This window comes from Tauraco erythrolophus, chromosome 1 (genome assembly GCF_009769465.1).
Source record: "Tauraco erythrolophus isolate bTauEry1 chromosome 1, bTauEry1.pri, whole genome shotgun sequence".
NCBI lineage: Eukaryota > Metazoa > Chordata > Aves > Musophagiformes > Musophagidae > Tauraco > Tauraco erythrolophus.
The window spans coordinates 121581572-121697091 of NC_141465.1; the positions used below are offsets into that span (position 1 = coordinate 121581572).

The 115520-nt window shown below is 40.9% G+C and overlaps 3 protein-coding genes across 3 annotated transcripts; 2 read left to right on the plus strand and 1 right to left on the minus strand.

Annotated features, from left to right (window-relative positions):
- Nucleotides 1-1304: 1304 nt before the first annotated feature.
- CEP126 (centrosomal protein 126) lies at nucleotides 1305-46197 on the minus strand. The gene is made up of 10 exons (XM_086616298.1): nucleotides 45467-46197; nucleotides 32485-32630; nucleotides 31037-31142; nucleotides 25523-25721; nucleotides 11142-13182; nucleotides 6890-6999; nucleotides 6519-6606; nucleotides 5762-5971; nucleotides 3437-3501; nucleotides 1305-1412 (listed from the first exon to the last, which is right to left on the minus strand). Exons 1-10 carry the CDS (start codon nucleotides 46195-46197, stop codon nucleotides 1305-1307), a joined length of 3804 nt encoding a protein of 1267 aa, XP_086472424.1.
- A 3191-nt stretch (nucleotides 46198-49388) lies between these two features.
- ANGPTL5 (angiopoietin like 5) lies at nucleotides 49389-64396 on the plus strand. The gene is made up of 8 exons (XM_009982290.2): nucleotides 49389-49487; nucleotides 51207-51354; nucleotides 52346-52449; nucleotides 52980-53073; nucleotides 53841-53941; nucleotides 60007-60127; nucleotides 61193-61378; nucleotides 64077-64396. The coding sequence occupies exons 1-8, from the start codon at nucleotides 49389-49391 to the stop codon at nucleotides 64394-64396; spliced, it is 1173 nt and encodes a 390-aa protein (XP_009980592.1).
- A 45209-nt stretch (nucleotides 64397-109605) lies between these two features.
- Nucleotides 109606-112838, plus strand: LOC104371538 (endogenous retrovirus group K member 18 Pol protein). Its single transcript, XM_086616311.1, has 3 exons — nucleotides 109606-109746; nucleotides 110049-112509; nucleotides 112717-112838. The coding sequence occupies exons 1-3, from the start codon at nucleotides 109606-109608 to the stop codon at nucleotides 112836-112838; spliced, it is 2724 nt and encodes a 907-aa protein (XP_086472437.1).
- Nucleotides 112839-115520: the final 2682 nt, after the last annotated feature.

Genomic DNA, 115520 nt, shown 5'->3' on the forward strand with positions numbered 1-115520 from the left:
GGAAAAGCGGGGAAGTTACAAAGTTACCACTCCTCAGCAATAACTAACTCCATAGATTTAGGTATCATGCTAATTAACTAAGAAAAGCCCTTTCATCTGGAACTGACATAACAATGCAGACAGGTTTTTCACCAAACATGTCAAATCTGTCATGCTACAGACGAATTTAAAGTTGAGGGACCAATGTATAATCTGCCAATCCAAGACTGCCAAAACCTAGCTGTCTCTCCAAAATAAACACTCGGAAAGACAACTGCAAGTGCATCTATCTCTGCAGAAAGACACTTGGACATGTTCTTAAACTATATATGCCCTTATGCAGAATATATTAATCTTTGGCTCCATCTGGGTACCTTAAACACAGGAATGGAGTCCTCATCTCCAGGCCTGTTGTCCCCACTTTGCTTTCTTTTATGTAGAGATTCTGTAATATGGATTTCAAAGGTAAAGCCAATCAGGAAAACCAAAAACCAGCTTTTGCTGATGAGCTATCTGGGTACTTATGGTTTTGTGTTTCAAGAACAATTGTTTTAGCCTAAAGCTAACACTGATGTAGAGAGGTTTCCCTAGGTGCTTCAGTGAAAGTACATCTACGTACCAACAGCTGTACAGTTTCCTTTCAAAGCACCTTTCTTTCTAGTCTCCTGACAGTTTTGGCCTGGGGTTCTTTACATGAGGAGCTGAGGAAGAATTGCTCTTTAAGTGCAAGTATTGATAAACATTGTTGGGAAAATCTGGAGAACAGGAATCTCCAACAAACTGAACAAGACCTGCAGGAGAAGTACGATGTTGGGAGCACAGTCGGTTTTAGAGCCATCAGATGTAGCTGCTGAATAAGAGCAACATAAAGTCTGCAGTAATTTGTAATACAGCCACCAATATAAAGATAGAAAGTGTAACTCCATGTATTATTTACTGATAATCAAATCACTTTTAAAATACATATTTTACAATTGTAATAGAATCTACTAGTGAATCTTAAAAACCCAAGAAGTGGGGGAAGTGGTTCACACCTAATCTAAGTAGCAAAACGTTTGTTTTCCTTTCACTTTAATTATGGGTACAGGAAATTTACACATCTAACACAAACACATTTTTAATGTGAAATATTTTCACTTTTTAAATTTTACAGTGCAATGCACAAGAAAATAGACTTATTATCCTAAAAATGCTTACCAGTCAATTGACGTTCATTATTTGAGCTATTGCTTTCATCTTTATTTTGTTGCTAATTTTCTAGTGTCAAATAGTATACACATCACATATAAAGTTCATAAAGCTGCAATATCCCGGAGCAGATAACGTCAGCATCTCCCGCACAATTGCAATGGATTGCTATCTGGGGCATTCCGGTACTGCTGTGAGGCTACTGTAGTGTTCTCCAAAGGGGAGGACATACATTGCTGAATACCCTATAACAAAATGAGGAATAATGAGATAAACATGTATGTAAACAGAAACTTGATTATGCATAGTGTAACATTCAAGAAACACCATTTGATGATATTGTGTGATCTGTTTTCCATTATATAAACAACTGTGCATCTTTATCTGGATTTAGAGGTTGGTATTACAGGGTACAATATCATTCACATGAATTAGTGAGTGAATATCTGTACTTTATTTGGATGCTCTGAAACTAGGAGACCTGAAGCAGGTTGTTCTCTTGGTGAAGTAAAAATTTAAAATCCTGTCACTTCTCATGGCAGAAGATTTGATGAAATCTCAGTCATCTCTACTTTTTCTGTAGCTGGGAACTTGTATGAATGTTGTTCCCTCTTCTCATCAAGAAGTATTCCAAGCCAGTGTCTGAGATCTGAATATATCTACAGCTGGATACCTGTTTAAATGCTGAAGTATATACTTAGAATCATAGAATCATGGAATGGTTAGGGTTGGAAGGGACCTTAAAGATCATCTAGTTCCAACCCCCCTGCCATGGGCAGGGACACCCTCCACTACACCAGGTTGCTCGAAGCCTCATCCAACCTGGCCTTGAACACTTCCAGGGATGGGGCATCCACAACTTCTCTGGGCAACCTGTTCCAAGTGATACTTGTAGGGAAAGAGGAATCTTAAATGTCCATCAGAGAACTTACAGTTCCAGAGACTGGACAGCCTGAGTAATGTCTAGTGTTATTCATGAAACAAAAAGTCTCATAGATGAAAAATTAGTAGGAGAAAGCTTTGTCACAGACCAGCCAGCCAAGAAGTCTGACTACTGAAAGCCAGGAAAATACATTGGTGGTGGGAACAAGATTTTAGGTGTGGGTTGTTGTTTTTTTTTTTTTTTAGGCAAGACAGGCTATAAAGAAAGCCCCCAGAAAATATACAAGCTCAAAAATGCTTTAGTAAAACACAGTTAAATCCAATAAAGGTTGCTATGCTACATTAATTGCTGAAAAATACAAAATCTGCAAGCTGTTTAGCCATACAGAATTAAATTTTTAAGACAGGAAGCAGAAGACAGGAAGCTGATGTTCCAAGTCACACCTATTACTAGGATTCACAAGAAAAGTGGTAACGATTAGCTCTGTGTACTTTTCACAGTCCCACTCCAAAACCAGCAATCACTTTGAATTTGGGAGCCTGGATACTTTCTGGGGTTTTTCAGACTCAAACTCAATAAGTGGTAAAAGCCTTCTGAATGAAGAGTATTTTCTCTAACATTTTTGGTAACAGTTTATCCAGTACAGTATATGAAATATATGAAAGTATATAAAATACGTGAAATATACAGTCATCTGTCTGTATTTTTCCCCCATTACAAATATGTAATAAAGGAGGAGACTGATAATATAGAATTATAAATACTAACTCCTGCATTACAAATTGAACATGTAAAATTTGTACTTCACACACACATCTGTGTATTCGGTTCTTTATATTCCAGGTATCATGATTATTTTTATTTCAAAATGACAAGATCTAGAATATATGAAACAAAATGCAAACACTTACTGAAAAATGGTAATACCTGTCACTTACAGAACATGGCATATCTGCAGGTCAACGTAAGAATTCATTCATTTTATTACCAATTATTTTATGCACTACCATGCCTCATCTCCCCTTTCATCTCTATGTTATTAAGAAATAGAAATTAATTATGAGGTATATATATAGTTCAAATGTACCCTGCTAAATTACTGTTCCTTAAAAGTTCTCGGAACTTCCTGGACTTTGCAAGTGTCTTCAGCTTCCAAAAGGAAAATGAAGCCAGAGGATGAGGCAGCCTGGCATAAACTGTTAAAGCCTGTTCAGAGTACTATAAAGTTCATTTGTGTATTTCTTTTTACATAAATTGAAATCTGAAAATCTGGCAAGCCAGTTGAACAGATTGATGTAAATATTTTCATTATATTTTTACTATAAAATAAGCCATAAGGTCAGTTTGTAAGAATTAAAGCTGAACATATTTCAATTAAGTACTTACTAAAGGGGTGATTATCTGCAAAACATTTGAAGCAGATGGGTTTCTGGTAATGGCTTCTTGAACAGCTGAAAACAGCATAAAAGTGTATCATAAATATTATGCAAACCAAATACTACAACAAATATGATTCACAGCTAAATATTCAACACAAAACTTCCCAATATTGTGGAAATCTAGTTTAATAGTACTGCTCTTTTTTCCCCCTACCAAAAGCTGCTGAAGTATATGCCATATCTGTATTTTTAAAATTTGCAGCTAGATACTATTATCTGAACAAAAAATTTAGTGTCAATAATTAAATCTAAAGCTAGAGAAAAGAATGCCAGCTACTCTAAGCTGGCAACAAAAATTCCAGACTTAGATTGGTTAGTGACTAACTGTTATTCATGAAAAAGACTGCTATGGAGGTACACAGTTTTAGTCACTTAATCTGGTGACATGTGAAAGCAAAGCCGAAAAAAGAGGTTCAGAAAGGTTGTGGTTTAAAAAAAAAAAAGTACTTACATGGCATGTAAGTACTTACAAAACTTTACTTACTTACTTACAGGTACATACTTACATGTCCTATAAGTCTACCTGTAAAATTTCACAGCTTCTTATTAACAATTTTAATCCACAAATAATTAGGCATGCTAATTAATTAGGCAAGATACATATATATATTATATTCTTTTTCACAGTTACTTCATTTACAATCAGTTAACTCCTATGACTCTTTCATTGTTTCTGTCGTATTCCTCATGTAGTTTTCATAGTTTTCCTTTTCACACTTCGCAGACTTCAGTTTTCTTGCTCCCAGCTCCTTTGCTGCATTTACCTTTGCTTCTGTTTATTTCTCTGTTATTTATACAGCAATTTATTTTCTATTTTCTTGTATTTCTTTTTCATATATGCTTTCTTAACCTAAGCACATCATACTAAAACTCCTCGCTGACAAAAGACAGAATCCTTCACTTCCATTTGCCTGGAAGCAATAACCGTGAGGTATGATATAATGAAATTCTGAACCACTGTTTGATGGGAGCAGGAATTGTAAGCTACAGCTGCAGAAAGTTTCTAAGCAGTTGCAAAAATTTTTTCTTCTGCTGTTGCAGTTTACAGGAAACTGAAGCCTTTTTCCTCAAAGTCAAGTAATCCACCATTTGATGGAGAAACATATGGATAGTGTGCAGGAGCTTAATAAGCCTTGGTTTAGTCTGATTCCAGTCAGCAGGGAGGTAAATGTGGGTAACCTGACCATGAAATGGTGCAGTCCACAAGGAAAAGAAGTAGAATAGTAAAATAAAATCAATGGACTTCAAGAAAGCAGACTCTTATAATCTCAAATAATTGGCATGTAAAGTTTTATATGAAAAAGTCCAAGGAAAACATAAAATTCAGAAGAGCTGGCAGTTCCATAAACAGCAAAAATGGCAAGCAGAAGTTACTCCAATGATACGGAAAGCCAGGCAGCCAGTGGAGAGACCACGCGGATTAAAGCACAAGGTCCCCGTTGATTTCAAACACAGGATGGAGCACACAAAATGCAGAAACGATGTCAAACTAATGAGAATTTTTATGACAGACCTCTATGATCATGTAGGTCAAAGCAAATATGAACCACTAGATACAGTAGCAAGAGACCCAAAAAGTAAGTTTGTTCTATGAGTATGTTAGAACAGGATGATGAATGAAAGTGTTGGCTTACTAATCATTCGAGAGAAAAAATTGTCAAGAACGAGTACAGACTTTTTCCCAACAGTCTTCAATAAAATGTCAGCTGTGACGGGACAGCTCACATGAAAAGCACCCATACAAAGCAGGTAAGAACTCAGCCTGGCATAGAAGAGGTCAGGTTAGAGAACGCTCGGGTAAGTTTGGGATTGTTAAAATGGTTGCGCGAGTGATATTCACATAAACATTCAGATTCAGCTGCACCTATCTCAGAACCGTGTTTGTGATCTTTAAGAATTCATGGAGAAGAGGAACATCCTAAAAGACCAGAAGAAATGAAATGAAAAGGCATTCATTATAAAAGGTTACATGTGCAAAAATAGCAGCTACTGTTGGACTGAGACAGCTTCTGAAGGTTTCCTGCAGTCATATTTTCAATTATTTTTTGACCAAGGCAAAGTCGTCATTATTTGAAATTAATTTCATTGACTATAAGAAAGGTTTCAGGATTTTGATCTGTTTGCTACATTTAGTAAAGAATAATAAGAAGAAAATAAGAAGAAACATATTTCTATCGCAGGATTCATGTTTTTAATTCAAATTAATCCATGACAACAAAATACAAGGTTACTTAATCACTCGATGTAGGATCCTATTTATTATCAAACTTACTTTGTAGCCTTTGATTAAGGCGTTCAAGAGACTGGAAAATCTTCTGTTCTTCTATTGAAAGTGCACTCATGCCTGGACACGGAGCCCTGTTAAGCAGGAAGGGCTGTCTGGCTGGTTGCACACTTTCCATAGCTGCCAGGATTGCATCTTCTGCAAGGGGTGTACTTGCTAGTTTTTCTGCCATAAGAAACTGAACAGTGCTGTCTGAAACTGAAGAGATTACAGGGGTGACTTCAAATAAGAAGAGCTCATGACATTTAAATATGCTGCTTGCTTTCATTACTGTAAGTCTGTATACAGACACAAAACATACACAAAATTCACATTAAAAGTTAAAAAAAGTGGCAAAGTCACGAAGCATGATATGTTAGAAAACGACATAATTAAGATCACTAATGTGTCTTACAACTGGCACCAGAGCAAGTTCTACTGACTTCGGAAATATATAATGGCAGCAAGCAATACCTGTCCCTGCCACGCAGTTATGCACGACACATACAGCTATCACACAGTCAAATGCAGACAGGGATGGAATGAAACTCGACTGTATGTTGCAATGCCTTTACAAAACCATCAATATCACGACACATGATGCTATACCTTACATTTTCCTGAAAAAAATTAGGTCTACACAACAAACCACGCTTTCTTACTTAGAATTGCTGATGCCAAAAGAGACAAGCTATGTTATATCGTGGATTTATTAGGTCACTTCTTTATGTATAACTAAGAATTGAAGTGAAATGTGTTACTGTACCTTCATCAGATTTACAGGTGGTGTTCATATTTTGTGCTGGATCAAATGCAGATTGAATAGGACTCAGCTGGACAGTACATAACAAATTCTACCAAAAAGATTATAAGAATATTTTAAGTGTAATTTAAAGTAACTATACTACTTCCTGAACATCTTCATAATATTATTTCATATTTCAAGTGCAAAAATATTAATGCATACTAATATGGTAGGTGTAGTCCAGTTGGTTTTATTATTTTCATTAGCAGTGACAAGGTGATTAAGCACATTGATTCAAAATTTGGTCACACTGAACACATTTTTTACATTCTTGAAACTCTTTCCATTTTGAGGATAAATAAGATTTTTTTTAAAAAATATTTAATGTTTACCTGTGCAGGATGAGCAGGCTTCCATCTTTTAGAGGCTACAATTTGCCTTCGGTGTTCTGAAATGTGTTCATTTTCAAAAACCTGCGTTTTTCTTGTAACAGGAACAACACCTTAAATGAGATGCATACAAAAATAAACCAAAAATGTGTGAAAACATTATAAAGCTACTAGAAGCAAAACTAGTAATGGTGAGTAAATTTCTCTGTCCAAATTTAAATGTTTACCTTTTACCTTTACTTTTATCTCTCTAAATGTATTTTCATGTAGTAAAAAGAGCGGAACAGGGATTTCTAAGGCATATTTAATTTCATGTGAGGACAGGACTACAAAATCCAGATGTGGATTGCACGTAGATGTTTATAAGCAGGTTAAGTGAAGCCCCACTTTGAATCCCAGTTAATAAAGGTGGTCCATACAGAGATACAAGGTGTTCTTGCACAGTAAGAGGGAGAATGAATAGACAGTGAACCATGATAAAACAAATACCAAATAATGTGCCAAAAAGTAGCGTTTTAGAAAATCAGTTGCGTTTAGAGAATAATCCCGAACTCTCATTGTCTAACACAGTGTATGTCTATTGCCAAGATCCTGTATCTTATGTCTCAATGGGTTCAACATTTTTTAAGAGTATCATAGAATCACAGAATTGTAGAATAGTTTGAGTTGGAAAGGACTTTTAGAGGTCATCCAGTCTGACCCCCCTGTAATGAGCAGGGACATCTTCAACTAGATTAAGCTGCTCAGAGCCCTGTCCACTCTGACCTTGAAGAGTACATAGTGCCATGCAGAAAACATGGAATAGTTCACACAGTTTATTTGATTCACAGAACGGCTGAGGTTGGAAGGGACCTCTTGAAGTCACCTGGTCCAACCATTCTGCTCAAGCAGGGCCATCTAGAGCTGGTTACCCAGAATGACGTCCAGATGGCTTTTGAATATCTCCAAGGAGAGAGAGACTCTACAACCTCCTTGAGCAACCTGTTCCAGTGCTCTGCCACCCTCACAGTAAAAAAAAAGAAGCGTTTCCTGATGTTCAAAGAAAACCTTCTGTGTTTCAGTTTGTGCCCATTGCCTCTGGTCCTGTTCCTGGGCACCAGTGAAAGGAGCCTGGCTCCATCCTCTTTGCACTCTCTGTTCAGGTATTTATATACATTGATGAGATTCCCCTGAGCCTTGTCTTCTCCAGGCTGAACGGTCCCAGCTCTCTCAGCATTTCCTCACAGGAGATGTGCTCCAGTCACTTCATCATCTTCATGGTCCTTTGTCAGACTCTCTCCAGTATGTCCATGTCTCTCTTGTACTGAGGAACCCAGAATGAGACACAGCACTCCAGGTGTGGCTCACAGGTGTGATTCGAATGTAAAGTTACGAGTTAAACCTTAGTTCTATAGCTTGGGATTTTGTAGTTAATCTTACTAATTTCTGCAACTTTATACTAATTTTAGTGAAGACGTACTGCTGTGTAGTATTTTCCCGTGGCTAGAGGGAAACCTAGACACTGTACCTCAAATTTATCTCAGTTTTATCTGGTGTAATAATACATTTTTGAAATTAAATAAATTAAGTTCTTAATTAAACTTTCATGCATACAAACTGGAGAAGCAAATCGGCATTTTCATGTGCAAGTCAGGAATCTATATGTCCAAGGAGATATTATATTCTTATTTGTAAATGCAGTTATTATAGTTGGGAAGATATATTACCTATTTATTTACATAAGTATTTACACGTGCAGTTTAATGTATAGTTCATGATTAGATCAAGAGGTCTTTTAGTGATTTTAAAGGAATTATATTTCTTTAGTTGTTATTACAGTGATATTTAACAAAGCAGAATTCTTTCCATTTGCAGAAAACCAAAACAATTAATTGAACCTAGATGCAGATTTGAAACTACTTATCTGGCTGCTGCCATCAACAGTAACAAGGGACACACTAGCTTTAAAAGTTTGCCATTTAGCTAGAGGTGAGTTATTGTGAAGTGACACATGGTGCTGAATAGCACCTGAAAAGAAAAGGAAATGTGATCATGTTATACTGAATATGGGGGAAAATGTAAAAAGAAGTGAAGAAGAAACACCTTTTTGTATTAGTAATCACATAATGTTTTTTTCTGAAAAATAAATCCAAAGTTGCTCTATTGATGTGCATCAACATTTAATTTAATTAGTTTGCAAGAGATCCTAGACCTATGCCAAGGAAAAGACTCCTTTGTGAAATTTAAGACAAAAATGTACTAAGCAATAGTCTTTTTAAGGGCATGAAACACTGAGCAGTCTGCCCCTGTTTAACCATAAACCCGTGACAGAGCCCTGTATTTGTCACAGGCTAAATGTTACACAAATGTTTAAAGCAGTTTACTGACTGAACCTCAAAGGATGTAAAATAATTCTAATATCCAGCTAATATCCAGCTACAGAGAATATGTGTCAGCCAGAAGACATACCACTTCAAGCCTGGAAGCCAATTAAATGAAGATCTTCATGGACAACAATTTTATTTATTAATCTTGTTCTCATTCGTTCTTTCTGTAGCATACATTTGGCCAAGCATTGCAACAGACCATGTTTTCTACAGTGTCCTCACAGACCCTACTGAGTTCTGCAACAGTGCCACGGCAGATATCTTACTGAAGAACAATGCAGTATTCAGTCTGTCCCAGCGAGCACTTCAGGACAAAGACCATGATGATCTGTGTGCATTTGCAGGCAATAGAACAAATGATAGCAAGTCCTTAGGAGTTATCTAGAGTATTTAAAATAAGGAAGACTTTCAAAACACAAAATCTAAGCAGATACTGAGAGAGGGCAACCCACCCAGCTTTTAAGCAGAGGTTACTCAGCTCTTCCCCTAAAAGGGCTGGACCAATGTGACACTGGAGAAGTAGCATTTGGAGTGCAGTGAAGACAGTATCAGCAGTGCACACGACTTTGACCCAGTAAATTTCCTGATTCTTGATCTGATGTGCAAATAAGGACATGAAGAGGCAAACACTTCTGCTGGAGGCAAGGCATGGTAATGCAAGACTTCATTCATTTCCAATGTAAAAGCAAATTGTCACACATAGCTTAATGTAAAATGTAAAAGCAAATAAGTCACACATAGCTTAAGCTCATCTGTTTGACTTTGAACTGGAATGGACAAGCAGACAACACATCTCATTTCCCACCCCTGCTTTAGGCCAGGAATATTCACCGACCTCTGCTCTTACATAACAGAGCTGTTCTGAATCACTCCATAGTTAACACTATGTATTACTGTAGACAAAACTAGAAATTTAGGGTTTTTAAGTTTGGCAGCAAGTGTCTCTGAGCTGCATGGCCCTGATCCTCGGGGTGATCCCAGTATGGGAAGTACTTTGGATACTCCTGGTACCAAGCAGGGTCTACAGCTTGAGGAGCTCTGCCTCCAGCTGCAACCCTCCATAGGAAGCAAACCCACACATTGCACACATCAGTGCCCTCAGTGAACAGGGCACAGAACACAGCCAGGCTGCAGAGAGACAAGGCAAACCAAAAAGCATGAAACCTGTTTTGAAATGTAAAAACCAGGAGATTAAAGTTTATTCTCCTAGAATTTCTTATGCACCTTTCCTCTGTCTTATCAGTCAATCGGTGCATCATATTGTTCCCAAGGTTAATTTTCAATAAAATACAGGATTGGTCCTAAATTTTCTTAAAATTCTTTATAAATCAGACATACTTTGCAGCACAGCTAAACTTGTCCAGTAGAAGTTCTTATTTTTTAACTTACTTTTTTTTTTTTGAGTATTAATTGTATTACTGGGACTAAAAATTAATAATTTTAGGCATTTACAGTGACAGCATTTTGAAAACAGGGTAGATCTACATTTCTTTCATTCTCAGGTGGCAGTGACTGTTGGACAACAAGCTATGACTCCCAGTTACCTTGTAAAACTTGCTCGTATAAGCTTAGTCACTTCCTCTTACATCATTATTTAGACCACCTGTCACATCTGCTCATTAGTCAGGAATATAATCTCAGGGAAAATACTTCCTTTTCATTTAATATTGTAGAGAGCTATTAAAAATGGGGATCGACGTCTGAGAGGCCTCTGGGCACCACTAGAATAGAAATGACAATGACAAATGGTGAGAACTTGCTAAAACTGGCGGTATTGTGTGAACGGATGAAAGGCTGGATGTTTCAACTGAAAACAAACTTGTGATGTAATTGAAAAAGATTTTCGCCTGAACATTCCCCCACCCCAAACCCAGAAACATGACTCTTACCAGTAGCAGAGTCTTCTGGAGCTCGGGCAGTACGTGCTCCTTGCCAGGAGGTACATGTTTTCCCAGCTGCTGGCACGCGATGGAGATGTAATCCATTTTCTGTGTGAGCAGGTCTTCTTTCAGTGCAGCTCACTGAACGATCTCGACAGGTGCTCGTCTGAACACTATTCGCAGAACAAGTATTTTTTGCCCAAGGTTTGTACTTGGCCATGCTGTGGCCAGGTGTAGCTGTGGCAGTGGCCACGTCCACCCTGCAAGTGATTCTTTCAATGTTTCCTGCACCGTTCCCGTTTAAAACCCGACCTGCCAGCACAATGTGCCTTTCAATTAAACCGTTCCTGCTCGCACTGGTGGCTCGAAGACTGGAAGGCAGCAGTGGCTGACACCCAGGGCTGGCCGTGCTCTTCACACGTCTGTTTCCCGGCAGAGGCGCAGATGGTGGGTGAGGTGCCAGCAACTTCCCTGGAGCTTTCTGAGTTTTGTTGGCTTCAGTGGCCAACTGCGGTTGGGTTACGTTGCCTGTTCTCTTCTTGGGCATAAAGCTTGACTGGGCTTTTACAGATGTTCTTCTAGTTATTTTTGCATTATTTTTGAGTTGATTACCTTCATTAGTTCCAGAATTATTACTATACACTGGAGATTGACTTTCTTCATCGTTTGATACCATCCAAGCTTTTTTAGCAGAAAAGGACCCAGTAGATATAAATGTATTTAGAGACATGCACTCTTTATTTGATTCTTCAGTATTAACATTTGGGTTTGATACCTGAAAGTTTTCCTGATGACTTTTTATGAACATGGGGTTTGAAGGCTGAGCAACAATACTGAAATTGGTCTTAGGAGCATTATTTGTAGTTTGAACACACTGCAGCTGTGCAGAAGATATTTCACTAGTGTTTTTTTCATCACATTTTTCATTATTTTCTATTATTATCTGGTTAATTTGATCATACCATCTTAGCTTTCTATTGTATTTTTCATTTTCTGCACTTTTCTTTTTTATTTTTGCCAGTTCTAAACTGTCTCTGATAGAAGACATGGGTTGAGTTCCAAAATTGATCCCGTGGGTCATAACCACAGCTTTGAAATGACTGGGTTCATATTTAGAATCCTTCTTTAAGATATTTCTGAATAACTTCGCTCTTTTTCTCTCAAGCACATTGTTTTTCAGGGTTTTGTGCTGTGCATGAGTGCCAGAACCGAACTCTGTATCAGACATCAGTGACACAGTTTCAACCATATTTACCTTTTCCTCCTCTCTGTTATTCTGGTGTTTAACATTGCCCAGAACAGAGGCATTTGGTATGTCCTGAAATAAAGATGATCCTAGGTTAATGTCTTCAATACATTTAATATTTTCTTTTGTTTCAGCCGTTTTTCCTGAGGTAACGATTATAGATGTTGCAATAGGTTGACTGGAGGTTTGCACAGATATAGTTCTTTTTTGTGGGGTCATTTTAAAACTCTGATCTTGCATCAGGTCCTGAACTCTTTCTCTTGGAATAGAATCAGGGCTGGCCCAGACTTTGCTAGGATTGAAAACAGGATGACCAGTGGCTAATGCGCTAGCCGTTTCAGAAAATGGCTTGCTTCTTTCTTCTTTTATAGTTTGCAGAAAACTAAATGCATTACTTACAGAGCTTTCTTGCTTACCAGAGGTGGAGAACTCTGCAGGTTTTTTTCCAGATCTGTGAGAAGCAGATGATTCCTCTTCTGAGTTGTTTACATGTTCAGCAGGAGTTAAAACATTATGTTTAGCTAAAAGATCATGAACAGGTGAGTTGTGGTAGTATTGTGAATCTGCATTTCTCAGACAATTATTCAGATGTATATTTTTAGAAGAAGTACTTTGAGCTGTATAAAGCAAACCGTTATTCGCAGTCTGTGATTTTTCTGGATTGTACAGGGCACAGTCACACTGTGTATTCAAAGATGATTCACTCGGTGTTGTGTAATTTCCATTTTGTTCTCCAGTCTCAAGACTGTCAAGGCTTGACAGGCTTCCTGAATCATCTGTTTTCTTGACTTCTTGATGAAAATTCTGAAATACAGGCATAAAACCAGACTGTTGCATTTATCAGAAATGTTTTTTTGCTGATACTAGTTTTTAATTAATGAGAGGCTAAAATACAATGAATAATGAGCCTGGTGTTTTTACAATTTGGGGTCATAACACCATAAGTGTTTCCATCAAGTCCAAATTTATCTGTGTTCAATAGCAAAAGAAAATGATGTAGTCTGGGTATGGAATTCAAAGGAAAGAGCTACATAGTTCAACAAATTTAATCCTAAGTTTTACATAAATCCTACAATATCAAAAAAGGAACAACATTTGTCTAAACAACACTGCTATTTCTGGATTGCCCTATGACACAGGATGGTTTTCATATTGTAATATGTAAGGGAGTTTAACAAAATGAAAGAGAATCCACGAAAATGCAGATTTGGCAGTGGGTTTGCCCCAAAGTGGAATTTTTCCATAATACCAGACTGAATATGTTTATTTTCATATGAAGTGCCACAAGTGGCGAAGATTTAAGCCTTGTCATGGCAAACACAGAAAACATCTCTCAGCTATTACAATCACAGTGATTAACACCTCCTCCCAGTGAAACCCCTTCTTCTCATCTTTCAGAAAGAAGAAAATAGCATCTGATCTATGAGGACAGATCAGGCCTAAGGGCCTATGGGAGTCCCATCCATTTCACCAACTTCTCTGTCAAAGTGTACTGTAGTGATGGATAAGAGCAACTGGCACCATATGAATCACAGAATCACAGAATGGTTAGGGTTGGAAGGGACCTCAAAGATCATCTAGTTCCAACCTCCCTGCCATGGGCAGGGAAACCCTCAGTGATTGAATCATCAATGAGACAACTTTATGTATGTATTACACAGGCATTTTCTTCGCTATTACTTCTCCATCCAAACACTGAGATGCCTGACATGGTTAAAAATACGTTTTTTAAGTATATGATTTGGAAACACACATAAACATAAAGGAAGACAAGCATATAAACTATTTTCACAATCTTGTACGCTCTCTCATGTGGAAGTAGAAGTTCACTTCCACTCAACTCAGCAGCTAAGTGATTTTAAACCATATGTTGGAAAAAAATTGCCATGAAAAACTGCAGAAGCTGCATTAGGTATGCAATCTTTCGCAATGAAGATTTTTTTTTTCATTAGTGACTTTAAATGGAAAATGTTTCAAGTAGCAAAATCTGTTAACCTAGGTAAGTGATTACATATCCCCTGGCAATTACAATAGAATTAACGTTTTGAACACTTACCAAAGAATCCATAAATATCATTAGTGAATAAGAACATTTTTTTTATTCTAATAAAATTGTTATACCGTAATGTTGCAGAGTTTACAGCTGTACAAATATTTTAAGTTGCAGAATAAAAAGGTTAGTGAGTCCTGAAAGACTTTTTATGATTGAATTAAATCTTATCTTGCACTAAATGTTCAGAGGTTGGTGCAGTCTTCCATTATAGTTATGATTTGAGATAAAGAAACTACATATAAGAACAAACAACCAAGTGTAGTTGTTCAGCTCTGGAGTCCCCAACATAAGAAGGACATGGAGCTGCCTGAACGAGTCCAGAGGAGGGCCACGAAGATGATCCGAGGGTTGGAGCACCTCTGCTATGAAGACAGGCGGAGAGAGTTGGGGTTGTTCAGCCTGGAGAAGAGAAGGCTCCGGGGTGATCTTATTGCAGCTTTCCAGTACCTAAAGGGGGCCTACAGAAAAGCTGGAGAGGGACTTTTGACAAGGGCGTGTAGTGATAGGACAAGGGGCAATGGCTTTAAAGTGAAAGAGGGCAGATTTAGATTAGATATAAGGAAGAAATTTTTCACTCAGAGGGTGGTGAGGCACTGGTTGCCCAGAGAAGTTGTAGATGCCCCATCCCTGGCAGTGTTCAAGGCCAGGTTGGATGAGGCTTTGGGCAACCTGGTGTAGTGGAGGGTTTCCCTGCCCATGGCAGAGGGGTTGGAACTAGATGATCTTTGAGGTCCCTTCCAACCCTAAACATTCTATGAACCTATGATTCTATCATCCTATGAAAAGATCCCTTTAGCGAACATTTTCAAACTAAAGCTATACAGACCAGTGTCTTTTTAATAGAAAAGAATAAATAACACTTTGTTAGTTATTTATTAACCTTTATGTTTGGCTAAATTATATTGTTAACTGCTGCTTGAACTTCACCAAACAAGGAAAAGGCATATGCTCATACAGAGTTTTCTGTACCAGGCCAAATTTAAGAACTAACTTTGAAATTTTCAGGTGGGAAAAATACAGTAAAATGAAATCATAGGTGTTAGGCTTACTTCTTGTCTAATTTGGAAACTACACCTGTAGAGCTAAACGTGTCTCTAAAAAGACTACGTTAAACAGAGGAAAAATTTTGTAAGGATTGATTTCAAAAAACCTGTTCCGATAGCAGGTTAGCTTAAACTGGTAAATCTGGAGGCTGCAAGAAAAGTTGCAACTTTTAAAAATTAAGATTAAAAAAATTCTGCCCAGTTGTGCTCCAGGGGTTGAAAATAGACTTGATCCTGCATTATATATAATTTTACTCTTCTTGTAAAACAAAACCTCATGAGAACCCAAAATCTCAGTTGAGGCAACCTCCAGAATTAAGTTAGGAAGGAAAGAATAAAGGATTCCTCATTTAAACACATATTCACTTTTACTTAGTTCATGAAAATTTAGTTAATTTTCATTTATTTTGTTGCATCATACAATATCATAATTTCACACATTAAAAATGCTTATCATTCTCATTAAAATATTTACATATTTAATTTCACTCTCTAGCCTATATAATGAAAACGAATGTCAAGTTTTCTTGTAAAAAATGCATAACTAGAAGTACTTCTGCAGTCCTAAAAAAGCATTCAACAATCATTCTTTTTTAGTGGTCAATAGCTACAGGGAAATAAACCTGGAAATCCTGATGATTTAATTTGACTTAACCTGTGAGAATATTATAGGATGACAAGGAAACAAAAATGTTCATAGAGTGTACTATCTTTTTATTTTCCAAATTTGCATATTGTCCATGTTATATAAGTACAATTAATTGTAATGCCTGTTGCCTGCATTGTCTTATGTCCTAATTAATGAAATTTAAACCCAGCCTGTCCACATACTCGGTATTCTAGGAAAGGGAACACTTATGAGGATTTAAAGAGGTCACTTGTAGGTCTTAAGACTTAGAACAGCTGTGTCAAGCAATTTCACTTCAGTAAAACACTAAAACAAAGAGAAAACATGCACCTCAGAAATCTTTCATGAGGCCAATGAAACAACAACATTGCAACAAGTAAAATTTTAAGAGAACCTGACAAGTGAATTTTCTGCCAGAGGATTCTGTCAGAACGCCTTTATGCTAAAGAGCTGCTATGTGTGTATTTGACGCCTTCTGCAAAAGAACTGCTGACTGTTCACAATTCCACGAGGTGAATGGGAACACTATTCTGCAGATAAATGCTGGAAAAATGCTGCCTACTCTGAAAACTCAGGCCCCTCACCTCTCACAGTACTTGCTATTTTTTTTATGATTCTAACTGGTTTATTTACAGGAGTTCTTTGTGTGTGATATGTGTGTATACATAATGTTATACTTCACATTCGTTGTGGAGTAGAAAACACTAATGGTCATACAGACATAAAGCTACCTCTCAAAACCAGTGAGGTACCTAAACACCTTTACTGGTTTTGAGTTTACCAACTATGGAATGGGTAAGTCTGTTAGAAAATTAATGATCTCTTTTCTATGCAAGTTTGGAAAACATAATGTACATGGCACTACACAATACTGATTTCACAGAAGATGTGGGCAGACCCCAGAAAGCAAACGCCACTGAGAAAGGATTTTGGTGCTTACGTTACACAAGAGATCCATTATACTGTGCCAAACCCACCGAAGAAGCTATGGAGGTGTAGGATGACCAGAGAAAAGCTTCCTGTCAGCACCCTTTTCTTTCCTGGGCTAACTCCTAGGTGCCTAATTTCACCTCAAGCTATCTAGGATACAGAACCTAGCTATCTATGAACCTGAGTATTTAAAAGGACCTGATATTCTGTGCTTGGAAAATCATCAGATGATGCTAGAAATACAGGTTCAAACTTCTTGAGATGAAAAGAACTCAAGTTTCCAATTTCGTAGGCCCTCAGGCACCTCAGGAAGCCATACAATATCGAAGGATTTTTAAGGAAAAGTGATCTGAACACTGAATCTCAGGGTTTCAAGTTCTGACTTCCAGTTTTAATGAAGTCCTGAGGTAAATGTATAGAACTGTATAGGAAACAGGTTTTCAGCTAAATGTTTCTCTCTGTTGCTTTCACAGAATCACAAAATGTTAGGGATTGGAAGGGACCTCAAAGGATCATCTAGTCCAATCATCTAGTCCTGCAGAACCACCTAGATTAGATCACACAAGAACGCGTCCAGGTGGGTTTGGAACATCTCCAGAGAAGGAGACTCCACAACCTCTCTGGGCAGCCTGTTCCAGTGTTCTGGTACCCTTACTGGGAAGAAATTCTTCCTCATGTTTAAGCGGAACCTCCTATGTTCTAGCTTATATCCATTTCCCCTTGTCCTATCATTGGATGCCAGTGAGAAGAGCCTGGCTCCATCCTCATGACAGTCACCCTTTCCATATTTATAAACATTAATGAGGCCCCCCCTCAGTCTCCTCTTCTCCAAGCTAAAGAGACCCAGCTCCCTCAGCCTTTCCTCATAAGGGAGATGCTCCACTCCCTTAATCATCTTTGATTAATGCTTTCTATTAAATAATTTAGTTTCTCAATACTTAGAGTGCTGCTTCTCAGAATCCCTGTTCCAGGTGCCTAACCCTCACACACTAACCTGGTCATTCAGCTCCAGAGTGCAATTCATAATTCCAGTTCTTAAATACTAATAAAATTATTAAATGAATACATGTTAGGGCACTGAGCATCACAATGCGCTAGTCTCTTTTTTGTTTCTAGCCCATTAATAAATTTATTTTGATCAGGCACAATCTACCCCACAAATTTAAGAGACAGAGTAATGTAAAAGTAGTGTGGGACTGCATAATTGAAAACCATCATGAAACAAACAGAGACGGAGAAAAACTGGGCACGCACATCCAATGGAATTCTAGAACTTCTTAACTGCTTAACTAATAACAATTTCGATGTTACATATAAAATGCAATGGCATAATTTAATGAGAAAATTCATAATTATTTATGATCTGTTATATTCAATATCAGCATTTTGGTTATCTCAAAAAAGGAGAATGGAGATCAGCTAAAACTTATCCATTTTTACTTCTTTGGAATTTGCAAGTTGTAGGAGAAATGATGTTTTAAAAAATATTTCAAGGTATTTCTAGACAATACTTTAGAGACAGAACTGAAAGGGAAACTATTCTCAGATTTTTTTTTTCATTGAAAAGCAAAGAAATAACCCTCTCTCTCGCTGATGGTTAAGGTCTTAATGATGAGATTCAAAGCCCTGAAATTATTATTTTCAGAAAAGCTTTCCAACAAAGTCTGATTTATGGGAAAGAAAAGAAGAATAACTGATGGAGGAAAGCATTTCTTCATCTTTTAAAAAACTCAGAATCAGTCTTCCTAGTGTATTGTTACTCACAAATACACAAATAAGGCAAAGCGTTAGAGTTGACAGACTCGAATGAACTGAAGATGTAGCATCAGAAAAAGATTATTAATAATATTTGATCAGACCACATCTCCTAAAAGACTCACAACCATATAGTGTGTGAACATAATTTAAAAAAAAATTCCTAGTTCAGCTGGGGGACTACCCTATCAGATCTCTCTGACTTGCTAAAAAATGAGTATACGTTTTTGCAGTCTATAAAAAGCATTACTTTTTCTTTTACCAGTGTAAACACATCGCAAAGATGGAACAGTTTTTAACATGTTTCCACTCTATCTTGTGCACTGCACGGCAGAAGGTGGATTTATATTAGGAAATCCTGAAGGTCAGATACAGAAATATTTCTAGAATAATAGAATATCCTGAGTTGGAAGGCACCCACAAGGATCACTGAGTTCAAAGCCTGACTCTGCACAGGGTAATCTAAAAGTTAAACCATGTACCTAAGAGGGTTTTCTAATATTGTATATTTGTACCTCTCTAGAAATAAGTTTATCTAAGGAGATAAAGTTTCATGTAATTACCAACATTCACTGCATGTTTCATTAATATAATCAATTATCTTGGAAAAAAAAAATTAGTGAGTGTTACATGTTATCTGTTTTACAAATTCCGTTTTTTCGATCAGATATTTTTCACCACATACATTCCTCTTAAGAACTTTACAGATATGATTTATAAGAACATGTACAAGATTCCAGGATCTGTCTTCCCCCATACAGCCGTCTGAATTTAAAGGCTGATTTTTATTTTTTTTCTTGCCACTGTTTGAAGCAGTGTAATTCCTTAAGTTGTTTGTTACAAGATCTTTCAGTCTCCTGAGTCCCAGTTATTCTCTGCTTACTCCTGTCCTCTGAATTCTGGGTGTTTGGTTTAGTGCTTTATTTCTCAATTAGTGAGCCATGCTTCCTTACAGAGTTATGCCAGTATCGGGCATAAACTGCACAGCAAAGCTCAAGCTACTAAATACCACAGGAGTGCTGCTGCGGGTTTATAATAATTAACACTAAAAAAAATTTGAAAGAACTAATTAGGTTTCCATGTACCCAGGCCACCATGAGCCTACTAGGACAGGAGCGGAATACTGGAAGAAAAAAGTAGTTAAATTTTGTTTTGCTTTCCAATTCACAAAATGTTTCTCTCTTTAAAAAACCCCAAAACACACCTCTGCCATCTTCAAAGGGGTAGAATTACTCTGGACAGTGATACCTTAATCTTGATGAGAAAGCAATAGATTTCCCAGCATCCTCTTGCGACATTAGTATATACTATCTCTGACAATACCAAGTTATCATAATATAATGTAACAGAGCATCCTGGCAGACCAGTATGCACAAACTTTTTATCTTCCACTCCCTGCAAGCAAACATTTTATTATTACCATAATCGCAGTAAACTAAAGATCAGATATTGCCATTTTTTCCTCTGTTCTCTCCTTTAGCTACATTTAGAAACATTTTACTCTTTTGCAGCAAAACAAAACAAAAATAGCTATGAAGTATGGTAGAAATAATTTAGTGCATAGGTATATATAAATATTTCAGAGAGAGGGAGAGAGAGAAATATGGATATGACTGTAAAACCAAAAACGGAGTCATGCTAATATGCAGGGAAATTCTTATGAAAAAGGTATATGCTTGTAAAGGAGGAGCAGGTATATATTAGATGACAGTTCTCAGTTCCTCTGTTTCTGTGGTTTGTGAGCTATGCTGTATGTATAACATGCTTATCCACAAGCAAAGTCTTATTCATGTATTCATCTACCTATGAAATAAACAATTTTGTACCAAAAATGCTGTTTCAGCTTCAATCCTACATTATCACCTGTTCAAGCAGGGCTTTGAATTGAGGCAAGACCCTCTTCAAATAACCAAACATCCAGATTGTCGCATATGAAGACTGTAATGTCATTTTTATACAGCACAGGCTTGGAATAAACCATTATTTTACTTAAAAAAAAACCCTACTCCAGAGGAATACACAATCAAAACAAGTTTGAGTATTTGCATGTTGCTCACCAGCCTGGGCTGCGGCACCAGGGACGCTGTTGCATCTTCCGCAGCCAGGAGGAAATGGCCTGCCTCTTGTGGGCAGGATAGGTACCTTGAGTTGAGTGGTTAATTAGTAGTTCATTAGCTCAACTCAGTCCAGCTGGATAAGAATGATTAGTGCCATAATTCCCCCTTTTTGTTTTAGTATTTTTTGTTTTCACAAAGGCTTTATGGTGAGCAGAGACCCGGCCCATTCATCCAACTCCAGCACGCTTCCCTTCCGCGAATACCACGTCGGGGCTTGCGGCTTTACCTTCTTCTCCGAAGGACTCTCGCTCGAGCTCCCGGCTCTGGTGCTGGCTCCGGCTCTTTTGGCTCGGGCTCTCGGCTCGGCGAGGGAGTCAGGGCTTCCCAGGGCTTTCCAGGGTCTCATCGATGTATCACGTCGGGGTCACCAGTTGTTGCTCACCAGCTTGGGCTGCGGCACCAGGGACGCTGTTGCATCTTCCACAGCCAGGAGGAAATGGCCTGCCTCTTGTGGGCAGGATAGGTACCTTGAGTTGAGTGGTTAATTAGTAGTTCATTATCTCAACTCAGTCCAGCTGGATAAGAATGATTGGTGCCATATTTGCATAAAACAATTTAGTCTGGAAATACATTTCAATTTGCATTTGTAGCAACTGTGAATTTTGGATTAGTGAAATAATGTGGAAGATAGTGGTACGTTGCAATATTGGTTGAAAGCCAATAAAAACTGAACCCCTCTGTCAGGGGATCATTGTCAAGAGGAAAATGAGTAGGGAAATCACTCGAGTTTGTCACATAATTTAAGTAATAAACATAAAATATGTTAACATTCATGGTTATAAGTAAAAAATGGCCAACGTTTCTAGATTTAAAGTGACCACAGAAACCTATTTCAAGGCTTTGAATAGTCTCTTCAAAATCAGCAGTTTGACTTCAGTCCCAATGCCATTTTATCCTAACCCTCCCCTTAAAAGTCTGTTTTCCCACCAACTAGCCCTCAGCATTCTACAAGTTCTTGACACTTGGGAGAGACTCTGTACACAGGCACTCCTTTTTTTCCATGCTGGTCTTGTCTATGCCTCTGAAGAGTTAGACTGATACAAGATACCTTGCAGAAGACACCCTTGTTTAACTCATTCCAGACATACTACAAACGCACTTGAAAATAATCCAGTTTTTCCATCAGTTACCCGAAATGTCCATTTCATAGACGTAGTCCAGCCTCAAAAGCAGAGTGACACAAACAGCTAACTGTCATGCAGGTCAACTCACTCAAACGAGTAAGGCAATGTAAGGCACCTACGTGCTGGTGGCATCTGTTGCTGTCATTCAGTGGAACGTCACTTGGAAAATATCCTTCACTATTTCTCAGAGACTTATTTAAATCTATACGTAACATACATAAACACACACAGAGTATAATAGGATACAGATTTTATTCTATTAGAGGTGACATAAGAATAATCTTCGGGCCTCGTGGTTTGGGTTGCAATTTCTGAGAAATGATACCTGTGTTCCAGTCCCTATTTCAACAAATATTGAAGTATTTTATGCCAAGGGGAACAGTATCCATACAAAGACTGATACTGAGTACTTCAATGACTGCATAATATGCTTGACAAAAAAGGAGAGCCAAGGTAAAATTCCTGCTTCAAATCAATCAGAAAGCAGTTTAAATTTGGATTTCATGATACCACTTGAATAACATAATTATGGTCATACAAAGGAGGAAAGAGGAAAATACAGTCTCCATGTTGTAATCTATACCTATTTTGTCAGTGAATTAGCTCTTACTTCCAAGTATTTTGTTTAAAAAGTGAAACAATAGAGGTAAAACTTTATATCAATCAAACAGTTTAATTCAAACACAATGTATTTTTCTGGAAGAGCAGTAAAATATTGTACTGACCAAAGCAATTTTGTATGACCATCAAATTAAAGAGGTGATGAGAAAAGAAAAAGACAAAATATATCTGAATAATACTATTCCTTGTCACAGTTGAGCCATTTGAATGGAAATTTTCTAAATTATTCAGTTCCAGGCAAGTGCCAGAAACGGAAAATTTCAACATAAACATTTAACGTTTGGAGAAAAGATAAGCACTTAGGAGTAATGTCTTTTGGTCAAAAGCTGCATTCAGCTTTAGCTAAAGACCGTGCTATCAGCTCCACCTTAAAGATTTTATTTATGCCTGCAACAAAACCAGGAGAGGACTGTGCAACAAAACCTTTGATTGTGAATGAAGTTCACAATATTAATTTCTTCAAAATGGAACATACTTATGGACATATAAAAAATAATAGTCTGATGTACTGGCTCAGCCGTAAGTGTTGCACAAAATAAAATCTACTGCTCTCAATATTTTAAACAAAATCGTTTTGCAGAATGGTAGAAGGGTCAGTGAAAACCTTGGCTTACTGCTGAAACTATACAAATTTTTAGGGATGGAAAGCCGGGAACACATCAAATCTACTGGTAAGGGTCTACATAGGATTTCATTGCCCTGTAGGAAAGAAAAGAATTTTAGGAATCTTTATAATCCTGCCGGGCCTATAAAAACAGAAACGAAGAGCGGTCAAAGGATCTCAGTGAAACACTTTGACATTAGTTTCAGAAAGGCAAGCACTGTTGAAATGACTTTGGACAACAGACAGTAACAAGACTACTGAAGCCTATTCATGTCACTAAGGGTATTATAAATAATTATAAATGATAAATTTTATTAGTAAGACTCTTATAAATACTATTTCACATCACAGGAAGTCACACTGCACACGCACACCAGCTCGAGTGTTAAACTTCCAAAACTCAGGCCTTAGCACAATGACAATAGTGTTCTTGACTATTTTTCTAATCCGAGTCCAAAGCAGGCAATTTCAAGAAAGATAGTCCAAATGTTTGAAGTATAAATATTTACAATTTGAAAGTATTTATCAGAGGGAAGAAGCTGAGCAACCCCTAGTGGTAGCAGAAAAATACATTCTGGAATAAAAAAAAACCAAATTTTTTACAGGACCAAAGCATTTTCAAAAATACATTAATTTGTAAACACAAATTCCTATATTACATGCAGTGTCCAAAGCTGATGATATCGTTTAGAAAAAAATGTTATTAAAAATCATGCATGACTCACAGCAGCTTTTACCTAGAATTCAATTAGAATGTGATAATTGTTTGATAAAATACACTACAATATAGTTGTCTTACAATATATTAAGAATTTTTTTAATGCATTTTTCTCAAAGAGATTGCTTTTTTTTTCACTAATTCTAAGATGTCCTAATGCAGTTACTGCCAAATTCAGCATCATCATTTCGGGAGGGATTTATGAATACTACACCAATGAAACACACAATGTCATATTTAAAAAAAAAAAAAAAGCTTAATCCTTTCTATATTTTGTTTGAAAGTGGTTATCTAGGATTCAGTTTTATCAGCTCTCTTCTATGAATTGCCATCTGCTTTTCCTTCTTTTATGCTTGGAAATAAGAACGAACACTAGTCAACAACCTTGCCAGTACAAACTGTAATTTCTGTCTTCTCAAACATTTTGAAATTTACTCCAGTTGAGTGAGATTTTCTGTGTTAGCTATCAACTGCTCAAGATTCTTATGAATACCCACCCGAACAAAGGTACAAAGACAGAGATGAATGTGCCTGAAGACATCAATATCAAAGAACTTGAAATATATCTGAACTGTATACAATCTTCCAAAAGTTATCCATACACATTTATCAAAAGGAAAAGCCCTTGCTCTGTTGCCACCAATGATCCTATGCCTCTAGCCATCACCAACTCAAAGGGACAGTGCTTCACAGAGTCAAGGTCATTGCAGACACCACAAGTCCAGATACTAGTAGATAATATTATAGAAATAAAAGAATGAGTCCAAAGTTATGTCCTTTTGTTTCCAAAAAATGTAATATGAAGACAGTATTTCCAAAATCAAAGACAACACTAGCAGACCTGAAATCACACTTAAAAGTGCAGTTAGAAGAAATCACTTTGGAACTCAGTTCTTCTTGATTTTTGCTTTGTTTCTGAGGTAACTTTTGAAACTGATTTTGGGTCTAAAAATTAGTTTAGGCAGAAAGTTAATGGGCTTGTTACTGAAACACCTGCAACCATTCCAAAAGTATCAAAAAGGATCTCAAGAGACTTGAAGTCAATCCCTAAGCAACCACCACGCACTGGGAAAAAAATCAAGAAACAAAAAAAAACCCCAACATTTGACTTACCGTAATTATACGGCTACAGCATTTTGTGCTGAGGTGCAGCAATCGGCAAAGCAGAACCTAAGTGCGAATTGCAAGCCACCAGTCGAAGTGTGGAGGCAGCACAAGACTCCTGTGATAGACTCATGGCTAGCTACCTCAGAGCCAAGAAGTCTGACATACAAGTCTTACATTCACAGAAAGAAAGACAATATGACAGATATCTTTGAAGAATTTGTGAAAATATTCCTATAAGCATTTTTAAAGACTTCTGATTTCTTACTGGAAAATATGTGTAATTTTACTAGAAATAGCCTATTGGTAAGGCATAGTGCAGTGTGTCCTCAGGTGTGGTCTACTTGGTAAAGAGTGCTTAACAGAACTTTCATTTTTATGACATTCAAGAAACTTTCTATTACATTGAAGAAGCATCATGTAATGAATCACATAGAAATATCATACCTCCAAGTTGCTGAGATGCTGTTTTTCAAGGAGCTGTTGCATTTCTTTCAGAGTTTTCTGGAAGAGAAGTTGGACACTATCCATGTTTGTTCTACTGCTCTCTTGTACTGTTTTATCCCAGCCAACCATTGCTGAAATCTGCTTCTGATGGAAAGAACTGTTTCTAGATGCTGATGAGGATGGAGTGTCATCTGTGGTTCTTGATGCAAGCAAATAACTTATTACTTTGGCTTATTTCTATGCGTCAACTGTACATTTTTAAACATGTTTTTTTCCAAAAGTATACATTATCAATAAATGCCTTGCAAGGGAAGGACAGCTGTACTATTTGTAACTACAGGTGGTGCTGTTAGTGCTATCTAAAACTGCCCAACAATTTCCATTTTAAATCTTGTCTTCTGTTATTTACAAATAGTCAGACTTTTCTGATTGGGTTATTGGGTGACTGCCTCAGGCTGAATTAATCTGGAAAATGTCAGCCAACAGTTTGGTCATTTACAGAAATGGAACACAGAGGGTTTTTTTTTTTTTTTAATAATAAAAAAAAACAAACAAGCAAAATGGCCTTTATTTTTCCACAAGGTTGGCTTATATAGAGGATAACTCTATACTGATGCTGTCAGATATTCCCTTACTTTAAATAGCAAGAAGGCTTTGCAGTATCTAGAGCCCAACTGTAGCGATGATGTGTAATGTCAGTAATGTGGTGCATGAAAGAATTTGTATTTGCTACCCGAAAAAAAAAAAAATCTTTGGAGTAGCTAGTGTAGCTGGTTACTGTGGTCAGGCTGAGCCCAAATTAAGATATAGAGGAAACCACAGGTTTTTACAGGATGAGAATTAGCAAGAACCACGTAGCTGGTTGGCACCCAGGAATCAAAGAAGCCAAGAAGCATGTGAAGCCAAACAACAAGGAAAATGTGCAGAGCCTAGGAAGGCAGGGAGTGTGTAACAAGATATGTTCAAGAAGAAAAAGCAGACAGAACTGGACAAAGGTGGGTAATACCACTAGGAACAGGAACCAAGCTTTGGAAAACAAGAAGCAAGAACTAGCTAGATATCAAGGATGACGAAAACAAGAAACAAGTAGCTTTAACCAATGAGAAAGGCAGGCCTTAAAAAAACCCAGAAATTTTCCCCACACCAAAACCCACCAGCTCATAAGTAGATCAAGCTTTAGTCTTGGAAGTACATCTATTACCAGCTTGCCAGATATGTGTGAATGCCTAGGTGGAACAGTTTAGCAAAGGACACTGATCCTGTGTTTTGGCTCCAACCTGGTTCAAGGGCACTAAATGCCCTTAGTCTGGTATATCCAAAGTGGCATTTTCAGAAAGCTCTCACCAGATCCATGCTTTGGGTCCTTACATCTGTTCAGCAGAGCCATAACCCTTAAAATTGATTAAAAAGCCAAGCTTGTGTCTTGCTGTTTTAGGATCAAGTATTTGTTGTACCCCTCCACGATTACAAATGGTGGTAGAAGGAGAATGGATCTTGGAAACAGGTTATCAGTATAAAATTTCAGTGAAGTTATTTGTAAAATGGGTATACCTTCACCAAAAAGGGGAGATCCAGCTTTTATTTTACCAGGTGGATCAGGTCCAATATTTGAAATAATGCTTTGTTTCAGCAGTTACGGCATCTTGAGTAATAAACCAAGCCTTATTGTCCACTCAATATGCAACATTCCCAGGATGCATTTCTTATACATAGTTCCTTAGCAGCATCAACACAATCCCTTAAATATTGCTAAATTGGGTGAAGGTGTTTAGCTACATTTGTGGCAAAAGTGAACTTTTAATCCGTATGCAACTAAAGATGAAAATCATACTTCCACATATTTTTAAACTAGAATCTGGCCTGACAAGATGATCCACCACTCGCATTTTACTCTTCCTGATTTTCAGTGAAGGTGGTGGTGAAGATCATGGTTCCTTTCAGATATAGGCAACATGCAGTGTAGGAACTTCAATATTTCATGCCACACAAAGCCATCTTTCTTAACTGTTGGCATCCCTATTGAGTAAATTTGAACAGTGCCGTCCCACAATACGTACACAGATCTCATCCTCCTCTGCTGCTCATTTAGCAGAGATGCATTATTAGGAAACATGTAGTGTTCCTAGCTGGAGATGGCCATCATATGCCTAATATGTGTACAGAAACTCAATAACTCCTTTCCTTCCTGTCTCTCCATTTCTTCAGCTTAAGTTTCCACAGTTCTTCTGAGCCTTCATCAGTTTCATCCTCTTTCTGTATCTAAAATTATATTCCCTGTTAAAATCAATCCCTTTTCTTTTTAGTACTTCTGTGTCGAATGAGTAAATAGGCTGAGACCTTTTCTGAACTTATTATAACATCATTTTAGGACAACGGAAAACAGGAACTTTCATCTCATCAAGATTATTGTTATATTTCAGAAGGTTTTATATAATACTCCAAAAAGGTTAGCTTAATTGCACTGACCTAAGCAGAGATATATATTTGGCAGAGTCTAACAATGAATGTATTATTTCTGATGAGATGGCCAATAGCAAAAAGGGAGAACAACTTCTCACATTTATTTACAGAACTCAGAAAACTGCATTCTGTATTCTTTTGAATGAGAGATACCTTCTCTATCCAAAAGCTTTCTGTACCTATCCACTTTTAAAGACTTTCTTACTGTGAACCAGACTGATATACACCTGCTACCCTCCCCCAAAATCGATTGGTAGGTTGTTTTTTTTGGGGGGAGGGAAGTTTCTTGGTATCTGTTTGGCTGGTTGGACCATTTATATTTATAAAAGTTTCTACATTCCAACTTTTTTCAGAGACCATTTTTGATTTGTCATAGTTAAGTTTCTATCCCAAGATTGAAGCTAATCAAACACAACTGTTTTTAAACACAAACAGGGAAATACATCTTGTACAAAGAGCAGCACACCATTTACACACCTAACGTGCACACATCCCAGTCTCTGTCGGCTAATGAGTTGACAAAAATATTTGCTTCAGCATTTAATAACTAAACCTTACTAGAAGCAGAGTAGCTCTCCTGCAAGCACAGAATACAATCTCTCACTCATTAGGTGTTCGAGAATTTTTTGCCTTTCTCCAAGAGGAGGTAATATGTCTCCATTGCTTAATTTAATTTTTAACAACTTTTTAAACATAGACATTGAGAACTCTGGAGTCTTCTAAAATTCACCTATATCCAGTTGGGTCTTCAGCCATATTTTTCTTGAATACTTAATACAGTATTCATTTCATCCTTTAAAAGGGGACTGTCAATGAATTCTATAAATTCTATTTCTGAGGGAGGGTACATTTTAATGATACAAGATTTTTGGTTTGAGTGTATCTAGAAGCGTAAGAAGAGACAGAAGTACAGAAAATGCTTTTCTGCAACAAAGCTTACTTTGCTGTACTGATTTGCAAGAAATGTATTTGCCCTCTAGGAGAATTTTGCACAGTTTTTGGAACTAAGTCTGAAAACACAGAAATGCCACTTTTATGACCCACACAAACTATGACTCTCAGACCAAAACTAAAAGGAACAACCCTGCACACTAATATCTCCTGCAGCAGACCAGAAGAATCTATGCTACATAGTATGTGTCCAGTTTGAATTTCTGTGCTTAGTAAGAAACTGTCTGAGATGCAGACAAAAAATACAAAAGACTATTTTCTGTCACAAGGAAGGAAGACAAATTGTTAGTATTACAATAAGCAAAGCTTTATTTCATAGTAATTCATATACGGTGCCCCTATATACAAGCCTGTCCTGCAATATCTTAATTATTTTCCGTTATTACCACAGCCCAAATATTCTCTACATCCTCCTTCACCCACCCCATATGACTTCTACCCAGGCCTTCTAGTTACCAGCTGAGGAAGAGGTAGCACATTCTGTGACAGGTTCTAAGATGTTTGTGTGCTGACTTATTGGTACTAACTGGTTGGTGACCTGCCAACAGGTCAATGTGGACTCAACCTTTAAAGCTTTTCCATGCTGGGGTCACTTGTTTGAACAATTTCTTCCTTGCCGAATTGCTGATTTCAAATTTGTAGAAATATAATTATCTTTGAGATTCTTTGCTCTCTCACAAATTTGGTTACTAGAGGAACATAAACTGTAAAATGAACATATAAATTTAACTTCCTTAGGAAATCAGGTTCTAAAAATTAAAACCAGGAAAAGAACATACTGTCATTATTACAGCATAGTTGATTTTTAAAATTATACAAATATAATATGGAATGACAGCAATGTTATACTGTAAGAAATGGTAAGTGGTTTGAAGAGGTCCTGAGAGAAAAATGTGAGCCCCTGAGGCACAAGGAGCAGTTTGAAGAAAGATGAAAAAAAAGAAACAAATTATAATAGCAGAGGGAAGAGGCTCTGAGCTGATGTCCCTAATCAAGCCTATGAGTGAAATAAGACAAACAAGCACGAGCCCTGAGACGAGATTCAGAAACGTCTACATTTTTTGGTCATAATTTCAAGTTATGTTTAGCAGGTAGATTTTTTGTTTGTTTTTATGGCTGCAATCCTCCCTTATTGTGTCAATCCAGCACAGTAGCTGAATGTTGACCAGCAGATGGTATGAGTATTTAGCTCAAAAAGGTATGAATTTTTTTCTCAATTGCCCATAGGTTAGTCAACAGCAGATATGTAATCAAACTGAATATTAACATCACAATGAAGAACACACTGAAGCTCAAAAGAGAACCGTTTTAGACAGAATTTATCTCTATTCTGAACATCTGCACAATTTACAGTATGCAGAAAAAAATATAATAGTAATAAAAGCAGTAACAACAAAAGCAGCAACAACAAAAATAAAACCCTGAACCGAAATGTTAAAGAAATGAGAGATTAGGAAGGGGATAATCAGGAAGGAGTACCAGATACAGCAGATAGATAAACTATGCATGAAGAAACAATCTGTAACAAGTCAAGGTATCTTAGAAAATGTGCTTAAGTAGAGCGAAAAGTATGCAATTCATATTATATATGATACAAAATGAAATTGCAGGTGAAAATTGTTATCAGGATGCTCAAGATATACATAGAGGATAAGAAACTTAAAGGAATGACAGCTGGAAAGAAGATAAGATCATGGGATGAATATATAAACTAAACTATCCTTGAATGTCAAAACGAGAATATCTGGATGAAAATACGGAATCATCTAGACAGAATACTTTATAATTCATAGAACAGCAGATGGTTTGATAACCACGGCAATCTGAGTCAGGCTATAATAGAATGGGGACTAGGTTAGCTCTGACTTTTCCCAGAATTCTGCTGAAGGGAAAAGGTTTGTGTCATCTCCTCCGCTGTTTCACCAAATGGACACAAACAACTCAAGGCTGTTTCATAACGTTTCGTTGGAACAGTTCACAGGAATGCTTTCTTTGCCACAAGACAAATGGCCTACAATTTCTTAAAGAGCAATTGTCTGTTGTTTATTGAATATTCTAAGCAATTTACTTCCTTTGATCATCAGAGTAAAAAGAAATGTTTACCTGAAGTTGGTCTTGCTTCTGCTAGGCAAGCACAGTCCTGGTGTTAAAACTGATCCTTTAATTTGTTCAAGAGCTTCTTCTAACTGAAAAGCTGCTTTTGCCTGGACTGGAGGGATTAGAGTGAAAAACACAATGGAAAAAAAGATTTTAAAAATTGGAGTATTTGACCATAAATGGTTTGGTTAAGTTTCTGAAGTTTGGAAGCCTAAATCCAGACTGTTACAATAAACTGAGTGGTTTAGCATCATCAGACATGCTGGGGCATCTCTAGCTCCTCTGAAACAAAACCCCAGTCTATTTGTTTACAGTAACACACCTATTCAGCAGTTTTGCTATTTGTTTTTAGATTGTACTGTTGAAAAAGTAGGAGGTTAAAATTCCAGCACTAACTTTGTTTTTACATCATGATTATCCTGCTTATGGACTAAGTCAAAGTTATGGCTTGCAGATATTTTACAGAGGCAAAATTGTGGAGAGAAAGCGAAGAAATCAGTGGAGAAAGAGAGTCCAGACAGGCACATGTTGGTGCCTCTTTCAAGCAAGTAAAAGTACGGTAGAAAGCAGAGGCAGAATTGCTATAAAGGAAAACCAAGAAAAAAAAATTGTGATTCATTATATTGCTACACAGTCTGGGCTGTCAGTAGAGCTCTGAAGAAGCCCGAAACCAGTACCGTCCTATTTTGTTATTGCAATCTGACATTTGATCTTGAAGTCAGAGACATTACCTCACAGCTGGCGCAACTGCAGTTGGGAGAGTAAATCTGTTAAAGAATACCTAAGTAATATACCATATCTTCAGAGTTTCAACACTGGAAAGTTGACTGGAAATCAGACTTGGCTGATGCTGTTAAAAACTGCTGCCCATCTGCACTGATTCCAAGAAAGCAGGAACTGAGTCGAAGTGATCATTACTTCCCAGCAGCGAAAGAACAGCCTAAAAAGCTGACTAATTCAGCAAAAGTTATGCAACACATTAATAGATGCTAGGACTGCTTTTACTTGATGATAAACAAAATGCACATTTTTGAATATTTCATACTTGGGCTTCAAATAGCAGATCATTATACTACTCTAGTAACTTTAAGTGGCCTTGTAACACCTCATACCCAGCTGTAAAAGCACAGTACTGTAAGCAATAAGCACACTGCAGCGAAAAAATCAGGGAAAACCCAGGAAGCCACTATCTCCCAAGGAGGTGATGGACTTACTGTGGCTGGAATACAATGAAATACCTCACAACATAATTTAGAAAAAAAAAAAACAGTCTTTTTTTAAATTCCCTCAACCCAATTTTGTTGTATGTATCAGATCTGAGCTTCCTGCCAGTTAAGTTTTGCTTATATGAATTCTATTAATTTGAGTGAAGTTAATTGTGTTTGCCTCAATTATATTCTATTAATACAAAAAGACTTGTATTGTGAATAATTGTTAAATTTTAATTTACAAACCTATTTGTTTGTGCTGAGAAAAAGGCAGATGAGCACGCTGGAACTTTTCAGTTGCTTCCTGAAGTTTAATTTTCCTCTGCTGCAGAACTTTTTCTCTAAATCTTTTTTCTTTTTCTTCCTCTTGCTTCCATCTTTCTTCGAAGGCTCTGCATTTAAGAAGCAAAAGTAGATGATCCCTATGTTTTCTAATGACATTTACTAAAATGTTAGTAACTTACTTGCTTATCAGTTTGCAATTTTGGTACAAAAGCTTGCTTGTCCATAAATTAAACGCTACAAACTTCAGCACAGCCAGATTTTTATGTTTTGTCTGAATGTAAATGGGACAGGGGATGGTGAAGAAGAGACAAACCATAAGCTTTTTATTTTTCAGCCTCAACCAGAGATTTGATTCTTACACGTGAATTAACATGCAGACTCAACCAGTTCTTGTCGCCAATGTGACTTTCTTTACATTGCCATGTAAATGCATCACAGGGGGCAGATCAATAGGAAGGTGAACTGCAAACGCTCTCTGTGTGTGCCTTTCACGAACTGGTGGGGAAACAGTAACAGTTTAAAAGTGGTTATTCATAAATAACACAAAGGAACTACAGCTTTCACCTATAAATATGTAAGAGTTAGTATCAACTTCTAGTTGTTGAGAGGCTTCCTGAAAGACAATCAGATTAGCAGCACAAAATGAGATAAAATAAAACAGTTATGTGAAACTATGATTCACAGAATCAGTTGTTCATATCTCAACCCACGAGTCTCCTTCTCTTTTCCCCTTTAATTCTCTTCCCCATTCCCCAGGGGTGGAGGAGGGTGAGCGAGCAGCTGCATGGTTTAGTGGTCAGCTGGATTAAACCACAACAATATCAAATGTGTTAAATGTGTCCTGCTGCTGGCTGGAAAACAAAGCAGGCTGTAATCAAAAACAACCATCATCACAAAGCTTTCCTTTGGTATGCACGAGCTTGATGGAGCTACGCAGAATTTTTATTTCTGCTGACAAAATCATCAACTTCTACTGAAAAATTTAAGCTAGCTCCCTGAGTGAAATAAACCCATTAAATTTATTGGCACAGTGCCTACGTAGGCATGTCATATTTAAATAATGGTTTTTAACTAAAAGAGGGTAGATTTAGACTAGATAAAAGGAAAAAAATTTTACTTCTAAAGCCTGTCATGCAAGGATCACTACAACTGGGAGCTTCTCATCTTTAAAGTTCTCTATGTGTTAGAAACGTGATCTGACAGGTCACTAGTACACTAAGTAGATTCTCACTCCCAGCCAGCATGAGTGGAAAGAAAGGTAGTAATATTTAGCCATATGTTCTTTGTTTCTCTCGTCACAATAAGGTACCTTCCCATAACTTTAATCACTTGCAGTTGTTTCGTAGATCTTCTTGCTTAATGGAGCAAAGCTGCTGCTTAACAGAGCTACCCCTTAACTCAAGCTATTTTAATTACTCTTCCCTTTGCTTTCCAAGGAAAAAGTTCAAACTGAAATATTCAATTTGACTCTCCCTAGTACCCCTTCAAAGTGCTGACTGATCACCTGTGAAAACAAACAGAAATATAATTTGAAATAGGTACTTTTTATTTTAAGTCTGAAGGCTGTAATTGCACAATAGTAGAAAATCGGAAAACTGCCAACTAATTCCCATGTACACTCTTACAGAAATATCCACTTTAATCCACTTGGAAGCCAAAGCGTAGCAGAGAGAGATATAAGGAACTTTCGCTATTTTGAAAACTCATATATGCATGGTTATCAAAACATACTGAAACTAATGACTGATATTTCCCAATTTTATGGACAAATTATTGCATTTCATTAATAGAAACTGAAGACAAAATAGATTCGATTTTTTTTTTTAAAGTGGAAATGCACTGTAAACAGATTCCATGCAGCTATTCAAACCTTAAATCACAAAGACTACATACTTGCATCCCTGTCATCATCATGAGGGCACCTTAAAAGTCCTCCCCGTATTGTAAGGGGAAACTGGAAGTGGTGTAACATCTGATCTTCCTTTCAATACTCCACCCCCAGTACTACCAATGTTAAGCTCCAGAAAGGCAGTGGTGGAGCATATGAAAAGCCAAAAGCAAGAAAAGAGACAAAATGTGCAAAAGGATGCATGACTTTTGCTAATGCACGTAGCACTCTGGATTAATGTTCTCCAAGGTCAGGAACCAAAATGCCAGTGAACAACATAAGCAATTAGTGCTTCTACTTTGGAAGTACATTCCCCTCAGAAAGCTCCAGATCTCCCAGCAGCAGTATTCCTCACAATTGCCTTGGATCACAAGAACTGCTGAGACTACATCCCGCAGTGTATACAGATGGTAGCTTACATTTGATTTTAACAACCAGTTTATTGCAAATGACACTTTATAGCCACACTTTCAAAAATCCAGGTGAATTTCTACAATTCAAGGTAACTTTTCTTCTAGAGAAGAAGTGATAAAACTCTACAGCTTTAAATGAAGAATGACTTACACAAAGAGAAAAAATTAAAGCATGATCCCAACACTGCAAGTTTCATTTGCAAACTTCAGTTTGTCAGCAAAGAGGAACGGCTTGACTTGAGGCATGAGGTGAAGCCAGACAAGTAGTTATCCAAAACCAGAAAATATCAGCAGAGAACTCTATCCACATAAAATGTCTTATTGCAGTTTGTTTAAAATTTCACAGGAACTTTAATTGGTCATACAATCCAGGAGTTAGAACTAAAAAAGTAGAACTAGAGTTCATTGTCAACTTTGAGTATTCCTGTATTTCACTCACATTACAAATGGATACAGAAATCTGCAATATTTTACATCTTTATCCTGACTAAAGAAGAGGAAAATCACAGCAGAGGAAACAGACTGACACCCTAGTAAGTACTTTAAACACATTCTTCTTGATGTCCTTAATATTTCTAGAAGCTGCTCAAGAAGGCCTTTAGTTGAACTGTAGTTGTTAAATTCAGACATGTGGGAAATTCTACAACTTTGCACCTGGAGTAATTCCAGTGTATAAGTCCAAAAAAAGAAAGCAAATTCTGACAATGTCTTTATTATTTATTTTTTAAACGATTTTGGAGTATGACTTAGCTGCACTCATCCACATTCCTAATAACTGGCATAAAAAACAGACTGTTGTTCCATATAGCTGGAAATGGGTAAGTCCAAATGCTGATGCAAGAGGTCTTTTTCATCACAGCTCATCATGATCACTATTTGGTTTGGATTAAGACATGAAGGAGAAAAACGATCTTATTTAAATGCAAGGAAATGCATTAAAGATATTCAGTGAAGCCTGCATCATTAACTTCTTGACCTCACAGAATGTAAATTCTGACACCCAGGTGCATTATGTAAAATAAATAATTTTACAAATGCACATTTGACATCTTACAGAAAAACAGTCAAAGCAAATGTTTGTTCATCCACTCTCCTTAAACCACCAGCTTCGGTTCGTATCACAGATGTAACATTGGCAAAAGAGTATGGCTTTAAGATGGAGAGTTAGCAGAAGAATTTCCTGACTGGTGTTTTTTTAACCCAGTTTTTCTGTCTACTATAAACAACCCAGTGGTGCAGCAATTTTTGAACCAGCTGCCAAAATGCATATAGTGAATTTGGAATATGAAACTTAAAATATCTAGCACTAGTTTCACATATACAGACATTATGTGGGAGGTACTTCTATGTTAAAACCAGTATGGCCAGATGGTGGAACTATTTCCTGGTTAATTTTATTAAATTATCATTACAGTGAAGTAATGGATGCTACATCCCCAGGTGGACTCAATGCTTACTACTACCTTGGCTGAAAATTAAATAAAGGAATATATACAGTGCATATGGAATGCTATGAAACAAACCTTTGGATGCTGAGTTGATATTATTCATCCATTGCCATATCACGTTTGCAAACCAGTGCACAGTAATTTTAAAATTGAGGTAGAAAGATATTGGTATACCTAACGACTACAGCAAGATCAAGAAAAAGCTAGAACGGGGTGTCTCTCAAAATCCCCTTCATAGGCAAACAGGAAACACACCTTACATCCTTAAAAAGATCTGCAGATGTTGCCCATAAATCAATTTATTTTTTTTAAGTGAGATACTTACTAGGACAATAGGAACATATATTAACTCCATTCCCTCGTCTTCTTTGATTATTGCATGCTCCATACCAAAGCCCCAAATTGCTGCAAGGGCTTCAGAAGAACTGACCCTTACAATGCCATAAGGGCTCACAGAGGTCTGTCCTCCAAAGTGCCCCGAAGGTTCACAGGAGGGCTGCCCACACTACCCGACAGTTGTTTCACTCCAAATATTTTTATAGGCAAAGAGTAAGCATACCTTATACAAAGCCATGACTTTTTACTTTAGTGTAATTCAAATCTTAAGAGTCTAATCATTATTAATCCAGATATAATTGTTACTGAAAAATAATAATACCATTAGAATACTTCTATACAGAGAAAGCCTCAATAATAGTGATAACATTTTGAACTGTTATTTGCACATTGATTTTCTACCCCTTTTGCTGATGCTCGTGCTTCCAGTGCTCTTCTGCATCCCAGGACCGGTAGTTTCATTCTGGTGGTGCTGGGGCGTTACAGTGAGCTGTCAGCATTGGGAGTTCCTTCACCAGAACAATATGATGTTTATGTTAATGCTTTCTTCTTCCTCACCATGGGATCCACTTGCAGTAATTTTTGTATTTGCTAACACGCTTTTACACCTTTGATTTTTCTTCATCAATCTGACGCTCCCCAGTACCTCCAAATATTCCACACACAATGCCTTTTACACATACTACATACCATTCTTTTGTTCTCTTTGCTACCCCTAAAGCCAGTTTTGCCAGATCTAGGATTTGTGTCAGATCTGCATTTCTTTAACCGACTGTCGGTGAGTTGTTTACAGCCCTGGGGTCTCCAGTGCCAAGCCTGTGTGCCACGCACGGAGCCTGTATTTCCCTGTACTGCATCACGTTAGAGTCATAAATATCTAATTCTCCATGTAGAATAACTGCTTGTTACTGCTATCTATATAAAACTACAGTCATACCATAAAAAGATATACAAAGGCAAAATAAATTAGCTACAGGCACCTGGTCAGTTAGAGAAATTGCTGTCACAGCTAAACCAAGCAAAACAAAGCTGTGGGCAGGTCAAGAAAAGTTCAGAGAGAGCAAGCTTGGCACGCCTCCGTCCTGAGGCCTTTCAAACTCGGCACAACCCTGTGGCCCGTTACCAGAAATGGCAGTACTGCACTTCAGGTCCACACGGTTACAGTTATTACTACTTTTCATGGTTTCATTCTTACGCAGAAAGCAGTAAGAAATTTGCAACATTTTGCCCTCTCTCTTTACCAAATGCTAACATTCTTCTCCTATTTCTGGCACTAGACTGCTTTTCATTCTCCATCAACAACACTGATGAATAATTTAAAGAGCTTTTATTAAATAATCAATGATAATCAGCCAGTAGATGGAGCACAAACCTTGTGCATATGTTGAAAATAAAGTATTTTTGAAAAAACAACAGTAATGGGAATAGATTGGAAACTGATATAAATTGGGAAAGCATTTCCTTCCCCAGTTAAAACAGATGGATCAGCTATTCAGATTTCAAGGTAACTCAAAACGCTGAACCAAGATAGCTGACTGTAAGGTTTATTTAAAAATGCACATAGACAATCGCATTTCCAGAATGAACCAACTACCTGAAGCCAGTAACACCACAGCATAATGGGAAGCACATTTTGCATTGAGCAGTAACAGCAGGAAGGCTACAGTCCCCAGCAAACCTGCAGCTGGTACTTAGAAAGTATTGTGGAATATAAACACAAAATCTGATATCCTATTCATTCACATCAAGTATGTGCTTAGTCAGTAACTCTTATTTCCAGAGTACTGTTATTTATACGAAATATCTGTCAACTACTGCCCCAGAGCATATTTAATTCTTAAACCAATCTTGAAGTTGCGACTTCACGTGTCAGTGAGATGATAACAGAATTACTTTCTTGACACTCAGGCAACGTGTGTAAAGATAATCAGCAGGCCGGTGTTTTACTGTGTTGAAGTACCGCTGTTGACACAAAACTAAGGAGCTCGGTCAGTACAAGAGATGCAAAGAAACTAATGGCATTAGACAGGAATATGGGTTCCTCTAAGTACTCACTTTGAAAAAGATCTGTGACTTAAGCTACCGAGACTTTGCTTTCCAAAGCTATACTTCTCTTTTCTGTGCAAGTGATGTTTTTAGTTTTTTTCTAATTTACCAATTAACTGAGAATATCTTGTCAGAAGTTGAGTATTTTTAACCATAGGCTGAAGCTGCTGTATTTGAGAGGTATTGACAACAGATCAACACCATCTGTGAAAATGTCATTACTAGTACATTTAGGAAGCTTGAAAACGGAAGATCTCAATCTGCAAGCTCTCAGCACATGCCGTTCTCGTTAGCACTAGGGGCTATTGGACCCGCAGTCAGCCTTGGTGTAACCTTGGTTAAAGGTAGGCTGGCAGTGGTTCTTCAAAAAACCACAAAAAAATAAACCCACAGAAAGGTTTTCCTCCACAATGCAACACAAAAAGAATGAACCTAAATGACACAAGATTGAGAACAGAGCAGAAGCTCTGTCTATCTTCCGTAGACCTGTTTGCTAAAAGAAATTCACTGCTATTACTCTTCAGCAGAGACTTTATAAATTTAAGGTTGACATTAAATTCACTAGGGGCAAGTCGTGCCTGACTAATTTAGTGGCCTTCTACGACAAAGCTACAGTGCTGGTTGACATGGGTAAAGCAACGGATGTCATTTTCCTGGACTTGTGCAAGGCCTTTGACACTGTCCCACATGACATCCTTGTCTCTAAAATGGAGAGACACGGATTTGACAGATGGACCACTTGGTGGATAAAGAACTGGCTGGATGGTCACCTCAAAGAGTTGTGGTCAATGGCGTGATGTCTACATGGAGACCAGTGTCAAGCAGTGTCCCTCAGGGGTCTGTTCTGGGTCCAGTGCTGTTCAACATCTTTGTCAGCGACATGGATGACGGCATTGAGTGTACCCTCAGTAAGTTTGCCGATGACACGAAGCTATGTGGTGCCATTGACTCACTTGAGGGAAGAGATGCCATCCAGAGGGACCTTGATAGGCTTGAGAAATGGCCAGTGCAAACTGCATGAGCTTCAACAAGTCAAAATGCAACGTCCTTCACCTGGGTCGGGCCAGTCCTAGGCACAAATACAAACTGGGCACAGAGTGGGCTGAGAGTAGCCCTGAAGAGAAGGATTTGGGGGTGTTGATAGACGAGAAGCTCAGCATGAGTCGGCAGTGCGCTCACGCGGCCCAGAAGGCCAACCGCATCCTGGGATGTATCAAGAGAAGCGTGGTCAGCAGGTTAAGAGAGGTGATTCTCCCCCTTTACTCTGCTCTTGTGAGACCCCACCTCGAATACTGTGTCCAGTTCTGGTGTCCCCACCATAAGAGAGACATAGATTTGTTGGAGCGTGTTCAGAGGAGGGCCACAAAGATGATCCAGGGGCTGGAGCATCTCTGCTACGAGGACAGGTTGCGGGAGCTGGGATTGTTCAGCCTGGAAAAGAGAAGACTTTGGGGGACCTAATAACTGCCTTCCAATACCTGAAGGGAACCTACAGGAAGGCTGGGGAGGGACTTACTTTTTACAAGAGTGTCCACTGATAGGACAAGGGGAAATGGGTTTAAGTTGAAGGAGAAAAGATTTAGATTAGATCTTAGGAAGAAATTCTTCAGTACGAGGGTGGTGAGACTTTGGAATAGATTGCCCAGAGAGGTTGTGGATGCCCCCTCCCTGGAGGTGTTCAAGGCCAGGTTGGACGGAGCCTTGAGTAGCCTGATCTAGTTGAGAGGCGTCCCTGCCCATGACAGGGAGGTTGGATTAGATGATCTCTAAGGTCCCTTCCAGCCTATGCCATTCTATGATTCTATGATTCTATGAAATTAGGTCATGTTTGACCAGCTTGATAAACTTCTTCAAAGAAATGACTGGCCTGGTAGATGAGGGGAGAGCAGTGGGTATTGTCTGCCTGGACTTCACTCAGGCCATTCACAGTCTCCCATAAGATCCTCACAGACAAGCTGTTAAAGTGCAGGCTGGATGAGCAGACAGGGAGGTGAACTGGAAACTGTCTGAATGGCCAGGCCCAGAGGGTGGTGATTAGAGACACGAAGCCTCGTTGGAGCCAAGTAACTAGCAGTGTAGCCCAGGGGTCAATACTGGGCCCAGTCCTATTTAACATCTTCATAAATGATCATGGATGACAGGGCAGAGTGTACCCTCAGTAAGTTTGCAGGTGACACAAAGCCAGGAGGAGTGGCTGATACACCAGAAGGTCAGGCTGCCACCCACAGAGACCTCAACGGGCTGGAGAAGTGGGCTGGCCGGAACCTCATGAAGTTCAACAAGGAGAAGTGCAAGGTTCTGCAAATGGGGAGGAACAACCCCAGGCACCAACATTTGTTGAGGGCCACCTTGCTGGAAGGCAGCCGTGCAGAAAAGGACCTGGGAGTCCTGCTGGACACCAAGTTGAACATGAGGCAGCAACAAGATCTTGCCGCAAAAAAAGCAAACGATATCTTGGGCTGCATTAGATAAAGCATTGCCAGCAGGTCAAGGGAAGTGATCCTTCTCTACTCAGCCCTGGTGAGTGAGGTGGTGTGGTGGGTGAGATGTGGTGGCCCTGGTGTGGTAAGGCCACACCTGGAGTGCTGTGTCCAGTGCTGGGCTCCCCAGTACAAGAGAGACATGGGCATACTGGAGAGAGTCTGACAAAGGACCATGAAGATGATGAAGCGACTGGAGCACATCTCCTGTGAGGAAATGCTGAGAGAGCTGGGACCGTTCAGCCTGAAGAAGATTAGGCTCATGGGGGATCTTATTAATGTATATAAATACTTGAACGGAGGGTGCAAGGCGAACAGAACCAGGCTCCTTTCAGTGGTGCCCAGGCACAGGACCAGAGGCAATGGGCACAAACTGAAACACAGGAGGTTCCCTCTGAACATCAGGAAACACTTTTTTTTACTGTGAAAGTGATCAACCACTGGCACAGATTGCCCAGAGAAGTTGTGGAGTCTCCATCCTTGGAGATACTCAAAAGCCATCTGGACATGGTCCTGGGCAACCAGCTCTAGATGGCCCTTTTGTAGCACAGGCCTTGGACCAGATGACCTCAAGAGGTCTCTTTCCAACCATTCTGTTGGGAACGGTTAGAAGTAGAAAACAGACTGTCACACTTCACAGTGCACTCATGTCTACTCTCCATATATTGGTAGAAAAAAATATGAAAGAAACAATTTCAGTTTTGAAATTATAAACCAGCAGTGCCAAGAATAACTTCTGATACATGCCTTGTCAGGAAGAATTTAGGGTGCTGCCAGGTGAGAATTTAGGGTCCTGCCAGGTGGAGCTTAAGGAAGTCATTCTACCCTTGAGAAACCATCATCACAGCTAACACCTTTACATATGTTACAAAGCTAATGGATCTTGGCTCATACACAGATTTGAGACACGACCTGATGGCTGATCCATTAGCAGATAAATCACTTCCTACCTGCATAACTGTCAGGCAAAAAATATTCCATTTCAAGGGATTTTTTTATTTCCAAACTACTTTCCTCCATATATGCAATGACCTTTGATTTTGAATTATATTTCACAGCTTATTAATACTGTATGCACTTACTACCTTTCTAACATTAGACAACTAACTCCTTTTCAGTTATTAGGGGAAGACTTGTCACCACAGACTTCCATTTGAACTGCTTATTAGGCTTGTAATTATGTCATTCTCAATTTTCACAAACAGAAACAATTTCATTTTATGAATACCATACCTAAATTTCTAACTAGCTTACCTGAGTAACTTGGATTTATGCTCTGTTTCTTAAGGCTGCAATGAAATTCATATGGAAATGTATTTATACATCAACGAGCATTAGCTTAACTATACCAGTCTATCGAAAGTACGCAGACTGTCTGGTATTTGCTTTTGCATTAGAGTATAATATTTCAAGACCAGTAATACAATAAACAGTGTTCATCTGAGATGCATAGTGTTACAGCAGTACTGTTCCAGAAAACTAAGTAAGCTATTTAATCTTTGGGCTGAGACTCAGTTTATTATTTGCAAAGGTTGTGGGTCGCACACTGTCTTTAATCACTCCCAGGTGATTATACTTCCATTTTTCTTTGTATTTCAAAACATATGCTGACAACACATACTGTCAAGCTAAAATGGCAGTATAAACACTTTCTACTTGTGAGTTATCAACATATTCCAATAAGTAAACACTGTACAACAGAAATCATTTGATACAGGAACTACGGGTGATGAGCATTAGTGACTTAACACCCGGCAGAGGAAACTGGTTAGAGACTGGAGACTTGCAAGGAAGAACCCATCTGCCTCTACAGTACACACAGTCGAGTCTCCTGCATGTGTAAGTACAATTGATCTCAATGCTAGGAAAAGCCCTCTATGCCTATTAAACTACTTACAGCATTGCACTGAAAGATCTCGGTGTATAATTTACTTAATCCATTTGTCGCAGAATACTTCATGACTTCCCATTATCAAATATGCAGAACGGCCAAATATGCAAAGCTCTGTTTAAGATGTCAAAGCAGAATAATTTAATTATAAATACAATCCCATACTAGAAAGACTTTGCTTTGTGTTTATTGGGAAGTGGGAGCAGAAAGCCTGCCACGTAGGGCATGCTGTGCAGCTGTTACGCCAAGCAGAAGAAAAGCACACACTTCAGAAGGTGACAACTGCCTGCCTGCTGACCCGTACTGTACATCTGAATGCATTTTCCACATATCCATTGAAGCTAATAAAAACCAGAATAACGCTAGAAATGGAGATGCATGAAATGAAAGCACTACTTACCTTTACTTTACAGAGCAAAAGGTGACCACAATGAGTTTTCAAAAAGTAGCAAGTAACTCAGAATTTGTTCTTTTTATATTTTATTTGTACTATAACAAGAACTGAGCTGGTGAAACTTTTCAGCCTAGATTCCTCTAGAACAAAGCAGTGAGGCTATTTAACAATGTGAACATGTGAATAGTAGAAATATATTGAGCTGTTTCAAGGCTTTGACTCTTTTTTTTTTACAATCTCCCATTAGAGGAATTTGAGTTACTTACCTTCTTCTTCTGTTTGTCTCTATCAAATATTTCTGTGCCCTACTCCGACATATTTTTTGATCTTTTTTCAAAGCCTGACGCTCTTCTTCTAAATCCCTTTCAAAATGAAATGTTAAAGCTCTGTCCCTAGCATTGTGTTAAGGACAATGGAAACTGTATGAAACAGCTCATTAAAAGATTAAAAACCTGTATGATTGACTTTACATACCTTTTTAGAAAAGGGGAAACTTTATCCATGAGATACAAAACACTGTACATATGGCATATACAATATGCCTTTTGACTAAGTAGACAACAGTTGGTCCCACAAATGCCTGTCATGGTCATGCCTAAGTTTATGTTTATCCAGAAAAAAATGTAATTGCATTTTCCTATTTACAGTGATTTTGACAGAGGCTTTGCACTCAGCTTTCAGGGTATCAGCAAATGTAAAATCTCACCTTTATTATGTCTATTTGAATGTACATCTTTGTTATTATCTAAATCTGTAATGTATGGACACATTTATCACAGGGAAAATGTTTCATTAGTAAAAACAGCCCCCTCTCCATCTAAAGGATTAGTTGCTTATACTGAAATTCATTAATATCACTGGATAAAAGCTCTCCACAGAGCAAGATCAGTCCTGCCTCACTTCAGTGATGATTTAAGCAGCACTCTACAGGCGGAGTTCAGAACTTGTGTCGGTATTACTTGGGAGTGCTGGTGGACGAGAAGCTCAACATGAGCCAGCAATGTGCGCTGGCAGCCCAGAAAGCCAACCGTATCCTGGGCTGCATCCAAAGGAGCGTGGCCAGCAGGTCAAGGGAGGTTATTCTCCCCCTCTATACTGCTCTTGTGAGACCCCACCTGGAATACTGTGTTCAGCTCTGGAGTACCTAGCACAAGAAGGATATGGAGCTGCTGGAGTGGATCCAGAGGAGGGCCACGAAGATGATCTGAGGGCTGGAACACCTCTGCTATGAAGACAGGCTGAGAGAGTTGGGGCTGTTCAGCCTGGAGAAGAGAAGGCTCCGGGGTGATCTTATAGCAGCCTTCCAGTACTTAAAGGGGCCTACAGGAAAGCTGGAGAGGGACTTTTTACAAGGGCATGTAGTGATAGGACAAGGGCTAATGGCTTTAAACTGACAGAGGGGAGATTTAGATTGGATATAAGGAAGAAATTTTTCACTCCGAGGGTGATGAAGCACTGGAACAGGTTGCCCAGAGAAGTTGTGGATGCCCCATCCCTGGAAGTGTTCAAGGCCAGGTTGGATGAGGCTTTGGGCAACCTGGTGTAGTGGAGGCTTTCCCTGCCCATGGCAGGGGGGTTGGAACTAGATAATCTTTGAGGTCCCTTCCAACCCTAACCATTCTATGTTTCTATGATTGTATTTCTTATTACTTAAATTCAAGAAAATAAGGATCCCTAAGTTAGGATGGAAAACACAGTTCCCAATGGCAGTATGTCTTAGAAGAGGGAAAACAAGAAAGTTCTGAAGTTGCCCGAGAAGTCGACTTTTCTACAGCAGTTTAAAAAACCCAACGCACGACTTTCATTGCAAGCCACCCCTGAGGCAATCCCTGACGGCAGGGCAGGGCGGGCGCTGAGCCACCGCCGCTCCTTCCCCATCACGGCCCCTTCCCCATCACGGCCCCTTCCCCACCGCCGCCCCGCACGGACCCCACGCAGCCCCGTTCCCCCCTTCACCGGGCGCAGAACGACCCCTCCGCCCCGCCGGCCCTGCCCCTCTCGCAGGGAGGCCCTCCCCAGTCAGGCCGCCTGACCCGCCCTCACGGACCGCTCCACCGCCCGCCCGAGCCCTCGCGGTCGGCCGAGCCCGCCGACGGATACGCGGAAGGATACACGGAAGGAGCCCGCCTCCCGCCCGCGCCGTCCTGGGGGCCGCCGGGGAGGTTTTGCCCCCGTGCGGCTCTGCCGACCTTCTCGCTGGGCGCCATTCAGGGCTCCGGACCCACCGCCCCCATACTGGAGCGCGCCGCCGTCAGCGCCGGGCGCCGGCCCGCGCCTCAGCACGGTCCGGCCGCGCTGCTGCCATCGTAGCAACCGGAGACGCCGCTTCCTTCGCAACGGGGCGGGGCGGGGCTGCCGTGAGGAGACGGAGGGGGAGCGGCTGAGGGAGCGGCCGAGGGGACGGCGGGGGAGCGGCTCAGGGAGCGGCTGAGGGAATGGCGGGGGAGCGGTTGAGGGAGAGGCTGAGGGGACGGGGGGGAGCGGGTGAGGCGATGGCGGGGGAGCGACTGAGGGAGCGACTGAGGGGACGGCGGGGAGCGGCTGAGGGAGCGGCGGCGGCGGTTTGGCTGGCGCTGCTTTACTGGCGTTCAGAGCAGGCTCGAGGGGCCGGGCGGGTGAGAGGCGCAGGGAGCCGGAGGTCGCCGGCCCAGGGTCGGAGCCGGGTGTCGGCACCGCGCTCCGCCGCCGGGCGCGCTCCGCGTCTGCCCGCCTCTTCAGGGCCAGCGCTGCCGGACTCCGTGCCCGGGCGCGGTGCTTGGCTCTCACCGGGCTTTGCATCCTCGCTGCACTTTTATAAACAACAGGGTGCTTTTTTTTTTAATGTAAAAAACTGGCATCCGAGCAAATGCGTTTCTCCTTAGTTTTGCAGAGCAAAGGAAACGCCTCCGTGAGCCCGTTGGTGCTTGCGGGTTTGCAGAGCTCCCCGCGGATGTCTGTTAAATGTGTGTACGGTAAAGACCTGGAGTTAACAGGATAAAACATTTCCTTTTAACCGCAGGGTGCAGAAATCGCAATGCAAAAAATAAAAACGTGAAATATGTAAAATTGTATGAAACTTTATACAAAATTATAAAAAATATGTTAAAAAGTAAATAAAATTACACAAAGTAAAAAAAACCCCAACAAGTAACTTGTTCTTAAGACTGAAATTTTTTTTATTTCAGGCAAAGCAGGGTGTGTTGTCTTGGGATATTGCCATGCCTTGGATGAGCTGTCAGCGAAAGGCTAAATGCCTTGGTGTTTTCCTGGCGAGACATTTCTTGGCTGTTGTATTTGAGTTTAAACCAATTCTTCTCTCTTTCAGTGTGCAGCTGTTCTATGTCTTTGACTAGGAGGGTAAAAATAGTGCTCGGCATTTGTAAAATACTTTTCCTCACAGAACCCCCCACATATTTGTAGCACAGCTTGTGATGTAGGTGTTATTAGTACCATTTTACAGTCTAGACCACTGATGCTCAGGTTGTGAAACGTGCTTAGTATTTATAACATCCCATTTACCTTAGTTGAGAAGAAGACTCTAACATGGAAGTCTTTCACCTGTAGTTCAGAGTACCAGCCCCAAATTCATCTCTGTCCAGTCTGAACTCTTCCACGCTGCAGGTAGAAGACTGGTTGTCACTCTACAACCTTCCATGTACTTTTCAACCCACATACGCTTTTAAAATTCCAATTTGCCTGATAAAATGCTGTGTTTCATTTAGGATACAGTAGAAGACTTTATCGATATGGAGGACTAAGTTACCCAAACAGGACTGAATCAGAGCTGGGAAACAACTGCAGAATTTGAGCCCGTGTCACACCTACGAAAATTCAAGTTCATGGTCAATTCATGCCTACAGAATTGGAGCTTCTTTAGACTTCCAGTACAACTTGCAGCTTCACCTTAGATATCTTCTGAAATTTAGAATTAAAAATAATCTTCTTTTCTCCTTTTTACCTTTTTTTTTTTTTTTTTTTACTTTTGCATAGCCTTTTTACTTTTGCATAGCACCTCCTAGGTGTTTCGGTGTTTCTCCTTCTGAGTAACCCCACATCTTTCAGACTGCGCGATGAGGATGGCTAGCTGAGGACCACGTATTGCAGAACTGTATGATTATTCTGAGGCAGCAGGCAGCCTGACCTCAAGTGGCTGCAAAATGGAAGGTCCCACTCTGGCAGCTGCTTTCAAAGAAGTTTCATAAATTTTACTGCGGGCTAGAGACTGATATTCCAGTGAAGGATAAAGATCAGCTCTTAAATCTTTGTGGGATGGGTTCTGAATTTATTGCAAAACTTATTTGAAGGCTTGAGCTATGCTGCTGCAGAATCACATTTTTCTTTCCTTCTTGTTCCAGCGGGGATTAATCTGCTAATGCCCTTTAGCTTTCCTTCAAGCTTCAGTTTAACTGTGTAGGTAGCTGCACAGGAGAAGGAGTTCAGTCAAGGTTCTGACCATTTTAACCATTCCTTCCAGAAGTTTGTCTCCTTTTCCTATTTCTGTGCATAGGAAAAGCAATAAAAACTGTTCGTTCCCTCTTAATGACATATATGGGTAGCTATGAAAATCTTTCCACCTGCTTACTTTCCTGAGCCTGTACTATGGATCACAACCTGCATCTCTTTAAGACAATGTCAACTAGTGCACTAGTTAAATGTCTTAGAAAACTGTAATGTGCCATGCAGTACTTTAGAACAAGCTAAAAATTTGATTCTGAGATATACTGAAGAACTGAAGTTGTTAAAAATTTCACAGGCAGCTGAATGTGCTCCTCTCAAGAAACGGCCAGTTACAGGTGCTTAGTGCCCTTTAGCTATTTTTAATTTTGAAAGAAAACATTGGATTAAAAACTGGATTAAAATCTGGGTTTAAAAATGTATCAACCCCCCTCTCCCAACTGCTTTCAAATCTCCTTGTAGCAAAAGCTATTTCCGGTGTATTCCAGCTTCAGACAGGGATGGAGATGAACCACAGTATCGAGACAAATCCGGAACATTGGCTGTACCAGTGTAAGGTGATGTCGAACAGTGTGTTCTGACGATCCTTTAGGAGGTCTGTCTCCCAGAGGTATGTTAGAAGCTGAGGTGTCATTCCTTCGGCCAGATCACCAGCAATTTAAATTCTCTAATGTGCATGGGGAGTTGAAAATCTGTCGGACCTTTATGAACTTTCCAAATAAACTTTCCAAATAATTTGTTTTTTGGTTAAAATGTCATATCCAGTTTCAAAAATACAAAAATAGTGTATCTGAGTGTGAAAATTTTAAGTGCCTGCTATATAGTTTTATTTATGTTTCTGTGGACTGCATTTAATCGTCGTCTTTTTCAGGACATTCTGTTGTACTTTGGCATTTTTCAGGAGTAAAAATCATTGTATTCGAATGATTGTTCCACTCTCAATATCTGTGTTCCTAAGGATGGGCTACCAGTGAGACTGAGAGAGCGCTATTGTCCTCCTGGTAAACAATTTTCAATGTAACACAAAGTATTATTTTAAAGTACTATTTTTCATTTCTCTGTTTTGAATTTGCTTTTAGGACGTACTCTAAAATTGCCTCCACAGCCTGTTCTAGTGCACCACCACCACACCAATGTGAATTTAACGACAAAATTTAACGACAAAAACTTTTGTAAAACTCAGTTAATTCTTGTTTTTCTTTCAAGTAGTCCGGACTAATCAATACCACATATATACTAGTAGTCAAAAATAGCATATAAGAAAATCGTTGCAGCTTTATCAGAATGAAGATATGTATGGTGTGTCATGTAAAGGTAATAAGCAGTAGTTGCGCTCAGGATACAAGCAGTAGCATGTAACATCTACTGTGCAATTGAAATGTGCTTTATTAAATCCAGGCATTAAAGGAATGATGTGTTGGCTGCTCCTTTTGCTGTAGACATTCTCCAGTAGTTAGCTCAGGACTTCATAGTGCACAGTCCTTTCCACGGAAATTTGAAACCTGTCAAAACCTTTGCATTTCTTCAAGTAAAAGATGAACTGCTTTGGGGTAACTTTATTGATTTGTCTTAATATTTTTTTGTTCAGCTGGGGAGAGACTGTCATAAGTAATGTCAAGCCTTGTTCATCTAAGGTAAGATTTTCAATTACTTTGCTTAGATAAGGATGAATGTAACTGAATGAATGATTTCTCAGAAAAGTGACACGTTTTTAAAATGTAGATGGCTTTATTCAGGATAGATACAAAACCACAGAAGAATCAGATATTTTCAGATAGAGGGAAGAAACTACATTGAAACTGTAGGAATTCAGTATATTCAGAACATTTTACTTTTAATGTTCTTCATCACAGCTCAGTTGTTAGGCCATATTTTTAATCTCATCTGCATGACTGTAAACACAGAGTAACTGTTGCTTGCGGCAGAGTCACTGTTTTTACTTGAATTGCTGCGGTCAGATTTAATTGCCTGTTTTATATTGGCTTTTGTTACAAATAAATATTGATTAAAAATATTTGCTTGACAGTATTTAATTGAACATCTGGTGAGTAGCTGCGATAAAGCCCTGGAACAAACCGTAGTTTCAAGTGATCTATCTATAAGTTTCAAGTAATCTGTTTAAAACTCTGACAGAATTTTTATTCCTTTATTTTATGCTTATTTCAAAATTAAAGAAACATATTCTTTTAGTTCTTTAGCATTTATCTCCAGATACAAAATGAATTACATTACATTACATTAATAATCCAGAAACCTTTTCTTGGTAAAATCTCCTCGTTAACAGTTTTATGTAATTTTCACTTTCACTTTTAAAAAGCAAAAATCAGGAAAAAAAACATTCAGTGCTTTGCCAGTGTAATGCTCATACCAGAAAGAGAAACAAGAGAACAATTTTGTTGAAGATATATTCAAGTCTAAATAAGGTTTCTTTTTCATTACATTCTTTGTTTCTAAGGATCCTATTTACATTTGAAAATACAGCATATGAACATATTGCCATGCTTTGCTGAGATTATGGAATCAGCAAACAAATACTCAAATGAAAATGTGTCTCAGTGTTTTTACAATGACACATATTTCGGGAATTACTTTTAGCATTTCTTTAAGTGATGAGTCAGAGGCATTCCCTTATTTTATGTAACATGGCACCATGGAAGAAAAAATATTAAATATGAAAATACTATTTTAAAAGAATGTTACTAAGTGTAACTACTTTTACCAGTGGTTTTATTGTTACTATTTCAGAGAATTGTATGCCTGTGAACAGTGTCCCTTTATTCTTTCCTCTGTAAGAGCATTTAAAATATTCTTTTAATGCTGAGTTTATCTGCAAATCTGCTTGGGAGTGCTTCTGTGCATAGATTAATAACTTGTGCAAGCATTTCTATGATCAGCATCTAAGTAATTAATTTAGGGACTTTCACGAGTGAAAGTGTTTTGCTAATAAGTGGTAAATCCAAAAGCCTGTTCCTTTCTGGTGACAATAACTTTGCTAGCATTTGAGATGTCTGTTGGGTGTGGTGATTCCTAAATGTGAGCTTCTTAAATGCAAGATTTGCAAGTTCTTGCCTCCAGTCCACAGTGCTCGCAGGCAGAATGCTAGAAATGTTGGTGGTGTTTTTTAAATTTATAGGGGTTATTCTTTACCTCTGACACTCTCTTGTGAGGTACAGCTAAGCAGAAGACACCTAACATCTCGGTCTCAGCTCTGTCAACTAACACTAGATAAAGCTTTAAAAAAACAAGTTTTGGAGGAAGATCCATGGAGTGATCTACTTCATTTTGGCAGACTGAGCTATTTTGTATGTGCTTTATGATCACTTTATTTCCCCCTCCATTGTTTGGTACAACAGGACACAAGGAATGTTGGAGCTGTGGAGGAACCACGCAAGGCAGAAGAGAAAAATAAATCTGCAGATATTTCAAAACAAAAAGAACAATGCCTCATACCATGTGATGTTCAAGCTAAAATTTTACGAGGGGAAAGACATTACATGTGCAGTATGTATTCATAAAGAATACTGTCAGCAACGAGCTATGCAATGCCACGCTGTGTGATCCTCTGCTATGCTGTGCTATGCTGTGCTAATTGATTTTTTACTCTTCTTGAGCACAAGTGGGAGCCTTTCACCCTGCTGCTCAGGCTGAGTATTGCTCAGAAAATCTGAGGTGCTGTCTTTTTGGGGCGCAGCTGGTGGGATAAAGTTAATCATGTTAGTCTCTAGAATCACTGGTGAGGACAGGCAAATCCAGGCTGCAGCTCAGCCCATCTAGATCTCTTTTACCCTCTGAATGTCAGTAGTTCTCTCCCTTAGAAAGGAAGCATAGGGTGTCTGTCCCTCATTTAAACACATAGTTAGGTGGGGGGGAGTTAAGTGGGAATTAGTTAGTTAGTTAAAGTGAGAGGAAATCTATACTTCAGCTTGCTTTTTATAGATACTTATACAGGACATTCTCTATTCACTGCCTGGACAAACTATAGGAAATGATGTAATCAGCCTCAGAAAGAAATTGTCAAAATTCTTGTCTTTCCCATATGATTTTTTAACATGTATTACTAATTATCTGACAGGTTTACTTTTTTCTTTAATTTATTTTTAGCATCAGGGCTAAAAAAAAAAGGAGTAGCAGAGTGAATAAGTAAAGTAGGATGACAGGAATCCTTATATGTCTGTCTTTTATTATTTTCATTTGCATTTCTGTGATATCCATTAACTGGTCATCCATGTTGCCCAATGATAAGATTACATTCTTCTTCAAATCTTAAGAAGAAACATCACTTCTTAAGATGTCTTCACTGCAGCCAGCAAGACGGAGGTTCTAAGCATCTTTGGCTTTAATCTGTGGTATCTGCCCTACTTTGGTTTCACTTTTAGGTACCCTAAGGTTAAACACCTTTAATATTCACTTCGATATCACAAATAAGTGTAATTCAGACAAGAGTATTTCTAGATTTATGATAACAAAGTGGATGAATATATTTCTTTTAAAGGAAATTTGCAGAACTCTCTTGTTGAATATGCAAGAAGTACAAAAAAACTGGTAAGAAACATGATGGATGATCAACAGTCTTCTTTGGATTACCTTTCTAATCAGGTACTTTTTTCTTTGTCGTAAAGATTTTTATTTATTATTTATCACCACAAGAATTGTCCAGCTGAGGAAAGTCAGCCATTTATATTGTCATTAAAACAGTAGAATTAGAGTCTCTATCACCATTCCTTATATCTCAGGTAGGGTGCGAGTTCCATTTCTACAAAAAGCGATAAGCACCACTTGGTTCCTCCACGTTGATTGCTATCTCCCGTCCTGTCATATTTCTGCAGATGATGTGTTATATTATCATTAACTCTGATAGTACAGAGTTACAAACACTGTGCTTCAGTACAGATAAAATGTCGTAATCAAACTGAATGGCTTTTTTTGAATTAACCAGAATTGTGCCTAAAAATTATTTTGGATGAAAAAATTAAAAAATCAGACCAATTCCCCTATTGAAGGTAAAAATTACTAACACATCACAAAAATGAAGTTCAGATTATGTTTACTGGGAGTCAGAAATAACATCTTTAAATGTAAAATTCCTAGTTGCAACCTAATTGAAGATCTTTTATTTGAATTTGCAGGTGAACGAACTCATGAACAGACTTCTTCTTTTGAACGCCGAAGTTTTGAGAAAGCATTTGGATCCACTTCCTTACAAAGCAGTTCAATCTCATGGTAAGTGTTTTTTGCATTTAGTCTTGACCTCATTTTATCTTTCTATCTTGACAGAGAACTAATTAAAGCAAAGGTAAGCAATTTTAACATTTCCAGTATTTATTCTGTGTAAGTAACATATAAACTCTGGAAAATTTGTGAACTGTTTAAGAATGTCATCATAAAGACTACTTTAAATCATTTGCAAATGCTAATTCTGGGCATCCTGTTTAGAATCTTGTTGATTTTTATACTCACAAGACTGAATGTGAAATGTTACGTCTCAGCAGTTCTACTGGCTGTAGAAATTGCTTGTTCGAGTGTGTGTAACACAGACCTAGCTTAACTCTTAGAAGAAAAGGGGTTTTTATGTATATATTATGATGTAAAGTCTTTGCAAGTATAAATAGAAATATCTGCAGGAAAAAGATATTCTTCCCCAGATAATGTGTCTTTTTACTCAGTACAAGTGATACCCAAATAAAATCTGCAAAATGACCCAGATACATAATCTTTAATTTCTGTATCATATCCGTTAAGATTAGAAAGAACTTTCTCTATACAGTATAATTTATGCTTCTTTCTGAGCTTAATAGAGTTCAGAGAATTTTCATTTATAAAGTAAATCCATGACAAAACATGATTTTAAAGTTTGCCTGACAAGAAAATGCTATTTTAAGTCATTCATAAGTTACCAAGAAAGGTAATATTCTGTGCTTAAGCTATATTTGTTTTTTTCTTTTTAACATATTTTGCTAATGAACGTGATCAAATACTTTGTTCTCTAGGGTTGGATTGCACTGATATTAAAGATACCGTTGGTTCAGTTTCAAAAACTCCAACTGGTCTGTACATTATCCATCCAGAAGGATCAAATTATCCTTTTGAGGTAATAAACGTAACTCTCAGGATAGTCACGATTTGCTTGAGAATATGCACTTAGAATATATTTAGTAGATTTAAACCGTTTTCCTTGACAATTTCTCGACAGATGAATAAGAAATGTATTAAATCATCCAAATGTGTCTGCCATTACTATCATTTTGACAAGTTTCTCATTTTCTACAAAGAAATTTAATCTCTGTCATAAGATCCCATCATAAGATCCCTTCATCTGTTTTAATATACAGTAAAAAATGTACCTAAGAGGAAAACCCAAGGTATTTTCCAGAACCCCTTTTGGACATTGAGAAGTCCCATTCTTTTTTACTTTGGAGATGGAAAACTGAGGAGCCAAGTGACTGATCCATTTGGCTCCTAAAGTGGGACCTTTGGCTTTCTGAATTACTCTGCTGGAGGACTGTATAGCGTTACCTTCTTTTGAGATGTGACTCCGCTAATGCCTACGGCTTGGACCATGATATGGCATAGGCATCTAAATAAAGGTGCAGATGTACATTGGTTTGAGGAGCAGGTGCTTAGGTCTTGTCTGAGCATCATTATAAGTCAGTCTTGAGGCAGAAAGGCATCTGAACGTTCAGTTTTCATATCCAGTTTGCAGGATACACATTCTTAAGGCAGAGAAAAGGATGAAATTCAGCATGAACTGCAGCAGTCATGCTTCCTATCAGCACCTGCATTTTCTGTAATTGCTCAGTTATAGTGCTCATCTAGGAGAAGAGAGTTTTGGGTTAATTTCCTCAGGCTTAGGACATTCAGATCCATGCAAACACAAGGAATACTTTGTTTATTCTGTTTACTTCCATGTCAGGGTGTTCTACTTAGGAAAGTCCTTATGCATAGTGGAAAGACAGATATGGCACTTTCAAACCTTTGGTTTTGCAGTACAAGCTGAGGTCATTAGTTTTTGGAGAAAAATTGTGGAGTTTAAGCCAGCTAATAAATAGCAAAACCTAATATCTGACTTTATAGTCTTCCTATAACAAAGGAAAGATGAATCCCTTTATCTCTAGCCAATTGGAACCCCACGAAAAACAACAAAAAAAAATTGCTCAAACCAATTATGAAAAGGCTTCAGAAGTATGCTGGGATCTGAAAAGAAAATGAACTTGATTCTGCAAACCCCTGATAGAAAATCCTGTCATTCTCTCTATACAATGCAGCGAGCTCAGGGCAAAGACGTGTAACTCATCGGCAAGTTCCTTCCAGGTAAAAGAAAGGCAAAGACAGGTAGACATGACAGAACAACCACATTTATAGTATGAAGGAAATGCTGTCTGCCTCACCCCAGGATGAAGCATAGCACAAAGTGAATCTCTTTCACAATTTCTTATGGATTGAGGGGGATTCCACTGAGGAAATATTCATACCTCACCCAAATTACTTTTCCTGAGAGATGGTATGACTAATCTATGTGAGAAAAGTGATTTCTCAGTTCACTTACAGCTTTTGGAAAATAAATCTGAAATGATAAAGTTCCTTTCACTTCAAAAGTATTTTTGACACTTTTCCACATTTAAAGGTACTGCCAGAATCTGCAAATCAGATATATGAGTGGAAAGGTTCCTTAAGGAGAACAAGAAACAAAAGGAAAAATCATAATAATTTGATTAAAAACACAAGGTAACAATAAATAATGAGAAGAACCGTCTGCACTCATGAAATGAGTGTCTCATTTCTTGTCTGGTAGATGTTACACAGAACGGAAAAGATAGTGCCAAAAAGTTCTCAGAGAAAAATATCTAAAATATGTGTGTTCCGTAAAGAATGTTATTTTAAGGAAAACTGTTTAATGCAAATTAGTGCATGTGTTGAAGTAAAAAGGGTACAAGAGAAATGATAGATGAACAAAAATATCAAGACATTAAAACATAAACAAGAAATTGTAATGCATTTTAAGGGACTAATAGCCAAGAGTTCTGGAAGTTCTGCAGACTAGCAAAATAAGAAAAGTACAAAGAAGCAGAAAACCATAGCAAGAAGCTAAAAAACAGAAAGCAAAGCCAGCATGAAACAATTTATTTCAATGAGGGCCTTTTCAGCAATAAGCTGCTCTTTAAACGTACCTGAAATGAAACCAAAATGTCTTCAGAATCATTTGCATGATTATACCAGATAAATGAAGAAAGCTATTTGAGGTCCCTTCCAACCCTAGCCATTCTATGATTCTATGATTCTATTTAGACAACTTGACCCTGTTCTCATGCTTTCATGTTTCCATAGAATCATAGAATCATAGAATGGTTACGGTTGGAAGGGATCTCAAAGATCATCTAGTTCCAACCCCCCTGCCATGGGCAGGGAAATCCTCATGTTTTCAAAAGTGAGTATAGGTCTTGATGCTTAATTTGGGCTGACTGAAACCTGAATTCCAGGAGCTCTAAGAATATCCAGTTTCAGTGGCAGTGGCAGGTTCTTGTCATCTCAGAAAATTAGTCTCAAATGGGCTTTTGTCTGAGCATTCAAACATGAGGTAATTAAAACCAATTTCACTTCTGGAAAATTGAATCATGATTGCTTTCTAATACATTTTTCAATCAGTAAATGTAGATCCATGATATTTCTAAGGAGAGTCAGACAAACTAAACAACTGTTTGGAATATACTTCTTATACACACTAAAGATGGAAAGGGAAGAAATATTCAGCAGAAGCACCCTCCTCCTCATTTAATTTAAATTGCACCTGGCACAGTCATGGCCCTCATACCTTACACAATATGAGACACAGAACAAGCTCTAAAGTGGATTAACTATTATAAGGCTTGAAGAAAGAAAACTGCATGATTTCCAGCATATAAAGGATTAAAGAAATGACACAGCAATGATTGTTTTTTTGTGTATATCTCATATTTTTACTTAGCTGTGTACGTTTTGGTGTCATATCAAAGTAATTGGCTGATGACCTTTCATATACAGCCAAATCTGCTCCTTCTGAGAATTATCAACACTCCCACTGATTTATATTGGACTGAAGATTGCTGTTGTGACCAAGTGGGCTCTTCTTTGTATTTCTGACTCACAGTGAGAGGCGTAGCCAAGCACGCAGTCATCCTCTCAAGACAGTGGCTGAGGCAATGGGATTATTTTTAATGAGTTTTAGGTATTTGTATCTAAGTATTCATTTTGGAATCTTTCGTATTTCTTTTTATTTCAGTTCCGGTCTCCTTGGGTGACTGAAATCATATGATTCCCCAAGCAATAAAGCCCATAATTTTCTTTCATGCACATAACCCTTACAATAATTCCTGCAGTATTTCAGTTGCAAAGGTAGCTCAAAGCATCCCATGGCCTTGACTTGAGGATCCCAGATTGCCCCAGTTGTATCAGATCACATTGCAGCTCTGTACTGTTGTTTTCTTATCTTTCACAGAGAAGATGTTAAGTCACAGAGGTTCTGAATATGATGTTGGTGTGTTTCTGCCAAGGAAAAGTCTTTGGTCTTACGGAAAATGTTTGGGTGGTACAGGCAATGGAGGTGCAACACATAAAGCTCAGACTGCCATAATTTTTTTGAGAGTTAGACTGACTTTCACCTAGACTCTACTTTTAACAACTGGCTAAGATTGCAAATCTCTCTTTTCTGAAACATATTCCATTATGTACGTTTCCTATAACATGAACAAAAAATTCCTACTTTACTCCATCACTTGTGCATCTGCTTATTGTTGTTATTTACTGATAAGCAACATTATATTCTGAAGTTACTTTTGTTATCACAAGTAGCTTAATGGCTCCGTCGCTGTAAGCATTTTCCAGGTTAATTCTCCTGATTTTAGTAACATTGGGAGACACAAATGAGCCTCTGTTTTTAAACACTAGTTAAGCATAGTATCCCCTAGAAGTACTTTGAACAGCTTAGCTGGTGCAGTGTCTAAATGTGCATTATGCACCTTTCTACACTAGGATGCCCAGACTTTCTAATCCCTCTCAGAACTGGTCAAACACTGGCACTGGGGACATACTTGAAAAATACCCAGAGTGACCTGGATGCATTCCAACTAACTTTAGGCATTTAGCTGAAGTCCGTACAGAGCAGCCAGGGGTCTAGGGGCACTTTGTGTAGAAAGTGGAGGTGACTGACATATGCAGAGGGTGATTTAGATCTTGATTTCCCAGAGATATGCTATGAATGCACATTTCTCTGTATAAGGACGATTACAGGGGAGACAAGGGCAATAAGATGCCTAACTTTGGGAACTCAATTATGTGTCTAAAGTTCAATGGGCTGAGGAGAAAATGTACGACACAATGTGGTATTCCACAGCAGAACAGAGAGCAGCTGGACCACTGCCATTTGACATGTTGTTGGGCACCAATTTGACCCATAAAGATTCATAAATTTCAGAGTTGATCTTATGTATTATCATGGAATCACAGAATCATAGAACGGTTTGGGTTGGAAGGGACCTCAAAGATCATCTAGTTCCAACACCCACTGCCATGGGCAGGGACACTTCACTACACCAGGTTGCCCAAAGCCTCATCCAACCTGACTTTGAACACCTCCAGGGATGGGGCATCTACAACTTCTCTGGGCAACCTGTTCCAGTGCCTCACCACCCTGAGAGTGAAAAATGCTTCTTTGGATGCAGCCCAGGATACAGTTGGCTTTCTGGGCTGCAAGCGCACATTGCTGGCTCATGTTGAGCTTCTCATCCACCAGCACTCCCAAGTCCTTTTCCTCAGGGCTGCTCTCAATCCATTCTCTGCCCAGACTGTACTTATGCTTTGGATTGCCCTGACCCATGTGCAGGACCTTGCACTTGACCTTGTTGAACTTCATGAAGTTCTCACAGGCCCACCTCTCCAGCCTGTCAAGGTCTCTCTGGATGGCATCCCTTCCCTCCAGCGTGTCCACAACATCACACAACTTGGTGTCATCTGCAAACTTGCTGAGGGTGCACTCGATCCCACTGTCCATGTTGCCAACAAAGATGTTAAATAGCACTGGTCCCAGTACCGACCCCTGAGGAACACCACTCGTCACAGGCCTCCACGTGGACATTGAACCGTTGGCCACAACTCTTTGAGTGCAACTATCCAGCCAATTCCTTATCCAACGAATGGTCCATCTGTCAAATCCATGTTTCTCCAGTTTAGAGACAAGGATGTCATGTGGGACAGTATCAAATGCCTTGGATAAGTCCAGGTAGACGATGCCAGTCGCTCTTCCCCTATCCACCAATGCTGTAACCTCATCATAGAAGGCCACCAAATTAGTCAGGCACGATTTGCCCTTAGTGAAGCCGTGTTGGCTGTCAACAATCACCTCCTTATTTTCTTTGTGCCTTAGCATAGTCGCCAGGAGGATCTGCTCCGTGATCTTGCTGGGCACAGAGGTGAGGCTGACTGGCCTGTAGTTCCCTGGGTCTTCTTTTTTTCCTTTTTAAAGATGGGGGCTATGTTTCCCCTTTTCCAGTATTCAGTGGGACTGCTCAGTTGCAGGCTGTTAAACGTTCACATTGGGACTTTCCTGGATTGGATCCCCTTCTTGTTTAGAGCTTTTTTGCTAATCTATCATAAATTATTATATACTGGGTTATTGCTACCACTTTTTCCATTCCCACACCTTTATTAAGGGTTCTACATTTCCCAGGCATTACAAACACAGTATTTTTGGGGAAGAAGGTAAGATGGGGAGAGAAAGCACATAAGGAGTTGTGTCTATTTTGCTTTGCTGAAATAAGGGTCTATTCAGTGTCTGTGCCTGTATCTGTAATATTTTGCATGATTAATACATGACATTGTATGTTGTTTCCATTTCTTTCTATTATTAATACACAGCAACATTTATCAAAGCTTATTTATTGTATCTGATATGAGCAGACATTTGTACACAACAGTTTCTACTGGTTGAGGAAATATCCAAATCAAGCAGTTGAAAAGAACATACAAGAAAATACTGCAGCTTCATTTTTTATTTTCTTTGAGATTTTGTTAAGATATTTGAAAGGTATGTTCCTTCGCAAAACTCTGACTAGTCACCTTTAATTAAAATGTTTTCTTCATAACAGCTGCTTCAAGAATGCTTAATCATATCTGTGTCTATTTTAGGTTTTATGTGACATGGACTTTCAAGGAGGTGGATGGACTGTGGTTCAGAAAAGAACTGATGGAATCATTCCATTTCAGAGAACATGGTCTGAATATCTGGATGGATTTGGTGACCTTTCTGGTATTAATTTTAAATACTCTAAAGTGCTTTGGGCCCAACGTTTCTGCTGTCTTTATGTGAGCTACGTTCCACTAAATTGTGTGGGATTTTTAGTAGTATATAGACTAAATTCTTGTTTCTTAAAAGTTTTATTTCTACTTAAGAGGTTTTTTTCATCAAATCTATGGTGTGATCCTCTCAATAATGACTATCACCCTACTAGACTCTTTAGCCATTGCTCATCTTCTATGATCTTCAGTCTCAAAAGGGATGTTTAAAATGTTGTGATGTTTTCTTCCTGAAATAATGTATAAATTGCATTTCCCTCTGGGTTTTTTTTTTTTTTTTTTTTCAGATTTAAAAAAGCCTTAGTTGGTTTTAATCACATTTGCAAAATATGTCCTTAAAGCAGAGAAAAAAAGTAACATTTCACCATAGGGAACGCAAATCAGAAATAGAATGGAAATATTTCAGTATCTAATACCAACACAACTGTGATATTACCTTTACTGCCACCTTTCATGCAGCAAGTCTAAAACCAGTTGCTTTTTCAGGAGTTTACCTGGGATTGCAATAAAAGCACACAACTTTTCAATTATACAAAAAAGCACAGCTCATATGGGGCAACTTTTCAGGGAAAAAAGAGCAATCTACAGAGGCAGCAAATCTCAAGAACAGGGTGTGAGTTTTGTTGTGTTTCATACAATGCTAACATCTATCATTTCTCAGTATTCTCCTTAGGAACACTGCTGAATTCTGTTTAATCAAGTGGATCTTTAGCACATCCAGGTTTTGTGTTCTTCCAAGGTGCACTGAAGATAAACGTGTGAAATTAATCATGTGGGCAATTTTCAAAAATGTCATAGAGAAAAAAGACGCCAGCATAGGAATTCTTTCCATGGATTTCCCAATTAAGTAGGAAGATTACTCTGCACCTTAATTAGTCTTTCAAAGGAAAATAAGCCTATCAGACTTTTATTATACTTGTTTCAGGAAGGACAGTAGAAAAACTAGAAGAAAACATTTTTTCTCTTACACTTTCCTTTTCTAGAAGTTTATTGACTGTGTATTGTATTTGTGTTTTAGGGGAATTTTGGCTTGGACTGAGGAAGATTTTTCACATAGTAAATCAAAAAGCTACTAGTTTCAGTCTTTATGTGGATTTGGAATCAGAAAATGACAAGCATGCCTATGCATCATATGATGGATTTTGGATAGAGGATGAAGCATGTTCTTTTAAGATCCATTTGGGGCGTTATTCAGGAAACGCTGGTAAGAACCTCCTTCAGAAGAAGTATTTAAAGAGAGCTACTCCCTTTCTTAATGTGAAAAGATGCACTCGAAAGAGTAATACTTAGGATCTTACTTCTAATAATTTTTTCTCTATTTGGTGCATAATGTACACAGATAAATGGTTAATGATGTAGTGATTGGTTATGCCAACGCGAATCTTTACATAATGAGACATCGTTTTATTCTATTGCTTCAAGGTCTTCAATGGAATAATAATTGAACAAATGCTCCTTTAATAAACTAAAATGAATAAAAAGAATACAGGAACTTAATGGATTCAAGTCCACAGAATATATATATAATACATAAGGGATTTAGTGTGTGTGTGTATATCTATCCTGTGGTCCAGTTCTTCAGATGTCCATTATTCCCTCCCAAATTTGCTGATGGTAGCGGAAGTTTTCCTGATGTTGTTGCTTTGGTTAGTTCAGAAGTGCCCAGACAGTGGCGTAGAAAGGATGGAGAAAGAAACTGACTGGAACAAATTAGGCCTGCAGTGTACAACAGTTACTGGCTGATATACAGATACCGATTAATTTACTATTCCAGACCTCCCTCTATATCATAGCTATACCAAATGTGTAAAGATTTATGTTAAGTATTACAACATGTATTACTTTTTTCTTCTAATTTTTTTTTTTTTGCCTCATGTTGTGGTTTTATAATAAAAGAACTGAGAGTCGAGACAAGAACAGAGGGAGCACCCACCAACCATGGTCCCAGGCAAAACAGACTCGGCTTTCTTAAAACAAAACAATTTATTAACAGTTGCTTAAAAAAAAAAACACAAAGGGAAACAAAACCGGTTACTTGAGAGGATAAAGAGAAAACAAGGCCAGATCTTAAAAACAACACCTCCCCACCCCCCTTTCCTTTTGTTCCCGGCTCTACCTCCCCCCAAGTGGCGCAGGGGGACAGGGAATGGGGGAGTGCAGGTCAGTTCATCCATGTTGTTACTGCCGCTCCTTTCTTAAAAGAGGAGGAGTCCTTACACCATTTTCCCTTGCTCCAGTGGATCGCCTACTCACGAGGAAAATCCACAAGCTTCTCCAGCATGAGTCCTACCCACAGGATGCAATGCTTCCCCATCGGATTGCTCCAGTGCAGGCTTTATCACAGTCTCGGATTCTTAGGGAGTTGTGGCCACTCGCTTCGGCGTGGGTCGTCCCACGGACTCTAGATGCCTCTCTACCTTGTCGTGCATCCCAAGCTCCATTATTAACAGTTACTCGTCGTGCATCCCATGCTCCACGACCTCTCTCCGGCTCAGGGATCTCTTCCCCGACGTGGGCTTCTCCACGGGCCGTGAGTGGGTCTCTGCTCCACCGAGCCCATCCCTGGCTGCAGGGGGGCCGCCTGCCATCTCGCCACTGGTTGCAGGGGAAACTCAGCTCCGGCACACCTCCTCCTGCTCCATCTTCACTGACCTGGTGTCGGTGTGGCCGTTTCTCTCAGATCTCAGTCCTCTCTGGGTGAACTCAGCCCGGTGGGCACCCCGGGAGCAGGGTGCTCCCTGAGTTCCCCAAGCGGCTCTGTCACCGCCATCTTGAGCAGGTGGCGCCGGCCCGGCACAGGCAGCCACCCGGCCGGGAGCCAGGGAGCGGGGGCAGTGCCCTTCTCCCCTCTCCTCGCTCCTGGGCAAAGCACCTTTTCCTGTTCCTTTGTCCCAGCTTAAATAGGGCAATTCGCAGAGGCGCCGATGATTGGCTCAACCCCAAGGGGGATGGGAGTCTGATCTGGTGGCACAGGGAGCAAATCCCCTCTCCTGCCACGAGAACCCCACATCAAACTATCACACCTCATATTCACTAATGTGCAAGAAAGTTCCTTACCCTCGTAATAGTTATTCTTTAAATGTGGTGGTGCTTTACTCTACCTGTATTTGTAAGGAACAATATTTCTCTGGTAAGAGCACAGAATCAGTAATCACTGGCCTCTGTGTTTTAACAATTCCATTTTGTCTCATGACTCACTCTGGAGCTTTGGGCACATTACTGGAAAATCTGAAGTTAACAACTCTTTTTGTTTCTTTTACCTTTTCTAGCACTGTCTTTGAGGTCAGAAGCCTTATGTTCGTAGCCGGTGTGTGTCACTAAAAGCAACAAGAATATAAAGATGTTTCATGAAATTCCAACTTCTTCCATACTTCTCAGTATTTCATAGATTCATAGATTCATAGATTTCTAGGTTGGAAAAGACCTTAGAGATCATCCAGTCCAACCGTCCCTAATCCCCATTAAACCATATCCCTAAGTAGATCATCCACCCTATTCTTAAACACATCCAGGGATGGGGACTCAACCACCTCCCTGGGCAGCCTATTCCAGTGGCTGACAACCCTTTCAGAGAAGAAATACTTCCTAACATCCAACCTGAATCTCCCTGACTAAGCTTATACCCATTTCCTCTTGTTCTATCACCCATCACTAATGTAAAGAGCCCTTCCGCTACCTCCCCACCATCCCTTCTCAAGTAATTTATACTTTTTCTTTCCTACGTCTTTAACACATTGCCAGCTCATTCTTGAACTGCTTTTGAAGAAATAGTTATTTTATTTTTCTAATTTATTTTTCTAATAAATTCAGAGGAAAAGTTTGTGAGGTATTCAACAAGTAAGAAATGTTATGTTTCTCCATAAGTAACTCTTTCATCCTTCTGTTTTATCTATTGTACGTAGGTGATGCATTTAGAGGATATAGAAAAGAAGATAACCAGAATTCCATGCCTTTCAGCACGTTTGATGTTGATAATGATGGATGCAGGCCAATGTGCACTATTAATGAACAACCTGTAAAGAGCTGCAGTAACTTCAGTGATAACACTGGGTGGTGGTTCAACCAGTGTGGCCTTGCAAATCTTAACGGCGTTCATCGCTATACAGGTAGATTTCTTGCAACTGGGATTCACTGGGATACATGGACAATGAACAATAAACTAGTCAAAATTAAATCAGTTTCAATGAAAATTCGGAGAACTTATAATCCATATTTCCATTAACCTACAAAACCAGAAATATCTCTCTTCTTGCAATTATGTGGGCTAACGTATCACTGCATCATAAATACCTTTCATTTTCAGTTGAACAGTTCAGTCTTAAAACTTTATTAGATATTTCCATAATGCAGTTATTCCTTTTAACTATGAAATGTCAGCATTTGTAGTGCTACCACTTGAGTAAGAAGGTCTTAAGACAGAGTTTTCAGAAAACGGATGAAGCTTAGTGTTTGTCAACTTTTATTCAACTGCCTCTTATACAATCTCGAAACTAGTGGAAAATTATAAAAAGGAGAGTAATGCTGACTTTTGAGTATGTTTTTTCTATGCTCTCTGCATATCTGAATTACAAAGAAATTTCAGCAAATTTTCTTTTAAAAAAATGTATACCTGCCATTTCCATCATTATACTTTGGAAAAATACCTTTTCTTCACCTTAGGTTAATTTTCCAGAACCAGCTCTTCTTTTTATATTCCTTATCAGTCAAGATAACACTGACTTATTTCAACACATACATAAGGTTCTGCATACTCCGAGGGCCTGATTTTTATACAAGTAAGGTAGATACTGACATGCAAGAACTATGGTCTGTTTTCTATATAAGTTTCACAGTCAAGGGGTTTCATAATCAGATTTTTACTCTACCATTGTCTATTTCACAATTCACTATGAATGAACACTTTTCTTCAAAGAAAATGTAAAACATTTAATATAACCTTTGGAGTTTTAATTTTTGGATATATAGGCCCTGATCTTACCGTTTTCATTCTTATTGGCATTCACTTTGCGAACAATCATGAGGTAATGAACAAAAAATTTTAAGTTGTATAAGTACATTTTAAATTAAGTAGTGTGAATTGTTTGAATTTCTGTCAGTAAAAATAGAGTAATATCAATAAAAATATGAATATTGTTAGTGCAGTAGTGTTTCTGGCATTTATTCTGTAGCAACTAGACACGGTATTTCTCATCTCTATTCAGTTTCAGTAGATCAGCTCTGCAGTAACACGTGGAATGAAATCAATTGAAAACTCTCTGGGTTTCCTCTGCTGTCTCGTATTTTGACCAAGCATTAATATAGCGAGAAGAAACCATCATCAGTTCAGAACCACCATGTTTTAGAACTTCTTTGCAAAGTTACATGCAGTTCTAGGAGGAAATTAAGCTTTTGATAGGGTATGTATACTGTTACAAGGTTAAGGGAGAGAAAAATTTCCTCTTTTCTTCTATGCTTGACTAGTCCTTTTACAATTGGAGGTAAAAAGTTGCTAAAAGCAGAGGGTTTCTCTCTGCTAAAGAGAGAATTTGGGGCCTATGGCAGAAGCATGGTAGGAAGTAGCTTGAGGAAAAATATCACAGGTCCTGTAGAGGGATTGTGAGAGGAGGGTAGCTCTCGCTTCCTGGGGAGACTGAATTCACTAAGAGCAGGGAGATTCTGTTGTCAAACCCTGTAGCTGTTGGAAATAGAGGTGGAGAGATAGTATGAACACCCTCTTCAGCCCTCCCTCTCCAGATTTACTAAGAATGCAATCCCTTCTAACAGCAATGTGGACCCAGCAGACCTATAAAGGTAGATACTAAGATGAAAAAGCTTCTGCAATAAGATTAACAAGTATTAGAGCAGTACGTGGTTGTTTAAAGAGTGTTAATTCTGACTGCAAGACTCGTATTAAGGCTATTATGCCAGAGAGAGTCCTCAGGACGCAGTACAACAATCCTACTGGAGAATGCCAGTGGCTAAATTTCACAGAAATTTAATGGTTTTGATGAAAGCCTCAAACTTTGACGGTGGGACCTCTGCTCTGACAACCAAGTTAAAGCCTGTGAGGGAATCTGGATGCTGAGTGAGAGCTCCAGTCTACTGACACCCTGAGGCTCCTTTTGGCTTTATTAGAATCCCTGCTTAAAAATTAAGGTGGCAAATGAAGACTGTAGATCTGTGCTGGCAGATATTACCACATCTAATTACCAGGTTTAATTTCTCCTTTGTTAGCATTGGTTAGATTAGCTGGCAGTAACAAATCACAGAGGAAATGGGCCTGAAAAGGCAATTAAAGCTTGAAGGATCATTCTTGCAAATAGACACTGGATCTTAAATTCAATTCAAATTGTAAACCTATACAAAAAAAAAAAAAAATTCTCAATATCAGTACTGGGGGGACATGGGAATGTTTACTGTTCCTTGGAAGACAAAGACATTTCCAAGACTATTTGCAGACACTACTTTGAACTCAATACATATGCGTTAATACCATTAAGTACTGCTCTACTGGCAAGGTCACAGGTAGACACTGTGACCTCTGTAGCTTAGAGTTCCTTCTTTTTGTAGATAAAATGAATTCATTTCACCCCAGGCTTGACTTGTGTCTTAGTTGTGCTGTGAGCTGGATCTGCAATGGAAACTGCAAACAGGATGAAGCCCAAATTGCAAATACTAGTCAGGTTTTAACTCCTTTATATCATTTGGGCATGAACTTCCAATATGGTGTTCTTAAGCAAGAGATGGACAATGCTTTATTCCTTTTTCAGATTAGAAACCATATATGAGCATAGAGATTGTTATGAATTTATCCTCTTTTATTTGCCATATAATCTGCTAGTCATGATCACACTTGGTGCTTCTGTGGCACCAAAACAAGTAATTAGATAATAATTAATATAATTAAATGATTTTATTTCCTTTCATGGAGTCTAGCAGCTAAGAGGATCTGAGTAAGGTTTCTATGAAAAGCTTTTGACCATGGCAATCTCATAGTCTATCATCATTTGAGTGTGCTGAAATGTATTGGTATACACTATTTTTATTTTAAAAGTTAGCATATGCTTAGAAAAAACAGAGTGCTAGAGATTAGTTGGCAGCTTGCCTGGTGCAAATCTGAAATGCAGAAATAGCAATAGAACATTTTCCATGCGATAGATAGCTACTGTCTTCAAAGGTTCGTTCCATTTCCTCTCTAAGAATAAAACAACGGTGAAACAATTTCTTAGTTAAACACAGAGAGTTTACAAGGTCATTAAAATGATTCCAGTGGTCTGTGTTCCATATTTATAGCTGATGATTCCCAACCACAATATGTAAGATTCTTGTGGCCATGTATTTAGGACTGGTAATCAGCTGGTTATTGCCCAAACAGTCTTGTTTCGACTAAACAAAAAGGAACATGTAGAGTGTAGCATCATAACAGAAACTAATCGAGTATTCCAAATAAAACGTAGCTTTGTTAAACTACGCTAAATATCTATTCCAGGAATGATACTCCAGACTATGAGGAGTTGTCTTTAAAGGACATACAATCTCTGATGATATGAAACTGCATTTCTTTCTTTTTTTTTTTTTTTTTTTTTGCGAGTGTATGTCTTCAATTTCTAAATCTCAGTTTGGTGAACTCAAATTACGTGCCCCAGTTTATGATGCTACAGTAATATAAATAAATGACAACATGGTTTCCACAGCCTGAGTACTACTGACGTGGCAGTGCAGGGTTCAGTGTATTAGACATCTGGAAGTAACAAAACAGCACAACCAAAGGCATTTTACTTTCCACTTGGAAAATCCTTAACTGGACAGTAAAAGATCGTCTAAACTACTCAGATTACTTTTTTTTTTTTTAACCGTAAATTCTGGCATGTATTTAAAACTTTATAATCAGTCATGTTTCATTAACATGAAGAAACATTTTGGCTTCATTAGTGGTCTCTGTTATGGAACACAATTATGAAAAAATACTTTAATGCTACATTGTACTGATGCTTCACTACAAAATACATAGCATGTTTATGTGCATCGTACAGTACTCCAAGTTGCAAGTAGGACACTTTGACGTGTAGCTTGACTTGAAATTTTACTCGGTCGCATGCAAGAGTTTCCATAAGTCTTCCCAACTATTTAAGGAACACTAATGTAATGGGCAATTAACATGCAATTACTTAAACTACCGTTTCAAGAACTCTTGCTTGAAATCTACACGAAGATGCTGCATCCTGAAGAGCATGACACCAAGGAATGCTGATGCCTGCCTCCAGCGGGTTAAAGCAGGGCACACTGCTCCACAGCCCGTGCACAATGTGACAGGAAGTACAAAGCTATATGAAGAAGTTTCTGAGACTGAAGGAATATCTGTTTTTCCCTCCTCCCAGATACACAAAAGGTAAAATGCTAAAACACTAAATGCAGTAACATGGTAAAGTTCCCTTTAGCCTCACCCTAGTCTCTGTAGGTCCCTTGAACAGAATTAGAATCATAGAATCATAGAATTTCTAGGTTGGAAAAGACCTTAGAGATCATCCAGTCCAACCGTCCCTAATCCCTCATTAAGCCATGTCCCTAAGCGGTTCATCCACCCTATTCTTAAACACATCCAGGGATGGGGACTCAACCACCTCCCTGGGCAGCCTATTCCAGTGGCTGACAACCCTTTCAGAGAAGAAATTCTTTCTAACATCCAACCTGAATCTCCCTGACTAAGCTTATACCCATTTCCTCTTGTCCTATCACCCATCACTAATGCAAAGAGCCCTTCCCCTACTTCCCCACCATCCCTTCTCAAGTACCTGTAGGCTGTAATCAGGTCTCCCCTCAGCCTCCTCTTCTCCAGGCTAAACAGCCCCAATTCCCTCAGCCGCTCCCCATAAGTTTTATTTTCCAGCCCCTTGACCAGTTTAGTCGCCCTTCTCTGGACTTGCTCCAGGAGCTCAATATCTCTCTTAAAGCGAGGGGCCCAAAACTGGACACAATATTCCAGGTGCGGCCTCACCAGTGCCGAGTACAGGGGCAGGATCACTTCCCTGTTCCTGCTGGTCACACTATTCTTGATACACGCCAGTATCCCATTGGCCTTTTTGGCCACCTGGGCACACTGCTGGCTCATATCAAGCTGGTAGTCAACCAAGACCCCCAGGTCCTTCTCCGCCAGCAGCTCTCCAGCCACTCTTCCCCGAGCCTATAGCGATGCTTGGGGTTTTTACATCCCAAGTGAAGGACTCTGCACTTGGCCTTATTAAAGCTCATGCCATTGGCCTCAGCCCAACGATCCAGTCTGTTCAAATCCCTCTGAAGGGCCTCCCTACCCTCGAGCAGATCGACACAGCCTCCCAGCTTAGTGTCGTCCGCAAATTTACTGAGGGTACATTCAATCCCCTCATCCAGGTCATTGATAAAGATGTTAAACAGAACTGGACCCAGCACTGAGCCCTGGGGAACCCCACTGGTGACCGGCCTCCAGCCGGATTTAGTCCCATTTACCACCACTCTTTGGTCCCGGCCATCCAGCCAGTTTTTAACCCAAAGGAGGGTGTGCCTATCCAGGCCAGCAGTTACCAGTTTCGAAACCAGAACACTATGAGAGACTGTATCAAAGGCTTTTCTAAGGTCAAGGAAAACTACATCCACAGCCCTTCCTTCATCAACCAGCCAGGTCACCCCATCATAGAAGGTGATCAGGTTTGATTGGCAAGACCTGCCTTTCATAAACCCATGTTGACTGGGCCTGATCACCCGGTTAACCTGTATGTGCTCATTAATAGCACTGAAGATAACCTGTTCCATGACTTTGCCCGTCACCGAGGTCAGACTGACAGGCCTGTAGTTCCCCAGATCTTCCTTCCACCCTTTTTTGTAAATGGGGGTAACATCCGCCAGCCTCCAGTCCAGCGGAACTTCCCCAGTGAGCCAAGACTGCCCAAAGATAATGGACAGGGGGTTGGCAATGACATCCGCCAGCTCTCTCAGGACTCTCGGGTGGATACCATCAGGCCCCATAGACTTCTGGGCATCCAGCTGGTGAAGCAGATCCTTGACCCGTTCCTCTTGGATCACAGGAGTTTTGATCTGCTCTCCCTCCCTGCCCTCAGACACCATAGGCCGGCTCACCTGGGAACTGCTGACCTTATTATTAAAGACTGAGGCAAAGAAGGCATTAAGGACCTCAGCCTTGTCCTCATCCCTAGTGACTAACGTACCCCCTGTGTCCACTAGGGTGGCCCATTAGGGGTGGCTTTAATGGAAATACTAGCTTGTTGGGATGCAGAGCTCAACATGAACTCAATACTTATGGCAACCAGTCATTATTACCCAGCTGGATTGAGTTGAAGATAATGAACTAATTAAGTAATCAACTCAAGGTACCGACCCTGCCTACAAGAGGTAGGCCATTTCCTCCTGGCTGTGAAAGATGCAACAGCGTCCTTGGTGCTGCAGCCCAGGCTGGTGAGCAACAACTGGTGACCCCGACGTGATACATCCATGAGACCCTGGGAAGCCCCGACTCCCTTGCCCGAGCCGGGAGCCTGAGCGAGAGTCCTTTGGAGAAGAAGGTAAAGCCGCAAGCCCCGACGTGGTATTTGCAGGAGGGAAGCGTGCTGGAGTTGGATGAATGGGCTGGGTCTCTGCTCACCATAAAGCCTTCATGAAAACAAAAAATGGTAAAACAAAAAGGGGGAATTATGGCAACCAGTCATTATTACCCAGCTGGACTGAGTTGAGATAATGAACTAATTACTAATCAACTCAAGGTTCCGACCCTGCCTACAAGAGGCAGGCCATTTCCTCCTGGCTGTGGAAGATGCAACAGCATCCTTGGTGCCGCAGCCCAGGCTGGTGAGCAACAAATACTGTAGTTAGCAAGGAAGGAAGAACGAAAGGGGAAATAAGACAAGCTTAACTTGTACCTGACTGCATTTTGAAGACAAGAAAGAAGAAGTAAAAGCAGATGATTAGAATTCAAGATCTCTCCATGGCTGCTTGTTTTGAATGTCCAAGCCCACAATTAGTTCCATGAAGGTTCTACCTACCAGTTACATGTAGTTCATCATGTAAATGCCCAGAGCTTCATCAGGAAACTATTCAGTAGAGCTGGTTAGTTTTCCTGCTTACTTACTACCTAAGCCCACAGGTAGTCTAATAAGCATGGGCTCTCATTCTTCCAGGCCAAGCTTGCTAGATGTCCAATAAAATAGAGACAGTTTGACTTGTCCTGATCTTTAGAGCAAATTGGGATCCTGTTTTGTACAAGTCATCCAGAAATATCAGTCCCAACAGGTACTGTCTTTTATCAGCCTTTACCTTTAATAGAAACCTAAAGGGATACCAGTAGCTCCTTGTGACTCCTGTGGTCAGACAATCCTGCTGGGTCTGTTTGAGGGACCAGCCTCTATTCAGGCTTATATAAAGCCAGGAGAAAAAGCTTATGGCCTGTAGAAGACTTGTGTGTGTGTGTGCGCTCATAGTATTGCATATATTTTGATGCTTTAACACAGATTTTCTGGGAACCTGCACTATAGCCCTTATTCTCTCTTATCTGTTCTAGCTGTGCCAGTTACATTTGTCATGGTGTCTGTAAAAAATGTAGAGACACAAATATTTGTTATATGGGGTTATAAACCAACGCGAAGTTCATGGAATCATAGATGGCCTCCAGAGCTCATCCAGTCCAGCTCCTTGCTAACCGCACATCTGATTAGATCAAGTTGCTCAGAGACTCTTCTATTTGAGCCTTGAACACCTCCAAATATGAAGGTCCCACCACCTCTCTGGGCTGCATTTCCAGTACTTGGCTAGCCTCATGGTGATTTTTTTTTTCCTGATATCTGATTGGAATTTCCCATGTTCCATCTTGTGTCTACTACGTATTGCCCTATACTGACTCTAATTTCTGGACTGGGTTAAGTGATCACTAACTCTCTCTTCCTCTACTGTGGATCCTGCTTGACTCCCACAGACTTTGCTAGTAGACTTGGGGGCTAGGGAAGCCTAAAGACAAGTTTTATCAGTGAAAACTGAGATAAAATAGGCACCGAGTACCTTGTTCTTCTTGTTGTACCTTGTTGTTTACCCCAGTAAAAGGTCCCCTGCCCCCTTGAGCAATGTGCCCACCTTCTCCTTACCTTTGCTGTTGCTGTCAAATATCATTCTAGAACTGTTTCTAGTTGACCTTCACCTCCCTTGCTAGTTTTGTCTCCAGCCGAGCTTTGGCTTTGCAACTTCACTCCGGCATGTGCAGGCAACATCTTTGCGTTCCTCTCAAATAGCTGCTGCTTCCACCTCTGGGTCCTTTGTGTTTGAGCTCACTCAGGAGCTCCATGTTCATCCATGCTGGCTGCCTGCCATGCATGCCTGACTTCCTGTGCTTTGGAATGGGTAAGCACATGTATGCATTTTGGGGTGTTTATCGAGATTCTAAAGCTCTCTGGTGATCATCTTTCTTATTGTGTGTTTTTTTCCAGCAATTATTACAACAGAGCAGGGAGCAGCGCCTGAGGGCATGACTACATTTCACCTACAAGAACTCTATTTTTCTAAGAATTGATTACTCCCCTTTCTGGAAAGAAATCTGGCTCCGCATAGCATAAACTAAGTCTTTGATGAAAAAATCCCTCCAAGTTCATTGCAGCGCAATTATTTGTTACAGAAGTGGTGACATCATCCTGATTACAGGAGTACAGACCAAGAGCAAACAATAACATAATTTTCCTTTGTAAAGCCAAGTTTTTGCAACAACTCTCTAATGCACGAGGAAATACATGTGAGGTCTTCCTGTTATAATAGTAAATTGAATGACTTTGCCAAGAATGAAACAGAAGGATAGGATTGTTCTCTTCAAACTTAAACTAAAAAATGCTTAGAACTTCTTCATATAATTTTACTCTTCCCTACTTCCAGAGTTGAAAGGTGACTGAGGAGTATAGTGACAATGGAAAAAAAAAAAGGCTTTAGCATACAAAATATCCACGCCGTAGAAGTTAGGCTTTTCAAATAACTAAAAAAATGGCAGAGTGGTGATTTTTTTTCCCGAACCTTTGCCTAAATAGGAACTTAAAGTGGGATCCAGTGTCCACAGTGTAGGCCCAGATGCGCTTGAAATTCAGCTGCCTAGTCCTGAGCAATGACATTTTTTTTGGGGTACTGTTTCAACTTCTGATAAAATCAATGGAGAGAGATCACAGAATTACAGAATCATTGAGGTTAGAAGGGAGCTCTTAAGATAATGTACGCAAGCAGGGTCACCTAGAACAGGCTGTCCAGGATGATGTCCTGTTGTGTTCTGAGTAGCTCCGCAGATGGAGACTCCATAAACTCTCTGGGCAACCTACTCCAGTGTTCAACCACCATCACAGCAAAAAAGTGGTTTCCATTTTCCAGAGATCCACCCTCTGAAGTCCTCCAGAGCAACTTCTAGTGCTATAAAGTATAATTTGCTTCTGATAGCAAGACAAGAGCATTACTGGACTAAGCCTAATAATGAACCAGTTGCTGAATCACTGTTCAAACATGAAGAGAGATTTATGTGCATAGAAATTTCTAGTATGCACCATTCCCATGGTGGTAGTTGGAATGTCAAACAAGAAAGTTGATGAATGGGTGAGGGCCATTCGTGAAGGCCAAAAATTCAAGTGTGTTCAACAAGGGACAAGATATAATCATGACTCTTTAGGCACTGTTAAAGATGATGAAAGCTCCAAACATAAGATCTAGTTCAGGAAGTTCTTAAACATCAAAATTCCAGAAGGTGGGAAAGTATGAGAGAGAAGTCACTCTTAAACTGCTCCCATCTCACGTGGATTCCTGGAGCACCTGAAACATTCACTGCAGGCTAAGTCAAAAATGTGGTATGCGGCTGGGTACAACTCTGAGCTGTGCTTGGGGTCTGGTGCTCAGTGCATAATAAGAGAGACACAAGAAGGACATGGAGCTGCTGGAGCGAGTCCAGAGGAGGCCCACAAACATGATCCAAGGGCTGGAGCACCTCTCCTATGAAGACAGGCTGAGAGAGTTGGGGCTGTTGAGCCTGCAGAAGAGAAGGCTCCGGGGTGATCTTATTGCAGCCTTCCAGTACTTAAAGGGGGCCTACAGGAAAGCTGGAGAGGGACTTTTTACAAGGGCATGTAGTGACAGGACAAGGGCAATGGCTTTAAACTGAAAGAGGGCAGATTTAGATTAGATATAAGGAAGAAATTTTTCACTCAGAGGGTGGTGAGGCACTGGAACAGGTTGCCCAGAGAAGTTGTAGATGTCCCATCCCTGGAAGCGTTCAAGGCCAGGTTGGATGAGGCTTTGGGCAACCTGGTGTAGTGGAGGGTTTCCCTGCCCATGGCAGTGGGGTTGGAACTAGGTGATCTTTGAGGTCCCTTCCAACCCAAACCATTCTATGATTTTCTGTCTTGCAGTGAGGGAAAGACCTCTGTGTAACATAGAAGAGTCAAACTCTGAAAGGAGAAGTAGGTAGCAATGCTGTGAAGCACTTCTTTGGAATAAGTGGAATTCCTGACCTGAAAGTATCAAGAATAAGTAAGATACTGCAGACAGAAGAAGAACACATACTGTGAGGGAGAAGGCAGAGGAAGAGAAAACTGATGGCTTTTTTTGCTCTGAATCCAATGAAGATAGAGCGTGTGGCAAGCGTGACTGTGCACACTGTGCACTTCAAAACGAAACACAAAGTTAAGTGACCAAAGTAAGTTAATCACCACATTTTGGGGCTTGACTGAAAGAGACATGTGAAGGCTACAGTGGAAGGCCCTTGTCTGATAGAAATAAAAATAAAGCCACTGTGTAAAGCTGGCATTCAGCACCGACAGGTGACTGCAGTGAGCACGGAAGTTTCGATGTCTGGGTCCTTTTCCTTGGGGGCAAGAAGCAGTGAGATAAAATAAACACACATTACTTACATTAGAATTTTTCCAATATTAAACCAGAACAAAATAATTACTTTTTTTCTCAAAGCAGTGTTCTGACCAGGTTAGACCTATAACTTAATCGTAGTCTTTTACTGCATAGAAATGATACAGGAAATAGTAAGATTGTTATCTTTTCATCAGCTGCTCCTCCAATAAAAATAACAACCGGCAGCACTTTTACACTTGGCTTTTATTAGGTTAGTAGGAAATAAGATGACATGAAAACACTGCAGATAAGAAGTTGCAGGAGAGAAACAAGCCAATACTTTCCACATGCAAAGGTCAGAAAGCTAGCCTTAAGTTTTCCAAACTTGCATACCTCAGGACAGGATAATGCTGCTTATAACTTGTGACTCTGTATAGAACCACATTATTTTGTGTTAGGGGTAAGTCAGCAAAATAAGAAACCTGCATGGGAGTGGTGCTCCTCCAGCACTGAACCTGTGCGTATGCAGAGGCTTCCATCTGCAGGAGCCCCGAAGTCCTTGGAGCTTACTTTCTGAATTTGTGAACAATGCTCAGGCTTAACAAATAACCATCTGAGCAGCTGGAATTTTATGCTGGCCTCATCACTGGAAAAAAAAAAAGGTTTAAATTCTGACATGCTGAGTCCTTTACCTTGGGAGTGTAATAACTCAGTGCTCCCCATCTCATCAGTGAAAGGCACGAACATCAAGAGCTGGAGCCAGACCTTAAATGGCTTCGAGGAAAGCTGAATTGCCTCTGTTGATTACACAGGCAGCAAAGGAAACCTGCACTTACCTGAGCTCCCCTGGGGTGTGCCTGGAGCTTGGCAGGACAAATCAAGTCCTAAGTGCATGGAAACCTTTAGGAAGAGATTGATTTGCCTACACAGAGGCATTAGAGTCCTTGGAAATGTCCTGGCACATCCAAGGTGTCTCATACAGGTCCCGTGGGAGACACTGGCAGCTCTGGAGCTGCAGTAGAGGCCAGACAGGATACAGAAGGACACCTCAGATGGCTTGAGATGACTGAACCCTTCTCAACAGGAGAGGTCTGGCTGTCTGCAATGACAGAAAAGAGGTTAGAAATAACTTTGACAGTGACGTTTTGGCAGGGCAGGCCACTATGAAACAGGTCTCCATGGGAGTGAAACTGTGCCTCCCCCTGAGGTCTTACGAGACACATACTGACGCTATCTGTTGTCTCTTAATCTCCCCAGTGGTGGCTCATACCAGAAATGCTGCCATAGATGTATTTGGTGTTGCGACTGGAAATGAGCTTCCAGCTGGCAGACTGCATTGAGCCACACATAATCAGGGAGTTACCAAGATGTTGCACGTACACCAATTCTGCTTCTGACTTAGGGCCTTTCTAAATGCAGCCACTGCAACCAGGTTCATATTTACCACACCTAAACCCGAACAATAGGACAATCAGCGAATCAGAAACCTTCCTGGTGACTTTAGTTTTCTTTCGCACTACTCCCTCTGGAGCACACCCTGCAGGAGCCCCACTACTGATACAGAAGCCAGCAGAGATAATCCATCGGGACGGGAGAGCTGCTTTGCAGGATTTCTGTTTGCGTGGCTGTACAAAGAATGGAAGTTATTTACAAAAGGGTGCTGGAACGATGCGCGCCCATTTCCAGGCTGGGTATTGATCTGCCATGTGTTCTAATCTGTAAAGACAGGCAGCACACCATTTTGCAGCTCATTGTAAAACGAGTTAAAACTGAGGAGAAAAGGCATCCTTGGCTTTCAGTGGAGGCAGGTTTTGCTGACGTGTTCTATGTTCATTGACCAGAAATAAAGTTGTGACATGCTCTGACGAACAGTGCAAACATCACTGCATTGGACAGTGTTTTATAACGATGTAACTAATGTAATGAAGGGAAGGGTCCCTTCATGAAAGAAAAGTTTTTGCTCATGATTTCCCGTTTTAGCTGTGTCCGTGTGTGCGTGCACGTGTGTGTAGAGATCACACACGTGTGTGTAGAGATCACACACGTGCACACATACGCAGGTACGTATTTCTAATGCAGCTCTCAACGACAGAGAACTCTGGTAAAACCAGGATGAAACAGGCTTGCACACATTTATTTATTTTCCACGAGCTTTTCTCCATTGCCTCAGCTTTCCCCCGGCCTTATGTGGTCTGACATTTTTGGGTTTTGATTTTTGCAGAAGACTCTCCTTGGCAGGTGGCTTGCAGACAAGACAGTGTAACAAAAACAAGCCCTCAAAAGCGAATACCGGGCTCAGCTTTGAGGCCAGCAAAGCTCTGTTACAAAAAACACTCAAAACTTTTTCCAGGTACCTCTCTTCCTTCTGTCAACTACGAAGCACTGCCAAGTGCCTGAATTCCACTCGGTTTCCAATCCCAGGAGTGCGACGGGAGGGAAGGCCCGTCTGGTTTTGACCCAGCGGCTTCAGGTCTCAGTCAAACAGGCGGGACGGCCCGGCTCGGCCGGCGGCGGCCGGGCGGAGCGGGGCCGGGCTGCGCGGCTCTTCCCCGCCGCGCCGATCGGCCTCCGGCGCTGAACGCCTGCGAAACCCGGGATTCTCGGTCCCCGGCAGGCCGCGGGGGCCTCACGGGGCACGGTGGGGTGGCGGTCCCGCCCGGCGTGAGGCCCTGACCCGGCCCCGCCGGGCGCCGCCGCCGCGCCCCCCGGTAACGCGCGTGCCCCGGGGCCCACGCGGTTGCGCGGAGCCGGCCGGCAGGGGGCGCCAAAGCGACGGGCAGACCGCGGCGGCGGCGGCGGCGGCCGCGCCAGGTCCTCGTCCGCGCTGCGGCCCCGGGACGGCGGCCGCTCCGCCGGCGCCTGCCTCACCCGGCCGGGTCTCCCCGGCCCTGACGTCTGCCTGGGGAGCCCCCTCCCTCGGGGGGCTTTCTCGGGGAAGCAGGGACAGAGTTGTATTTCCCAGACTCCCTGGTTCTGCTTTCCAAGAAATGTTTATTTTATTTTATTTTATTTTATTTTATTTTAGAATCATAGAATCATAGAATGGTTTGGGTTGGAAGGGACCTCAAAGATCATCTAGTTCCAACCCCCCTGCCATGGGCAGGGACACTCTCCACTACAGCGGGTTGCCCAAAGCCTCATCCAACCTGGCCTTGAACACTTCCAGGAATGCAGCATCCACAACTTCTCTGGGCAACCTGTTCCACTGCCTCACCACTCTCAGAGTGAAAAATTTCTTTCTTATATCTAACCTAAATCTGCCCTCTTTCTGTTTAAATCCATTGCCCCTTGTCCTATCACTACACACCCTTGTAAAAAGTCCCTCTCCAGCTTTCCTGTAGGCCCCCTTTAAGTACTGGAAAGCTGCAATAAGATCACCCCGGAGCCTTCTCTTCTGCAGGCTCAACAGCCCCAACTCTCTCAGCCTGTCTTCATAGGAGAGGTGCTCCAGCCCTCTGATCATCTTTGTGGGCCTCCTCTGGACTCGTTCCAGTAGCTCCATGTCCTTCTTGTGTTGGGGACTCCAGAGCTGAACACAGTATTCCAGGTGGGGTCTCACAAGACCTGAGTAGAGGGGCAGAATCACTTCCCTCGACCTGCTGGCCATGCTCCTTTTGATGCAGCCCAGGATACAGTTGGCTTTCTGGGCTGCCAGCACACATTGCCGGCTCATGTTGAGCTTCTCATCCACCATCACACCCAAGTCCTTTTCCTCAGGGCTGCTCTCAATCCATTCTCCGCCCAGACTGTACTTGTGCATGGGATTGCCCCGACCCACGTGCAGGACCTTACACTTGGCCTTGTTGAACTTCGTGAAGTTCTCACAGGCCCATCTCTCCAGCCTGTCAAGGTCCCTCTGGATGACATCCCTTCCCTCCAGCGTGTCCACAACACCACACAACTTGGTGTCATCTGCAAACTTGCTGAGGGTGCACTCAATCCCACTGTCCATGTGTCCGACAAAGATGTTAAATAGCACTGGTCCCAGTACCGACCCCTGAGGAACACCACTCGTCACTGGCCTCCACGTGGACATTGAACCGTTGACCACAACTCTTTGAGTGTGACCATCCAGCCAATTCCTTATCCACTTATCCCTTATCCACTTATCCACTTATCCCATTTTATTTGTTTTGTTTTGTTTATTTTATTTTATTTTATTTTATTTTATTTTATTTTATTTTATTTTATTTTATTTTATTTTATTTTATTTTATTTTATTTTATTTTATTTTATTTTATTTTATTTTATTTTATTTTATTTTATTTTACTTTATTTTGCTTTGGTGTATTTTATTTTATTTTATTTTATTTTATTTTATTTTATTTTATTTATTTATTTTTATCCTTAGCGTATTTGGCACACAGGATTCTCCAGTTCTGATGTCACTCATTACCCACCTGCATTGCATCAGCGCAGGATGCGCAGTGGCAGGAGGCACAGTCTGTGCTGGACTCCTCGTGCAGCCGAGGACTGCAGTCACTGGTGTTTGCTTTCAGTGAGAAAACCTGGAGCGTGCACTGCCTGTCAGAGCTTCCATGCACTGCGTTTTTTCACAAATCTCGGGTTTTTTTTATATTGTGTGTTTTTGTACTTACTCTGTGCAGTGCCATGCAGTGCTTTAGGGGGTGTTTGATATTTAGTACTAGGGAACAGGGGCTTATGGCAGTGAATCTTCACACATAAAGGCAAATGCACTGGGCTCTCTGTGACTCTCGTGTAGCCCAGGCACTGGATGTTAAACAGTTAAGTGGAAGGTACAAGTCTAATTGCACTGGACATTTCCAGGGTGCCTAAACTGCAGCAACCAAAGTCACTGGGGCACCTTCACCTTCATGAAATTGGGAAAAAAACCCCACAAATAAAAAAATAAAGTCGCTCCCAAACTTTTTTGGAACCCAAGCAGAACACCTGGTGATAAGGCAGAGGGAAGGATAGGAAGCAGCGCGGTAGAGTAGTCTCAATGTTCATCTCGTTTATGTAGTGGGATCTGAGCTGATACGAGCTACAAGTAAAGAAGATACAAAGAAAGAAGACAAAGATGATTCAGGCTCCCAGGGAATGGCTTCCATGTGGGAGCAAGCAAATAGAATAAGGCTCTTAAATAAGTTGACCCTCTTGGGGAGGGTATAAAAGAGATCTATGACATGAAAAGGGTGAAGAGTGAGCAGCTGTTGTGTGTTTTCCAAACCAAGACCTAGCAAATAAAATCAGCAGTTGGCAAGTTCAAAATCAGCAAAAAGCAGCTGTCTGCACACAATTTATAGTTAATCTTTGGAGTCTGCTAAAAAACACCATGAAAGTTTTCATGTATTCAAAAAGGTCTTGGACAGATTTATGGAAGACAAACGTATGAAGACTATTACATTCACAGACATTGGCACTAGATCGGGAAACCTCTGCACCAGAGGTTTTTGGAGACTGAGTTTTGCTTTATCTTTATAGCTTCCACAGGCATCTGCCATTGGCTCTCATTCAATGTGGGGCTTGCTTAGGTGGACCTTTGGATGAAGATTGTGCAATGGGAATGTGTGGGGTGGATAATCTCTTTCCGTAAGTGCTCAGAAGTTGCATTTATAGTATAGATATGGGAAGCACTTCCTAGTTCCTAAGGTGGGATGGGTAGGCTTTGGCAGTGGCTTAATGCCTCTTGCGCTTGACTGCAGGTGTGCTTGGGTGCATGCCTGACCCTTCTTCCTCTTATGCACCCGAGTTTTCATGCAAAAGTAGCACGTGGGATTTCCTGGGCAGGCGTTACAGCATGCTTGAACTGGGTGCCGGTCAGAGCAGTCGGTGGACCAGGACTTCAGAGTTCTATGTACACACACACGTAAGTGCAGAGAGAAAAGATGTCACCCTCTCCCTCCTTGCGCCTCTTTTCCTGGACCATGTGCAAAAATGTAAGTTTGTGCCTCGGTGCTCTGGTTCAAGCCGGCACATGAGGTGCAAGGAGCAGCTGGTGTGCTGTGGGTGAGGATGCACCTTTTTGTGCCTGCTGTCTTCTCCCTGCAGGCCAGCCTTACGGCTGGTTGGACACTGGTAGCTGCTGCGGTCATCAGATTAGTTGGCACTTCAGAGAGTCACCTCTGTTTCTGATGTGAAACACTGGAACAGGTTGCCCAGAGGAGTTGTGGACGCCCCATCCCTGGAGGTGTTCAAGGCCAGGTTGGATGAGGCTTTAAGCAACTTGGTCTAGTGGAAGGTGTCCCTGCCTATGGCAAGGGGGTTAGAACTAGATGATCTTTAAGGTCCTTTTCAACCCGAACCATTCTATGATTGTGATTCTATGTATTTAACTGTGTCATTTCCCATAAACTAACAGATGGACACATTATTGTGACACAACAGTCCCTGAATCTCAGTTAATATTATAGCACAATTCAGGCCGCCAGCACTAGGCTTATGCGAAACCTTTTGTAATTTTTCACTGGCTAGGAATTTAGGAAACAGCTAATGCGGGTGGTTTTTTTGCCTTTGAACTGCAAATCAGAAAACAATTAATTGCCAGTGCCAGCACAGATCTCTTTTAGGAAGTTGTTTCATGACTGTTCTGAATCTGGTAAATATGAATTTATAAATGAACAAGAAAACGTTTTCTTTATAAAATAATTTCTTCCCAACTTATTTTCCTACTTTCCCCTTAACCTTTTTTGCAGATAGTAATTTCGTATTTTCTTTCAACACTCAGTTGACAACAAACTTCTGACAAAGTTGTTAAAGTGAACCCGAGGTGGGGAAACTATGAGATATACTGGAAAATGCAGTAGTTGTTTCCAAGTCTCAGCTACTTTGTGGTATGCAGCTGCAGATAAAAAATGTCAAAACCCAATTACTTTTCTACAATGAGTAGATATATAATAGAAGTTATTTTTTCTTCTATTTTTTCTTGGTTGCAGAGTAATTACATGAGTTATGAAACTTAGAATTTGACACAGACACACAAGTAAAAAACTAAGTATTTAAAAAATAAAGCTTCATTTTGTATGTCTCCGGCCTATCACAATAGATTCGTTTGTATATTTGCAGCTATTTTTGTCTCATAATATTCAATATGGCCCTGTGTGATTGTAAGGTTAAGTATTTTGCAAAACTTTCTAGTGCTCTAATTTAATTCTGATCCAACCACGTAGCTTGACAGTCCACTAAAATGCTGATAAATGAAAATGAACAGAACAGAATTCAGCAGACCAGAGTACAGAAGCTGAGAAGGTCCAAGTGATATAAAATAATATTTTGATACAAAGCCTGTTAGATATTACAATTTTAATAACTTTTTTCTTATTAGAAAATTGCAATTGGAAGAAAAAGCGCACTCAATTTTCTGGTGAAATATTTGAAAGAATCCAGCTATGTAATTAATCAGATTTTGCTTTACATTCTTTTGCTAATATCTTTTTAGATGCTTAAACAATTTATCTCCACTTCCTTTCTGTCTTTTTTAATTAATAATTAAAAGACAGAAGCAGAAAGAACTCCTTCATTCTAATGAAAATGAACAATTGATTAGTACTTATCATTTCAAACCACCTTTTATTTAGGGGATTAAAAAAAAAAAATTCAGCTGTGACCTATTGTACAAATCACTGCTTTGCCACGGTGTATATCAAACAAGCAGTTTAATTCTCTGAGAGGTACAGATACCATTGAGGTGAAATAAATCTGTCTGCTCAGTAGCTGGATCCTGACTTTGGTAGTAATTCAAGGAAGGCAGCACTTGATGTGCACCTGACAGCACACAGCGCATTTCACAGCACCTCGGCTCTGGCCATGAGGATTAGCAAATAGTATGGGCTTACAAACGTGTTCAGCAGGGATCCATCCTGTAAGAGAGAGCACCTTCTGGGTCATCTTTATGCTCTCATTGCTTTAGGAATGATGGTGTGCACAAACTCCTCTGCAATGGCATAGCCTCTATATACAAATAATAACATTTTGTTTGGTGAGAGTACTAAGCTGGTGTGATGAATCATAGAATTATAGAATGGTTTGGGTTGGAAGGGACCTAGATCTAGTTCCAACCCCCCTACCATAGGCAGGAACATCTTCCACTAGATCAGATTGCTCAAAGCCTCATCCAACCTGACCTGGAACACTTCCAGGGGTGGTGCATCCACAACTTCTCTGGGCAACCTGTTCCAGTGCCTCACCACCCTCAATGTAAAAAAATTTCTTCCTTATACCTAATCGATATCCACCCTCTTTCAGTGTAAAGCCATTGTCCCTTGTCCTATCACTACACACCCTTGTAAAAAGTCCCTTTCCAGATTTCTTGTAGGCCCCCTTTAGGTATTGGAAGGCTGCTAGAAGGTCTCCCTGAAGCCTTCTCCTGGCTGAACAACCCCAACTCTCTCAACCTGTTTTTATAGGAGGGGTGCTCCAGCCCTCGGATTATCATTGTGACCCTTCTCTGGACTCGCTCCAGCAGAATCATATCCTTCTTGTGTTGGAGACTCCAGAGCTGAACACAGTATTCCAGGTGGGGTCTCACGAGAGCAGAGTAGAGGGGCAGAATCACCTCCCTCGACCTGCTGGCCACACTCCTTTCGATACAGCCCAGGATATGGTTGGCTTTCTGGGCTGCCAGCGCACATTGCCGGCTCATGTTGAGCTTCTCATCCACCGGCACTCCCAAGTCCTTTTCCTCAGGTCTGCTCTCAATCCATTCTCCATCCAGCCTGTACTTGTGCTTGGGATTCACACCAGTGGAATACTGGTGCTTAGTGGTCTAGGAGGTGCTGGAAATAGGAAATCTGGCACTGCAATTTGGGAGTACTTCATGGGCTAAGTGGAAGCTGTCAGTCCTGTGATGGGATGTCTCTGGCATATAAGGCACAAAACACTGGGGCTTTGAGTAGGTGAGCGCTTCTACCCTCCCTTGCTGGACTTTGAGGTTAGTGCTTAAATTAATCTAAAATTATCAGGTACATTTTTAAGGGCAGCAAACAGATGGGAGTTTGTCTGTCTATAGGCCTGGCAGGAAATATGTATCAAAATTGGCATGTGAAAGAAAATGTAGACTCCAAGGCTTCAGCCAAGATTTTCAGATTTTCCTTTTTTTTTGAACAAAAAGTCACAGTTTTATTTTCGGGGAAGCATATTCCTCCTGTGCTCCTCACACATGTTTGAGGAGGTGAGCATCGCAGGAGCCTGCAGAGCCCCACAAGCCTGCTGCCCTCCTACCCTGCTGTCTCCCTGCTGGCTTGGTGGGCTTGGGCACAGTTTTGCAAAGTTCCCTGTTTCTTATCTTCAGGAGTTTGTTCACTACTATCATAAAATTTCAGTCTCTTTTAACTTATTTATTTCAGTAAAAGGAAGTACAAGACCAGGCAGAGGTGCACCAGTGCTGCAGCTTGGGCAGAGACCCAGGGGAGCCCGAGGTTACAGGAGTGAGGAGTAGCAGTCTGGGTGTCTGGAGTTTGTAGAAGTGTAGGTAAGTGATATGTAGTGTAACAAGTAATGTGAGTGCATCAGCTGCGTCATCTGAATCTCAGTTGGTTAAAGAGCCGAGCAGGCGGTAAGTAAGACCAAGTAAGAATACTGTGAATTGCCCTTTACTAGCAGAAGTGCGGGGTTTAATGAAAAACCACCAGCATTTTCAGCTTTGCTCATGCCAAAGTGTCTGACTGGATCTGAAAGATGGCTGTCGGTCAGTGCCGTGTACGCGGGGATGGGTAGGAGAAAGTAAATAGGCATTTACAGCTGTATCCCAGCCCAGGCTCCAGAAGGATGTGAGTGGGTACCGAGTGAGGCCATGGCTGCCATGCAACCTGCGGTCTCTGAGCCATCGGGATGCTGAGCCCTGGCCGGCTGCTGACCAACTGCCATGAGTCTGGGGGTGGCTTTGCTGTCAGGTCTGGCTATGTGGAAGGACTTACAGACCCTCCCAGCTGAGAAATTCCCCATGGTCTCTCCACACCCAGATGGTAACGATGGGCATGTTGGGGTAGGCTGTGCTTAATCCACCTCCAAACACAGGAAATGCTTGAGCTCTTTCATTTATAATGTTTTTAGTTTGTAACTCTTGAAAAATCAGCATGAATTTAATCATAGAATCATAGAATGGTTTGGGTTGGAAGGGACCTCATAGATCATCTAGTTCCAACCCCCCTGCCATGGGCAGGGAAACCCTCCACTACACCAGGTTGCCCAAAGCCTCATCCAACCTGGCCTTCAACACTTCCAGGGATGGGGCATCTACAACTTCTCTGGGCAACCTGTTCCAGTGCCTCACCACCCTCAGAGTGAAGAATTTCTTCCTTATATCCAATCTAAATCTACATGTCTTTATCACTTTGTTGTCTTCTCAAGACATTTTTTTTTTTCCTTTGGTGCTTTCTCTCACTCTCACATCTGTACAAAAGCTTAGTGAGATGGTGCCCCAGCACCACATGCCAAGCTGCCCCTGCAGACCACCAAGGTCCCTTCTGTAGGGCGGACACGCGATGTTTTTTGGGGACTTTAAAGAGAAGGGTGAGGGGGTTCACCAGCCAACTGAAAGGAGTAAAAATCATTAACCTTATGCCATTCTCCTATTTAATACTATCTCTCTGGCTTCAAATGAAAGGTTACTATGGTCAGAAAATTTAGGGAGGATTTTGTAAGTGCTAGTAAGAACTAGAGAGAAATGTTTGCTTTCAGATTGTCCATTGGACTAGACTGGGTAAGTTCAAGAAGTGACAATCCGTTCTTAACCATAATAGGATTTTAAAATGCTATTGAAAACACAAAACTGAGAGGAACCAGAGAAATACTAATTGATTTTAGATATTATATGTTTAAATGCCTGGTAAGTCCATTTTTTCCCAGTGATAGATGTTTTTTTAACAAGAGGTTTTCTCAGAAGTGTTCCCAGTTAGCCTCTTAGCATCTTTCTCAGTACCTTGTGTTTATGGACAGGATTTATGGCCATTTTGTGCTGGCACGAGGGAAGAGGATTCCATCAGTTTGTTTTCTGATGCAGTGCTTTTTCTGATCATCAAAGAAAGAGGCAGCACAATGAGGCAAACAGGTTATATAAAACTGTCTCTGTTGAATTCTTTTTTTGTCAGTAGTGTTCATCCCTGACACACACCTGGGGTAGAGGCTTTCAAAGGGGAGTCTGTCTCTGACCTGAAAAGCGATTGTCCTCTGCTGCGGTGGGCTGAGCAGCACCTGCAGCATCGTCAGGCCCAGCAACAAATAATCATTCCTGGGCTAAGTTTTAAGATGTCAAGCTGGGGGAGATGGAGGGGATTAGAGTACAGATTGATAGGGTATTAATACCTAATGTAAGTTATGTTTTTTGAAGAGAACAAAAGAAATAGCTTCAGGCTCAGGACTTGTTTTCCATACCACTATGGAAAACTGGATATGAATATGAAATGCATTGGAAGTGACAGATAAACAGTTAAAAAGAGCTAGTCCAAAAAACTTTGCCTTGTATTTATGTTGCTATAACTGCAGGTGAAAATTTAGTCATGTTGTCTCTCAGTTTAATTTCTGTGGCAAATGTGATTTAGCCATATAATACAGTCAAAGCCTGCAGCCAGTTACATTGGGAATGTAACTCCTTGAATTACACATATAAAAATTCATTGGAGAGCTCTATAAATATACTTTTTTATGTTATTGTCTTGACACAGAATACCTATACTTTCAGATTTTAATCTATCCTGCTCACTGTTAATTTCTCTGATTGAGCTAAGCTTTCCTCTTTGTCTTTAGTGTGGCAAAAAAATAGGGGGCGTAAATTTGTGGTGTGGCAATTGTTGAGTCTTTTTGCCATATTGCAGTTACAGCCCCAATCTCCTAAAATGAAATAGAAACCTGAATGAAATTAAGAGGTTAAACACAACCAGTAAGGCAGAGCCAGGTGTGATGGTTTGATGGGGGCGGGGAGGGGGACGTCTGGTGGCAGGAGAGGGGATTTGCTCCCTGTGACCTCCCTAGTTTTGGAACCAGGTCAGACCCGGTTCTGGCCACCAGATCAGACTCCCATCACCCTCGGGGTTGAGCCAATCGGCACCTCTGCGAATTGCCCTATTTAAGTTGGGACAAAGGAACCGGAAAGGTGTGCCTTTGCCCAGGAGCAAGGAGAGGGGAGGAGGGCACTCCGGCTGCTCCCAGCTCCCCGGCTCCCAGCTGGGCGGCTGCCCGCGCCCGGCTGGCGCCACCCACTGAGGATGGCAGCGGCGGAGCCGCTTGGGGAACTTGGGGAGTGCCCCGCTCCTGGGATGCCCGCTGAGCCGAGTTCACCCAGAGAGGACTGAGATCTGAGAGAAACGGCCACATCGACACCAGGTCAGTGAAGATGGAACGGGACGAGGTGTGCCGGAGCTGAGTTTCCCTTGCAATCGGTGGCAAGACAGCAAGTGGCCCCCTGCAGCCAGGACAGACTCAGTGGAGCAGAGACCCACTCGCAGCCCATGGAGAAGCCCACGTCGAAGAAGAGATGCCTGAGCTTGAGGATGGTCGTGAAGCATTGGCACGGCAAGGTAGAGATGCATCTAGAGTCCGTGGGACGACCCGCGCTGGAGCGAGTGGCAACAACTCCCTAAGAATCCGTGACTGTGTTAAAGCCCGCACTGCAGCAATCCAATGGGGAAGCATTGCATCCTGCGGGTAGGACTCATGCTGGAGAAGTTTGTGGATTTTCCTTGTGAGTAGGGGATCCATTGGAGCAAGGGAAAAGGCTGTAAGGACTTCTCTTCCTTTAAGAAAGGAGCGGCAGTAACAACATGGGATGAACTGACCTTCACTCCCCCATTCCCTGTCCCCCTGTGCCACTGGGGAGGAGGTAGAGCCGGGAAGAAAAGGAAAGAGGGTGTGTGTGTGTTTTGTTTTTAAGATCTGGCTTTGTTTTCTCTTTATCCTCTCAAGTAACCGGTTTTGTTTCCCTTTGTTCTTTTTAAGTAACTGTTAATAAATTGTTTTGCTTTAAGAAAGCCGAGTCTGTTTTGCCCGGGACCATGGTTGGTGGGTGCTCCTTCTCTGTTCTTGTCTCGACCCTCAGTCCTTTTATTATATTTTTCTTCTCTTCATTTCACTGGAGAAGGAGTGAGAGAGCGTCTGTGTGGAGTTTGGTTGCTGGATCCGCCTAAACCATGACACCAGGCTTCTGGTATGTCTTCTAGGATCTGACAGTCATGAAGATGGGTGCCTGAGGAGATGCTCTTTCCTTGCACTGGATACATCCGTATTGGGAATTTGAGGACACCTGGACTTATGTATCCTGGTTTTCCTTATTTGAGCCTGAGGAATGGACCTTCTCTCTGTACAGCAGGGCCCTGCTGGGACCAGAGGGTGGGAGCACCTGCACCCTCCAAGGGCTCCTTGTCCTCCTGCAGCTTGGGCACCCCTACCTGAACAAGCTGCAGGTTGAGTTAATGATATATTTACCAGAATCAGTGTCTGATGTTTTTCTGGAAGTTGAAGTCTCAGTTTAGAATCCAAGATCAGTCAATCAAGGCAAAAGATCTTTAGCTGAAATCTTTTATTAAATTTAGTATCAGACATATTGGTGCAAGGTGTTCCTTTGGGTTGCGTTTGTAGAGTGCACTTCAGCTTTGTGATAAAGTGAAGTCTCTATTGAATCGAATTAATTGAGATTAAGCTCCTTCACAGAAGTAACTCTAAAATAATTTAAAACCTAAAAGGCTATATGTTTCCGTTGACTTTGAAGAATGTATATGACGAGCTTTGATTTGGTGAGTTTGTGGATAACTTTTAAAGTGTTTCTTGGAGAAAGCCTTGAGTTAGTTTTTTTTTCTGGGCTATAGCAAAAGACCATTTAAAAGGATAGGAAAATTCCACAGTTAATGCAGAGACAAACAAATATTCTTTTATTGACTAGCTGATGCTGTTCATTATAAAACCTTTGTCTTTTCCTACATCACTACTTAACAGAGTTACTGAAGACAGTCATTGCATTGTATGTATGACTACACTAACAGATGTAGTTAATGTCACCACCAGCAGCTATAGTCCAATTATTTACAAACTTGCTTTCTTAAATTACATCAGCAAAGGAAGTGCTCAAATTCTAGATTCAGCTTTTTTAGGAGCCACCCAGAAGCTGGCTGGACTTGATGCTGGACGGACTGGGTGGGCAGGTGGTTTTGTTCAGCAGCTGCAGGCTGGCACCAGGGCAGAGAAGGGAAGAGACCCATGGAGCAATGCGTTGGTGGGATGATGGAAGGAAAACACGACTCACTGTCCAAAGCCTTGCTGCAGAGCTTTGTTTTGCTCTTTAAATAACTTCAGAGCTGCATCTGAATTTCTTCAGGAATGCACCAGAGCACCCCACACCAGCCATGCTGGGGGCTGGGGCTGTGCGTACAGCTGGGTACGATCCAGTGGCGATAACCACCTCTTCCTCTGCCACCCCAAACCTTCACCCACCATCACACGCTGGATTTGGGAGCTGGATGGTGCATCAGCTGGTGCTTTCCCTGCTCCTGCTGGGGTTTACCTGCCCTGAGCTCCTGGTAGCAGTTCTGGGTTGGGACAGACTCCCAATGCATAGTGAACTTGCAGTAAACTGATGGCACAATATGTAATGGCATGACTAATTTGAGGTATTTCTTTTCTCAAAGACCAATGAATACTGTACAAAACACGTCCACTGTCTATAGCACACTGTATGCTTCTGTCATGGTTTAAGGCATCCTGCTAATGCCTCTTTGGTGGCAGAAAAGTTGCCTGTAAACTGTTGCTTAAACAACAGTGAATTGTGTAGCCAATACAAAGGAGATGTTATTATTTGAGTTTCAGTCATGCTGATGTAATACGTCTAATACTGTCCTCAAATTTGAACCCAAAATTGTTTTCAGAAACTCCTCTCAACTCTAATATAACCAACTCTATTTCCTGATGTTTGCTTTACTGCGAGTTAGAAACAGAGAAAGAGGAATATGTTATACCCAAACGATTTCTGTATTTATGAGACAGGTCTTGCACTGGTTTGGATGAGCTGTATATGGAGAAGTGTATGGAGTGGATGAAGATATTTTGACACCACATTTCTTTTGACCTGCCAAGTATTTGAGTTATCTGGGACTGTGTGTCAGTCAGATGACACTGTGACAGACTCTCTTAGGGTACTGTCCTGAGTTTACACCTGCTGAGAGCAGAGATGCTGTTTGACATGACCTGCTACAGAAGTGCAGCCAGCAAGTGCAGCTGCAGATATCAATGACCTGGGCGTTAAAGAAGTAGGACAAGAAAGGAGAGTATACGTCCAGGAAATCCACTGGATATCGATCCACAGCCTTTTGAAGTCAGTGCAAAAAATCAAGTTCATAAAAAATAAATTCCTTTTGTGAAGCTGTATTAATAGACAGATCTGCGAAGATTATAGTTTAGGGAAGAGATTGGCACCTCAGAAAAGAAACAGAAATAGCTGGTGTGATCTTAGACAGGAGGAAAACCTAAAATCACAGCCTTTCCTGGAAGCACAGTGAAGGGCAAGGGCATATTACCTGCTTTGAGCCACGGACTGGACCCTCCCCAGACAGATATTTGCGAAGAATAAAGTGAGGCTTGTGCTTGTCCTTTCATTGGGTATGAAGAACATCTGTGAATGAATATTAATTACTAGGGAAGCTCTACAGAAACATGTACATTTGGGAACGATTCTCCAGTTGTCAGCTAGCACGTTTTGCACTCATTGTTTAGCTAGACTCTGTTTAATTGACGTGTTAGAGTACTGGTTTTTATTTAGCAATATTAAATAGTAGCAAAGTGGATGCCTTATAAACTCTTATATTTTTGCTTCTGCCTGGTTCATAGTCTGATCATGAAAGAAAATCTAGTTCATTTGATGAGATCTGGTTCCTTTAAAGCCATGCAGACTGGTATTTTGCTATTCTTGTTCTTCTGTATTAATCAGATTCCTTACTTTTTTCAACCTAGAATTAACATCAGGCGAACAGTCATCTAATTCTGTCAGACACCCTGCTTGTCTTTTTTAGTATTGGTACAAATTTCGCAGACCTTTAATCCACTTATATTTCAAGATGTATTAAAATTTAATACCAGTAAGTCATATTTCTCCTCATCAAAACTGTTTATGGTATGTGGAGGCAAATTAATGAATCTTGTTGATTTAAAGTGCTTCTGCCTGATAAACGCTGTTTTATCTCTCCAGTTAATAATGTTAGAACTTGATTTGCCATCCTCCTGGGATACACCTATTGGGTTTACCTGGAGCCAGCTGCATTGTATTCCAGATGCTTAGTTGTGTCCGCACTGGGAAATCGGAAGGACAGGACTTTCCATGTCTACATGTGTATGTGTAATATATGTGTTTATGGTATACCGTATTTGTACAATGTATGTATGTGTAATTCCACCATATGTGTTCAGCAAGGCCAGGAACAGGTTGTTGACAGCCCTGTGAACCTGATGGTTCAGCCAACTTTCAATCTACCTCACTGTTGTCCATTTATCTAGTCTGTAATTCCTCAGCTTGTCTTGAAGGAGATAGCAATGGGAAAGATTGTCCAAAGCCTTGCTGAAGTCAAGATAAACAACATCCATGGCTCTCCCTTCATCCACTGAACCAGTAATCTCCTTGTAGAAGGCTACCAGCTTGGTTAAGAATGGTTTTCCCTTCGTAAATCCATGCATTTTGGAGAGGTGCCCAGTCTTCCTGATTTCTCAGAAAGCATGTGAGCTTCCTCCACCATCCTGTCCTCTCACCACTTCTGTATTTGTGTACATATGCTTGAGGTAGACCCGCTTCAGCCCTGTTTTGCCAATTATGAGGTATCTCTTGTCCATGTCAACCTGCCCCCTTTACTTGCCAAGCCAGGCCACCATGCTCTCACTTGATAGTGGTTTGTCATCTTCCTTCTCCTTGGTTTAAAGCTCTCATCTTACAGCATACACCTGAAGATTTGTAATTATGGACAAGAGAAGCAGAGCAATGCAGATGTCCTTCTGAATATCCTCTTGGGGAAGAGAGAAGAAGGAAAAAAGTTATGCATCCTAAATGGAAAAGTAGAGAGCCTTGCAGTGCACTGAGGGGTGTAACCTTAGATTAAGAAATGTTTTGGTTTTTTTTTTTTTTTTTAAAGATAATCTTCAAAAAACGTTTTAACTTGTACTAGAGTGTGTTTTTCTGTAGTTCATAATAGTCAGGATTATTGTAGAATCAAGACTGCTTTAGAAATGTGCAATTATTCCTGTTGCTAGATAGGAAGACCTCAGCTGATCCATTTGGACCAGGTATATTTGTAAATCATATAAGGCTTTTTTGAAGAGGTTGATCTTTAGAAAATTTCAAGTTTGTTAAATACAAAGAAAACACCAAAAAGTTTATGTAAGTTTTTGAAGGTACTTCTATGAAATATCCATCATTTGAGTTCTTTACAGCAGTGAGTATAATGAGTTCATTAAATTCTTGAGGTAGAAGGATGTTTCCTTGTTTCTGAATTTGCACACCTGTGCAACGATTTTCTCCAGAAATACTAGAAGCATTTTAAGATGTTCGTTTGTTAGCTGAACCTCTGTACATTTTTCTTAGAGAAATAAATATATGAAGTATCTCTTTTACACCTGGGGAAACATAAATAAGTAAATTTAATGGAGCCGATCAGAAGTTTTTCTGGCCAACAGTTTTCTTTTGAAAAATGCCATCTTTAGAACCTGTCAGAAGTTTGTTTGCTATCTCAGTTTCTATTTATGTGCTACTTTTTCAACTGGGTTCTTCAGTTGCTCTTCAGAAACTCACTGCGACCTGAGGTCTGGGACCCCACAGGAAATCTAAAAATCTCCTTTGGCATGCGGAGCGGGAGCCTGCAGTTACTTGAATGGTGGCAAAAGCAGAGCAGTAGTGAGCAGGCCCTGCAACATCTCTTTTGCTCCAAGGAAATCAGCTGTAACCAAGGAGCAATTGGCTGACACCGAGCAAAAGCCCCGCTCTCTGTGCGTGGCCCTGCTGCCCTGTGCCAAGCCCATCCCTTGTGTCCCAGTGCCCTGGCAGCACCGGGGCTGGGGGCTCAGGGAGCCAGCACTCCTCCAAGCCTTCCCAGTCCCTGCTGCAGAAATAGCTTTCCCTGACAGGATATTCGGAAATGCTGTCTTTGCAGTTGTTTTCCAAATGAATTTGACCCCACGTCCCTCCCAACACCAGCATTTCCTGTGGAAGAGGATTTGGGGAGGAGAGGCTGCATCAAGGCAGGATAAGATTTGCTAGAGCTTGACATGGAGATATCTGGATGGGCAAAAGGAAGGAAAACTGATGCAATTTGTTGATTCAGACAGGGTTAGGGAATCCTGCTTTCTCACATATGTCATATTTATCTTTGGCCAAGCATACTCCCTTGAAATGTTTGCATTGGCACGAAACTAAATGTTTTCTCTAGATACCTAGCACATCTCTGTCCCAGGAGGACCCCTCTTCATCTCTCTGTCTCCCCAGTGCTCTGCCAAATGTCGAAACCATCTGATCCACATCAGGAGAATCATTTGCTTGTAGCTGGCTTTGCTTCTTGCCTTTACTATCTTGTTGAGTCTTTCTAGTTCATCTCTGATCTCAGCCTGACTCCCGAAGCCAGTCCCTGCCCAAGGGAGAGCATGGAAGTGGTGTCTGGAGAAACAAGGCGCAGAAGAAATGTCTGTGTTTATGTCAGTGAGGTAAGGTAGGCTTTTTCTTCCAAGATTGTTGACCTGACCCCACTCTCAATTCTCAGATACTCTCCTGACTAGCCAGAAATTAGCTAATTCTGGATGATGTCCACTTTAGGATTAATGTCATGACACAGAAATCCCTGCCCTGAGCTGATGATGATCTTATTTGAACAGATAGAAGTCAGACTCTCATAAGGGGCTTATCATGAACCTGGGAATCCAAGGAGAGTCATGAAGGCAAGACAGTGAATTATTAAGGAACTAATATAGAGAAACAGAAATTTACCTAATGGAGAGGGGCTAGGAATCTGTTCCATGTCTTGGCATAAAACAGGTACAAAGGTTAGGAAAAGGCACTGAGGTAGTCAAGATGAGGACTGAGCAGGAGGTAGAGATGGAGAGAGGCGGAGGATGAGACAGATCTGGAGACTAGACTATGGGCAGCACCATCCTTGAAGAATTAAGAAGGAGAGGTCAATAAGTTTGAATCTGTTGCAAAAATGGATGTTAGTGCAGGCATGGAAAAGGGCCAGAGATGTATTTTTTTTGTAGCTGTGGTTAGATAGGTGCAGGATGTTGTTTTGGCTTCTAAACTCAAGTTTTCACAGAGCTTCAGAAAAGACAGAACCAAATTTTGTCTTTGACAACAAAGCTTAGCTAGCAAGAATGCATCACCATGAAATGGTTAAACAATACAGCAGTGTCAGCTATACACACTCTGAGTTAAATGATATCCTGTTATGCTTTTCTTATAGTGCATGATAAACAAATGGCCATTTTGAAAACCATTGAGGGTGGGAAATATTCCTCATGAGTTCTTGTTTGACTTTGCACAAATGGGAGAGAGTTTACTGCTGCTGTTGTTTTCCACTGAGGGATTGTTCTGCCCGGTCCACCAGATTTGTGCCTGCTGTGAATAAAGGCTGTTATATATTCACTCATTCACTTGAACAAAACCTGTTGTCAAATCCCAGAAGGCCCCAGACAGTAAGATCATGTGAACAGAAGATCTTTTTAAAGACTTGCCAACTAATGCTGGTTTGTTGAAATGCCAGTGATAACTTGAAGATACCTGTACCTTATGTGAGTCATTCCTAACTCAAACAAGTAATGTAACGTCAACAGAAAGATTGATGAAATTTAAAAGCAGCAGGTCCCTGAAGCAAAGAACTTAAAAAATTGAATTTAATTTTTATTGCATTTAAAAATTAGTACACAAATACATATAATTCACCTTTGTTTCCAACAGTGCTTTAATAAAAGATTACCTCAATATGGTATGTGTCATTAAACAGCAAAATTGTGAGGTTCATTTTTCACCATTTGACTGTTAAAATGTTATAGGAAAAAATAAAAGAAATGTTTTCAGAACTCCCCTGAAAAGAAACAGGGCTGATGCAAAACCCAGAAATGCCACTTCATGTACCAGAGCTCCAGCAGAGGAAGCTTTTGATACACCAATAGCAATGTTATAGGACAGTAAAAAAAAAGGTAGTTTTTAATGTTAGAAGTCTTTAATGCAAAGATTTAATGAAGTGTTCCTATATATGTGAACTGCTTCCTATATTATGAACTGCTTAGGGACATGGTTTAATGGGGGATTAGGGACAGTTGGACTGGATGATCTCTAAGGTTTTTTCCAACCTAGAAATTCTATGGTTCTATGTATAGATAGATGTGTGTGTGTGTGTCTATACATAGGTACACATTTCTCTATAGTTATGCATGAGTGTGTATACAGATAAATATTTTTACTGAATGATCAAAGAGTGGGAAAGTCATAGAGCAAAACACTTGAAAATACACGTGTGCATGACTAAACATTTCATGACGTGATCGCATATTCTCTTTGCAGAGGTACGCTATCTCACTCAGTGCTCAAGATGGACTGACTGTGTTACACTGGCCAGTATTTTGTTTTATAGTCATTGTTCAATCTATGGCCTTGTCCTTTGTTTACTATATGCCTCTCTGAAAATAAAACTAATAATTTCCTTTTGGTGTTTCCATGGCAATCATAATGTGGAATATAAGACTTTCTAACACACTAATTTAGTTTCACAAAAATACTGCGAGATGAAGGGCTGTTTTTATCCCCATTGTGTATCTTGGGAACTGAGGCACATGGAGATGTCTACTAACTACGAAGTCTTTTCTGAATACTTTGTGTTACGTAACACACATGGGAACGCTCAGTGCTTCAGAAAAATAGACCCCAGGGCTGCTTGTCAGGTATCCAGCAAACAAGAAACATGCAGTTTAGTTACACCTCGTGAAAATCTTGTCTTCAGGTAGTTATGCATAATCAAATTGCCATTCAGAGGCAGATCCAGGAATAAACTGGTCTTTTAGACCAATCATTGAGCTGATCTCTGACCAGTTTTACCTTTCCTCACTCAGCATCTGCAGCGAGAGAGACGAGCTCTTAGAGACAGGAGGGGTTCTTGCTACACATCCCTGGCCCAGTCTTGGTGCCATCGCCCTCCTGTGCATCTAAAGAGGGTATCCCTTCTCTAGAGTATACCTAGAGCATCCAGGAGGAAGGGTTGCTGAGGTGGAAAGGGGAGGACTTGAGTATTTCTCCTTCTGCCGTGTGAAATTGACTGGGAGTCACAGCTTGAAACTCTATCCCTGGTTTGGGTGCTTTAATTGCCATCTGAACTGTAGACAACTAGTTCGTACTTTGTTTTCTGTATGGCAGGATGGAACAAATGATTGGAGACCTCCAGAAATTAGACTGTGCTCTCCAGCCTGAGAGGAATCAAGCTTATGGTTTCCACTAGGTGCATGATTAAGATTGCTGATGCACCCAAAGGCAACATTTCATATTTCATTAAAGCTTCTGTTTCAGCTTGGACTCAGTCACCCAAGAGATTGCTCCTACTTTAAATATCTGGTGCGCATGGCAGTGATAATAATAATGATTGTGATTCTCCAGTTGAGGCTGATGTAGGTCTGCGTGTTTGGAAAAGTAAGCGATCACTATTCTTCCACACAAAATCTGGAAGTATGGTGAATCAGACAACAGAGACCAGACTAGACAAGTAGGGAGAGGTGAGTGGGGTCACGCACCAGAAGAAATAAATGCAGAAAAGCGAGAAAGAATAGGAGAGATGATTGCAAATGACCTGAAGACATTTATGACACATTATTTATTCATACTGGATCCTGCTTCGCTAAAGATAGTATTTGCAACAAAAATGTTGAACGGCAATGGGATTTCTGTAGAAGATGGGAGGAACACAAAGTCCTCTAGGCCAAGTTTTGCAGTGAGGCTATGGCAGCCATGTGGCTTCCAAGCAAACGCCAGGAATGAGTACAGTCATAAGATGAGCTGGGACGTGGTAGTCACAGGAGAAGCTTCATTTAAAATTGCACCAATATGAGACAGTTTTTGTAAGGAGAGACAGTATCTTAGCCAAACTAAGCTATCTACAGAGACTTAGAGAAGGAATGCAGAAAAGGGCTCTTTAAGTTAATCTAAACATAAACAATTTATGTAAACTGCTTCAGCCTCATGATAACTGTGTAAGTCAGACTGCAGATCCACATGCTTTCAGTCTAGGAATGATGCTGCTGACTGGTTGCTTTAATAATGTTCAATAATGTTCAGTTCATTGTATCTGGAACCTGTAAAAGGATTCAACTGTGCAGGTCTTTAATTCTGCTCATAGGAGTAAATTGATGGAGGGATGCAATTGTTTCCCTCTTCCACTCTCTGTGCAGGGAGACTTTGTCATCAAATCAACCCAAGTTACTGTAGTAATGCGCTAATGTAGTAATTAGCGATGCACTAATAAGCATCACTAAACATGGGTGACACCATTCAGGAACACTGTGGGATGCGTCCAGAGGCAGAGGTTGTCCAGGTTCTCACGGCTCCAAGTTACTTAGGGCCTCACATCTTTACCACCTGCGACAAGAGCACAGATCTTTGTCAGATCCTGGATGATCAACTCTGCGTGGACCTTGCCATTTAAATAGTTGTGGGAACAACTTGTTACATCATTTAATTGCTTTTCTGTTGCTGCAGAATGGGACGACATAGATGATATTCAGTGGTGACAGGCAGTATTTAGCTTTTGGTTGCTTTCTCTATGAGTGATTTCACTCAGCCTAATAACCTATTTAAAGGAAGATCGGTGATAAACATATATGTAAATTTGAAATTGGTGTGTGGTCAGCTGAATTGGCCCAACTGAAAATGACATACCAATTCCTTATGTAAGAATCTAAGCCAGTTCTTGTAAAGACAGAGTACCAACTCTCCCGTAAATACATCACTAGCACATTTAGACCAGTAAGATGTTCAATGAGAAGGCTTTAAGTAAAATTTCCATGAAAATAAATGCGAGATATCCAGCTTTTGACCTGCCTAATATTGTACTAGGCGAAGGAAACATCTGAGGGTAACCTATACTGGATAGATCTCCTACTATAATGGTTTACTAATGTGCAAATGGAAATACACAGGGCATGATTCTGAATTTTGTTGGGTTTACAGTAATTTAAGTCCACAGTTCTTAGTGTTGCTGCCACAGTTTTCCTATGGTGTGAATAAGAAAACAGAATTAATAATACTTCGGGGATCCTATCCTTTCCTTATTTATTCTTACTGTAAAAGGAAGTTAAAAAAGAGATGAGTTTAAAACTTCAAAAAATGAAGAGTAAAGATCAACTCTTGGTGTTCTTAAGTGTTACTGGCTAAGCTGCCGAAGATTTGCAAAAGATTTACTGGACCTCTGGAAATCGTAAGATTTGATTACTGGTAATGTCTTGAGAATTTTTTTGTGCTCTGCTGAAATTTGATTTTCTCTCCAACAATATCCGTTGTGTTCACCCTACTGTTTACCTGCTCTTAGCTTTTACAAGGTCACCTTTGTCAGATTCATGTTCTAAATACTTCTCTTGAGTAACTCTGGCGATCTCACACTTTAATAAATTTTACTTAACCAATCAACAATATTGGATTGACCACTGTCTTATTTCATCATAATTATGAAAAACTGCATTTTCAAATTTGGTCAATGCCTTAATGAGGCCCCATTTCTTGCTAAGTAGTTCCTGAATATACCGAATTAGTGCTACAGAGCATTATTCTTTGCTTTCACTTCCTGACAAGAGTAGCAATAGTGTAATTTTTTAAAGACTGATATCCAGTAAACTGGATAATTTCTAACTCTGCATAGTAATATCTACTCTGATTTACAGTGAATTACTTTATGATTTATGCAAGTATCATACTTTCTCTTGTTTTCACCCAGAACAGTAGTGGCACATAAGGCTGGAAGCAACACAAAAATAGTGGTTCTTAACAGATGTCATTGATTCCTCCTGAGTGAATGCTGGACAGTAATTCAGTTTTTAAGAAATAATTGCTCCAGAAGGACATCTTTAATTTATTTGTAGCCATGTCTTGTTATTCTTTAAGACTATACTACCAGTGAGTTTAAACTGAGTAAACTCCTATGTAACATTTCTTTGACTCTTGAAGACAGAAATCTTTGCAATATGTATGTGTGCATGTATATATATATGCAAGCACACAGTGGCTATACTATACAAAGTATAACAAGTCGATAGCAGCATTTCCATCACAAATAGAAAAATACTGATGTTAAAACAACAACAAACATATTAGTGTTTGGTATCTAATATTTTTAAACACTGCTTTTTTTCTTTCTTGGGGAAGAGTGGGAGATTTTAATGCAGAAGAACAAAACAGTGAATCAAACTACTAATTCAGTGTTAGTATTGGGAATACTACTTGTGTTTTATAGATATTTATACGGCCCTCCTCGCTAGGGTAACATCTGAGCGCCTCGCAGTTTTTAATATGTTCTTCATTACCTGTAAAACAGAGAAATGCTGTTGTCTACAATTTACAAACTGGAAAGTTGAAACAAAAAAAAAAGCAAACATAGGGGTTTAGAAGGCTTAAATTTCTCCTAAATTCCTGATCTTAATATCATCTACTGGATGTCTGTGAAGGCCGTCAAGCCAGATAGAGCACAATAACTAGAAATTAGTCATAGGGAATTGAAGCTGTTTGACTATGGACCTCATCTACCACCTCATAAAAAACTTTCGGTAACAATAAGGACTCAGGAGTTTTGTTTTCCAGATTCACTGTCACGCCTTTATCACTGGATGATCAGACCTAATTTTGCCGCATAGAATGTGATACTCGCACAGTATCATTGGATCCAGGTTCCTTATCCAGCTTACTTGCAGATTTTGGTTTATACACTTAGATTTTAACAAAAAGATCCTTCCATGAATGCTGGAACAGATGAAGAATGATGCTTGGAGGCTGAGCTCCTGTGTGAGTCCTCAGATTTGTAAGAAGGGCTGACCCTGTAGCAGTTCCCTCAATAGAGGGAAATAGGAGTTATAGTAAGCTGTAATAAGTCCTAAAATATTCAAATAAGTTTTGATTAGAACTTTTTCTTCTGAAGTGAGAGTTTTGATACAATTTATCTCCCTGGCTGCTTAGACTTGTTATATCTGTGAGATTCTTACTGCTGTTGAATCTGACTGAATTTACCAATGGGTTTAAAAATTTTCGGAGGACAGAGAGAGAAGAAAGAGGAAGAAGACTGACAAAATGAAAGAGGTCTAGACAGTTAAATATTGTGCTTAAAGAAGAACTGTGCACAAACACTGCAGAACAGAATGCATGTTTAGAAGAACTAATTGTACAATCATAGAATGGTTAGGGTTGGAAGAGACTTTAAAGATCATCTAGTTTCAACCCTCCTGTCATGGACAGGGGCACCTTCCACTACACCAGGTTGCTCAAAGCCTCATTCAATCTTCAACACTTCCAGAGATGGGCAGCCACAGCTTCTCGGGGCAACCTGTTCCAGTGACTCACTGTCCTCAGAGGGAAGAATGTCTTCCTCAGATCTAGTCTAAATCTCCTGTCAGTTTCAAGCCATTGACCCGTTGTCCTATCACTACACGTCCTTGTCAAAAGTCTCTTTCCAGATTTCTTGTAGGCTCTCTTTATGTACTGGAAGGCTGCTAGACTGTCTCCCCAGAGCCTTCTCTTCTCCCAACTGGACAACTCCAACTCTCTCAGCCTATCTTCATAGGAGAGGTGCTCCAGCCCTCGGATCATCTTTGTGACCCTTCTCTGGACTCGCTCCAATAGCTCCATGTCCTCCTCCCCAGAGCTGAATTCAGTATTCCAGGTGAGGTCTCATGAGAGCAGAGTAGAGGGGCAGAATCACCTCCCTCGATCTGCTGGCCATGCTTCTTTGAATGCAGCCCAGGATGCAGTTGGCTTTCTGGGTTGCAAGCACACATTGGCAGCTCATGTTGAGCTTCTCATCAGTCAACACCCCCAAGTCCTTCTCCTCCGTGCTGCTCTCAATCCATTCTCTGCCCAGACTGTACTTGTGCTTGGGATTTCCCCGACCCACGTGCAGGACCTTGCACTTGGCCTTGTTGAACTTCATGAAGTTCTCACAGGCCATCTCTCCATCCTGTCAAGGTCCCTCTGGATGGCATCCCTTCCCTCCAGCGTGTTGACCACACCACACAGCTTGGTGTTGTCAGCAAACTTGCTGAGGGTGCACTCAGTCCCACTGTCCATGTTGCCAAAAGAGATGTTAAACAACACCGGTCCCAGTATCGACTTCTGAGGAACAGCCCTTGTCACTGGCTCCACTTGAACGTTGAACTGTTGACCACAACACTTTGAGTGTGATCGTCAAAAGCCATTGAGTATCTCAGCCTTCTCGATATCCTGGGTAACCAGGTCTCCTAACTGTCTATAAAAAGCCTCATCTGCTTGGTCTTCCTGGTTGGGTGGCCTGTAGCATATTCCCACTATAATGTCACCTGTCCCTGCCATCCCTTTAATCTTGATTCATAAGCTCATTGTTGGCTCCTCGTCCATCCCCAGGCAGAGCTCCATTCACTCTGGTTGGTCATTGACATAGAAGGTGACACCTCCGTGTCTCCCCTGCCTGTTCTTCCTAAGAGCCTGCATCCTTCCATTCCAACACTCCAGTCACAGGATTCATCCCACCATGTCTCCATGACGCCAATAAGTTCACACCCCGCAGGCATGCACACATCTCTTAACTCCTCTTGTTTATTCCCCATGCCACATGTGTTTGCATAGAGGCATTTAAGTTGGGCCCTAGATGAATCTGCCTTACTAGCTGAAGTGGTTGGAGTTCCCTTCTGCTGCTCTTCAGGTGCTCTCAGCTCGTAGTGGGCAAGCCTGATCTTATCCCTCTCCCTCTTCAAGTCTAGTATAATGGCCTATCAATGAGCCCTGTTAGCTTATGAGCAAAGACTCTCTTCCCATGTATTAATAGACTGGGCACATCTGTTTCTTCCAATGTTGCTTCTCACAACTGGAAAGAGAGAAATGAAAATAACCTGTGCTCCAGATTCCCTTACCAACCGTCTCAGGACCCTGAAGTCAGTTTTGATCGCGCTTGAACTGTGTTTTGTGGCTTCATTGCCACCCACATGGAAGAGCAGTAATGGGTCATAGCCCGAGGGCCATACCAGGCTAGGAAGTTTCCTAGCGATGTCCTTAACCTGAGCCTCAGGGAAGCAGCAGACTTCTCTAAGAGGAGGGTCTATCTGGTGTATCGGACCCTCTCTTCCCTTCGGAATGGAATCATCTGCAACTATAACCCATCTTTTCTTCCTCGTGGAGGTGGTCATGATACAGGGGTAGGCCTTTCTGACACTGGCAACACCTCTCGTATAGATGGACTGTCATCCTCATCATCCATTGATTGATCTTCAATATCTAGTGCCTGTTGTTCCATATCCATACCTGTTGTACCTGTTGCACCTGGGAAGGTGAGGGGGGGGGATTCACCCTGAGCATGGACTTGCCTCCATTCACTCCTTTCCTTTAAGCTTTTGCCTTCTGCCTGGTGGGAGGAGGATACAGGATCCTCTTGATCTTGTGTGGGTTTTTGGTTTTTTTTGTTTTTTTTTTTTCTGGACGCTGTTCCTGTTTCTGTCTCAGGGAGGGCAGAGCATGGTTCCACCATCTATCTCTTTCACAGGCTCCCAGGTGCTCCTTAACCTTTCTATTCTCGCAGCTCTGCCACCACGCTGAACAGATTGTCCACCTGGTCACACACAGCTGTTCTCACCACTGCCATCCCTGACCAGTGACTGGCTCTGGCACTCCCTGCAGCCTGAGACCTAACAAGCTACATATGAGTTAACAGTGAGATACCACTGCATTAAGCCTTGTTACGATGTCTCATGTCTATGGCATTAGTAGGACTATCTTATGTAAACACCACAGGGTGTCACACTCATTGAGGCTGACATGGCCTCTTTCCATCTGATGTAATATCATTTAACACGCTTTTGACAGAAAACAGAAAAAGAGCTTGGCCCTTTGTGTAAAATAAAGAGCAGAGAATGAGAGAATTTAATCACTTGAGTGTATGGACTTGCCAATGCGGGTCTTGGGCAGGGAAGGTGGAGTGGTGGCATCAGTTGTCTGGGTGGACAGCTCTACCCAGAGGAGGAGAAAAGGCTGTAAAACAAAAGCCATGTGAACCACGTAATAACGACACCACTTCTGAGGCCAAAAAGCCAGACAGGAGTTAAGAGGATGATCTGTCGAACATGAAGGAAGGGAGAAGGCCTTGGAAGGAAGAAGAAAGAGGGACGGGGCCAGTGCAGGAGGATTGTGAAGAATTTTGCTATGATTTTGCTACACACAGCACGTTTTTCCTTTTTTCTGGTCACAGCATCTCCCCCTTGTTGGCATACTGATGTACCTTAACCAGTGCCAAACTTAGGGCAAACATTTCATGTCTGAATAAAGGACTTCCTATTCCCTTTTGCTCTTTTGGGGACAATGGTCCTCTTCAGGCAAAGTGCAGCATCATTTAACAAATGCTGGCCCCATACTCCCATCGCTTTCTCTATTGAAACTTCAGCTCAATGTCTGATACCAGTGGGTGCATGGTGAGGACAATATGGGTGTCTAGTTCGTCTGGCCACGGGTATTTTTATAAACCAATCTCTACTGTTATGATTTTGTCATTGCTTGAGCAGTAGAGAATCAGGCCAGAGATTTGCTGAATTCACTAGCAAAAAGACAGTTTTGTAGCCGTTTCTCACTTTCCACATGTTGTGGTGGCTCCATAGCACACACTTAGTGGTGGGAATGGAGTTGATTGTTGCTGTGATTTTCTGTTGCTACTAACTTTCAGCAGATGAAGTGAAAGAATCTGGTCATGATCTCACACTGATGTCACATCACCAATTTCAAAGGAGAGACATTGATGTAAGATTGGTGTGGTTCACTGGCAAATTGGGATCCTGCTTTCCGTTTATTTCGTAAGAATGTCAGATATAAGAACACAATGCTATAAGTAGACACTAGCGAAGACTGAAGAAATAATTATTAATTTTATGCATAAAGGAAAGAATGCTGGAAAAATAGAAATGATTTTTCAATTGGAATAAATAAATAACAAAAAAGCAAACCTTCATATGTACTACCAAGAGATCTTGAGCTCTAGTAGCTAACAGAGAGTAGATGAAGAAAATCAAGGTTAGATTTTGACATTTTCCATCACAATAAAAAAGAGATTTACTTTCTTAATGTGAGACCTGACTCACTTTATTTTGTATTGTTGGTAAATTGGAACATTTTTGCTTCAGTGATTCATATTGCTTGAGTAGATGGTCTTCATTAGATATGCATCTTTTCTCATTAAAATAAAAACATGAGCTTGTGTCACCCACTACAAGCTATTTAAAGAGTTTCTCAGTATTTAAGGTCACTGGATTTCAAACAGGAACTGGAGGCGTGCTGTGGGAAAAATCTCTAGTGTAAATGTTTGAATAATACTGACATAGTGCAAAAACAACTGCACACAAAGGAATTAGAAGTAAACTCTTGGTGTATGTGTGCATCAACGATACAAATTCAGCATCTGTTAAGATAACAATTTAATTGTTTAATTTGTGGTTCTTACGTCTATCTGTTACTATGATTCTTCTCATTAAGTAGCTGTTCCCTCAGTAAAGATCATGTGGATGTGCACTATCTCCTGCTATTATTTATTCACATTCTTCATAAGGTTGCTGCATAGAATAATATTCTGATGAACTCCTGAGTCACCCTGAAGGATGTCTAGCCCCACTGCTGCATATCCTTCATTCTTTTGGCAAAATCGCTTAATCTGGTATGACTGGGCCACTGTTCAGAGAGGAAAGAAAGATTCAAGTGGCCAGAGACAGACAGAACCGACAGGAAGTTTGACTCCCAGGCCTGGTGGGATGGGTGTTCCCCAGAGAGAGGAGGAATCCTGGTTTTCATCCTGTCTCTTACTGCTGACTCTCCAGGGAAAATGCCTCAGCAGATTGAGGAGAAGGGATGTATTTTAGGGATTTTTCATCCCAGTATGCTTCTGCATTCAATTCCTACTATGTGCTTTTTTTCAGTCTCCAGGATTTTTGCGTTGCTCTCAGTAGCAATGATGTAGCCCACTTCTTTCAGTGATCACTTTTACAGAGCTTGTCTGCAAACAGCTATCTCAACACAGCTAATGGGGCTGCAAGCTATGGCACTGGGGAGGGAAGAGGTGGGAAACAAACATCTTCAGATTAATTGTAAACAGCAAACCCTCCGAACAAGTGATCGGATCCAACAGGTTCCGTTCCTCATTGCTCTTCCTTGGGGATTTGGTTACTTAACCTGGGATGGAGTCGTTGCAGGGTTCCAGCTCAAGCTTAGGGAGTTGCCCTTGCTAATAGGATTCTGTACAGGTGCAGACAGCCAATTGTCTGCCGTCACAGCTTGTTAAGAGGAAAGGAGGAAGGCTTCCACATCATCTTCAAAATCAAAGTTCAAGAACTTTATAGATTCTGTTGGGATTAGCCAAAGGACACCACGTCCCAGTACTGAGTTGATGATGGGGATTATATCATGTTTTGCAGCCAGCACCGGTCCTGAGCGGCCCGTTTCCACAGCAGTTATCATGGTGGTGCTGGCTGCACATCCCTGGTGAGGTATGTTGTTACCCTGTCTCTTGGACATCCTGCTGCCACTTTTCTTGAGGATAAGAAGTAAATTTTTTATTTTCCATTAGTGAGTTAATATCTCTGTTCAGTCCTTGCTGTCAGATTTCTAGTTTCATGTTCCTTCAGCATGCTGAGATAAAGATGGCTCTGTTTATATAGTTAAAAATCCATCAAGGGAATGCCAAAAATTGTTTCCACCTTAGGTTTGGTAATTTTTGTTTTCTTCTTCTTGTTTTCTGGCTTTACATCCAAGCTCAATTTTTTAACTATATGTTCAGGTAAAGTAGTAGGATCATGCGGAGCTTATTTATTATCTGCTCATCCTCATTCCTCAGAAAACCCATTTTTCCCTTTTTTCTCTTCCTTTATGCTTGCACTCTCTCGCTTCTTTAATTATCTTTTATCACTGATTTCTTTCACAATCCCTTTTTTTGCATTCTATATAGACTGCCATTTCCATCTACTGTCTCTTTGGTTCTTAAGACTTAGAATCATAGAATCATAGAATGGTTTGGATTGGAAGGGACCTTAAAGATCATGCAGTTTCAACCTCCCTGCCATGGGCAGGGACACCCTCCACTACACCAGGTTGCTCAAAGCCTCATCTAACCTGGCCTTGAACACTTCATAGATTTCGTTTCATAGATTTCTAGGTTGGAAAAGACCTTAGAGATCATCGAGTCCAACCGTCCCTAATCCCCATTAAACCATATCCCTAAGTAGTTCATCCACCCTATTCTTAAAGACATCCAGGGATGGGGACTCAACCACCTCCTTGAGCAGCCTATTCCAGTGGCTGACAACCCTTTCAGAGAAGAAATTCTTTCTAACATCCAACCTGAAGCTCCCCTGGCTAAGCTTATACCCGTTTCCTCTTGTTCTATCACTCATCACTAATGCAAAGAGCCCTTCCCCTACCTCCCCACCATCCCTTCTCAGGTACCTGTAGGCTATAATCAGGTCTCCCCTCAGCCTCCTCTTCTTCAGGCTAAACAGCCCCAATTCCCTCAGCCGCTCCCCATAAGTTTTATTTTCCAGCCCCTTGACCAGTTTAGTTGCCTGTCGGAGGACATCTAAGGGTTAACGGACAGGTGAACAATCCAGCCTTTCTTGATGACGTATGCTGGAATGCGGAAGAGCTGCAGAGACGTGGACAACCCCCGGATGCGGAACGGAAAATGGACACTATAGTGACGCTGCTTCCTTCAGTACAACCAATCACACTAAGAGGCGGGCTATTTGCTTGCAAGGTTATAAAACACGCTGAATGTAAATAAAGAGAGGTTCACTTGTTTGATCACATTGATCGTGTCAGGTGTCCTCATTTTCCCGCAATTGGCGCCCAGAGTAGGGACCCTCAGATTCCTCACGGCAAAGTTGCGAGACTTGGCGAGGAAGAGGGTGGAAGACCGGTCGAATGATCCGCTGCCCCGGCGGAATGAGCAGTGACCTGCGTAGTCACTGAGTGGAAAAAGGTGCACCTTGTTCTAGTCGCTGGATCGACGCTGGAATCTCGCCTAGGAGGATAGGTGAGCGGCCGGGGAGACAGATGGGGTTAGATAAGCAACAAGAGGCTATCCTAAATCTGCTCCAGCATATGCTCTCTGTGAGAAAATTTAAATATGAATCCTTGGCTCTTAAAGGGCAGCTATTGTGGGCTTGGAACACAGACTTGATCCCCGCAGTAGGAGTCGCTTTTGAACTCTCTACGTGGGAAACCATAGGCAGAGAGCTATGGGATGATATCAGCTCGGGGGGAGCGGGTGCGAAGGAGGCCAATAAATATGCTACCCCGTGGAAGTCAATTAAAGAAGCGTTACATAGCATGAAAGCCGAACGAACTGTTGCTACTGCTGTAGGTGCTGTGGCTCCTGAAGCTGCTCTCAGTACAATAACTGGCATCGTCTTCATCCTCCATCTCTTTGGGGTAGTCAGAGTCGTCGTTGTCCTCCTCCTCCTCCTCTTCCTCCTCGGACACCATGCTTTCTTCCTCCTCTTCACTCTCATGACGAACACTTCCTTTATCTTTTCTATGCGAATTTCTGTGCCTCTAGCACCACCCTTGCCTTCTGCTACCAAGGTAGAAACCGCGGATTCAGGAGAAAAAAGGGACCCTATAGGGACCACACCCCTAAAAAAGGAACTGCGCCACAATGGCGGCAGCCAAAATGGCGACAGCACGTTTGTTCAACAAAGGGTCCCGGAAGAGAAGGCAGAAGAGCTACAAAGGGGTGTGGAAATAGGTGGACCGTCTTGTCGACCTAAGTCCCGCCTCTATCCTGACCTCACAGAGCCCCGCCCAGAGCCCCCCCAGCTCCGCCCACAGCTCTGCCCAGAGCCCCGCCCAGAGCTCTGCCCAGAGCCCCCCCCACAGCCCCGACCAGATCCCCGCCCAGAGCCCCGACCTGGGCTCCGTTCAGAGCTTCACCCAGGGGAGGAACCCATGCCCCCGCTGATTTCATTGGGAGAACAACAGAAAAAAGAACTTTTTGAAGAAGTTTTGCGACAAGTTATGGACAAGCTGTCGCAATTGAAGACATCAGATGCCGATGACAACAATAATCCACAATATTCTTCAGATACTACAGTCCACAATACACCTAATCCTTTTGCTACACCTTTGTCACCACCGATGCCTATGCAACATCTATCTGTGCCGACTGCCCCACCGCCCTTTGCGCCACCAGACGAACAAGAGAGAAGCAGGAGATGGAAGGGAGTTATTCGTGAAGCCTTAATCGAAGGAAATTTTTTGCCATGTGCCTTTCCCATTATCACAGACCATGGGGGAATTAGAAGGTGGGAACCTTTTGACTGGAAAATTTTAGAAAAGGCGCGTTCTGCGATATCACAATATGGGCTTCAATCCGGTTATACTCAACAACTGTTACAATTTATTTTCACAGCAGATGTGCTGATACCACATGACTCACAACAAGTTGCTAACATTCTTTTGTCCCCTTCTCAGCAGCTTTTGTTCTCCAGGGCCTGGCAGCAACTATGTGACCGTGAAGCTGCACGACCTCGGCAGCAGGGAGACCCTCTATATGGTATTCAAGCGCAAATGCTGATGGGCCAAGGTCCTTTTGCAAACACGAATTTACAACAAGGCTTTCTGGCAGAAGTATTGCAGTTGTCACAGCAATTAGCTTACCAAGCAATGATTTCAATTAGAGAACCGGGGAAAGTATATTCCTTTGCAAATATTAAACAAGGCCCCCAGGAAAGTTTTCCTTCCTTTATTGATCGTTTACATCAGGCTGTTCGAAGTCATCCTGATTTGGACGACACAATGAAGGAACAAGTCTTTAAAATGTTTGCCTTTGAGAATGCCAATGATAAAGCAAAAAGGGTCTTAAGCACATTACCTAGAGATGCCCAAGTGGCAGATATGTTAGAAGTTATAGAACGCACCACTGGTCCTGCATCTCTAGTTGCTGCTGCAGTATATGGTGCTGTTCGTCCTCTGTTAGAGAAAAAAGGGGGAGGATCCAAGCAAAAGAAATGCTTCAATTGTGGGAAATTAGGCCACTACAGAAACCAATGTAAACAGCCACAACAACAGCAGCAACGGGGTAGCAGGAAATGGTGCAAAAATTGCAAAATGGATAATCATAATACCTACGAGTGCCGGGTGCAGGGAAACTGGAAACCGAGCGCGCCAGCCCCGCGCGCGATGATAGTAAATCAGGGGGCGACACCATTGTCAAGTCTGAATTTAAGCCAGAGCCAAAGTCAGGAATTTGTTCCCTCCGTGCCGCCACCGCAGGAAGTGCCGGAGTGGATGTGGAAACCGCAGTAGATTCAACACTCGTATCTGACAAGGTAGTAGTAATAGACACAAACGTAAAGGGACCACTAGGGGAGGGGTTATCAGCTTTACTAGTTGGTCGTTCATCTACATCGCGTCAAGGCATTTTTGTTCTACCAGGAGTTATTGATGCAGACTACACAGGGATTATTAAGATCATGGTTTACACGTTAACTCCACCTGTTTTTATTCCAAAGGGCAGTAAAATTGCTCAATTAGTGCCTTTCCGTAGCTGCGTGCCTTTGTCTGATGATGTTGAACGAGGAGAAGGAGGATTCGGCTCCACTGGGCAACCAGAGGTATATTTTGCTTTGGATTTGAAAAGGACGAAACCCGAAATGATGGTAACAATGTTAGGGCCAGACGGTGTTAAAATAACGAGGAAGATGTTAATTGATCCAGGTGCTGATGTCACAATCATAGCTGCACACAATTGGCCGGCCCATTGGCCGACCCTAGATTCACAATTAGGAGTATTTGGTATTGGGGGAACTCAATCCACCAGAATCAGCCAATATGTGATTTCATTCATTTTTCCAGATGGTGCGCAGGTGTCTACTAAGCCATATGTCATGAATACATCCATCACATTGGTTGGTAGAGACTTGTTGAGCCAGATGAAAGCACAGATCGTGACCCGGCCTTTTTAGCTGCGGCCACTGGGGAGCAGCCTGTCCTCAAATTACATTGGAAAACGAACGACCCAGTGTGGATTGATCAGTGGCCGCTCTCCCAAGAAAAGCTGCTCAAAGTTCAGGAATTAGTATACGAACAGTTATGTGCAGGCCATATTGTGCCATCAACAAGTCCCTGGAACACCCCAATTTTCATAATACCAAAAAAGAGCGGAAAGTGGAGATTGTTGCACGATCTACGTGCAGTCAATGCAATTATGGAGGACATGGGAACCTTACAACCAGGTTTGCCGTCCCCATCAATGATTCCAGAAAAGTGGAAGTTGTTAGTGATTGACTTAAAAGATTGTTTTTTCACAATACCATTACATCCAGATGATGCGGAACGTTTTGCATTTACGGTACCTGCTGTAAATAGAGCCGAGCCAGCAAAAAGATATCATTGGGTTGTGTTGCCACAAGGCATGAAAAATTCACCTGCAATATGCCAGATGTTCGTTGCATGGGCCTTAGATCCAATTCGGAATAGATACCCGCAGTACTTAATATATCATTATATGGATGATATATTGATTGCTGGGGAAAAACTTGAAGCCAAAACGCTTATACCTGAACTTATTTCACAGCTGGAAGGAAAGGGACTAAAAATTGCTCCGGAGAAAGTCCAAGAAAAGGCACCGTGGCATTATCTGGGATGGATTATCACAGAATCTCAGATAAGACCACAAAAGATTGAACTGAAAACAAACATTAAAACATTGTCGGATGTGCAAAGGCTGGTCGGTGAAATTCAGTGGATATGTAATATTTGTGGAATTACAAATGATGACCTAAGTCCTCTAATTCAGTTATTGGGGACAAGCAGCCATGCAAATGAATCTAGAGAAATTGGACCAACCCAAAAAATAGCTTTGCAAACAATTTCAGCGAAATTAACTTCTCAATATGGATCAAGGTTCGTCAAGGATGAACCAATAACATTAGTAGTTGTCAATTCTAGTCAAAAGAGAAAGTATCCATTTGCTCTTTTTATGCAATGGGACAAATCAAAAAAGGACCCTTTATCAATTTTGGAATGGGTTTTCCTACCCATGCAACCGCACAAAACTGTCACAACAAGAATAGAATTGCTTGCCCTTCTGATAATGAAGGGACGGACGCGTCTATTAGAAATAGCAGGGAAAGATCCAGAAATAATGGTATTGCCAATCGCATCTGTCTGGCTGGAATGGAATTTGCGACACTCTTTAGAATTACAGACGGCACTATGTGAATTTTCAGGTCAACTATGTAATCAGTTTCCTGCTCACAAAATGTTAACGTTTTTGACTGACCAAGATTTTGTTTCAACTCCACAATTGTCAGAGGTTCCTGTAGAAGGACTTACAATATTCACTGATGCAGGACGGAAATCAAAAAAAGCTGTTAGTACGTGGCAATCTTTATCAGGTGCCTGGGAGGAACATGTTATCGTAGGAGGCCCGAAGGACTCATTACAGACTCTCGAACTGCAAGCAGTGGTATGGACATTTTCAAACTGGACTCAACAACCTATCAATATTGTTTCAGATTCATTATATGTGGTAGGTATAGTACGTCGATTAGAACGGGCTATGATAAAGGCAATATCTAACCCAGTTTTAAGCAAGTTGCTAGGTCAGCTGTTACACTTACTGAATATGCGCTCTGTTCCATATTTTATCACGCATATACGTAGTCATCTAACTCAACAGGGCTTAGCAATTGGCAATAACCGTGCTGATCAATTAGTGGCACCTGCATGGACGGGACCACCTATAGATGCCTTCCAACAGGCTCGTATATCTCATGACTTTTTCCACCAGTCAGCCAAAGTGCTCCAGAGACAGTTTCATATCCCCTTAGCGGATGCACAAGGCATAGTAAAGTCCTGTGCTTCCTGTCAGAAACTAGGTTTTGGTCTTGGTCAAGGTATTAATCCGCGAGGATTGCATGCGCTCCAGCTATGGCAGATGGATGTTACTCATATAACAGAGTTTGGACGCTGGAAATACGTGCATGTCTGCATAGACACCTATTCTATGGCAGTTTGGGCCACAGCGCAAACTGGAGAGACCACACGACATGTCGAACGGCATTTATATGCTTGCTTTGCAGTTCTAGGGGTTCCGCATGAAATTAAGACAGATAACGGACCTGCTTATGCTTCACTTCGCTTTGCTCGTTTTTGCAATCGCTGGGGTATCACTCACCGCACTGGGATACCGCATTCTCCCACTGGTCAAGCCATTGTTGAGCGCTCCCACCACACTTTAAAGACCATGTTGTTAAAACAAAAAGGGGGAACTCAGGGCTGGCTGCCCGGCGATCGATTAATGAAAGCGCTGTATGTCCTGAACTTTTTACGACTGGCGGGAAACAGTGATGAGCCGCCTATGCTGGTACATAGTAAAGGAATGAGCTCATTCTGGAAAGAAAAAACACAAGGCCTGGTAATCTATAAAGATTTAAAAACAGGGAAATGGGAAGGACCAGTAGAATTAAAAGTAACAGGCAGGGGATATATGTGTTTACTTACTGGAAACGGACCACTGTGGGTTCCGGCGAAGTGGGTAAAACCATATATACCCGAAGCAAACCACTTGTTACTGACAGGAAATGTAAGACCAGCTAGGACTTCTGAAACTACAGATAGAGATAGGGAGATCCAAGATTTTACAGATCAAGCAGAAATGACAGAGATACCAGATGAGGAGAATGGCTCACAAGATTCGTAATAGAAGATTTCATGTTAATATATCAACTGTTCTTATGTTTCTCATTGTTAGGTATAGTATGTGTGTGAAAGTTGCTTGTATATATGCTTTGTGTGTTTTCTCCGATCGGAAGGTGTATGGATTCCACCCGTAGCTACTGGAAGGAAAAGAATTGACTGGTACCAAATTAATGACAAAGAATTACTGACTGGACCTAATTGTGAGCACGTAACTTTGAAAAGAGAAGCTAGGAGGATTGTTATTGAACAACATGTTGCGATTCGCAAAAACCGCTGTTAGCCGGCAGAGCACATACTGGGCAGCCTTGTTGCACGCACTGGCCACGCGTGCGGCAACGCCGTGTCAGTACCTTTGTCATAGACTCTGCTGAGGGTGTAAAAGGGATGGCTCAGAGCGGAGCGGAAGGAGGCTGCAGAGCACACTGTGTGGATAATCAGGGGACGCCCTGAAGGTGCAGCGCCTGCCTCCCTTCTCTGCAATGACCCTGCTGATTGATACCCTCCTGCTCAGCGGAATCTTGGGCATAGTTGAAATGGTAAGGCTCCCAGGAAGGGAAACAATATGCTAGTAACTGCTTCTGCAAGGCTGTACCGAAAAGAAATGTCAGCAACTGCTTCTGCAAGGCTGTACCAAAAAGATTTGTCAGTAAGTGTTTCTGTAAGGTTATGATAGAGTTTGACAAGGTATTTTTCCTTTTTTCTTTCACATATAAGGGAAGAATTATGTGTACACCCAGAATAGGTAAAGCATGCATGTTTGTAATAGCTAGTGTATTCCAGAGTAGAATTTAGGCTTCGACATTTCCACCAGAGTGAAAAGCCTTCTATTAGTTTTAGTAGCTAACACAATGTTTCTCTTAATAACTTTTGTCTGTTACACTTGCTCACGAAAATGACTGAATGGGTTGTAAAATAAGTCTGGATTGTTCAAAAACAAGAAGGGGGATGTGTCGGAGGACATCTAAGGGTTAACGGACAGGTGAACAATCCAGCCTTTCTTGATGACGTATGCTGGAATGCGGAAGAGCTGCAGAGACGTGGACAACCCCCGGATGCGGAACGGAAAATGGACACTATAGTGACGCTGCTTCCTTCAGTACAACCAATCACACTAAGAGGCGGGCTATTTGCTTGCAAGGTTATAAAACACGCTGAATGTAAATAAAGAGAGGTTCACTTGTTTGATCACATTGATCGTGTCAGGTGTCCTCATTTTCCCGCAGTTGCCCTTCTCTGGACCCGCTCCAGGAGCTCAATATCTCTCTTAAAGCGAGGGGCCAAAAACTGGGCACAATATTCCAGGTGCGGCCTCACCAGTGCCGAGTTGTCACATTTTGAGGTCAAAACGACCAGTCTATCAGCTCCCAAGTCAGGCGAGACCCTTGGGTCCGACTCCCCCTGCCCTCTCTTGGCAGCTCAGTAGGTCGGAGGGTGATTCGTCTGACTTATCGTGGGATCCGTCACTAATAGACAAACAGGAGGTAATTGGGCCAGTATACCAGCTCCCAAGTTAGGCGAGACCCTTGGGCCCGACTCCCCCTGCCCTCTCTTGGCAGCTCAGTGAGTCGGAGGGTGATTCGCCCACTTATTAGGGATCGTCACTAGTAATACTATGGGCCAACTCCTTATAATAATTCAAAAGTTTCCAGAAACATGCATATATATTTTATTTGTGACAGAATACAGGTTCGAGGATAGCCGGTGATAGTGACTGACTGCAAAAACAACTTTAATTGAAATACTGCAGTGATAATATAAAACGATTACTGATCAGTGATAATATTAAATAGCTAGCAAGATGTTAGTAAGTAATTAAATAAATGCGCATAACCCAGAGTTCTTACCCAATAGGCGTCCCTATGGGGGGGAGAAGAGAGGTTCAGCCCGTCGACTGATCCGAGACGTTCCGGTGGGGGGGGCTTCTCCCTAACATCCCCTTTGTTTGCTGCCATTTTATACCTTTTTCGTATCTTTTAGGTGGAGCTCGAGTGACTCTAGTCATACATAACTTTTATTAGGATTGGTGTAAATTCCTCTCGTGAGGGGTGTTCACTAATTGGGATTGGTGTAAATTGCTCGTTTGAGGGGTGGTCGCAGCTCAGAGGCGAATGGGGGTGTGATTTAGTAGCTGAAGGACACAATTTCGCCATCACTGCTGAGACAGCGGTTGTGGTTCACTTCCTCGATGGTATTTTTATGGTTATCTTTACCAGGCGCCTCATCCCTGATAACAGGGATGAGCCATGATACCTTCGTATCACTCTCCTCCCCATCTCAAGGATATTGAGGCCTTGTTCATTCCTGGAAGCAGCAGCTGTGTTTCATGTCAGAGCTGCTCTAATATTAGCTGAATTCTAGGGAACAATGTTCTCCCATTCCCCATCGATTTTAGTCGTTTTCCCACACGAGTACAGGGGCAGGATCACTTCCCTGCTCCTGCTGGTCACACTATTCTTGATACATGCCAGTATCCCATTGGCCTTTTTGGCCACCTGGGCACACTGCTGGCTCATATCAAGCCGGTAGTCAACCAACACCCCCAGGTCCTTCTCCGCCAGGCAGCTCTCCAGCCACTCTTCCCCGAGCCTATAGCGATGCTTGGGGTTTTTACACCCCAAGTGAAGGACTCTGCACTTGGCCTTATTAAAGCTCATGCCATTGGCCTCAGCCCAACGATCCAGTC

Excerpts from the sequence above, each read along its gene's own strand:
- CEP126 (XM_086616298.1), bottom strand. The coding sequence starts at position 46,197 with ATGCAAAGCCCGGTGAGAGCCAAGCACCGCGCCCGGGCACGGAGTCCG. Across the intron at positions 32,631-45,466 it reads CTCGGGCGGGCGGTGGAGCG|AGCCTTCGAAGAAAGATGGA; the intron begins GTCCGTGAGGGC and ends TCTTAAATGCAG. Across the intron at positions 3,502-5,761 it reads CCTTAATCAAAGGCTACAAA|CTGTTCAAGAAGCCATTACC; the intron begins GTAAGTTTGATA and ends TGCTGTTTTCAG.
- ANGPTL5 (XM_009982290.2), top strand. The coding sequence starts at position 49,389 with ATGAACTGCTTTGGGGTAACTTTATTGATTTGTCTTAATATTTTTTTG. Across the intron at positions 51,355-52,345 it reads GGAAAGACATTACATGTGCA|GAAATTTGCAGAACTCTCTT; the intron begins GTATGTATTCAT and ends TTTCTTTTAAAG. Across the intron at positions 60,128-61,192 it reads TGGATTTGGTGACCTTTCTG|GGGAATTTTGGCTTGGACTG; the intron begins GTATTAATTTTA and ends TTTGTGTTTTAG.
- LOC104371538 (XM_086616311.1), top strand. The coding sequence starts at position 109,606 with ATGGTTTACACGTTAACTCCACCTGTTTTTATTCCAAAGGGCAGTAAA. Across the intron at positions 109,747-110,048 it reads GCTCCACTGGGCAACCAGAG|AGACTTGTTGAGCCAGATGA; the intron begins GTATATTTTGCT and ends ATTGGTTGGTAG. Across the intron at positions 112,510-112,716 it reads GCCGCCTATGCTGGTACATA|GAAATGTAAGACCAGCTAGG; the intron begins GTAAAGGAATGA and ends TGTTACTGACAG.